The 144,179-nt window shown below is 37.0% G+C and overlaps 1 protein-coding gene and 1 pseudogene across 2 annotated transcripts; one reads left to right on the plus strand and one right to left on the minus strand.

The window, feature by feature from the left end:
* Window positions 1-30,184: 30,184 nt before the first annotated feature.
* TES (testin LIM domain protein) lies at window positions 30,185-73,682 on the minus strand. Its single transcript, XM_081147567.1, has 7 exons — window positions 73,478-73,682; window positions 51,485-51,570; window positions 39,839-40,091; window positions 38,668-39,003; window positions 37,494-37,709; window positions 36,942-37,100; window positions 30,185-30,969 (listed from the first exon to the last, which is right to left on the minus strand). Exons 1-7 carry the CDS (start codon window positions 73,502-73,504, stop codon window positions 30,781-30,783), a joined length of 1,266 nt encoding a protein of 421 aa, XP_081003693.1. The 5' UTR covers window positions 73,505-73,682; the 3' UTR covers window positions 30,185-30,780.
* Window positions 73,683-82,431: 8,749 nt separating this feature from the next.
* LOC308561721 (ubiquitin-conjugating enzyme E2 N pseudogene) lies at window positions 82,432-82,848 on the plus strand (annotated as a pseudogene). The gene has a single exon. The product of its transcript is annotated as a ubiquitin-conjugating enzyme E2 N pseudogene (transcript).
* The last annotated feature ends 61,331 nt before the right edge of the window (window positions 82,849-144,179 follow it).

A 144,179-nucleotide genomic window follows, 5' to 3' on the forward strand; every position in this document is an offset into this window, starting at 1 on the left:
ACTGGCCAATCAGAGTGTGCAATGTTAGGAATTTGACAATGAGACACACCTGTGTTAGGTTAACAGTGAAGCGCTCACAGGAAGGTCATAGAAAGTCCGAGCTGGAAACGAAGCCACAGTGAAAGCGCATATGAAAAAAGCACATATGAAACCTAAAATAGTGAGGGAAACTAGAGAGTCATGATGAAGGCTATGATGAAGAATTTTCAGACTAGAGGGGCTTTCACATGAAATGTAATAAAATAAGAAGACTTTTGAGAAAGGATTCTATGGTTTCAATTGCCAGATTTTTCTTGACCTTCACAGATCATTTGTTCCTTTTGTAATTGAAGTACTTTGGGATAAAATAAAATTTAAGCCATGGCAATTTAAGTATAGGTTTCTATTTATATTTTTGAACACTAAAATGAATACATATTTCATAGAATTGACTTGTAGCATTTCCCCAATGTATATGAAATCTGATGCTAGAAATATTTAAAATTACTCCAGCTGGCTCTATTTATTTACTAACATGTAAACGGCTTAAGTTGCTCAGTTCTCTCTAAGCCTCCATTTTCTCATCTGAAGAATAGGGATAAAAATATTATCTGTATAATAAGATTTTTGTGAGGATTAAATTGAATAACATATAAATGAGATAATATATATAAGGGGGTTATCAGTGTCTGGTTCTTGGTTAATGACCACTAGAAATACTGGTCATTATTTGGTAGTGGCATGATCAACAATGGTATTATCAACATCATTTTTATAATCAAGTCTACTTCCACTACTATTTCTTCATATCTTTCCTGTGTCCTGACATACCCTGTCCAGAGCCACCTACAGCTGATGATGGACTCCTGTGTCAGCTCTCTCCCACAGTGTCCATACTCTAATATTACCTTTGTTTATTATTTCACCTTCCCTTATCCCTCTACCCATCAACTCTACTCTCCATCCACAATACATTGTTTGAGAGCTCAGAGTCTTGGATGGGAACAATCTAATTCAAGTAATTCACATTAAAGCTAGAATATCGAAACTATTCAGGAGGATTGGGCTCTTAAAAATAATACTTGTCTTCTGCCCTGGCCATTGTGGCTCAGTTGGCTGGAACATTGTCCCCTACACCAAAAAGGTAGTAGATTCGATTCCTGGTCAGGGTGCATGTGGGAGGCAGTGGATTGATATTTCTCCCTCACATCCATGTTTCTCTCTCTAATCAATTAAAAAATAAAAATAAAATAATACTTATCTTTTGTTATAAAATATCCATAGATGATCATATTAAGAAACAAAATTTTCAACTTTATTTTTTCAAAATTTTAAGAGATACAGAAGTTAGAATTTATTGGTTCCTTTTTGTCACTCATTAAAGTAACCTGAGACTTAAAAAATTAATAATACTTGTTAAATAAACCTTAAACTGGAAAAACTTCAGAGAGTACAAAGAAAGAATGAACTGTTTCAGAAAGATTTTAAAGAAACAGGTGAAGATCAGAAAAGACTGAATCTAAACTGTTTTAAAAATGAGTTGCAATACATGTAAAGGCCCATTTTATAGTAATGTATTTGTAACATTTATAAGCAATGAAATGAAAATTGGATAGTTTCTGAGATCTGCTATTTCAGTTCTAAAACTTACAAAATAAAGGACTCCCTTATATTTTCATCCAAGCCTTTCAAAATTCCCAGATAGGTGGAGAGGAGGTATTATGATAGAGTGGAAGAGATGAAGTATGCAGCCCCACTTGGCTCAAAATCAAATTCTGATTCTGACACTTATTTGCAACATGTCCTTAGGTACTTAAAGTCTCTTACCCTCAGTTCCTTACATTTACAGTAATGACAATGATTTTTATTCAATGTGGTATTTTTATTAATATTTGTATATTATTATTACTCTAAAGACAAATACCACAGCAGTTAATTGCCATAATTCTAGTAGTCAATTATTATAATATCGAAAGTACACATATTGAGTAACTAGAAGTTATGTGGGTTAATTTTTCAGAATCTCTGTGAGTAATTCAGATATGGTGTGATTACATTCTACATTTTGAAATTCCAAGATGCTTGGTGAAATTAGTGTCAAGTATAGTACTGGAAGTATAGCTTATACTTAATAAGTGCTTTATGACTTATGGATGTTGATCTGATAACTTCATTTTCCAGTAGCATTTATAATGTGGTACCTTCATTAATGGTAAGGAGATTTTAATGTAACATTTTCAGTAGCAATAAAAGAGAATCATTTTTTAAAAATCCTCACCCAAGGATATACTTATTGATTTTAGAGAGAGGAGAAGGGAGAGAGTGAAAGAGAGAATCACTGATGTGATGGAGAACATGGATTAGTTGCCTTCTGTATGTGCCCTGAACAATGAGGGAACCCACATTCTAGGTATGTGCCCTGAGAATCAAACCCCCAACCTCTTAGGTGTACTGCAATACACTCCAGCCAGCTGAGCCACACCAGCCAAGGCTAAAAGAGAATAAATATTTTAGTACTGATCCATATTCTATTTAGTTTTACTTTCTGGCTCTGTGGGTTGTAAAAACCCAAACTGCCAAGTTGTATAGGGAAGGATTTTCATATTTTTATTATAATCTTTTAAACAATTAATACATAAGAGTATTCTCATTGTAAAGTTTAAACAGTTGAGAAGTATATCTTCAGTTTCCCATAAGCACCTCCTCCCCAGTTCCATTTGCCTTCTCAAAGTATATTATTAATATTTGTGGTATATCTTTCCAAAGCCTTTTCTAGGCATTTATGTACATTTTTACAAATGAGATCAAACTTTATATATTATTTTGTAACTTCATTAAAAAATTTAGTCTCTTATGAATCTCACATGTCAGTACATATATTTTACTTATAATTATTTCATAGTATTTCATAATTTAGTTAACCCTCAATTGATTAGCATGGGGATAATTGCCTATTCTTGTTTTAAAGCAATGTTCCATGAAAGATTCTGTTCATGATTTGTTTGCTTTTGTAACTTGCTCTGACATTTATTCAATTTTTATGTACCAGAAGTCAAAACAGGGAAGTGGACCCAAATCTTTTAAAATTATTTGAGCAATTTTATTGGGATATAATTGATATACAAAGAACTGCATATATTTAATGAGTTTGACCATATGCATACTATCAGTATCATTGACCTATGATACTACCATCACAATCAAGGTAACAGACTTATACAACACCCCCTCAGAGTTTCCTTGTTTCTTTTTTTGTGGGGGAAGGGTGGTTGTAAAAATGTTTAACATAAGCTCTACCCTCTTAACAAGTTTGAAGCTCACAATAGTATATTTTTTGATGCTCACGTACAAACGTTTTTCGAGGATAGAATTTATAGGTGGAACTGCTGGCCCAAAGGGTATGAATATTTTAAATTTGCATAAATCTTGCCAACTTGAGAGTGCCATTTTTTGTACCCACACTTCTGGTTTTCTAGTAAATTTGAAATGTTGTCTGATGCACCCCCAAAATCTTTAAATGCCTTGCTGATGACATACCTACTATAATGTGGGCTTAGCCAAGTTCCAAGATGTTGCAAGGGCTCTGGGGAGGGCATCTAGAATCATTACACTGAACAAGTCTGCCATTTCCATCTTTTTTTGTGTACACAGATGGACTCATAAGACCTGGCAAAAATCAGATGTGCTGCTTCCATTGCTAAACATAAAGAATTTCATACTGTTTCTTCTATTCTTCTTAGAACTTGCCATGGGTTTCAAATATTAGGAAAATACTTTCTCTTTTCTGACGGATACTTCTTGGGGAAAAATTCTTTACCTTATATTTTTGCTATAGATATGAATAATACAGATGTACAGGAAAACTTGCCTCCTTTAAACAAAGAATGTAAATTTACTTTAAACACCATGGAACATTTATTAAAATGCTACAATTATTGTTAAGGCAACAGAGAAAATTTTATTTTATTTATTTATTTATTTATTTATTTATTTATTTATTTATTTATTTATTTATTTTAAACATATCTTTATTGATTTCAGAGAGAGGAAAGGAGAGAGAGAGAGAGATAGAAACATCAATGATGAGAGAGTCATTGATCGAGCCCACAACCCGGGCATATGCCCTGACCGGGAATCGAACTCCAATCGCCTGGATCCCAGGTCGACGCTCAACCGCTGAGCCATACCCTGCTGGGCAACAGAGAAAATTTTAAAAATCCAAAAGGCAGAAATTACTCAGTCTACATCCTAGTCTCTGAAAGCTAAAAGCTAAAGGTGAAAAAAAAAAAGCAGGGGATGTTATTTTTATTGACATGTTTATTGAAGTTAAAGATAATAAACCTTTATATGTTATATTACACAGCCTTGAAATACATTTTTTAATTTGTTAAAAGTAGAAAAAAGTTCTAAAGAAAAATTCAGGCAGACTTTTACACAAATGTCCTTGGTAGATTAAGACAGTTAAAGTTAATGAGTATAACTGTTCTTGAATAACTTGGACTTATTAGAGCAACTTTATTCTTTTTCCATTGTGCCTTAAGCTCAAGCTCAATTAAGTTTCTCCCCATTGTTGAATGGAATCTGAGGTGGGTCACTCAGCCACAAGGATATTCACAATTCAATAATTAAAATGCCCAGTTTAATACAGTAATCAGAGTTCTAAATTTCATTTAAGATGATGCTTTCTCCCTTTTCTCAGACATGGAGCAATTAACCCCACACAGCCTCTCTCTGTCAGAGTCTCTTTGCATCTCCAGGCAGCTCTCTTGGGTAAGGGTCCTTTTAAAACTACCGAAATATGCTCCCTCCCGGGGAAATACTTGACTCTTGTCAGGCATCCTTGCCGTACAACCTTGGAAAGTATAGCATGTGATTTCCTGTTACTGAAAAAAAAGAAACAATTGTAATACTCTCAGCAATAAAATGAATTTAAAATAAAATAATTAATTTAATTAATTTTTTTAAAAAGAAACAATTTCAGCCATTAGAAATCTCCAAGGAAGCCTCAGACACCATTTCCTCCAAAGGATATACTAACTAATATCTCAAGATGATTCTCTCATAGCTCTTCTCACCTGAATGAGATGATAGTGAATTCCTTCCTCACAGGTGGAGAAAGGGATAGGGGATTGTGAGGACATACAATGATCTAACAACTTCTCTAGCTTCTTTATCCATCAAGGTTGTGGTTATTTGGCTTGAGATAAGAGGATACAAATGAATCTTCTCTTTAAACTCTTCTTTCTTTAGTCACTGAAAGTATGAGATCACCAGGGAACCATCCATCTTTTGTGGGGCTGAAGCTGATATAATTTTGTGGGGGTGTTAACAAAAACAATATAAAAGAATAAATGCAAAATTAGGAATGACCGTGAATATTTACTAAGAAGATGAAAAGAAATCAGAACTAATTTTAAAAGTTTAAAAGCCTACGAGTACCTTAAACCTCACAAAAATAACATTTTAAAAAATTAATTGCCTGACACACCTCTAAAATACTTTTTTTCCTATGATTTTTAGTTGCATATTCTTTGATATCTTCTTCATATGCCAATGGTTTAGAAATGCCATTTTCAATAGATATATTAAGAAGATATTTCAAATATTGCACTTGCATAGTTAATTAAAATTTGTTTTTTACTATTAGTTTAAAAGCTTCTTCTACCTTTATACCTCTTTCTTGTATCTGCCATGTAAATTTTTGAATCGCTTGTAAAATTTGGGAAAACCATTAGAAAGTTTCTTTTAAATATGAGCTACAAGATTTCAGGGTGCTCCCAATTTTCTGGTGCAACAATTAAATATCCTTCTCATGGACATTATTCATTGTCTGGTGAGGAGCCTGTGCAAGTAATTTGCCATTATCCGAAGTGAACTGCTAATACTGGAAAAACTGGTTATATGATGTTTTGGCATGTATCACCTAGGACAGCAGTTTTCAACCTTTTTCATTTTATGGCACACATAAACTAATTACTAAAATTCTTAGGCACACCAAGAAATGTATTTTTGGCCTGTCTGATTTTGATTCATTCACACTGACGGCTGTTGTTGTATTGGCTGTTGTCATTTTTTTATTTGACAATCTAAGGGAAAAGAGGTCAGTGCTCTTGACTAAATAGTCAGGTATTGCATGTTTTAAAGTTTCTGTGGCATACTGGTTGAAAATTGCTGATCTAGGTCATCCAGTCTTTTGAGTTGGGATGTGAGTACTCTCAGCACCTAATCTATTGTTCTTAACCTTTAGGACTTCAGTTGAAATAGAGACTTTAATTGGTATTACATAACAATATGTGGAATCTGTATGAGATTTTGTTAGTTTAAAAAATTAAATCAAACTATACCCCATAGATAGAAAATAAATATCTCACCTTTCAAGCCATTCCACTTGCAAAACATTGTTGTAAGTGTCAGTCTTTGACAAGATGGTAAACCTAGAAATTCATTATATAGGGATATTAGAAAAGGTCAACTGTTTTAGTGGAGTTTGAAGAAAGTAGCAAAAGATACCAGAAAACAATTTTTTAAATCATATAACTGTATAATGATTCTTTTGTTTGTACTAACCTTTCTAGTTATATTTTGATGTGAATGATAAATGATGATTTCCTTAAGTTTACTTCTACCCTGTTCTCAGTTTCTGTTACATAACAGACTATTAGATGATAGTAAGTCTAATAGCTCATCTCACAAAAATCTGCTCATTTTACAGAAAAAAAAGGAAAAGAATTAGACATAAAAAGTAACTTGCACTGGGTGCAAACTGGAGTCCAGGATTCTGATCTCCAAGTCTATTCAGCTTACCCCACCACATGCCATGCCAACCACTGGCATTTTGTTTGCACACAACCAGGTCTTCCATTTGCCCCTAGTACTCAAGGTTTTGGTTTTGTTTTTCTTCTTAAATTGGTTTCTTCATCTGTTGATTTCTTAGATCTAGAGTCCTAAATCCTACCCATTGAGGACCAACTACAATGAATAAAATTATGGCCATGAACTGATTGGCCAAACCTACTCTACCTGAGGTCCCAAGATGAATTGCTTTTGGGTTTCAGTCCTACTATTTCCCAGAAAGATCAAAATCACCTCAGCTAATGCAAAGCAGGGAATGATTGGTTTTTCTGGGCGTGTTTCTGTATGCACAGCTTGTTCTTTTCTATGACCTCTTCATGAGTTTCTGGAATGTGAAAATTTCTTTCTTCTGAAGAAACCATTGGCCTAAGTACTTCTATTAAAAAAAAATTGTTACAAGGGGCACTGTTGTAACAAGCAATATAAAATCTTGAACTGTTTTCTAGTTATCTTTCTGCCTTTTCTTTATCCATGTACCTGAAGAGAGCGATGCAGTTTTGTAAGTCAGCTAAATAAGTTGAATAAATTAACAAATAAGTATACTGAATAATAGGCATTAAGCCCCAAACCCAATGTTTCCATAATGGACTCCTTTCTGTCACATGACTTTCTTCAAAAATATTCTTTTTCTCCTAACCACTTGTGCTTTCAAATTTCTAACACTCTTGCCTTTTCTTAAACCCAGGTCACTCCTTTTCCTTTCTCCCTTTCCTTCTTCCATCTCCCCACTGCGAGATTTTTTGTTTAACAATTCAAATTAAGTGCAATTTTAATCATTGAATCATACTGATATTGGATTGTTAGCAGTTAACAATCCATAAGTAAGTAATATTTAGATCTAAATTTTCTTTGACTTTTAGCTCAAATTTCTTCATGGTGGTATAAGACTTTTCTGTGATATTAGCAATGAATTAGGAAAGGAATGAGTGTGTGCGAGAGAGAGAGACACACAGAGACAGAAAGACACCTAGACAGAGAAATTTCAGGTAAATGTTATTTATATTATTTAGCAACATTAAAAAGAAGAACCTAAAAACAAAACCAAGGGACATTAGCAAGATCAAAGCTAATATTTAAGTGGAGTTAGAAGAAAGTAGCAAAAGATACTGTAAAATTTTTTTCAAATTAGAAAATTATATAACAATGATTCTTTCATTTGTACTAACCTTTCTGCTTTGATTTTGATGTGAATGAAGTGATGATTTCCTTAAGTTTACTCCCACACTGTTCTCAGTTGCTGTTATATAAAATCTTGTTTTCCAACATGTGTTAGGAAGAGAGGTAGAAGAGTCAGTCAACCTGGCCTCAAAGTGACATGTGCCATTCTCACTTCTAATCCATCAATTGTAACCGGTTATGTGACCCCACCCTAACTTAAAGGGAGGCTGGGGGATAAGGGAGCATCAAAACCCTCAGCTGAAAATGCATAGGTCTTAGAGTCAAGAAAATAAGCACTCCATTCTAAATCAAATTCAACAGAGAAGACAGAACTTTCCGTTTTTTTTATCAAAAGGCATGCTCTGCTTCCCCTTATTCCCAATCACATTTACAGTAATGCTATAACACCTAACATTTAAGTGAACACTTTTTGCCTAAGAGCAAGGGACATTAGCAAGATCAAAGCTGTGTAATACTTAAGTGGTTTATTGTTTTCATTTTGCTTGAGAGCATTGATATGTTAATCCATTCCAAAAAATAATGTTTCTAACAAAATTAGAAGGAAGCATCAGAAAGAAAAGTAGGAGAAGCATTTATTTTATAATTTATTCTGCTTTGGGCCGTATATGAATACCCACAACCAACATCATACTTAATGGGCAAAACCTAAAAGTGCTTTCATTAAGATCAGGAACAAGACAGAGATGTCTGCTTTCACCAGTCTTATTCAACATACTACTAGAAGTCCTAGCCACAGCAATCAGGCAGGAAGAAGAAAGAAAAGTCATACAAATTGCAAAAGAAGTAGAACTGTCATTATTTGCAGATTGCATGATACTGTATATAGATAACCCTAAAGATTCTACCAACAAACTACTAGAACTAATAAATAAAGTCAGTAAAGTAGCAGGATACAAAATAAATAGTCATAAATTGGTTGCAATTTGTATAATAATGAACTATTAAAAAAGCAAACTAAGAAAACAATTCTATTTATAATTGCATTAAAAAATACTTAGGAATAAATTTTACCAAGAAGGTAAAAGACCTGTACTCAGAAAACTACAAGACATTAAAGAAACTGAAGAAGATATTAATAGGTGGTAGCATATACCATGCTCATGGAAAGGAATAATTAACATCATTAAAATATTCATACTATCCCAACCAATCTATAGACTTAATGCATTTCCTATCAAAATGCCAATGGCATATTTCACAGAACTAGAACAAATAATCCTAAAATTTGTATGGCAACACAAATGACCCCAAATAGCAACAGAAATCTTGAAAAAGTAGAACACAGTGAGAGGTATTATACTACCTGATATAAAAAAAAGTACCACACCAGAGAAGATCTAAGATGGAGGCAGATTAGCTGGAAGCTACACTGACACTCTCGCAGGACCAAACTGGGATTACAACTAAAATATAGAAAAAACACCCTGAATAATCAACTGCAAATGAAGACAAGCTGGAGAGAACCCTCATAACCAAGGATGAAAAGTGGAGACCACATAGAGACTGGTAGGAAGTATGGAGGCGTGAGGAGGCTGGATGGGCTCCCATAGGAAGCAGCTGAAGGTCTGGAGAAATATCTCAGCTGTTGAGGGTTCCCATTGAGAACTCTGGGGTCTAAACCCCAGCCCAGAGCACCAGAACTGAGAAAGGTGCCCACATAATATCTGGTTTGAAAAGCAGCAGGGTTTCTGTCTGCCAGGGAAAGAGGGCTGAACATGCAGGCACCCTCTTAAATGGTCAACGCACAAAGTTTTGTGTGCAGCCACTCACTTTGGGCTCTGGCAGAGGGAAGGCAGAGTGGACTAGAGCAATCTGAGGAGAATCCAGGTAGCCTGGCTTGGGGAAGAGATCTCAGTAGGCACTCATCTGGACCTTGGTGCTGAGTTATTCCCCCATACCACAGAGGACATCTTAGATAGGCATTTACCATCTAAGAAGCTTTTGCCTGGGAGGGAAGCAATTGCCCCATCCTTCTGGAAAACCTTTGGCCCCACACTGTGGAGTTTCTACACCTGAGGCTCCTTAAGAGACTGATAATAATCAGTCACCCCACTCTGTGGAGTTTCTACAGCCTGAGGCTCATCAGGAGACTGAATAACAGCCCTTGGGTGCTTTGAGTCTCTGCCTGCTTTGCTTCTGGACCCAGGGCTTAGAAAAGCAGACGTTGGTGGACATCTTGATCCTGTCCTCTGCTGGGTCTGGGTGTCCCCAAGACCCAGCAGAGGAAACCAGAAGCTGTGGAATTGAAAAACTTCAAACAATGTACTCAAAGTCAGTCACAAAAAGCATCTTACACTGGCCTGTACCAGAGACCATTCAAAAGACTACGAGTCCTAGCAGATCTACCTAATACATAGAAACAAATCCAAATGGGAAGCCAAAATGAAGAGACAAAAAAAAAAGAAGAAGCCTCAAATGAAAGAAGAAAACAATTCTCCAGAACAAGAGCTAAATGAAATGGACATAAACAATCTATCAGATATATAGAGTTCAGAATACTGATTGTAAGGATGCTCAACTGCATGAAAAAATATATGGAAACTATGGAGGAAATTAAGAATGACATAGTAGAAATTAAAAAAAAAAAAAAAAATGGAAGGAATGAAGAGCAGACTAAGGGAAGCTGAGGATCAGATCAGCAAATTAGAAGACAGAGTAGAAAAAAAAAATCAGAAAACCAAAAAGAAAAAACAATTGAAAAACAGGAGGACATTTTAAGGGAGCTGTGAGACAATATGAAATGTACCAATATTAGAATCATAGGAGTGCCAGAAGAGGTGAAAGTAAGCAAGGGTTAGAGAACCTATTTGAAGAAATAATGGCAGAAAACTTCCCTAACCTGGTGAAGGAAAAAGGCACACAAGTTCAGGAGGCACAGAGAGTCCCAAGCAAGAACCCAAAGAGGCCCATGCCCAGACACATAATTAAAATGCCAAGACTCCAAGACAAAGAAAGAATCTTAAAGGCAGCAAGAGAAAAGCAACTTATTAACTACAAAGGAGCTTCCATAAAGCTGTCAGCTGATTTCTCATCAGAAACTCTACAAGCCAGAAGGGAAGTATTCAAGGTAATGCAAAACAAGGATCTGAAACCAAGTCTACTCTATCCAGCAAGGCTACCATTCAAAATAGATGGGGAAATATAGTACTTTCCAGACAAGAAAAGGCTAAAGGAATTTATCACCACCAAATCAGCATTGCAAGAAATGTTAAAGGGACTGCTATAATAAGAAATTGAAATAGAAAGAATGAGAAACATAGGCATAAAGAAATAAAATGGCAATAGATAAGTGTCTATCAATAATAGACTTAAATATAAATGTATTAAATGTCCCAATCAAAAGACATAGTGTAGCTGAATGGATAAGAAAATAAGGCCCAAATATATCCTGTCTACAAGAGACCCGTCTCAGAACAAAAGACTCACACAGGCTGGAAAGAAACAACAAAACTTCTGGAGGACATTAAAGGAGAGATCGACAGGAATACAGTCATAGTAGGGGACTTTGACACTCCACTGACTATACTGGATAGATCTTCCAGGCAAGAAATCAACAATGAAACAGTGACTCTAAATTACACACTAGATCAGATGGATTTAATTGACATTTACAGAACATTTCACTCCAAAGATGCACAATAGACATTCTCCTCAAGTGCATATGGGAAATTCTCAAAGACAGACCACAAGTTAGGATACAAAACAAGTCTCTATAAGTTCAAGAAGATTGAAATCATATCAAGCATTTTCTTGGACATTTACACAATGGAATACTATGCAGCTGCAAAAAAGAAGTATCCCTTACCCTTTGACAGCATGGTGGGACCTGGAGAGTATTATGCTAAGTGAAATAAGCCAGGCAGAGAAAGACAAGTGTCATATGATCTTACTCATATGTGGAATCTAATGAACAAAATAAACTGATGAACAAAATATATCTAGAGGCATAGAAGCATGGGACAGACTGATGAATCTCAAAGGGAAGGCAGGGGTGGGTATGTGGGAGGGGAGAAATTAGCTTAAGAATTTATAACATATATGCATAACCCATGGACACAGACAATTGTGGGGTGAAGTGCTGGGGGGAGGGGTACATGGTGGAGGGGATCAATGGGGACAAAAGGGGACATTTGTAATACATTCAACAATAAAGATAAATTTAAAAAAATACTGCAAGGTTATAGTAATCAGAACAGCATGATACTCGCATATAAACAGACACACAGATCAATGAAACACAATAGAGAACTCACACCTATATGATCAATTAATCTATGACAGAGGAAACAAGGATATACAATGGTGTAAAGACAGTCTATTCAATAAATGGTGTTAGAAAATTGGACAGATACATGCAAAAAAATAAAACTAGGCCACCTTTTTATACCACAACCAAGAATAAACTCAAAATAGATTAAAGGCCTAAATGTAAGACCTAAAACCATAAAACTCCCAGAAGAAAGGATAGGCAATAAAATCTCCACATTTCTCATAGCAATATTTTTTTCTGATATATCTCCTAGGGCAAGGGAAACAAAATAATAAATAAACAAATGGGATTACATCAAACTAAAAAGGTTTTGCACAGCAAGGGAAACCATCAATAAAATGAAAAAACAATCTATTGAATGGAAGAAGATATTCAGCAATGATACAACCTATAAGGGGTTAATATCCAAAATTTATAAAAACTCACACAACTCAACACTGGAAAACAAAAACAAAAACAAATTAAAAGGTGGTGAACACACAATACAGTGTACAGACAATGAATTATAGAATTGTGCACTTGAAACCTATTTAATTTTATTAACAAATGTCACCTCAACAAATTCAATAAATATAAAAAACCAAAACTAGGCAGAAGACCTGAATAGACAAGTCTCTAAAAAAGAAATACATATGGCCGGTAGACATATTAAAGTTGCTCAGCATCACTAATCAGATAAATGCAAATCAAAACCACAATGAGATAGTATGGCACATCTGTCAGAATGGCTATCATCAATAAATTAACACCAAAAAAATATTGGTGAAGATGTGGGGAAAAGGAAACCTTCGTGCAGTGTTAGTGGGAATGCAGATTGGTGCAACCACTATGGAAAACAGTGTGGAGTTTCCTTAAAAAATTAAAAATGAAATTGCCATATGACCCAGCAATTCCACTTATTGGAATTTATCTGAAAAAAAACAAAACACTAATTTTAAAAACTATATACACCCCATGGTTATTGCAGTATTATTTATAATAGCTAAGATATGGAAGCAACCCAAATTCCCATCAATAGACGAGTATATAAGGAAGATGTGGTACATATATAAAATAGAATATTACTCGACCTTTAAAAAGTATAAAATCTTGCCCTTGCTGGTGTGGCTCCATTGGTTAAAGCACCATCATATATACTGAAAGGTCTTGGGTTAAATTCCTGGTCAGGGCACATACCTAAGTTGCAGTTTCGATCCCAGGTCAGGGTGCCTAAGGGAGGCAACTAATTGATGTTTCTCTCTCTCTCCCTTCCTCTCTCTCTAAAATCAATTTTTAAAAAGATATTTTCCCAAGATGGCCTATGGGTACAGTTTACTGAAGAAATTTACAAAGAAAATACCAAAATAGACTGCTTGATAATTTGAAACTAGTGAGTGGTTAGCTTTTGGAGCTGTTGAACTGTGCTCATGGGCTTATAGATATCACATTTCTTGGGACAGAGGGGTAAAGAGGAAAGGTGGATTCCCTTCTTCTAGGCCAGGACCTAGTAATGTTAAACAAACACAGGCAGAGCATGAGCAGGCCACAGTCACTTCTAGAAGCTTCCTAGAGTGGTGATAGAAGTGACAGTGGTCACCGCAGCAGCACAGAGGGCATTTGTTTCTGGAATTGCCAGCTTATGAACAGGGATGGTGGAGTCCTCTGGTCCCAGGAGATACTGACTAAATTATAGTTGAGAAGAGGACTCACCTTTTGGATAAAAGTAAGCACACTCGCAGCTTCTTGATAATACTAAGGATGGGCCCCCAGAAGAAGCTGAACCCTCTATTCATCTAGGCAAGTAAGATTTGTTTTATTTTGGCTAACTGATATGGCACCAAAATTCTAAATACTGTCATCATTCCATTTTGTAGATAGGAAAACAGTGCGCAAAGAGATTCAACACCTTGTCCAAGTTCAGGTAACAAGAGGAAGTCAGAATCACACCCAGGCAGCCTGACTAGACACTCATTAATACTCAATCCAATAAAGAGAGTGGCAGGAAGTGGCTATTATTCAAATAATTGCTTCAAGAAATGGAAAGAAATTGTGCAGGAGGTATTTACATGTTAGTGTGAGTTTGTGTCACAGCATGATGATAGGGTATCGCTTGCATTTTACAACAAGCAAGCGTCATGCAAGAATATCTTGCAACTGCCTTGTGTACACAAGATTGAGATAACATTTATTTCAGCAAAATATTTTGAGACTGTTCATTTTTAAACTCTGAGGTTTGGAAAACCTGACATTTTCTTAGCCTAGCATTAGTCTTCTCCATTTTCTAATGAAATTAGGATTTTAGATTAAAGAGAAGTATTTATTAAAGCAAATGTTGTTTTCACCGTAATGTTGTTTAATTTAAACAAACTGGTGATCCAGTTGCCCCTGGAACAAACTCTGTAGGTCATGAAGTTTAGGAAGGTTAAAACATATAATGGCTGGTATTCTTGAGGAATCTTAAAATCTCAACTAATTTGCTAAAGTGGCTCACAAAACTCAGGAAAACAGTTTCTTTACTAGTGTACCAGTTTATTATAAAAGGATATAACTCAAGAACACCCAGGTGAGAGATGCCTAGGGCAAGGTATGGAGGAAGAGTGAGGTACTCCCATGCTTTCTCTAAGCACGCCACTTTTCCAACACCTCCACATGTTCTCCAGTCCTTAAACTCCCTCCAACCCTGTCCTTTTGGGGTTTTATTGAGGCTTCATTACTCAGGCATAATTGGTTGGCCACTGATCTCCTTCCCCAGAGAGCAGGGAATGGTGCTGAAAGTTCCAACCCTCTAATCACATGGTTTGTTCCTCTGGCAAACTCAGGTGTGGTTGAAAGGGCCTTGTTCTAAATAACTAAAGACTTCTTTATCTCTCCCATCACTTAGGAAATTCCAGGGTTTTAGAAGCTCTGTGCCACAAACATTCACTATAGTGTGTCACTTACAATCCTGTTAATGACCCAGTTCAAATGTTGCCTTCCTCCTTAAAGTCTGCTCTGTATTCCTTATCTCTACTCCTTTCCTGCATCCTTCTGTTGAAGGCTTAACACAGCGTATGATAATTGCTGTTTGCATGTCTGCCTCTCTCCCCACATGGTGAGGTTCTTGAGGCCCTGGGCTCCTTGTATAGCTCATAAACATCACAGTTTGGGTAAACTCTAAGTGACTGACTGTTGAATAAGTGAATGAATACAGGCTTGATATTTTCTATACGCGGATGAGACTATTATCTGGTCTGACATCAGCTGCATCTAGTGACTATATCAGATTATAGATACTGAAGGGAATTTTGTATCAAGCCAAAGTGGTATGCATTCAAATAGATTATTGATTTTTAATTTCCCTTTTCTCACATCACTGATCTATACTTGGAAATATATTTTACAGTGTATACAAGATAACTTGACTTGCTCCTTTGACCACTCATCAAAATTAGCAAGTGTCTTAATTTGTTTTGCCAGAATCAGATAAGTGCTTATTACTGATAAGAAAACATATTTTCTTCAACTTATTGTACACAAATGAAGAAACATCATAGGAAACAGTATTTTCACATCTGTTCTTTTTTTTTTTAAATCATCACTGAGGATATGTTTTTTATTGATTTTTAGAGAGAGAGGAAGGGGGAGAGAGAAAAACATCCCTGTGATAGGTGCATCAGTTGGTTGCCTCCCATGTGCACCTTGATGGGGAACAGAACACACAGCCTAGGTATGTGTCCTGACCAGAATCAAATCTGCCACCTTTTAGTGCACAGAACAATGCTCTAACCAACTGAGCCACCCAGCCAGGGCTGTTCTAACTTTTATAAACACACCTATCTTGCTATATTCTTTAACCTTCTTCTTGCTATTAAGGATGTGATCCAGCAGATTTTACATTTGTTCAACAGAATTTATAAAAAGCCTTTGTCTATGGCAACTGTGTATTTTCAACCATACATATTGACTTCAGCTCACCAAAGAAGGGATTACTTTTATTACCCAAACGGGAAAGCTGGGTCATCTAAAAGGGTCATGAAACAGACTCTTTCCCAATCAGAGACCTAGAAGCCTGAACATGTGCAACTTAGTTCCTGTCCCTTTGGAGACAATCCTGTGGGAGTGATTGCACTCCAGTTTCTTGAGAATGTGCATGAAGTCAGATGTTGAACTAAACTCTAGATTTCTGTCTTCTATTTCAAATACATTCCATATAGATTATGGCACAAGTGTGGGTTATACCACTCAGCCTCCCTACGCACTATGATTCATAAGTAAACCCCTTTCATTGGCTGCCAACAAATCGAGAGCTTGGGATAGCAGGGTTTGAGAGCATGTATTCAGAGTGGGCTTGGGCTGCGCTGGAACATGGCATGCATTCCAGGTTGACAAAAGTGTACAGTTTACAACTGCAAGGCAAGGTGGAGCTGTTGATGCTGAAAAAGAATCAAAGAGGCTGTAAATACTTAGTAAATGAGGCCAAAAAGTAAATAATGTCATGATTTTCTCTGTTTCTGTTTCTCTGTCTTTCTCTCTCTTTTCTTTAAAGTGTTTTCAAAGCTGAGACATTAATTGTAAATTTTCCAGTGTCTCTTATTCTTTATGTAACAGGCAAGCCTCAGTGTTATACTTAGCTATTTTTGTAGCTACACACTGATCTATCCCTAAAATCTCTAAACTTGTAATGCTGAAGAATGTGCTAGTTTGAGTCAGCATTACCATACAAGGCAGCTATGAAATCTTCATGTTAGCTTTTTATTACCCTTTTCAAGTTTCTCAAGCATTGCCAAACATCTTGAACTTTGTGGAATGATTATAAAAGTTATAAACATAAACCTCTGATTCCACTTTGAAACCTGTTAAAGAATGCCAAAAATATATTAGCAATGCCCATTTCAAATCAAAGACCTGGAATACAATTTTTACTTTGACCCTAGAAAACATTTGTTGGTATCATTGGGCAATTGATAAATGGGCATTGCAACAGCTTTGCTGGTTTTCAAGATTATACAGCCCAGAAACAGTGCTTGGGCTGCAAAGCTGGCCTCTGTGTCTGGGTTGTTTATAAATGCCTCAGATATTTAGAAAGCTGCCCCTTTAAAACCTCCAAAACATTTGTTAGAAACACTTCATAATGTAAGTATGTTTCCTTTGGCACCTAAGCAGGGCAGTGCTTATTTTCAGCAAAATATGAGAGATTTGGTTGAGCAACAGAAAAGGTTTTGTCTTTAGCAGGCCAATATGGGGCTGCTGCTGGTTGCATGGCCCAGACTCAATGTGTTAACTCCTTTAACAAGGAAAGACCTTTCTTTAAAGGATGAGCTAATGCTGTTGGAAGATACACAGGTGCATGAAGAATCTCTGTGGAAGACCAAATAAGCAAAAGAAAACAATTTTTATGTAGTCTTGACATAATTTATATGAAAGGGAAAAGACATATACACAGTATAACAATACACTGAAATAAATAAGAATTCAGAATTCGGGCTGGATTACCAGAGTTCAAATTCCAATTCTTATGCTTCCTCACTTAGTGGCTTTGGTCAAATTACATAATCCCACTATCCTCAGTTCCCTTATCTATAAAATGATATAATAAAAGTACTTACCTCCAGTATTGTTGTGAGGATTGAGTGTATATGTATAAAGCATTTAGAATACTGACCAGCTCAGCTCTTCAAAAGAATGTTAAGGCAATTTTAAAAAGGAGAGAATGACTAAGAATGAACTTTGTTTCAAAAAAAGTTTCAGCCAAAATTTTCTCTCACTTGATAATGCTTGCTTTAACACAAAAAAAGGTCATTCTGAAGCTATTAACTCTTCCTTTTGTAAAATCCATATTGCGTATTCAGATAAATGCTCTGACTATCCTCCAAAGACGTTTTGGCTGAAGATAAGTAATGAAAATTCCCATGTTCATTTTATAAGTAAAAAAGCAAGAATTATTTTCAGCCTTTGACAGGAATATTGAACCCTCCTGCTGGGATGCACCCTTGTCACAGGAGCCTTGCCTGCCTGCTTGCTCTATCTTACGCTGCCATAGGAGTGGGCAGAGAGGAATCCTTAATAAATATTCCATGGTGATGATGATTTCACAATAGTGCCTTACAGTTACTTCGTAGATTTTGCAAAACTCTACAGGGTATTTCCTGATATTGGAAAATACTGGGTGCAGTGCTATTTGGTGGACAATCAATTCAGAATGAAAGTACTATATTTCACTGTGATCCTATGTTGTCTTTCAGCTTCTCTCTTCCTTACTTCTCCAGCCCCATTTCAAGCCCATTAGCATAACTTCATTTGGAACAGGGGAAAGAAAATGTGTGTGGATAAAAATAATCTACTACAAGCCTTTGTCAAGCAGGGTTGCCAAAACTCTCACGTGCTCCCTTGCTATTTACTCTTACATACACTTAAGTACTTTGAAAGTATGATCCCTATTATATAAATTACAACTCAAAGGAAGTAATTCATTTTTAAATTTCCAAAAAGAATTCAAGAAATAGGGTAAATCACTGGTTAGGAATAGTATCACAAGCCATTCATTATTTTTTGGTAAATTATATGTATTGACAAACTTCTGGACTAATCTCGAGATTTTATTTCTTCCACTTGGTTTACCACAAAAGATTTCTAGTTTAAATACCTTTCTCCTTTACGAGATATGAGGTTGTGAACTTCTTGAGGGCAAGGGCTATAATGTATACTGTTTTATATCCACAGTACTTAGGAGCTTGTGGGTGATGGATAAATCCTCCCTCAATTTTCCTTCTATTTCATAGAATTTGGAGAATAAATATGGCCCTGTATTTTAAGTTCTTTCCCCTTGAATATTTAGCAGCACTAAAGGTGTTTCTCACCTTGGTAAATGGAGTGCTGAGGATTCCATTTGTCCAGTAAAACCATTCAAAAACTGAAGACTCCCCATGGGAATACAAGCATCCCAGATCATGGAATGCAGTGTTGAAAATAGTGCTCACCAGGTTTTCTGAGTCTAGGTTATTATAAATGTTCCTGATGCTTATAAACTCTACAGAATAACAGTAGCATGCAGAGTGAATACACGTTTTGCAGGAACTCTCCTACATGCAGTGAATAATTCTGTTCAATAGGTATTGCAGATACCATGTCTGCATAGCAAATTACCCCAAATTTTGTGACATTAAAGCAACCATTCATGTGAGTTTATAGAATCTATGTTTCAGGAATTTGGACAGAACACAGTGGATTCAACTTGTCTCTGCTGATGTCAGGGCCTTCAACTGGAAGATGCAAGGCTGAGGAATGGAATCATTTGAAGCATTATTTACTCACCTTTCTGGAAGTTGATGCTGGTATTGGGCTTGGAACCTCAGTTCTTCTTCATGTGGACCTCTCCTCATGAACCCTCCAAGTGAGATACTTTGGGCTTCCTCACAGTGTGATAACTGGGTACCATCTCTTGAGATGGAGAGCCTTAGAGGACATACCACTTGTTATGAAGTAGGCTAGGAAGGCATGCATGCCACATTCTGTTCATCCAGGTAGTCACAAGGTCCCTCTCAAGTTCAAGGGGAGGGAAGATAGACCCCAGATAGTGAGTGATGAGGTTTTGGAAAAGCATGTGGGACCAGAAATATTATTATGGCTATTTTGAAAATGCAATTTACCACATAGGAATTGATATTCTCATTTATAAATGAGAAATTAAGACAGAAGTTTAGTGGTTGTTCAGAACTTTCAATGTCTACTGTAGAAGTACTAAAACTGCTAGTAAACTTTTTATTTCTTCAGAAAAATGAAAATATATGGAAATAGTCTTAATTTTACCTGGAGAAAAATAGAGTAATATGAAAATCATTTCAAAACTATCATTGGCAGATAGTCACATTTCATAAGAAGAATAGGACCCTTTTTTGTAAGTTAATATAGGAAACTAACATAACTTTCATCCACTGACTTCTTCATCTACATCTCCAACCAGAGGGTTTTGTTTTGTTTTGTTTTTTAAGTTCATATTTCAAGTTCCAAACTGTAACCTTCCACCTGCCTCAAGCTTAACATATTCCAAAGCAAACTCATTGTTTCTTCTCAACCTAGCTCCTCCATAAGTGAATTTCCTGTGCTAAGCATTAAGCACTCTATTGGTTTCCAAGGAAATAAACATGAATAAAATTGCATTCCTTTACTCAAATAGGGCAATGATGTAAGTAAACTAATAATATAAGTCAAGACCTTTTTGAGCACAGGGGATGGGTCACAAACTTGGTGGGGCTCAATAGTGTCATGGATCCGCTTCTTTGAGGTAGTTACCTTTGCAAAGTCATGCAGGTATGAAAGAAGCTACTAACTTCAAGAAACTGCAAGCATTTGGGTGTGGCTAGATAACAATGTGCAAGTATGGAGGGTTGGGAAAGAGGCTGAGTCATTATTGGATTTTTAGAAAAATAGAGAATGGATCAGAACAATGTTCCTCAAAGTGTGGACCCAGACATCAGCATCAGCATTACCTGGGGACCTGTTAGGAAAGTAAATAATGAGGCCCTATCCAAGACCTACTAAATCATAAGCTCTGAGGAGTGGGGTCTAGCAGTGCATATTTAACAAATCCTCCAAGTGATTTTTTTGCAGACTAAAGTTTGAGAACCACTGAGTTAGAATGAGGGTGAGAGGATAAGATTATAGACAGGAAGTCCTGATAGGAACTTAAATATCCCTGGTGAGAAACAATAAGGTTGTCAACTAAAGTGTTGGTTATGGTATTGGAGAGTCAGGCAGGAACAGATTCAAATAAGTGCTTCAGATACCCAGATAAGTCAGCATGGTAGTGGCATCAAGGAATAGTTAAAGGTTTTTAGGGGCAGTGGGGGGCGGGGAGGGGAGAGAGGTATAACAATAATTACCTGTGATTTGAAAATGGATCAGATAAGAATGAGATGGTGGGAAGAGCAAGCCAATCAAACTCCAGAACCAGTCACCCCAAGGACTTCCTCATGTCTCTTGCATTGACTCTATATCATCCCTGGCTATGTAAGTGTCACCCTGCCCAAGAAAGATGTCCCCAAATGATGCCCATTTCATCTTACAAGCCAAAAGAAACCCAAGCTTCAGAACTAAACAGTTGCCTGGCAATCCCATATCTTCCAGCTAAAGACTAAACTCTAAATAATTATACACCATAGTGGTCTCAATCATTTGCCAATTCAACAGCCATTTCCCTTCTTCTTAGGTCAGAAAGTTATTTTTCTGAGTATCCATGCGCCCAGCCCTGAGAGCATGAGTTATGATTGGATAAATCAACCATAACTACTATTTTCCTTTTCCTCTGAGCATGTGACCTAGTTCTAGTCTTTGAAATGGGATACTAGAAAAGTCTGTTAGGGGCTCCTGAGGAAGACTTTTCTCCTTGTTAAGAGAGTAAAATACCCTTTTCCCTCTCTCTGCTTTATACTTTGGGTGCTGTTATGTGAGGGAGTGGTGCTTGAATAAAAGGACAAACCTGAGAATGGAAGGCACCAAACACATGATGGCATAGCAGAGAGGTTAAAAGAAAACTTCTTCTAAGCCAAATTTATGCTAGCCTGTGTCTTCTCTTTAAGGCACACTTAGCTGTGTTTTTACTTACTTATAGCCAAAAGCATTCCTAACTGATTACTCATCCTTCTCTAGCAAACTATCAGGACTAACCTTGGTATGCCTCTCACCTTTATTTAAGCTAGGCATCTATATTTTTTGGCCTCATTTATAAACCTGATATCCATTCTGCTTTGTAAATCCCCCAATCTAGCCCCATCCCTTTTTACACTCCCTAACTTTACCTCTGTGCCCTCTGAAGTCCACCTTCTGTGAACTGCAAACTCGCTTGTACTCTCAACCTCTTCATCTCCTTGCTCCAGCTGATGCTCAGTTATCCCATAAGGTCTCTGTTTCTTCTGTAGTACTTCAAGTAGAGACCAGTTGTTTTTCCTCCAATATGGTTATTTCCCAGTGCTTGTGGGGTAGGTGTCCTACTCATTCCCCATTGCTATTCCCACTAATTCCTTGTTGCTCCCTAACAATCTAAGCTCTTTGAAATTTAGTACATGGACTCAGATTTTACCACTCATTTCTACCCTTAGTTGACAGCTATCAAATTCCAGGACTCCCCATGTTTTTGATAACTTTAGCCTCTAAATCACTCTTCTTTCTACAATTTTCCCTGTTGTTATTCTTGGTGATTTCAACATATTCATAAATATCCATCCTCACGCTTGGGCCTGCTATTTTCCAGATTCCTCAAATCTAGCAATCTTGTTTTCTATCCTACTCAGCTATAACTCTGAGGAGAGGGAGAATCAGTGGGACCTAGCCAGGTCTCTAGACTCCTAAACACAGCCCTCCTTTTTTAAACTATACCAAAATGCCTTCACAATCAGTATTTCTGGTGATATCAACTCAAATGTCTCTGCATTTGATAATAGCTGACTCTAGTGAAGATAACTAGGTATAAGGGTTTTGTGAGTGTGTGTGTGTGTGTGTGTGTGTGTTATTGTCTAAAGGTCAAGATATCCTGGGGAAAATTATCATTGAATAAAAATCAGTAGCAGCCTTCATAAATGTGAGCATGAAATGCTTTTCAAAACATATAGATTAATGATATCTTGTTTTGAGTCTTTCAAAAAACATTATCATACTAAATAGAAGCTACAATGGCATGCTGTTTCCCATGAACAGAAAAAATAATTATCTAAAGCTGTTTAAGCACCTGGTAAATATATGAAAATATGTGTTTATCGTATATCCAAAATGCACCAATGTACCCCAACACAATGATTCCTTTTCATATATGTGAATATTCAGTATAATCATCAAAGTTGTCATTGAATACTTAATCAGGAGAGGTCAGAGAGGGGGCAAAGAGAATCTAGTAATAATTTATGGTAAAGTGCTCTTTAATGGAGACATTACTGGAGTCATTAGTTTTCTGAGGAAGTAAGTGAACACCTAGAAGACAAGTTCAGATATGCCAGGGCATCTTGAGACAAAGGCTTAAGACTGTCTTGGGTGGTGGTGTCTACTTGGTAACCATGGTGAAGTTGGGTAAGCTTAATCACTGCATGCTGGAAATGCCTTAAGAATGAGTCAATAATAAATCTTTTGCCTATGGTAAAGTTGGGCTGAAATACTTCAAAATCAGATTTGGAAATCTATGGTTGAAGACTTCAGAGTCATAGGAGTTTCATCTAACATTTACTAAAGAAAAAACAAGCCTTAGCTCCTCATTTCCAAAAAATAAAAATAAAAAGGATACCATAGAACAAATATGAAGGCCAGTGAGTCTCTTGAGCAACTGGTATTTCTTAATGGGATTAAATAACCCCAATCCACTGATTTCTCAAAACTATAACTGTAATCTAAGGGTTATAAGCAAAATTCTTCTGCTGAGAGATGAATAGGATATGTGTACATTCTGCGAATGAGTTCATGATCAATCATTCTAATATGGTCTTTTCCAATAAGATAGTAAATGTATTACCTCAATACACTTCAGCAACTGATGATGTGTCAAAAAATTTTTTTAACTTCCTGGGTCTAAGGAAAGAAATATCTCTCCTCTTTTTTCTCATGTAACCAACCCCTCTGTTCTCAAGCACCCACTGCTGATTTAGGGGATAAGAGAACCAGGATTCATCATTATACTTTCTCCAATATCCAAGATGGTGGCTTCTGCAGAAGAGAAAAGCACATCTCTTTTCTTACTCTCTATGGTTCCTTTATCATGGTTCATATTCTGGTATTCTCTCCCTTCCAATCTAGTCCCTTTCGAAGTGAGGGTCTCTATACTGCTAACTGCACAAATATAGTTGTTAAATGCCTGCTATATATTGAGTGCAAAAATGATAAGTTATATCTCTGAAAAATAGAACTAAATGGGATTTGGATGATAGAGACTTTCATTTATTGACCAATAGGAAATAAGTAGAACAATAGGTTATTCTTCACTATCTTTCTTTGAAAAAAATGCCTGAATCTAGATAAAAACTTTTATTACATCCCTATCTTTTCCTCACTGCAAGAGAAGGATTTCACTAATCTATTAATCATCTCATTCTCTTGTCTAGTGTTCACAGGACAATGTATTTGAAAGAATTTTTTACGTGATTAACAATTTAAAATGGCAGAAATCTTTGAAAACTTTCATATAGTTCATTCTCTTATAAGGCCAAACTAAACAAAAATCAGGATAAAGATTCAAACCTAGTGGTTCTGTATCTCTCAGGCAAAGTAGTTTATTGTTCTAGGAAATTTCTAATATACATGCAATTAGCATCTTTGGTAGTGAATTATGGCTTTGGTCAAATTTCTTGGCCCTTTACATTCCCCAACCAGTCTGATTCTGCCTCAGACCCAGAAGAGTGGAGGCTAGGCAGGCAGACATATGAAGAGTGGCCATGCTAGTATATAGGGGAATTGTTTCAATTTATTCCCATTTAGCCATGTCTTTGGGGGCGGGGCGTGAATTTAAGCACAATCAAACAAACAGAAACTGAAAAAGAAATCAAAATTGAATTATTCTGGGTATTTGTCAGAGGAAGTTGCTACTCCCATTATGACAGAAAACACTGAGGGGGGAAAAAATCTCATGATTTGCTAATATGAAGAAGAATGAATCTACTACTATTCCACATTTGCTTCCTTTTCACAATAGGTTGCCATGAAAAAAATTCTTAGAAAATCAAAAAGAGTTGCAATTTGAATATGAGTAATCCTTGTTAGAGTTTCAACAGAAGATAGTTTTCCCAACCTTCACCTCAAGAGAAGATATTTTCCCTTTTTTCTAAAAGAAATCTCCCACATGACTTGAAAACTAACAACTTAAATGCTTTGATTTACTTTAAAGTTTCATAAAACTTATCCATTTATTACAATGAAAAGATTAGTTTCTGTTCTGTCTTGTCAGAAGCAGCCTTTGTTTGGGTAATTTTTAATCATTGGAGACAGCGCCCCCTGCTGTAACAAATGCTTAATTGCAGAAGGATATTTTTGTTCTCCAATAAAGGATATGAGAAGGAGCAAAGATGGCTTCACTCTGATAAGAGGCTGAGTGCCCTTGCTCCCAGCCACTGACCAGATTTATAGCTAAAATACTGAGCAGTCAGCTTGAAAAAACAAAAGTATAACTGATTGGACATATTTTGTGTAAGAAGGGCTGAAGAAACAATGTAGAGACTGGTCAGAGAGGGGGAGTTGTGAAAAGCGGGGAGCTCCCCCTGGAGCCGGTGCTCGGCTGAGAGACCAGAGAGACAGTGGCTACAAAGCTCCGTCCCCTTGGGAATGTGAACTGACATCCAAACCCAGGGACCTCAAACTCTGAGTGGTAAAGATGTAAAGGAGAGCCCTTGCAGCACCAGGCAGAGGGATCCAGGGGAACAGTCTGCCTGGGAGGCGGGGTCCATACCTTCCCAATGAAAGAATGCACCTAATGTCTGCAGCCCTGGCAAGAGAGATTCACCCCTAGCTCTGACTGCTTGAAAGGCTGTGCCTGGTGTGTGGCTCCAGAATAGAAAGGGGCCTAGGATGCTGACCTAAAAGGACCCTCTTCTTTCCCTGAAGGCACGGAACAGAGCCACAGAAAGCAACTAAACTGTGTGGCATGGGGAAGGGGAAGAGGGCCCTCCTGCCACCAGAGAGAGACTGGAGCTGCTTGCAGAGCATTTTTGACCTGCACTGAAGAGAGCTGGGACCTTGAGGGAAGCGGGGAATCTTGGCCCCAGCTTTACTGAAATCAGCAGTGTGAGAGACTTGCCTGGGGCTGACTTTGACAGGTTTTCTGCTTGTTTTATTATGTTTTGAATTTTTGGATGCCTGGATGGCACCCCACACCACCCGCTGGGAAGGCTTATATTGGGGAGACAGACTAGCAAAAGCTGGGCTTTGTGTCTGCATTCTGGAGAGGCTGACTTGAGCACACTGAATTCAGAAAGCCAGTACTGGGAAAGGAGGGGTGGAGTACATCTACCTCTCCTGCAGGCTAGGAGCACCTCCCCCAACAGGAAAGGGGCTGGATCAGCTCTCTGAAGCCTCAGATACCTCTACAAGTTCAAAAAGAGTAAAATCATATCAAGCATCTTCTCAGAACACAATGGCATAAAACTAGATATTAACCACAATAAAAACTCAAAAACATTCAAACACATGGGGACTAAATAGTGTGTTATTAAACAATGAGTGGGTTACCAATAAAATCAAAACTTCCTGGAAACAAATGAAAATGAACACACAACAACCAAAAATCTATGGGACACAGCAAAAGCAGTCCTGAGAAGGAATTTCATAGCATTACAGGCCTACCTCAAGAAACAAGAAAAAACTCTCATAAACCATCTAACACTACAACTAAAAGAATTAGAAAAAGAACAACAAGAACAGCACAGAGTAAGTAGAAGAAAGGAACTAATAAATATCAGAGAGGAAATAAATGACATGATGACTAAAAAAACAATACAAAAGGTCAATAAATCCAAGAGCTGATTCTTTGAAAAGATAAACAAGCTTGATGAACCATTAGCCAGACTCATCAAGAAACAAAAAGAGAGGATCCAAATAAATAAAATCAGAAACAAACGCCAATGAAGTAACAACTGACAACAGAAATACAAGGGATTGTAAGGAAGTATTACAAACAATTATAATCAACAAATTGGACAACCTGGATTAAATGGGAAAATTCCTAGAAAAGTACAATCTTCCAAAGCTGAGTGAGGAAGAATCAGGGCAACTGAATGGGCCAATAACAGCTGATGAAGTTGAAGCAGTAATATAAAAACTCCCAGCAAACAAAAGCCCCAGTTCACAGGGCTTCACAGGGAAGTTTTACCAAATATTCAAAGAACTAACACCTATCCTCCTCAAACTATTCCAAAAAATACAAGAGGAAGGAACACTTCCAAGCTGTTTTTGCAAGGCCAGCATTATCCTACTCCCAAAACCAGATAAAGACACAACAAATAAAAAGAATTGCAGGCCAATATCCCTAATGAACATAGATGCTAAAATCCTCAAGAAAATATTAGCAAATTGGATCTAGCAATATATTAAAAGATCATACAACATGATTAAGTGGGACTCATTCCAGGGATGCAAGGCTGGTACAATATTCACAAATCAATACATGTGATACATCACATAAACAAATCAAAAGACAAAAATCACATGATCATATCAATAGATGCAGAAAAAGCATTCAACAAAATCCAGCACCCATTTTTGAAAAAAACTCTCAGCAATGTGGGAATATAGGAATCATGCCTCAACATAATAAATGCCGTATATGACAAATCTACAGCCAACATACCCAGTTGGCCAAAATTAAAAGCATTCCCCCTACTAACAGGAACAAGACAGGGATGTCCACTTTCACCACTCTTATTCAACATAGTACTAGAAGTCTTAGCCACAGCAATCAGACAACATGTAGAAAAAAATAAAAGGTATCCAAGTTGGAAAGAAGGAAGTAAAAGTCATTATTTGCAGATGACATGATATTGTACATAGAAAACCCTAAGGATGCCACCAAAAAACTACTAGATTTAATAAATGAATTTGGCAATGTAGCAGGATACATAATAAATACCCAGAAATAAATGGCATTTTGATATACTAATAATAACCTTTCAGAAAGAGAAACTAAAAAAAAAAAATTTTTAAAAAATCCAATTTACCATTGCAACAAAAAAATTAAGATACTTAGAAATAAAGTTAGCCAAGGAGGAAAAAGACCTATATTCAGAAAACTACAGGATGTTAAAAAAGTGACAGGAGAAGACATAAACTAGTGGAAGAATATATGTGTTCATGGATTGATAGAATTAACATCATTAAAATGGCCATACTACCCAAAGCAATCTAGAGATTCAATGCAATCCCTATTAAAATACTAACGGCATATTTCACAGATCCAGAACAGATACTCCAAAAATTCATATAGAACCAAAAAAGACCCTGCTGCAGCAATCTTAAGAAAGAAGAAGAAAGTTGAAGGGATCACAATACAGGATATAAAGTTATACTACAAAGCCACTGTAATCAAAACAGCCTGGTACTGACAAAGGAATGGGCATATAGATCAATGAAACAGAACAGAGTACCCAGAAATCAACTCAAGCCATTATGCTCAATTAATATTTGACAATGGAGGCAAAGCATACAATGGAGTAATGACAGTCTCTTCAATAAATGGTGTTGTGAAAATTGGACAAGTACGTGCAAAAAAATGAAATTAGACCACCAACTTACACCATACACAAGAATAAACTCAAAATGGATAAAAGACTTAAATGTAAGTTGTGAAACCATAAAAATCCTAGAAGAAAATGTAGGCAGCAAAATATCAGACATCTTATGTAGCAGAACTTTCACAGATACATTGCCTAGGGCGAGAGAAACAAAGGAAAAAATAAACAATGGGAATATATCAAACTAAAAAGCTGCTGCACAGCCTAAGAAACCAGCAGCAAATTGAAAAGGGAACCCCATACAACGGGGTTTACCGATGATACATATGATAAGGGGTTAATTTCCAAAATATATAAAGTACTCATACAACTGTACAAATGGAAGACCAACAACCCAATTAAAAACTGGGCAGGGGACCTGAATAGACACGTCTCTAAAAAGGACATACGAATGGCCAAGAGACATAAGAAAAAAATGCTCAATGTCACTAATCATCAGAGATGCAAATTAGAACGACAATGAGGTACCTCCTCACACCTGCCCAAATGGCTACCATCAGTAAATCAACAAATAAGTGCTGTCAAGGATGTGCAGAAAAGGGAACCCTGGTACACTGCTGGTGGGAATGCAGACTGGTACAACCACTATGGAAAACAGTGTGGAGTTTCCTCAAAAAATTAAAACTGGAACTGCCATGTGACCCAGTGATCCCACTTCTAGGAATATATCCTAAGAAGCCTAAAACTCCAATCAGAAAGAATATATGCACCCCTACGGTCATAGCAGCATTATTTACAATATCTAAAGTCTGGAAATAGCCCAAGTGCCCATCAGTAGATGAGTGGGCAGTGGTACATTTACACAATGGAATACTATGTGACTGTAAAAAAAGCAAACAAAAAGAAGGATCTATTACCATTTGAGACAGCATGGAGGGACCTGGAGAGTATTATGCTAAGCAAAATAAGCCAGTCAGAGAAAGAGAAGTATCACATGATCTCACTTATATGTGAAATCTAATAAAATAAACTGATGAACAAAACGGATCCAGAGACACTGAAGCATGCAAGACTGATGTATTTCAGAGGGAGCAGGAGGGAGAAGGTTGGGAAGAGATTAACCAAAGAACTTCTATATATATATGCATAGCCCATGGACAGTCAGGGGAAGGCCTGGGTTGGGAGTGGGACTGGGGTGGAGGGGGTCAATAGGGGAAAAAAAGGGGATATCTGTAATATTTTCAAAAACAAAGATAAAAAAAGGATATGAAAAATAAAGGTACAATTATTAAAGTGAAAGAAATTTTATTTTGAATAATATACATATCATTAATTTTATTAAATTTTCATAATGCATAGTGTATGTAAGTATACAAGGAAAAATAAACATTAGGAATACCTAAGGAAGGAAGCATATGGGTCAAGAAGACATTCGATATCCCCATGAACAAGCTTAGAAGCATCACAGGACAGCATCCATTAGAAAAGAATAAAAACCATACAAAAATATATCCAAATCATGGCAGGCAAGTGCAATCAGTAAAAATTATAGTTTCTCAGATACAAAAAGTATACATATTCTTTGGATTGAAAACATAATATAAATGAGTGGCATGGATTTTAAATCCAAGCCAAAAAGCATCTAAAGTAAAAGTGTGGATGCCACATGTGACAATAAAATATTCAAGGCCACATATGGAGGTCACCAGCTTAAAAAGAGAATACTGAGAGGTAGGGAAATTTTTTTTTTTTAAAGTGAAATGCAATGAAGCCACCTCTACCTAAATTAGGAAATAGTGAAAGCATCAGCATTAAAGTGATAACAGCTCTCCATACTATGTTGCATTTCTATTTAGTCTGTCAAAAGAATTCACTGTGCATTGCTAGAAAGTTCAGTGAATATAATGAGGTAATAAATGCAGAGCTTTGGCATTAGGGTAAGTTTAATTTCTTTTTCAGTTTATACTAAAGGAAAACAAGAATATAGAACTAGAAATGCTCATGTCTCCATTCAGCACACTAACTTTTAAGTGTTTCAGATATACTATTTGGCACAAGGGGGATAGAGATATAAAGATTAATTAAACCCAAGCTTCCAACTCAAAGATTTTACATCTGGAAAGCTAAAGAAAAATAACATTCTTTTCCATTTTAAAATCAAAAGCTCAAAGCAAGTTTTAAATGTTGAGATGATAAAAATGGTGAGGGAAAAACAGCAAAGAAAGATACTTAACATCTTCTGGTTTCCTTTATAGTTTCTTTTTTTCCATTTATTTTTCCAAATTGCATTTTACAGTAGAAATGCAGACCACTTTGGATAGCTATGGCTCAATACTGCTTGGTGCTCTCCTCTTAATACATCATCTTCTTACATTCCACTGAACAGAAAACCATTCCTTCTACTGGCATGAACTTCTGCCCAATGAGACACTTGCTGCAGCAGGAGCACAGAAAGCACTCTGTGGAGGCATGCCAGCTGAAGTTGTTATAGGTCACCCGCTGCACTTCGGGATCAATGGCATTGTGGCATCCTTGACATACCTGTTAAGTTAATGATACAAATAAGAAGAGAATGAGATTGACCTTTCAAGCAATTTTTTTAGTCAACAACTGTTAATGGGGTCTATATGCTGAGTACTGTGAGAAATAACAGGTAAAGGCCAAATAGGTGATTTGATGCTTCTAAAATATCCCTATTGTTTTATACAAGGCAGAAAGTTTTTTGTTTTTTGTTTTTTTGTTTTTTTAAATATATCTTTATTGATTTCAGAGAGAGGAAAGGAGAGGGAGAGAGAGATGGAAACATCAATGATGAGAGAGTCATTGATCGAGCCCGCAACCCGGGCATGTGCCCTGACCAGGAATCGAACCCTGATCACCTGGATCCTAGGTCGATGCTCAACTGCTGAGCCACGCCCAGCCAGGCGAGTTTTTTTTTTTTTTAATTTATCTTTATTGTTGAAAGTATTACAGTTGTCCCCCTTTTTCCCTCATTGATACCCTCCACCCCGCTTGATAGGGAGTTCCAAAGCAGTGCATGTGGTTCCAGCATATTCTATTAGACTGCACATTAGTAATTACAAAAAAGTTGATGATTTTTCCTACAACACCAAACTCTAGGGAGGATGTGGAGCAATAGAAACTCTGTCGATTGCTGGTGGAAGTGCAAAATAAGACTGTTTGGCAAAATAAGACTGTTGTTACAAAATTAAAAATACTTTTATCACACAATCCAATAATCATGTTCTTTGGTATTTACCCAAAGAAGTTGATAACTTATGTCCACTCAAAATCCAGCACCTGGATGTTGCCTTATTCATAATTGCCAAAACTTAGAAGCAATCAAGATTTCCTTCATTAGGTGAATGGATAAAAAAATGGTGGTATATCCAGACAATAAAATATTATTCAGTGCTAGAAAGAAATGAGCTACCAAGGCATAAAAAGACATGGAGGAAATTTAAATGCAAATTACTAAGTGAAAGAAGCCCATATGAAAAGGCTACATACTGTATGATTCCAACTATGATATTCTAGCAAAGGCAAAACTACGGATACAATAAAAAGATCAGTGGTTGACAGGGGTGGGGTATGTGTTGGGGAGGTGGGAGAGATAAAGAGATAAATAGGAAGAGCACAGAAGACTTCTACGGCAGTGAAAATACTCTATATGACAGCATAATGATGTGTGTATGTGTATATACATATTACATATATTTATGTATAAATAATTTGTCCATTCTATACATTGTCCAAACCCAAAGGATATACACCAAGAATGAACCCTAAGGTAAACTATGGGCTTTGGGTGATTATGATGTGTCAATATAGACTCATCCTTGGTAAAAAATGTACTATTCTGGTGAGAGGAGAGGGGGAGAGAGAGAGATAGAAACATCAATGTTGAGAGAGAGTCATTGATCGGATGCCTCCTGCACACCCCTGACTGCAGATCAAACACACAACCTGGACATGTGCCCTGACTTCCCAGGAATTGAACCGTGACCTCCTGGATCCTAGGTTGATGCTCAACTGCTGAGCCACGCCCACCAGGCCTGGTGAGAGATATTGATAATGGGCAAGGCTATACATATGTGAGGATAATGGGAATATGGGAAATCTCTTATCTTCCTTTCAATTTTATTGTAAACCTAAAACTGCTCCAAAAAGACTTTTCCTCACTCACTTAAGCTTTGGAGTGGTAATTTTATCTGTCTTACCTATGACACAAGATTATTAACACCACTAATTTCTAGACAGTAGTAAATGAAAATCATGTTCAAAGTAATTAAGGACTTAAATAATAATACTGACAGTGGTTCAGAATAATTAGTTTGCACTAAAAATATAACATAGTTAATTGGCTTCTATTCTGTCATAAATCATAATTTGTGTATAATCTAATATTGTAGAATGTTAATACTTAAATCCCCTATACCATTCAGTGTATATGTTATATACAAATATACATATATATATGACATCCACACATCTACACCCATAAACAAAAATAACATAAGAATAATATTCTTCTTTAGCTGAATATGTATATAAGGAAAATATATGAGTAACCTTCTTTATACCAGGAAGCAAATGCACAGTTGAGACCTCCAAAACACTAGTTAATTCATATGCCTTGTTTATACATGTTCTGAATGAGTGTGGCTATATAAAGTTTTTGCTTTAAATATTTTATAATAAGTGACAAAGCCAACATGATTGTCCAGTATTACACAAAAGTACTAACTTCAGCACTCTTGGTCTCTTAACGTGATTATCAGAAATTACTGAGAGATGAGGGGTGAGTGGATTGAGGAGGGTTATTCAGCCTGAGCCTCCTTGCTTGAAAAGACCTCAAAATGTGGCTGCTCCTTACTGGGCAAACTGGTTTAGGTCATGAAGTGAGATCTTGTTAGAAATACCCATTTCAGGCCTGTAATATACTTTCCATATTCTTTAGAGGTCCATGACTTTTAATTACAGAGATCGTAGCTGCTTAAATCACACATTATTTCTACCCAAGTCTTCCCTTAGAAGGGGGAGGATCTCTTTGCATAATCAATAGATAATTCCTGAATGTAACAAAAATGAGTGCTTTAATTACAAATATGTTCGTATTTTATAGGTGCACCATGCAAGCAATTGCTTTTTTATATATTCATTTTTATAGCTTTATAATTCATTTAGAATGTTCCTTTGTAGTTTTCTATATTTTATATTAATTTTTCAATATTTTTAAACTTGTTTATGTAAAATAGAAGCACTTCACACTCAATTTTTTATTCTGTTGCTTTTAGACCATGAACTACCTTCTTTATCTCAGCCTGTAATATCTGTGGATCTTTTATAATCTTTTAAAACACATACTTTAATCTGTAATTTATAAGAGATAATTACTGTTCAACTATACATAAAATGAAAGAAATTACTTAGGTTAAAACATAACTAATGAATGCAATAAACTTAGGGTTTATGGTTTCATAAAATTTAGTTTTATTAATAATTTGATTGCTATTCATCCCAAGGTCTGACACATAATCCTAGGTAAAACGTACTGATCCCTAATTCTTCATAAACCTGGAAGCAGCCCAGCCCTCACTGAGGGTTTGGGGACTCCAGAACCCTGCAGGGAGATAATGTGCTTCCTGTGTTCTTAAACCTCAAATATTTCAGAGCTCTTACTTCCGTCAAGCCCTCCTAGTTCCTGTCTTATTTGTGTACACAATGTGAAATAGCTAATGACACTTGTAATAAGTGCTCTGGCAGCAGGGCCCTGTGAAATCTTGTAGGTGTGAATTCTGGGGATGGCCATTTGATACTGGAATTTCAGAGACCATGCAGAGATAAACTCAGCACATTTCCCATTATCTTCCTTCTAGGTTAGGTTTTTTCCCTCAGAAATGCCCTGTTTTGAGCTGAGTTCTTGTCTTCAGGTTAAACATAATTTGTATCTCTCTCCTTTTTATAAAAAAATTAAAAGATCTAAGTAGGTCAATCCCCTAAACTAGATAACCTTCTTCAAGATTTTACATCATTTAGCATGTTGCATGCTTTCTTTGCCACCAGCTGGAATTTGTTTAGGGGATGATATGTTCATTTTGATATTAGGGAAAGGACAATATGTATATCTTACGGAAAAGTAAACCTTTAAAAGAAATCATACCATATTATAAAATGAAATAATTTAGAGATCATCTCTTTAAAAAATCATATTGGTGATTATAATCCTTCCCATTGAATTGATACAATGTAATGGAGAGACACTGTAACAGTTAAATATAAAGCAGCTTCATCTATTTAAAGATTTATTCAAGAAGTATTTATTGAGTATCTACTGTGTTCTAGTGTTGGAAATAGAAAACAAAGCAGACAAAAACCCCTGCCCTCATGGAGTTTGTATTCTAGTCCTTGAGACCAAAGTCACACACCCTGCAATAAAATACACATTAAGATATCCCTCTTCTGTAGAGAAATTGTTGCAACAATATTCAGAGAAGCATTTTTTTGGCTAAATTATGTATTAGGCCTCATGGTGATTCAGCATCTTTTCCCTAGATATAAGGAGGGTCCATGTTGACCTCAAAACAAATGATAAATCTCAGAGCACAAGCTACTCACTCAAATGTTTCCTAGGTACAGACATTGAGGATATAGAAATAAAAAGGCAAGCTCTATCTTCCAGCTGCTTACAGTCTAGTGGAGGAGAGAAGTGAGTGATATTAACAATTACATGTGGGCAAGCACACATACAGGAACCCTTGGGAACAGAGAGGCATCCAGCCTAGTCAGAGAGAAAGGGATGGAACTTGGAGTAATGAATCAGGAAAAGTGTTCTGAAAAATGTTAAGCCTAAACTGATTCTGGAGGTAAGTGTCAGCATAGTCAGGTAAAACAGGAATAGGAGGGTATATCAGACAAAGGAATAAGTATGAGCAGAAGACAAAGAACAGTATATAAAAAATACAGGTAACTTGTGGAAATATATGATTTGGGCTGGATAACTAGTAGAAGCAGCTAGATAGGCAAGGAGAGACTGGTGCATCTATTAAGCAAATGCTTAAGGAACAGATTTGCATTTTGAAAGACTACCTTCCATCATTATGGAAGGTGGCTTTGAATAAGATCAAGAGTGAACATGGGGAAACCAAATTTGAGGCCACTGCAATAATCCAAATAACAAAAAATAAAGGTCTGAAGTAGAGTAGCTGTAAACGTGAGGATCTGAGATATACTGATGAGGCAGAGTTGATAGAAATAACTAATTATATCTGGGGACAATGGGCAAGGACTGAAAATTGGCATTGACATCAAACTTGTTACATATTTTCATAGTATCATACTCCTAGAACTATATAAATATGTCATTTTATTTCTTAGCCAGGAGTTTCTTCTATTTGATAGCTCAGGAGGATCTTTAGTACATATTTTTCTGCATAGAAAGTAAATGTCTATTCTTATAATATCCCCTGGCTTATAAGATTTACCACATGTGGTCAACCTTTTAAATTTACTAAATTATCTAAATTATCTCTTAGTCATCATGCAATAGCAGCTCTGTGTAAGTAGGGTATATCCAAGGAAAAAAATATACTCTCACATTAAATATTTGAGTGTTTGGTCTGTGCAAATAAATAATTTAGATTTATTTAGTCCAATCCGATGGTAAATAGTAAATCATTTAGATTTACCAAATCCAAACAAAAATTGCAGGTCAAATTTTGTTATATTAAATCAATTCCATGAGCATGTAAAAAAATAGGTACTGTACAGCCTCCAAGCAGAAAAAACAAGCCCTAGTGGATGGTCTAGTAACATAAATAGAAATCATAAACACTAAAAAAGAGCTAAAGAATATGAACGGCCCCTAAACATCTTAATTTAAATGGAATCTGATCTGTATGATCAGAATCAATTAATCTCATTCTCATTAAGAAACTTGTTTTAAAATGGGGATTTGATTATCAAGTAGCATTTATTTATTTATTTTTTAAATTTTTCTTTATTGTTGAAAATATTACAGATGTCCCCTTTTTTCCTCATTAACCCCTTCCACCCTGTACCCACTCCCCACCCCCGGCCTTCACCACACTGTTGTCTGTGTCCATGGGTTATGCATATATGCATATAAATTCTTTGGTTAATCTCTCCCCACCCTCCCACCCCCACCTTCCCTCTGAGATTCGTCAGTCTGTTCCATGCTTCTATGTCACTGAATCTATTTTGTTCATCAGCTTATTATGTTCTTTAGATTCCACATATAAGTGAGATTATATTTGTCTCGAGTAGCATTTATAATCCACAGTTTAAACTACATAGGTAGAAGTCTTGAGGTGGCCCACAGCCAACCCATGCATTGCTTTGAATTATCTGGATTTTAACACCTTATAGTAGGAATTAAATTTCCTATTTTAAAGTAGTACTTTCTATTTCTCAATTCTAAGAGGCTTAAATAAAGGCATAAAGTCAAGTGATAAAGCAGGTTGAAGCAACTGTATCCCTAGAATGTGTCTTACCACAGCATGGTTCTTCACATAGCAAGGCTTGCACACGGGCTTGTCATTGACCATCACATATATTTCCCCAGCTAGGATGTTGTCACAGTCAAAGCAGCAGAAGTGTTTCAGATGCCAATTTTGGTTTTCTGCCTGGGTATACTCATTGCTAAATATCAACTGGGAAGAGTATAAAAATAAGATGAATCATGTAGTTTTGCTACAAATAACAAAGCTAGGCTCTTTAGACAATAAGGGATTTAGATCCATAAGTGTATCAACCTACTTTCTTGTCTAAAAATAACCGAAAGCTTGATTTTAGGTTATTGTTTACTTTAGTCCAAATCAATTTTTTATGTTTCTGGACAATCTTTTCTTAGTCAACACAATTAACACAGCACGCAGAATGACTAAAACTAAGTTTTTTTCATCCAACTTCTTTGGATGTAAATAAAGCAACTGATGCTTGGCTAATTTATGTTGCCTTCTCACTAAGGGTAGCCTAAGGATGGTAAGGAGACCATATGGGGGTACAAAAATGAGCCTGCATGCAGGTGGCCTTAGAGAACATACCTCATCACAGCCAGCACATCGAGGTTTCTCACTGTCGCAATAATGTCTCCCACAGTATAGCTTCCCATTCTTCCAGAAATAAATCATGTCAACCAGGAGTTCATGGCAGGTACTGCAGACAAAACAAGCTGGGTGCCACAGTTTATCGTAGCCAGCCCTTTCAGCATAGATGGCTGGGTCACCTTCCTTCATACTCAGTTTGCAGCAGTAGCAGGACTGAAAGGGAATCCATCCAAAAAAATCTGATCATCATAAGACTGGCATTTCTCATCATCAGCTTTAGTAAAAATTCAGAAAAACAACTTTCAAGAGAAATAATTTCTACTGAAGTTGTAATTTGTCCATGTAGACAATAAGGTGAAACAGAATCCTTGGCTTTCTCCAGGCTGTTCAAACCTAATTATTGCACCCTGTGTGTAACAGAGTATTGTGTCCTGAATTAAAGTCACTTATGGAAAGAGGCTAATAGTAATTTTCACCTAAATTTTACTTTATTTTATTTTTCCATCACCATTTATCCCCTCTACTTCCCCTTCCACCTCCATTCTGCCCCTCCCCCCCCACCAGGGGGATGTTGGGGGGGTGGAGGGAATGAGCAAAAAAGAAAATTTCACCTAAATTTAGAGTAATCATTTTACTTTAAAGTAATTACTTTATTAGTACTTTCTAAAAAGAATTTTTTCTGCAAGACTAAGCCTTATTGGCTGATGTGCTAATAGAATCTATGAGAAATATATTACATTAAGTTTACTTCTCATTTTTTTTATCTGTGTCATAATTTTCTTCAAGTCATAACTTCAAGTCATAAAAAAGACTTCAATGTCCCTCTTTAAGAGAGATTTTAAAAAGTATGATTGAACATATATCTGCATAAAATTAAGTTTGAATTTTAAGTGTGATGTCACAAGCAAAACTGAATTAAGCTAATCATATATTATTCTTATTTATGGGAAGAGATAAACAATTAACACCAAAATTATGTTTAGAAACAGATTCTAGATTGGTTTGCTGTATTCCAGCATGGCACCAATGCGAGCTACTGTGTTTACCTAAAACTCACAATTATCCCTGGCAACAAGTAGTTAGAAAACTTGGCCTTAGGTTTCAAACATGACGATTCTCTAAAATCAGCATATACACACCAAATGGCCAATGGCATGACCACTCTACTCACATACTGCGTTCTTTTGTGCTCAGGCGATTTATCCTCCATGGTCCCCACCACTGCCATGGTGCTTCTGCCTCCGCCAGGGATGTACATTCTGTTGGAGTCTTGAGCGTCCATCTCACGGGGAAGTTTGACATCTCCTACTCCCAGAGCCTCACTCTTGTATTTCTTCACAAACTGCTCCATCTCCTTCACCTCTTTGGGAGACAACTCATGGCACTTTGAAGGGTCCTGGTCATGTGCAGGAAGCTGCTTTGCCAGCTGCTTCTTCCGGTACTGCGCCCCCTCTGAACCTGCCACTGGCTGCTTTTCCTTGGGCAGCATCTGCATGTACTGCCTGGCCTGAACCACAAGGAGACCAGTATTAACTGGGAGATGCCTTGGCCATTAGGCAGGCAATATTATTTTACTTAATGCAGACGTTGGTTTTATCTATTACCAACAAATTATCTTCATCACATATATTGAAATACTAACATACTCAAAAATGGTACACCAAATAGATTTAGTTCAATAAAAATAAACACATTTTTCTCCAAAAAAATTAAAGAATTTTCAGTTTATAAAAAGATTTGGGTTACTAATGTTTACTTATGCTAAATATACAAATGTACAATTATAAGAGAACACAAATTTTTAGGCAGCATGTTTAGAATGGCCTATGGATCAGCTGCATTTTCATTATAAAAAATATCATCATAAGATTCACTCTAATTATTTAATTAACATTCTTAAAAGACTTCCACATGCTCATCTAGTTATAACAGGAGCATCACACAAAATACATTTTTTTTTGCCTTACATAGTAAAGTATAGTATTGAACATGTTTGGAGTTCTAAATAATGACAGAAATTTTATTCTTTAGATATTATTTACCATTTTAACAGAAATTCTCAAGAGTAAGCTAGAAGAGTCACTAGATTTGTACAAAACATGTTTTTCACCTAATTGTTAAGAATTTCAGACCATTCCCTCAAAGAGATTAACATATTTGATAGAAAAATTCTATAAGGCATCTAATCTTACTTTCTAAAGACTGTAATAAGAGTTGAAAATCAAAGTAATGGGACCCCAGAAAAATAATTCCTAAAGCTGATTAGGTCACTAAAGGAACTGCCCTGAATCAGTAGTTCAGGAACTTTAATAAAGAGAATTCCCCTCCCACTTAGTATTTACCAATGCCTGATTCTGAACAGGAGGAGCCCATTCATAGGTAACCGTATTGATGCAGACATTCTTCTTGGCAGCAACTGGATTGGTCAATATCATAACATTGCGTTTATACATGGGAATTCCATCTGATTTTAGCTTTGCAATCAGGGTGGTATACTTGGTGTCTTCAAAAAGTTTCCCCACTTTTCGATCCTCTTCATTGCTCAACAGGACATCATGTTCTTCTTCACCACACTTGCAGTTACGGCATATTTTTCTATAATTTTGGAGAAAAGTAGTCAATGATTAATTACACATAATCAATAATAGTTTTTTGCATACATTTATAATTCATAAAATACTCTTACACATATTCCATTTAATAGTATTCAAAGGAAAATCTTTTTTGTTGGGGGAATACTAAGTAACTATCCATAAATTTAAGTAAGGAAACATAAAAGTGTACCTTCACTTTAAAAGACTTTAAAAAAGTTAGGTTTCAATTTAAAAATTACATGCTCAAGGGGCCATTCTGAGAATAACACCATCTGGTATTTTTTGTTCTCATCAATCAATCAATCAATCAATCAATCAATCCAGCAGGAAGCTATCAAAGCAAAAGGGCCCTTCCTTCCTTCCTTCCTTCCTTCCTTCCTTCCTTCCTTCCTTCCTCCTCCCTCCCTCCCTCCCTCCTTCCCTCCTTCCTTCCCTTTCCTTCCTTCCCTTTCCTTCCTTCCTTCCTTCCTTCCCTTTCCTTCCTTCCTTCCTTCCTTCCTTCCTTCCTTCCTTCCTTCCTTCCTTCCTTCCTTCCTTCCTTCCTTCCTTCCTTCCTTCCTTCCTTCCTTCCTTCCTTCCTTCCTTCCTTCCTTCCTTCCTTCCTTCCTTCCTTCCTTCCTTCCTTCCTTCCTTCTTCTCTTTCTTTCTTTCTTTCTTTCTTTCTTTCTTTCTTTCTTTCTTTCTTTCTTTCTTTCTTTCTTTCTTTCTTTCTTTCTTTTTGTATAATTACATTTCATAACCATTACTCAAGTTTTTCTTTAAAGTGAGAGATAGGGAGATTGATGTAACTTTTTTCATCAAGGACTATAATTCTAGATTTAGGTATATCTTTTTTGTCCCCTTTCCTCTCCTTTCAAATTTTCCATTTATTTCCTCCTTTTTCTGCCCCCTTCTTTTATTTCTTCAAACACTAAGTGATCACATACCATGTGCTCCATTATGTATAAAAAGAAATGAATGAAAGTTTCTGCTCTTCTTATAGTTAAGTATGCCGCCAGCTCCCCCAATCTGGTCTAGTACATAATCACTCATTCATTCACGCAACATACATGAGTGTCCATGTACTAGGCAATGTATGTGTCACTGGGACATAATGGTGACAAAAACAGGGCCAGCCTCTGACATTCTAGAACTTCCCACCTAATGGGGAGATAGACATAAACAAATACCCCCCCCCCGCCCCCCGCAATAATTGCAATTGTGATAGGAAAGAAAAGTATAGGACGCCTTGAGAGGGTTTTGACTTGGAAATGATGAGGAAAGACCTTAAGAACATTACTCAATAAAAAAGTGACAAGTTGAGATCTGAAGGATGTGGGAAATATAGTTGTGAATTGGGTATGTGTGTGTATATTTGGGAAGGGAGAAAAAGGAGAAAAATAGCCTCCAAACATTCTGGTAGAAAGAGTATTTGTGGTGGTCCTAAATTAGGAAGAGATTGTTCCTTTAGGTTCTATAATCAGAGAAGGCTGACAGTGAAGTAAGAAATGGGCAGTGACAAGAATGGGAGGCAGCCATGAGATTATGCAGGGACCTATAGGACACCTTAATGAATCTGGCCTTCATTATAAGAGCAGTCAGGAGGCATTATAGGCTTTTAGGTAATGAAGTTACATGATTAGATCTATCATTTTCAAAAATTGTAATGCCCACCCTACGGAGAGATGAGGGATACACATAATTGGAAGTAGGGAGAACAATTAACATGTCAATGGGGCATCATTTGCAGTCGCATGATTCAAAGTAACAGGGATTCTACTGCTACTTCACAAGTGTATTGAATTTATTGTGGCCCAGGTAAGATGTGTTATAGCTTAGACTAGAGTATTTTAGTGGAGATGTATATCAAAGAACAAATTTAAGATCTCCTTGAATGTAAAAATGACTAAACTTTGATGTTAATTTAGATATGCTGATGGTGAAGGAAGACCCAGTTTGTCAAAAAATGATGAGATCATAAAATGAATACAGGTTTCTGGAATGAGTATGTTGGTAGAACAAATGTAATTTATTAAGATAATAAATGCAAAAGAACAAATCTGAGGTATGGGGGGAAAGGTTGATGAAAGGACTCACAAAACTGAATTATTGTTAATTTTGAAATGTCTATGAGACTGGGTAAAGATCTCAAGTAGATTGTAGGATATATAGATCTAGTGTTAAAAATTGTAGCCTGGTAAAAAATATAAACTCAAGAGCCAGGAAATAATACATATGCATTATGAGTTGAACAGGTCACCTTTACTTCCAGGGGGAAGAGCGAGGAAAAAGGTGAGGACTCAGTAAGGAGTCTGGCAGAAGGGCAGAATCTGAAAATTGTGACAGAGGAAACTGGAAGTAGAGAGGCTATGGTGTTAAAAAAAACCAAAAATCCAAGGCAACAATAGCATATAAATCAGGGGGAATCTGAGAGTTTTAAGAAATATTCTAATATTCTCACATTGTCAGGAAAATATTAAAGAAATAAATTAACATTAGATGTTAAGTATGCATATTAAAAATATCTAGATAACTAAAGAGAGAAATATTGTTTATAGTTTCTAAACTAACAGAGAAAATGGAATGAATATATAAAATGCAATTAGTCAAACAGAAGGCAAATAAGAAAGAGAAAAAAGAAACAGGAGATTAGGACATGTAGAAAGCAATAATTAAGATCGTTGATATATAATCCAAATATGTCAATAGTCACAATAAATGGACTTGATTCTCCAGTTAAAAGCCAACGGCATTCACTGGATAATAGAACAAAATCCAACTATATGTTATTGTAAAAGACAGTTAAAATTTAAGGACACAGAAAGAATGAAAGTATAAAGATGCAAAAAAATAATACAGGCAAATACCAGCAAAAATTAAGTTAGATACCTATATTAATATCATATAAATTGACTTTAATGCTTTTTCATTTTTATTTTATTTACTTATTTTTAAATTTATTTTGTTGAGAGTATTACAGATGTCCCCCATTTCCCCCCTCTGTCCCCATCCACCTATCTCCCACACCACCCCACAGGCCTTCACCTGTCTATTGTCTGTGTCCATGGGCTATGCATATATGCATATAAGTTCTTTGGTTAATCTCTTCCTACCCTCCTTCCCACCTTCCCACTGAGATCTGTCAGTTCATTTCACGCTTCCATCTCTGTGGTCCTGTCTTGTTCGTCAATTTATTTTGTTCTTTATATTCCACATGTAAGTAAGATCATGTGATATTTGTCTTTTTCCAACTGGCTTATTTCGCTCAGCATGATATTCTCCAGGTCCATCTATGCTGTCTCAAAGGGTAAGAGATCCTTCATTTTTACAGCTGCATAGTGTTCTATTCTGTAAACTGCTGGTGGAATGCAGACTGGTGTAGCCACTATGGAAAACAGTATGAGGTTCTTCAAAAAATTAAAAAGGAAATGCCATTTGACCCAGTGATCCCACTTCTAGGAATATATCTTAAAAATCCTGAAACACCAATCAGAAAGAATATATATGTACCCCTATGTTCATAGCAGCACTAATTATAATAGCTAAGATCTGGAAACAGCCCAAGTGCCCATCAAGTAGATGAGTGTATGAAAAAGCTGTGGTGCATTTATACAATGCTTTTTCCTTTTTAATATTTTTTTAAAAAATAGATTTTTAGAGAGACAGGAAGGAAGAGAGAGACATTCATGTAAGAGCTAAGAGAGAAACACCGATTGCTTGCCTCCTGCATGCCCCTACAGCGGTGGAACTGGCAACCCAGGCACCTTCCCTGACTGGGAATCAAACTGGCAACCTTTCAGTGGATGGGACAACTCAGCCAACTGAGCCACACTGGCCAGGGCTAATTTTTCCTTTAATGAGTATTAATTCATTACATAGTGACAAAAGTTTAAAAACATCTCTATGGCCCGGCCGGGCGTGGCTCAGCAGTTGAGCATCGACCTAGGATCCAGGCCACCCCGGCGATTGGGGTTCGATTCCTGGTCAGGGCACATGCCCGGTTACGGGCTTGATCAATGACTCTCTTATCATTGATGTTTCTGTCTCTCTCTCTCTCTCTCTCCTTTCCTCTCTCTGAAATCAATAAAGATATATTTTTAAATAAATAAATAAATAAATAAATAAATAAATAAATAAATAAAAATAAAAACACCTCTATGATGTAACAGTTCTAAACTTAATATAGCCTAATAACCTAACTACAAAATATATAAGTGAAAATAACAGAACCATAAAAAAACAAATGGATAAACCCATCATTATAGGGAAACTAAAAAAATTAGAAATAAAGATTTGAATAAGACAATAAGCTTTATCTAAAAGAAGCATAAAAAATACCGTATCCAGTGACTAGAGAATACACATTCTTTATCTGGGAATTTGCAACACTGGGCAAAACTGAACACAACTATGCCATAGAGCAAGTCTCAAGAAATGCCCAAGGACTGATCATCAACCACAGTGTCTGAACAGAATGCAATTATCTTAAAAGTCAACAAAAAAGGCAACTAGAAATTTCTTATTAAAAAAATAACTAAAAAACTCAATGTTGAAACATCACAATAGAAATTAAAACAAAAATGTTTTCAGAGAAAAGAAAACAAAATTTACTTCTTCAAACTTGTAGAACACATATAAAGGGATGCTTAGGAGGAAATTTATAGCTTAAATGCTCAAATTAGAAGGAAAAAAAGATTTAATAAGCTAAGTGTTCAATTTAAGAATTTAGGAAAATGCAAAAAAAGCCTAAAACAGAAGGAAAGAAAACAAGGATAATAGCAGAAACTAATAAAGTAAATGTTTGCTTCTCATTAAATGCAAAAAAAGCATTCAATAAAATATTTCAACATCTTTTCTGATTACATTTTGTTTATTAATTTTAGATATAGTAGAGAACTTGAAATAATTTTAGAAAGGGTTTCTGGGTGGGAAAAACCTACACTCGGCATACATCACAGTTAGTACATTCATTTTAGGATCTGAAGCAAGAAAACAACTTTGCTATCACTACTTCATTCATATTGTCCTGTGGGTATTGAAGAAATCTAAGTTATAAGGTATCATCAGAAACTAAACTACTGTTATTCATAGATGCTATGAGTAATCATATAAAATGCAGTGTATTAGCATCAATAAGAATTTAATAAGTTTCCTGGATTTAATATAAATAATTGGATTTTTCTACATCAGAAAGTTAGAAGAAACAAACAAAAACTCTTAATCTCTTCACCAAATAACAAATTATTACATAATTACAGATTTTTATGTTCTGAGATTTCTTGAGGTAAGGTCTACAAACTGAAGATATTAGATCTTACTGTACAGTTCTAGAAAGTGAGAGACTGAAACAGAGAAAGACAGAGAAAGAGATGCAGAAATATAAAGGGTAGGGAGGCAAACTACTTTCCTTGAACGCATACTAGTCAGAAATGTTTATTTGGCAAGAATTTGCTGAAGAGTTTGTATATTCTGATTAAAGACTTTTATATCTGGTTATCTCATACTCCCATCTAGTGGAAAGGAGCATACTATTCTATTACAGGATGTTGTCTTGTTCTTTGGTTAACAAAAACAATATAATTAACCATAAAACTATCACACTGCCTTTGGATCAAGTTTAAAATCATACCTTCCTGAGGGGAAAGAGGTGGGGTGGGAAATTAGTTCTTAATATAAATAAAGAGGTCCTAATCAGCAAAGTGATTGACTAAAGAAGTAATAATGTTACAAGGATATGTGATGAATACTGGGCTTCTAGAGCTGTATAACATGTATACCACAAAATAAGGAGAGTTTGATTTTTGAAATTACAAGATAAATAGTAAACAAGTAAGTAAAATAAAGCCTGTTGATTTCTAAAGCATGAACTATAACAAACTGTAGCATGGTTAAATAAATTATATTTAAGACTATTTCATATATACTATGAAAGAGTTATATATAAAAAGGCCTATTAACCAATGACATAAGAGCCACCTGTATACTTTTTCTTATTATTTGTCCTGGCTATTATTGGAAGAGTCATATTCTGATAAATCTGTTTTCCTAAGCAAGTAAAATTCAGGTTAAAACACTACACCAATAGCAGCAGTGATGAGGAAAAAGAAGTAGCTTAAAAAGTTATAATGTGCTCAATTATCAGTTTTCTGAGTAGGGAAAAACCTATGATTGATTAATTACAGTTTTTAAAGTCACAGATATATGATAAGGCTCATCTGCATCCTCACTCGGACAGATGACCTACAGTAACAGAGCACTTGGCAGGAATGTGACTCAAGAAAGGTGGAATACTTCTTTCAGCTGAAGTTGTGATCACTGAAGCAGTTGGAATGACTACATACCTTCCAAATCCCTTATACTGAAACTTCATGTATACAATAAAAGGTACAGCTACAAACCACTATGCAAGAAAGAAACCTATAAAATGTGGGCCAGGGGCTAAGAGCTATCCATTGTGGAAATCTGTGGTATTTACTACTAATCTAGTTTTAAAGATTGTTTTAAATCCTTTACAACAGTGTTTTATATTTGAATCTTCCATATTTAAATTGGAAAATTTTACTTTTAGAAATGTTTTTTAAGAACTTTTAAAGTCATCTGGAAGATATTTGAAAAATTCTCCATAGGATATTAATAAAAGTTATGTGGGGGGGAAAAGAAGGCGGATTCAGAATTTAGTTTACATCAGCCTTTTTTATGACTTTAAAAGATGCAAAGGAAGACTGGTAGACTGGGAAGCTCTAAGGTGTTGGAGGAGGAGGATTATTTGTGCTAAAAAGCTCATCATACAAAAAAGTTTAGCACATTAAATGCATACACATACAAAGATGAACATGCATGACAAATCAAAACTTTATACTCACAATTTTACAACTTTAGAGTTATTGCATTAAATCCAAGACAGTACCAAAATTTACCAAAAGCACTGCCTCAAAAAACCCCACACATATATTTACAGTTTCAAGCTGAAGTCAGTCAAACTATCCCTCAGCCTCCCCAAAAAGAAGTGTTTTTTTGTATCCCTATTTGTAAAAATTATTTTTGCAAGGCAAGTAGTAGCAACTGGAGTGCTCTAACATGCTGCTGGTACTCATAGTGATTTAAGGGCATGGTCAAGGCACTGCTACAAACCATAAGGGTTGAAAGCTACCCTTTTACAACAGAGATACACATATATGGAGTTAAGTGTGGGCCTCTGTTATAGAATTCAACATAGGTATAAATCCATTTATGGTGGGGAATTTTTAGTTTCAGCCAGCTCTACATCAATCAGAAATTGTCTGAACAGATGTATGCTATATTCAAAAAATACTTTTCTCATAAAAATGCAACAGTTTTATTGGAAGGATTTATCAGAGATAGAAGAGAACAATTCTATTATGTATATGATAAATGATCTATGGTTCCAATGATATTACTATGCTTTCAATATAAAATAATTGACTATAAACTTCTTAAAATCTTGGGTTTATGACTTACATTGCATAAATATTTGTTATCTCTAAATATTACTTGAAAGTGTGCCCAGAAGGTAGTACTTTTTATTCAGTAAGTGTCAGGCATCCTTACTCTTTAATTCTCCTCTAGTCTTGTAATCATTGGTGTACTGAAGAACATTAAAGAAGGGGGAAGCTCACAGTTAAAGGACTCCACTGTCCACAAAGATGTGTATATCATAAAAGTGCCATACTTTTGAGAAGAGAGCCTGGTGCAATCTGACATTCACTGGTCATTAGTGTGTAAGCCTGGGCTCTAGTTTCTGGTCTGCATGTAGAAAAGTGGTGGTGATAAGGTTTTGGCAAGCTTTGGATAAAAACTCCAGCTCTGCCATTTTTAAACCATTTCGTTGGTAGGTTATTTGACTTTCTTAAGTCTTTCATTTCTCATATATAAGATGGGAAAACTACCACTTATTTCAAGTGGTAGTACATAAAATGTACTAACCAGGTACATAAAATCCTGTGGTAAGAAGAATTTTAAGATGAACCCTATCACCTTTACTCCCTGGTGTTACTTTCATAATTATGTTACTTTACATGGCAAAAAGGACATTATCTAGGTTTGCCTAATCTAATCACATGAGCCCTTAAAAAGCAATGAGTTTTCTCTGGCTGAGAAGAGAAGAGGAAGGCAGAGAGATGTGAGGTGCAGAAAGGATTCTAAGCACTGTTGTTAGCTTTGAAGACGGAGGTGGCTCTGTGCAAAGGAATGTGAATGGCTTCTAAAAGCTGAGAGCAGCAGGATACCCAAGTGATGAATAGTCAGGTCTGAGTATTGATTTCCTGGCTTCCTACAAGTGTACAAAGTTCTAAGGGGAAAAATGATCCCTTACTTTGGGGGGAGGGGGGTTAAAACAGGGAAAAAGTGTGCTATGGATTAAAGTGTGATCCCTACCAAAAAATCTTATGTTGAAGCCCTAACTCTAAATGCGAGGGAAGTAATTCAAGTTATATGAGGTCATAAGGGTGGGGTCTTAATCTAATAGGACTGGTGGCCTTATAAGAAGAGGAAGAGAGAGTGAGATGTCTCTCTTCCCATGTGCATACCCTGAGGAAAGGCCATTTGAGGACACGGCCGTCTGCAAACCAAGGAGAGGTTCCTCACCAAACCCAACTATGCTGGCATCCTGATCTTAGACTACTAGCCTCCAGAATTGTAAGAAAATAAATTACTGCTATTTAAGCCAGACAGTCTATTGTACTTTGTTATAGAAGACTAAGCAGACTAATACTGGGGGCAAGGAGGACTTCTCAGAGGTAGTGCTTGAGTTGAAGTGTGAAGAATAGGAAGGGCTTTTTGCTTCCTGGTGGTGAGATGTATGGTCTTTCCAGGCAAAGGAAACATGCAACAAGGCACAGAAATTTCAGATAGCAGCATCCATCCAAGCTGTTGGAGCACAAGGTGCTTGGAAGGGAAGTGGGAGAGGAGGCTGGAAAAGCAAGCTGAGGCCAGATGTTGAGGTTTAACATCAAAGGCCAAAGACTTTGCCTAAAGGATCAAGTTCAGTGGGATAGCACCAAAGGTTCTTAAGCTACTGGGAAGTATAAAATAGTATCCACTTTAAAAAACCATTCTTGTGGCTGTGTGGAAGGAGAGACTAGTGTAAAGTGGAGAATAATTTAGCTCTGACTTTCACATTGTGCCTCATGAAGCCCCATGGGTCCTAGAAGTCAAGGGTCACCATAAAAATGGAGAAGGAGGCTAAGTGGGTAGGGTCCTGGGAAACCATGTCCACTTTAATCACAGCAGTTCTGTGGCCCTAGACTAGACCTGGAATCTTTGTTACACTCAGGACAACCAGCTTATAATATTTTACTTCAAAGACTACTGAAAAATGGCTGATCTGGAGGTCAAAGGCACTACCCTCAAAGCCTTCCAGTTGTGGAGGAAAAGTCAGGGAATTATCAATAATACTCAGAAAAATGTGTCTGAACTCCTGCCAGGAAGAAGACAGAATTAGTACCATGTGGATGGGCCCAAGCTAGATTGGAGGTCATGCCAAAGCCCTCGTCTTTCATGGCTCTTAACAGCCTCAGACTACACCTAGACAAGTAAATGATTATGCGTGAAAAAAAAAATTTGTCTGACATATTTTTAATCTCAAAATATCAGATTATCGTGGCCTGCAACAGAAAAATAATATAAACAAAAATTACTATAAACTAACCTTCTGGTTTAGAGAAAAGATGGATGTTATCACTTAGAAATGAGCTTTAAAAACCTACCTGAGGTTTTTGCATATCTGTATGTACATTTTTTAAATAAAAAATACATAGTCCATTATTTATCCTAGTCTTTTAATATGAAAAATATAAAGGAACCATATGAAGGCACTGAAGTTTATTTCCTATTGATTGTAAAAATACATACTATAAAAAAACTTCTACTTCAGCAACAGTTTGAAAGAATTTGTATTTTATTAAATACCATCAAATTTATAACTTTCAAAAGAAGTTTTAAAAATACTTAGATATTTCAAAAACATCTAAATCTTCAAACGCAACACTTTTTTTCTTAAACACTTCAATGTATTAGATGTAAATGTTCATGAAAGTACCAGTGAATAAAGTATTACTCATGCTATGATGCAAATATTAACAACAACAAAAAAATAAAAATATCAGTTTTTGGCAACTGTATAGCAGAGCTAAAGAGTATTTTAAGATTGCAAAGTAAGAACTATGCCCAGCAGAGGGCAGTGCAGTTCTCCACAAAGGCCCTATGAGCACAACAGAGAATGGTGCACATATGAGGAGCTGAAATATTTTAATCTATTAAAACTATTTTGTTTTAGTTTTTCTTTAGTTTTTCTAAAACATGTCAGACATATTGCCTAACTGTTACCCCTGAAAAGGTAGCACAAGGATGGGATATTAAGTCTTGTAGTAACTGAAAAACTCTTTGGAAAGTGTTAGCACCCTACAAATAAAGAACTGTATCATCATTTCTGGGAGGGCTGAGGTTTCTATTGCCTTCACTATTTAAAACAATTGCTTTTGTTTCCTACAACATAAAAGCTAGCTTTTTTCTCTTTTAATTTTATTTTAGAGAGGGAGGGGGAGGGGAGAGGGGAGAGGGGAGAGGGGAGAGGGGAGAGGGGAGAGGGGAGAGGGGAGAGGGGAGAGGGGAGAGGGGAGAGGGGAGAGGGGAGAGGGAGAGAAACATTGATGTGATAGAGATACATTGATTGGTTGCCTCCTGCACACACCAGGGATTGAGCCTGCAACAGAAGTATGTGCCCTTGGCCAGAATGGAACCCAGGACTCTCCAGTCTATGGGCTGATGCTCTAACCACTGAGAAAACTGGCTAGGGCCAAAATTCACATTTTTGACCTACTAATATTTGTCCTCCATATATAGGCACTTGATTCAAATCAAGACACTGGCAATGAGTTATCATTCTGTTATTCTTATAAATTCAAGTGCTTCAAAGTTTTTCAGCAGTAAATTTATAGCTGAAAATTTTGAAGAGACTCAGATTCAAGTTTCCTGACAATCTGGACCGGAATGCTCAATTCATCATTCATATTTATTGTTTATTGCAAATATACAGACAAAGATGTGCAAAGTTACCAATAACTATAAAAAGACTAATAATTAAATTAATAAACAGTCCTGAGAGATTACCACAAACTTGTCATTTAGAAAAGAGACATACTCAGCATTCTAGACTCATAAGAAGTTTGAAGGACAAACAACTCAAACAATTCTAAATATAGTTATTATGGCCCAATTAGCTCAAACTTAATGACAGGAAGACAGACTAGCTTTATTTTTTATTTATTTCTTACAAAAGAGTAACAGATCTGCAACTTAGCAACCAGGCTAGAAAACTTGTAAGAGAGTTCCACTGTTTGAAGAAGCATTGCCAAAGAGTAGAAATTCCTAATGTGGTTGTAGTTTTCAAAATATTACCTCCAGAAGTGCAGTTCAAATCCTTCACATTTTTCTTTGCATTTTAAACAGGGGGCTCCAAATCCTTGCTCATGACCTAAGCCCATCTGTTAAAAAGAAAACAATGTAGATTTATTATTACATCTTTAAAAAAATCTAAAATGTTCAATAAATTGAACTTTTAATTCCACTTACCATTCCTGTTTATAAAACTTCCAAACAAATCTTTTATGAGTGTTACATTGTTTAGTCAATGATGACACTCAGGTATGTATACAGTAACTCCAAATACATACATAACATATTTTGTATTCTTATTGCTTTTTTCATGAAAAGCATCAGAATAAAACTATATAGAAGACTACAAATATTACAATTTGCAAAAAGCCATGAATTGATATCTTTGGCCACTATCATGTCCTATATACAATAGGTAAAGGAAGCTTAGAAAGTAAGCCTGGCTCCAAATGACATATTATGTGTGAAAGATTTTAGACAGTACAATACAAATATTATTTTATATTATGATAAATATAACAACAGCAACAACAAAAGTATATTGAATGCCAAGGAACTGAGATAAGCACTTATCTCACAACCTCATAAAGTGCTTATAAAGTAGACGACATTATTCTCCATTTCAGAGATCACAGCTGAAATTCAGAGAAGTTATGGAACTTCCTTAAGATCAAAGTGTAAAGAAGTCTAGGTCTGTCTAATTCTGAGGCATGTGCTTTTATGCCAGGGTAGGAGTGGAGAAATTACTATTGCCCTTTTATAGCAAAACAATGTTTTCTTTACCATATTAAATAAATATTCTAAGAACTTGCTGATACATGACCTGAATGGGGGAGCAGGACATGAGGGAAGGAAACAAGAAGGAAATGTAAGCTCTTTTATCCAACTATTGATATTATAGTAAAAAAAATCAACCGGCTTTGCATCAGTACACTGGTAAAAAAAGTAGCTTATTTTGTGTTTTAAATATCACATCAGTGACTACTGAAAAATTCATTATCTGGTTCCTAGAGTAATACTTCAAGACAGACAAGTAACAGATTTTTTCAATGGCACCTTTTTGTAACGTTACCAAGTTTTGTTTGCCACTAAGCATTCAAAACCACATTATACCTTGTTCCTTGAAAGATCAGCCTGGCCACACTCTTAAGTTTAATAATTAAATTAATAAACAGGAAGCCCTCTTTTTTTTTTTTTAAATAAAGAAAACACTTCCTTTTTTTCTGAAGAAAATCACCACATCCTCTTACTAAGGAAATATTCAAAACCAACTGGTCTACTCAGCCGCTTAGGAGAACCCATGCTATTTTAAGTCAGACTATCTCAAGCATGCTTTCTAATAGTGAAAAAAATCTACCCAACATTAACTAAATTTCATCACCTTTGCCATGTCTACATTACCAATTTTCAAAAGAATAATTCTCCAAATTGTATATTTAACTTTAACACTAGAATATGCTTTTTTTTTTCTTTTGAGGAATCAAATAGTTTCACAGTTTGCAGTATAGAAATAAAAAGTGGGCTAAGTAAAAGCCAGAGAGAGATGGCTATTCAAGTTTTCTGGCCTTTTGTAAGGCACATAATTAAATAGTTTTCTCCATTACAATACCCATAGTAAAATGAACAGCTAATCTAAAGAGATATATTTTTCAAGCCCTTTCTAGTTTTCCATTAAGGAGAGTCAACAATCCTGAATTTACCTGGTGTATGGAATTGCTTCGTACTGTGTTCCATACATCTCCTGCTAAACTCTGATCCCAAATGAAAATTAAGATTATATTATTAAAGCTTAACCACATAATTCAGCTTAGATCAACTACTTTTAAACTCTCTTATATGTAATTCACAGTAAGAATATATTTTATCTCATGACACAGAACATACACACACACATACAAACTATGTGTGTAAAGTATGTGTAAGTCCTAAAACAAAGATTTACTGGCTTAGATAATAACTGAGACTAAGTGTGCTTCTGCCTCTAAGGTAAAGGGAAGCTTGAACAAATTCTTGCCTGCTTTTAAATCTTAATCTCCTGATCTGAGCAATATTGGGCTTAACAAAACAAAACAAACATACTGAAAAAATACCATCATGTTTTTTATTTCTGAATGAAACTTGGAAGCTCAGCTAATATCACTAGAACCTCAAATAGTCAGCATTTTACACTAAGTATCTCACTGTTGATTTACAAAGTCAGCCTTGGAATTCAATAAGTTGTTTCTTTCCTACCTGCTTTTTATCTTCTTAAAATAGTTATCAAATTATTTATTAGAATTATTAAAACTGGTAGTATTCCATGAACATCTGCTCTTTTAAAGTGTCCCACATATTTTTAGTGCTGGACAGGCCTAGCTAGGCACTGCCCTGGTTTAAGAGATTAGGAAGCCAAAATCTAAAGGTGACCTGTTCCTGGTCACACAGTCAGGCAACAGCAAATTAACCTAAAACTCGATGTCTGACTCATGCTCTCCTGAGCTGCAGGGGAAGACCTCTATAGAGTGTCCAATGGGAGCCCCCTTCAGTCTTCCAAAGGGATTCCCTGGCTTCTGTTTCAAGGCAAAGGACTACAAGCCTCCAAAGCCTCCTGCAACACCTCTAAATGCAGAAGACTTTCAAAGAGCTTTATAAAGGGAAAATTTGAATCTGTCAGGAGGTTGGGAAAGGTCTTTTAAACAAGTGATGCTTGAATTGTGATTTTTTAAAAAAGATGGGCAACATCTAAGTCAGCAAAGAGGAGGCAGAGGGGACACCATATGGGAAGGCCTGTGGCAGAAGAAGGCATGGCAGAAGCCGCAGACATCTTAGAACACTTGAAAGGTGACAGGGCTAGCCTTGTAGTACACAGAGTGGGTTTTCCCTTCCCTTTCTTTCCCTTTTCCCAAGGAAAAAATAAATCTTCTCAAATATTTGGCACCATGTCTTGGGCCACCAGGTTTAACAGTGGAAAAGATATTCCCATAGACAGGATGAGACTGGTAAGGAGGAAGTGTTAGAAAAAAGACAGGCAATGGGGTTGAGTGTGGGAAGACAAGAGCCCCTCTCATCTCTGCTACTAAAACCTCAGATGAGGGATCCTAGGGAAACTAGGAGACCTGACTGAGAAAAGCAGTAATTTGAGAAAACGGCTCTACAACCTGCCCTGGAAAGCTCAGAAATCATTGCTCCAGTGTTCTTCCAACCCCCGCTGGCTTGCCTGGAAGGCCAAATTAATCTCCATATAGGCTCCTTTCTAGCTCAGTTGTGACCACCTAAAAAAAGTATTACCTCCCTATATTTCATCTTCTTCAAATGCTCGAACATAAGGAGTGAGGGAACTCTTAAAGTATCCCAGAGAGAGAACAAATAAATGAAAGAGAGTGGAATGAGGTCATGGCAATATGATATGCTCTCTCCTGAGATAACCCAACGGAAACAGTTCTAATTAAAAATAAACACCCAAACAAAAAAGACACCTAGTTTTCAAAACCACTGTAAGCAGCTAAAGCAACTAGAGTGCACTTCAGACTGGCAATTAACTTATTTTCCTTTGGGAGTTTCATTTTGAGAAATTATCTTATAAGTATAAAAATATACTTAAACCCAACTGACACTCAACACTGAGGATCTCTAACCGAGGCCACATCGCTGGGTGGGAATTTCTTCCTTATACTGACCCTCTGTGTCACCTGTAAGCATAAAAAACCACAATGCCACTCAACAGCAAAGATATGTGGTTCACCAGCAAGTGCTTTCTCTGTTTAGGAGATTGCGTGTTCTAGACTAAATTATAATCTAGAGTGCATTGTGTTCTCTAATCCTGTTAAATCCAATTTATATGATAAAAATGCACCAGAGAATACATCTCTACTAGTGTGGGGCAAATTTCTTCTGCTTCTGTTCCCACCTCAATTTTAGTGTCTAGGCACCTGCTATTCTCCCCTTCACAAGTCAAACATGTATCAGATAAAAGAAACATACTAATTCTACTTTATAATAAAATGTGTTTCAGAGTCAGAGCTGCCCCAAGCATAGTTTCTCAAGGCTGATTCCTATATCTTTTGGGGCAGAGGTTCACAGGAACTGGGATTCCCTAACTCTTCCTAGTCTCAGTTCAAGATCTGAAACCTCATCTGCCCCAAGAGCTCAGCTAATTTCTCTCCCTCCTTCATGTTGTGTTCAGTATTCCCTCAAGTCCAAGACCCAGAATTCTTCTCACTATATCTCCTCCCTTCTCTTTACCTTCAACATAAACCATACCCTCTGGTCAGGGTCCCTCTCCTTTCCAGGTCCCTCTCTTGAACAGTCAAGAGCCATGACTGTTCCTCTTGGACATCTAGGTCATGTAGGTTAATTTCTGCCCAGGTGTCTGGGCTCAAGAATTCTTGGTGAGGGGTAAGAACAGGAAAGGTATGTGTGAGGGGATGGTGGAGAGGAAGGGGAGCCCAGAAAGCTCCTCAGCTAAGGCACCCTGACTGTAATCAAGAATTATATGGCAATATGTCAATTATGTCTCAATTTTTAAAATTACATGGTTATAGATACTAGAGGACTAAAAAAAAAAAAACAGAAAACTATAGAAATGTAGAAGGATCACTGGAGGAGAGTCAGAAAAACTGGGATCTGGTCACAAGGTGTCACTGCCAAGTTCAGTGATTTTAGAAGTCTTCCCCCCACCCCCCCACCCCGGGCGTCATCTAGATCAGGGGTGGGGAATGTCCTGCCCTTGGACCATATATAGCCCTCAAAATCATTTCGTCTGGCCCTGCCAAGGCAACAGCAGGAGGAACTTGAAAGTCAATAAATTCAATTAAAAGCTTGACCAAATATAGCAGGCTAATTTTTAAGTTGATAATTTTGTATGGCCCTCAAACGATGTCATAAATATCCAAATGGCCCTTGGAAGAAAAAAGGTTCCCCACCCCTGATCTAGATAATGATGAATCAAGTAGATGAACTTGAAGACGCCTCTTAATTCTATAATTATGACTGCAAATTATGTTTTAAATTAACTTCACCTAAGTTATTCAACATGGTCATCTGTTCAATGTTTTAAACACTAAATAGAAAATAATTATTCGAGAAAGTGAATATGTTATTGGCTTTTATAAGTCAAAATCGTCTGGACTTAGTTTGGAAGAAGAGTTCATAACGTACACATAGGGAACAAAAAATTTAAGTTCTAAAGAATAAGACTCAGTTCTGTTGCATGTAATTATTTAAACAACAAATATGCTATGATATTCCCTGCAGAATCAACATTTGGTGCCTAAAAGCATGTTTTTCATAAACACGCAAGTCCCAAAGCTGTCTACTTCATTTAACTTTAGTAACACGTTTGGGACAGCATCAATAAAAGGACATAAAAGATTAAGATTTCTTCTTCAGTATCCAAGAAAACAAGTCTTTTAGATTGATTATATTTGAAAAAACTATAGTCAGGCTTTGGGAATACCTATCAAGTTCATTTGAAAAAATAAAAATGACCGTAATATTTATTCTGAAACACAAGTCATAGAAAAATAAGTTTTTAAATATCCTTATCTATAGGCTCCAGATATCTAACTTCTATCCCCATGATCTGTGCCTCCAAACACACCCTTATCCCTTGCTTATTTTGAATAAGAAATGGGAATGGAATTAATTTCTTCATATTCATAATTTCAGGCAGCCAGATAGGTTGGCAACATTTCAGGTGACCCTTCTGACCCAGAAAGGGTATTGCATATCAGATACTTTAAATAAAAAGAAAAAAGATGGGTAGGGAACATATGGTATTTCAAACAGTGTCTAGATCTGGAAGATATTATGCAGTATTCAGGGAGAGATCATCTGATCATGCTGTTCTCATAACCAAATTTTCTTCTGGAGCAAGGAATCATGTCACTACTAAACAACCTAGCATTACTAGGGCTTCTTTAATAATCTTGGAATGAAGCTGACCAAAGTATATGAAATATACATATACAGGCCCCCCCTCTCTGTATGTGTATACATGTAAATGTCTATCTACCTATCACATGTGTATATATACACACACATAAATGTATATACACACATATATTCATATTATTATTCTCTTAAAGAGCATTTTAGATCTTGTTCACAGAAACGACTATTCAGGACTATGAAACTGTTACACCCAAGTTATGCGAGACTAATTCACACAGAGACCAAATCGTTTATTTAGAGTTTTTTATTATTATTAGCCAGCAGCTGCGAATGGGCTCTTGCCCTAAACAAACTCGCAGCCCCAAACAGTTTTTGCAGGGAGAATATAAAGGCAGAAAAAACAACCTACCTACATTCTATTTGGTTAAGGGAGAGCAGTTTGGTCAAGGGGATGCAGGTGGTGGAACTAGTGAAGCAGTATACAGAAGCTAAAATAAGGGTTAATCAACTTTCTACAGTTATCTATCCTCTGGAATTTTGTGGGCTGCAATTCTTTACACAGCACCAGGAAAGGAGAAGAGGTCATTGCTTCTACATAATAAATTATGTTGCTCTTGTTTATCTTAAAGTAGCTGTTGTAAGGGTAGAAATGGGGTGCTGTACTTCAGAACTACATTTCTAAATAAATAATTCCTCTCAGCACATGAGTCTCTTAGAAACCTAGTGGAATCTGTGAAATCCCATCCCATGAATCAATTTATTTTGATTAATCTCTGATTCAAGATTTCAAACTGTTTTAGATTTTTAGTTCATTGCCTGTTTTCCAATCTCTACTGAGATTTATAGTGCCAAAAAAGGAGAGATTACATAGAAAACCAGACTTAAATATAATTTGCCAACTCTCTTAGGTGAGAATAAAAACTATTGTGATTGAGCTCCTATTAATCATTCCTAATAAAACTGCTATATCTTTTTCTTTGCTTATAAGAACAAAATTCTCCATCTCTCCCTTACTCAAGTCTGAAATACATGAGAGAAAGAACAAGTCTGGGGCTGGGAGGCCTCTTTATCCTTGTGTAGCCATGATTATATTCCCATGTTGCTGATCTTTTCTCTAAAATTGACAAATTTGTTTCATCTCCACTCCACTGTTCATGTTCAAACTTCTGTGATATCAACCTGAGACTACTCTCTCCTAACTGACTGCTCCTGTTGTATGAAGTTGTATTGTTGCTCCCAAAATATTTTAATAAAACCTAAAGATGATCATAACAGTACCACTGTTAGATATTTTAATAAGTTCAGTGAGATTCACATCTTAGGATGGCAGTAAAGGGCCTTTTTAACCTGGCACCACCCTCACTCCTACCAAACCCCTCCACACTCACCTCTCCTCCAGCTGTGCTCTGGCTTCTAGAGGATCTGGATCTCATTCCCCTGTCCTCCATCAGGCAAAATCCTACTCTCCATAAAGCCAATTATAAGTCAGTTATTCTGTGATACCTTTATTTTCTGATATGTTGTTCTGAATTCTTATTTGGTCTTGATACAAACTCTATTATTTAATTATTTTTTATTATGACTGTTTACACATTGGTTTATACTATTAGACTGTTTCTTGTTCCTATTTGAATTCCTGATGCCTAAATTTTATTACTTGTTTTAATTACAAATGATTTTTAACATAGCACAACTTTACCCCAAGGAATTCCCCTCTCCACTCTCCCACTGTCCACATACACAAAAAGGCTCTGGCAGGGGTGGTGATGATAATAACAGCAGCAGCAAATATTTATTTTTCTTTTTTTGAGTTGAGGTATAATTGACATAAAAGATTAGTTTAAGATATAGAACATAATGATTTGTTATTTATGTACATTGAAAAATAACCACAACAATAAGTCAAGTTAACATATGTCGCCTTAAATAGATACAAAATAATTTTCTTGTGATGAGAACTTTTAAGATCTACTCTCTTAAACAACTTTCAAATATGCAAAATAGTATTATTTATTTAGCGCTTATATTACCAGGCATGATTCTAAGTTTTTTACATGGATCATCAAATTTTACCCTCATAACTGTCCTATTGATAGTGGGGAAAGGCACATAGTAAGAATAGAGCCACAGATGTTTAATAATCATTCACCTTATTAACTATAGATAAGAAGTTTTCTTACAGACCCTGGGAAACTGGAGGATGAAATGAGGCTGTAAAAAGATAAGATGCCTCAGTGGGTCCATTACTCAGAAAAGAAATACATTTTGAGAACAGACCAAGGACAGGATATGCTTTGATGTGGTTGCTGTGCCCTGACCCTGACCACCGCAGGGAGTGTGCCTCAGGAACGCTGACCATTCTTTGGTCCCACAGTCTGAGTTGTTTGTAACATCATAGATTAGCCACCTGGTTATAGGACTTTGAGCTCCTGAAGGCCGGACTGCAGACCCTCCCCTCCCGTTTCTCTGTTACTCTTGTAGCTCTCGGCTGTATGTAGTTAATCTTCTCCCTCACTGATATATAATCAGCCAACTGGCGAGGGGCGTCAGAGCAGAATTTCCAGGGTGACTGCTCTCCCATTTTGCGGCAATAATAGAATAAACGCTCGTATATGATTCAACTCTGTCTCTGCTTAATTTGGCACAAGTAGTGACAGGTGGCCTTGGACCCCTGGTTTCACTATGACAGTCTGAGTACTATTAATTATTATCTGCATTTTCTTCCAGATGAAGAAATTACAGCAGAACCTTTTTAGCTTGCCGCAGGTGATTACACTGCAAATGCCTATTCTTAACCACTAGTGCCTAAACACCAGTCATGAACATGAAAAGACCCTGGGTTAAGATAAATATTTAGTAAATCAGTTCTTTTAAAAATAGAAAGAAATAGAATTTTAACGTAAGACCAAAAGATTACAGCTCATAAATAATCAACTAAGGGCCTTCAGTTGTCAATACCACTTATCTAGAAGCAAATGGGTACAAAACTCTCACTGCAGATTCTAGGATTCATTTCCACAGTCTTCCAGCTTTTCAGTGTATAAAGTACAAAGCCAGGGCCCTATATGAATCTATATAATCAAATTCACTGCAAGCCAAATAGGCTAATACCTTTTTGTTCACACACTATTAAACAATCATAGACTATTCTGTTATGAAAAAAAATAAAACAGTGATCTTTCAGCCTAAATAGTTTACAATAAATTCTGTTCTGGAGATATTGGGTCAGTCTTTCTGCCCACCAATCTGCCCCTGCATTTAAGGCAGTATAGTGATACAGGAACCATCACAAAGGCAATTTGTCTATCCTTCAGTCTGAGGTATAATCAGGTTGCAGCAGATTACCTAAGACATCTATATAACCTCAAAAAATATGGTAACATATTTGACAAAGATCAGAAATAGATCCTGGTGTGTTTTTTATAGGAAACAATAATTAATTTTAGTTTGGTGGGATGCCTTGAAATACTTCTGAATGTACTTTTTCTTAGTGAGTACTGCTGGTTGTGATGGTACAAGTGATAGTAAAAATACCTCGACCACCATTTGTTAAGATCTTACTACCTGCCAGGCACAGTACATACATCATCTTATTTCTCAAAACAACCTATGGCTAGGGTGAGGAACGTCCGGCCCATGGGCTGTACAGCCTGCAAAATCCTTTGGTCTGTCCCTGCCAAGGCAAATGAAGGCGGGACTCGAAAAATCTAGTTTTTTTCATAGCTCATTTTTAAGTTGATAATTTTGTATGGCCTGTGAATGGTGTGATAAATATCCAAAAGGCCCTTTGCAGAAAAAAGGTTCCCCACCCCTGACCTATGGGAAAGTGTTATCATCCCTATTCACAAAAAAGGAAACTGAGGCTTAGAGAGATTAAGTAATTTGTGCAAAATTGCCCAACTAGCAAGTGAGTGTTGAGATTTGAATCTCAGGATTTCTAACTCCAAATCCTGAGCTCTTAACTACAAAGTTACAAAGTTTTTTTTATCCAAAATAAGATTTTGAAAATAAATAATAACTTAAATGAGTAATATTCCTCATCTGTAACTTCTCTAGAACAATAGGTTTTGATCTGAATGACTGTCTATTTGTACCTAGCTAGGCAGGAGCTCCTCTTTCCTAGAAAAATCTGAGACTGATTTTAAGGAACTGGAATGTCTGCACACCAGCTGTACTAACAAAGAAGGCCCTGAGGTGATTAATTCACACACATGCATGCACACGCACACACACACAAAGGCCTTCAAAAGAATGGGAAGTGGTGAGGAGTGAGGAAAATCTTGGGTCCTGATGCAAAATAAGTCTCTTCCAATGTTATAGCAAGAGAAAAAAATGATTTAAAAGAAACAACCAAGTATAAATGAATAAATTAAATCTCAGAGTTGAAAAATCTTTATTCAAAATGTATAGACTTATCATTAGTATTAAAATAATTTGCTATATTATATAGATGATTCTGTACATTATTATTGTAGTGGCCAGGGATAATACAATGAGGCAAAAATGGAAATATTCTTTTCACTTTTTTTAAATCACTAAATTTCTAGATTTACAATGTAAAACCTCTGTATTAGTTACAAATTATCCCAAAACTTGGTGGCTGAAAATAACAAACATTTATCATCTCACAGTTTCTGTGGGTCAGGCAGTTGGGAGTGGCTTAACTAGGTGGGCTGGCACAGGGTCACTTGCAAGGCTGCAATAAGGGGTCAGCTAGGGCTGTAATCATCGTAAGGCTCAACTGCCAGGGAGACCCACTTTTAAGTTCTCTCACGCTGGAGTCTCATAATGCAGCTGGTTTCCTCAGGGCAAGTGATCTCAGGGAGTGAGATCACCTAAGAGGGAAACTGAAGTCTTTAATGTCAGGAGTGACATACCATCACTCCTGTCATGTTATACTCTTTGGTAGCAATTGCCCAGGTCCAGCCAGTACTCAAGGGCAGGGAGATACACAGGGTATGAATTCTAGAAGGTGGGAATCAGTGGGGCCATCTTAGAGGCTGCCTACCGTAACTTCTTTTCTGTATGACTTTAAATCCAAAGACTAATCAATTTGTGATGACACAGACTTATTACAAAGGGAATACAAGTGGATGATTTTCTACCACCTTTGCCATTATTTTTCCATTTCAAATATTTAAATATTTCTTCATCCAAATGGGCATAGTAAAATAGAACTTTGCTCCTTTTTATAAATATTCTTATTCCTTCAATTTGTTAGATATTCAATCAGGACCAGGGAACAGTGTTCCAGAAGACAGGACAGAATATGATTTTTAGTCTCTAAGCCTTATGCTCTATCCATCTCAACATATATATACACTTGTGTGTACATTTATATACAAACATACTTGTACTATAGAACTGAGTCACAAACCAGAGTACAAAATATTAGGTTCAACTAGCAAAAAATTTCCAGAAGTATATTTAAGAGAAAAAAAATCACCATTTTCAGAATATGCCCTAGTCCTCCTTAACGAACACAGGATAAAGGTATCATAAGGAAGGATTTATATAAACTTTATGCTATTACATAAATTTAGCTGGTGATGGAATTAAGTAAAATAAAACAAATATAGCACTACTTTGTGATATCACGATGACAATTACTTGATTCAAATTAGATAGTATTATAGTCAGTGGTTTGTAACTACTTTTCCACTACTGCTTACTTATTCAAAATCTAATGTATCCTTACAGTATTGATACAGGCAAAATAGTTTAGATTTTTTTAAAGATCTGCACTTTGGGTAAGCAAATGATAAACAGAAATATATTCTCTCTGTTCAGTTTATGCTGGTTCCTTATAAACATGTTCCAAACTGACTTCTATTGTTAGGGACAGAGATGTTGATCATGCTCTGTTGACTGTGATTGTCAGCTATAGTTAAAAGAAATATTAATCATGTTCAGTTAACTGTGATTGTTCTGTTCTAATTAGAAAAAGCACTTTCTAACCTGGCTGGGAGTTGTATGCCCCAGGACATGGGAATTACCCTTGGAATAGATCTACTCTCCTTTTCTGAGAACTGCCTGTCATCAAGGAAAGATTAACACCTTGTTCCTGAAGCACTGGAATCCTGGAGGCACCCACCCTTTGCAATCCCCAGCCCGCACTGCTTGTAATCTGGTCCTGGAGGCACCCACCCTAGAGGCCCTGAGGCGCCTGCCCTTTGCGACCCCCAGCCCTCCTTGCCTACTTCCCCAAACCTATAATTCCTACTTTCCCATGTAATCTTTGTCCTTCTACCCAATATCAGCAGCTGGCTTATGCAGGGGCAGCAGAGCAGATTTTCATGGATGACCATTACTGTTCTCTTAGATTGCCAGCAATATTGGAATAAACGCTTATATATAATTCAACCCTGTCTCTGCTTAATTGGCTCAAGTGGTGACAGGCAGCAAGGACCCACTGGTTTTCACTACCCAATTATTTTTATACTACTGCAAAGGAAGTTGCCTGAAATGTTGAACAGACTACCCTTCCTGTGGACTCTACTCAAAAAAGGCCTCCTCCTGAATCTGTGACTTTGAGAAAGACAGTGCAGGCTATGAAAAAAAAAAAAAAAAACACGTCAGAATTAACAGGCTATGACTGCTGCTGAAATTGCTTCTTAATTAGGACTGGATACGATCTGACTCCAAAGAAGGACTCTGTAATGGCACATGCTTTCATACACAAGCCTTCAATTATTAGCTATAAAAGGGATTTTAAAAACCTGATACCAAAAGGCATCTGTAGGAATCCTTTAAAAGAATTTAAATCATGAAAAACAATCCTAATTTGGTCTTGTGTCACTACCTCTAACTGGCTCTAAAGAGAAAATCTCATAGCTGAATATTAAGAGGCCTGTATTAAGATTCTGTGTATCCCAAAACTTGAATATTGCCATCATTTTTGCCAGACCTAAGGGCTGTAGTGTTATTTCTTTAGGAGTAACCTGTTGTAACAGATGGGTGAGGGCAAAGGGAGCATGACTGTACAATTATTTGACTTATTGCACTAATTCCCTATCAAATCAGAGCACATGCCAGAAAAGAACACAGTACAGTATACCCTCGATTTTGTGGACCTCAGATTAAATGGACAAAACTTCTGGTCCATATGTCATATGTGAAAATTAATGTTAATTTTAAAATGCTTTTAACCCAAGATTTGCTTATAATGAGATTAACTGGTCATTTTTTTTTGTTATTAATTCACTGTTATCTTTAACAAATTTTAGCAAATAGGCCACATGTTGGAAAAAATACTGTAGTAATTTGCTGACATAAATGTTACATATCTACAACTATAGTCTATGTACTTAAATCCAAGAGTCACCGCTTGTAAACAATGCTCCACAAATGATTAGCACGTGATCATACCGCATCACATGCAGTAATTGGTTCTGTTGTCTCGTGTCGTGACTTTCTGCAGAAATGCATGTGCATTTTTTCCCTCGAGTGACTGGTGAATGCGCACATTTACTAGACCTATTCAGTATAAATTTAAAGTTACAGTAATACATATAGAAAACTTTTCTGTGAAATTAAACTTTTCACACATGCTTAATTACACAAACATGTCTACATAAGACAGGTAAGCTAATTTGTTAACTTTTTAACATACGCATTTATAAACACCTACTTTACTATATAATGGACTTTCAGCTTTAATGGACACCCTCTCGCCCATATCAGTCCTTTATATCGAGGTTTTACTGTAGAGGTGTGTTCTTCACAGAGCAGAGAATGAAGGGAAAGGCTTGGGGCACTGGTTGAGAGATCCGTTCAAGGAGGCTACCCAGGGGGTATAGGAGGGTCCCAGAGACTTAGAGAGTAAAGCTCAGTGAAGAGAAGGCAGAGAAAACAAGGATCAGGGGAGGGGGGCATGACAAAAGAAAATCTCATTTTCCACTTTTGCCCAGGATTGGCAGCCAGGAGCATTTACAACAAAAACAAAATCGTATAGCACAAATAGGGTTCTTGAGTAAATGGAGACTAGGAAGGAAGAGATGCAACTCTCCTGCCTAGCCTTTTCACACTATCCCTTACTCTGCAAAAAATGAATTGTTTACATGTTGTGGTGTGTAAACATAAGAACCTTAACTAATTTTTGACCAATCTTTTGATTTTTCTATTAGAGAAGTGGTTTGATTTCACATGCTTATGTTCTACATTTAGATGATAGCCCAAAGACTTTCCAGTATAAAAGGTACATAAGACATAATTTTAGATTTGTCTAATGATTTAGGGGAAATAGACAAGTTTCAAAACATGCCTATACCACTTTTTACAATTAGGATCAAATTTCAGTTGTATATTAATTTAATTTTCATTTATCATGATGGAAAAACAAGCAAATCAAAATTAGTTTTGACTAGGTTAGAAAGAGGGGGCATTCTCAAATGACCAATGATATCAAGGAAACTACAGTGCCCATTCTTTCATATGTACAGAGGGCTATGAGAGTAATGCAGAGTGGGAAAATCCTTTCCATAGCTCACTGTGGGAGGCTAAGAAGACTTGCACCCTAGTAGTAGTAGAGGGGGTGTAAGTTATGATCTGTTGCCTTAAAAAAAAAAAAAAAAAAAAAAATCACCCTTAAACATAGCGGCTTGTTACAACTGTTTATTCTGACTATGTAGTTTCTGACCATGATATTCCACTCATGCTTCTGGGTTCAGATGGACTCACTGCATCTGTAGTCGCCTTGGGACAGCTAGTCTAGAGGAGCCTCAGCTGAGATGTTTCCTCTGTTCCATGTGGTCTGTCATTCCCCAGCAGGCTGGGTTAGGCTACTTCACATAGTAGCAGCACGGTTCCAAGAAAGTAGTTAGAAGCAAAAAGGTCCCCTGAGGTCCAAACCTGGAGTACACATAACATTACTTCCATCACAGTCTATTGACAGCCCAGATTTAAAGGGTTGGAAAATAGACTTCATTTCTGAAAGGGAAGTGCTGTAAAAAATTGTGGCCATTTTTGCAATTTACCACAAAAACTTTGAGGAAGATTCTGTTCAGGAAAACATACCTGTTCCCTATACTAGACCAGAATACCTGGTAATATTAAATCAAATGCCCCCTCTCTAGAGAACCTAATTAATATAGTTTTGGTATGTACTCAAATAAGTACAGAAAATGATTACTTATAAATGTTTACTTTTATCATAAAATATTGAAATAAAAAAACTTGCAAATTATAAAAAGGAAAAAAATTAAATCCAATAATTTAATATATCCAACGTTAAGATAATATATCCAACTAAAGTTTAAATGATCATTTCTTTGTGCCCAACAAAGCACCAAGTATCAATAGTTTCCAGAAAACATTGTCATAAAATGCTTGATAATATATTCAGATGTCTATTAAATAGTTTGAAGACCTATGAAGGATTTTCCTCCCTCTACATTGGATTTCTTGATAATGATCTATGTGCAGAAACTATTCTTCGTGCTTTAAAACATTCATCTCCATTATCCTTATACCCCTGGTAAGATAGATAGCTGTAACCCATTTTCAAATAAGGATCCTGCGGTTTAGAGTGTTTAAGTAACTTTGCCAAATTCACACTACTAGTAAGTGCCAGGTCTAAGGAGTGAACCCAGGATTCTAAAGCTGATAATCAACCTTGATGCAATGCCCTCTAGTGTCCAAAGAAGGTTAATGGCAACTTACACAAAAGGGCACACATACAACATGAATAAAGTATAAAGAAAATATTAAAAAAAACAACCACCAGCAGGTGGTAATTTTATTGGGACAGAAACCACTTCCTCCAATATAATTCCTTTAAACAAATAAAGATGTTAAAATGTACTTATGTTATTTCTCATTTTATATTAAGATAATTCATTCACCATATATTTAGTGAGAAAGGCAGGAATATAAGAAGACTTATAGGCTAGGTGGCATGATGGAAGGAGCATGGATTCTCAAGACTATGGTTCAAGATCATAGTTAGGTTCTGCCAGTTTCAGATTAACCTATCTAAGCCTCAATTTCTTTATCCTTAAAATGAGGCTAAAGTCTACTTCATAAGATTGCTTTGAACAGCAAAAATAACTGCAAGTATAAATAGTACATGAATCCATTTCTCAATAAGCTTGCAATCTAGATAAAAAGAAAAATATAACCTAGAGCAGCGATTTTCAACCAGCAATTCCAGGCAGTGTATGGAAATTACTGGAGTTCTGTTTCCCCCTGGTATGGTTCTCTTTCTCTCTGGTATGGTTTTAAAAGAAAAAAAGTGATTCTCATGGGAGAGTAACACAGAAATGAAAGAGGAAAACAGTTGTCTGTGGGCCATGATTTACCATTCACCCCAAAATGAGACTGTTTCTGCTTTTCAAAGGCCACTGTATTTTGCCAAGTAGACATAGGCTCTGCTTACACAAAGTCAATTATAATGAAGAGACTGAGACATAAGGAAGAGATCTAGATGCATAATTCATAAGACAGTGCAAAGATGTAAAAGTCAAATTCTATTCTAAAATATTATTAAAACAAAAACTCTGTATAACCAAACTAGCTCCCACATCCTAGCAACAGCTCACTTATTTCAACCAAAACAAAACACAGTAAAATCTAATTATAAAAAAACCCTTGTCTTTGTGATGATAATTAATCCAAATTGAGCAAATGATGTGGAAACCAAGGATCCTATAAGTTGATCATCCACCTAGGTTGTTGTGGAATACAGACAACCCTCTTTAATTCTGCTTATACAAAATGTTAATGGAGAAAAGAAATAACAGATGAGACAAGAAGATGGCAGGTAAGTAAAAGTGGTACCCTCCCACAACCACATCAAAATTACAACTAAAATACAGAAAACCATCATTCAGAACCTCCTGAAATCTAGCTGCACAGAAGTCCTACAATGAGGGAACTGAAGAAGCATCGAGACCAGTAGGAGGGGTAGAGACAGGGGGCGGATCAGGGCTGAATCACAGAGACATGGCCAGAGTCCCACACCCGGTGCTACAGTTTAAAACTGGGAGGGATATCTCAGCAGTAGAGGTTTCCCAGAGGAGTGAAGGGTAGCAAGCCCACAACAGGCCCACCAACCCAGCTTCCAGTGCCGAGAGAAGTCCTCACCGCTTTGTGCTGTAAAAACCAGTGGAGACTGTGGCTGAGGGACTACGAGGCTGCAGGAGTCCCAGGCAGCTCCTCTTAAAGGGCCAACACATGGACTTACTCAGATAAACTCCCTATGAGCTCCAGCGCTGGGCAGAAGCTTGAAAGGAACCAGGGACATTCACGGAGGAACTAACTTGCCTGGAATCAGAGCTGAAGGGGCAACTTTCTCCTAGACAGAAGAGTTGGCAGAGGCCATTGCTCCTTTGATGAGCCCTCCCCCAACAGAGCTGGCAGGCAGGCGCCATATTTGAATATCCAGCACCTAACTCACACCTTTCCCCCACCCTGGTGATTCCTGAAGACCTTGCCCCTCCCTACTTGCAGGCTCATCCAAGCCATTTCCGGTGGCTTTTCTATGCAAGTGGCCTCTCTAGCCTCATGCTTAGGACTTCCCTAAAATCTCTCAAACAAGCAGCAGCATGTCCCATAGATCTTAATAAGGGGCCCCAGGCCTGGCACTACCAAAAGCCTGCAATTGGTTCACAGCTTGGCCTCTCCTAGTCACCTCCAAGTAGCAGCCAACTACGGTTTGCTGTGTAGCTCATGCTAGGTGGCCCTGGGCAAGGCACTGGCAGAGGCTGACTTTGCACCTCCCAGGAGGCCCCAGAGACAGTGCACCTGGTAGTCAGACTCAACCACGCTGGATTACAACCCTACCACATCCACAAGTGACACACTCAAGGGGCGCACTTGGTGAACACCAAAGCTCCACTGAAATAAATCCTGCTCCATAGGGGTGTCTCCAGCTCAGCAACTCTTTGGCTGTAGTTGCAGCTGGTCCTCACAGCCAATTGGCATGGGGGAAAATTCTTCCCAGTGATGCCAACAGCAACCAAGGCTCAACTGCAACAGGACAGTGCACACCGTCCACACAGGGGAGCATCTAGAAGGCCCAGCTCGGGTGACTGGGGAGGCTGAGCCACTGGACCTTACAGGACACCTACTACACAAAGTCACTCCACTAATTCCAAGATATATAGCAGCTCTATCTGATACATAGAAACAAACACCTGGAAGCAGCCAAAATGTGGAGGCAAAGAAATATGTCACAAAACAAAGAACAGAAGAAATCTCCAGAAAAAGAACTAAATGAAATGGAGTCAAGCAAGCTACTAGATACAGAGTTCAAAATAAAGGTTATAAGGATGCTCAAGGGTATTAATAAGACTATTAAGGAAACTAGTGAGATCATCAATGACATAATAAAGGACCAGTCAGAAAGGAAGGAAACACTAACTGAGAGGAATAATTTACAGGGAATCAACAGTAGAGTAGAGGATTCTGAGAATCAAATCAGCAATTTGGAATATGAGGAAGCAAAAAATACCCAACCAGAAGAGCAAAAAGAAAAAAAATCCAGAAATATGAAGATAGTGTAAGGAGTCTCTGGGACAATTTCAAGTAGCCCAACATTCGTATTATGGGGATACCAGAAGGAGAAGAAAGAGAGCAAGAAATTGAAAATCTACTTGAAAAAATGACAGAAAACTTCCTCTACCTGGTGAAAGAAATAGACTTACAAGTCCAGGAAGCACAGAGAGTCCCAAACAAGAGGAACCTAAAGAGGTCCACACCAAGACACATCACAATTAAAATGCAAAAGGTTAAAGACAAAGAGAGAATCTTAAAAGCAGCAAGAGAAAAGCAGTTAGTTACCTACAAGGGAGCACCCATAGGACTGTCAGCTGATTTCTCAAAAGGCACTTTGCAGGCCAGAAGGGAGTGGCAAGAAATATTCAAAGTAATGAAAAGCAAGAAACTATTACCAAGATTACTCTACCCGGCAAAACTATCATTTAGAACTGCAGGTCAGATAAAGAGCTTCATAGATAAGAAAAAGCTAAAGGAGTTCATCACCACCAAACCAGTATTACATGAAATGCTGAAGGATCTTCTTTAAGAAGAAGCTAATGAACAAAAAGATCTGACAAACTAAATAGACTCATAACATTGAAGCATGCAAGAGACGGTCATATCTCAGAGGGAAGAGGGAAGGGGGTGGAGGGTGGGAAGAGATTAATCAAAGAACTTATATGCAGATATGCACAACCCATGGACACAGACAATTATGGGGTGAAGGCGTGGGGAGGGGTGGGAGCAAGGTGGAGAGGGTCAATGGGGGGAAAAAAAAAGGGATACCTATAATACTTTCAACAATAAAGATAAACTAAAAATAAAAAAATAATAACAATAAAAGAAAAAAGAAATAATATCTTTCATCTGCCTGGGGAAAATTCCTTATGAAATCAACAGTATAAGGGTTTTAGAAGGAAAAATGCCACATATCTTAAAACAGAAGTCAAATTTAGTTTTATTTAAGTAGTTGCTTGTGTCTTTGCTCCAGCTTCTGACCTGGTTTTTTAAAAGCTGCATTCAAACTATTATTGCTCTTGTACACTCAAATCAAAAAGAAGCAGACCTGAACACTATCTAGGTACCAAAATAGGGTGAGAAGGCTTTGCCAGTAGATCAGATAATCTTGTAATGATTCCTTCTTCTGGTGTGTTAGAAGACAATTTCTAAAGGGAATGAAAGGGGCTTTTGTTTGCTTGTTTTTAGATTATGGCGAAGACTATAACATGTATTCCTGGGATCCTGACTCTCTGGACTGGAAAACTTTGTGGAATTCATAGAACATCAATTATTTCAAGGGTCCTACAAAGCCACAGAGAAGGCATGGTTAGCAGTCAAACTGGAAATCTTTGGGGTATCTTAGCAGTTTCCAATTGACTGGTTGAGGACAAGGTAGTGAAACAGGGATTTGTTATTTTCATGGGATTATCTGTAAAAGTTTTAAATTTATGATATCCTTTTTCTTGGAGGAGGAAAGGAGGAAAATTAGAGAGAAGGATAATATTCTTGGCTGAAAAGATAACCTTTTAAAGTAAAGAAGAGATGAAGGAGAATAATTACACCATATATCAAGGGTACTATTTATCATAATCCACATTTTAAAACTAAGGAAATTGTTTATAAATAATGTCTGCATTTTCCCTTGCAAGCACAAAGTTAATTTTTAACTTTGGACTTTCTCCCTCAGAATTACTTCTTCTTTGTCTCAAATACTTTTTTCTTTTTTTAGATTAATATTATTGGGGTGACACTGGTTTCAGTGTACAATTCTATAATACATCATCTGTATATGCACTGTGTGCCCACCACCCAAAGTCAAATCTTCCATTACCATATTCAAATACTTTCAAAATCACTTTTAGATGTTAACTTTTTTTTTAAGTAGACTTAATTTTTCAGAGTAGTGTTAGATTCATAGCAAAACTGAGCAGAAAGCACAAAGTTCCCATATATCCGTACCATACACAGCTTTCCCCAGTATCAATACCCCACACGAAAATGGTATATTTGGTACAACTGATGAATCTACATTGACACATCATTATCCCCCAAAGTCCATAGTTTTTATTAGGGTTCATTCTTGGTGTTATTTATTCTATGCATTTTGACAAATATATAATGACATGTATCCATCATTATAGTATCATACAAAATAATTTCACTGACCTAATAAAAATTCTCTGCTTCACCTATTCATCCCTCCCTCTCGCCCCCCTCACCAAAGAATGTTGATGTTTAAAAGCAGTTTTTGAATCAATATTTATAAGCATGGAAGACCCCCCAAATTTTAGACAACTACTAAATTAAGTAACTATTACCCATTTAAAAAAGTGTTCATCAACAGAAGGCTAACTAAGCAGCAACCAAAATGCTTGCTTAGTGGCAAGCAAGATGAACAAAAAAATATTAGTCTCAATAAAAGAATTAAGAAACCAAGTGGGAAAAGACTAGGATGCAATCATGCTACTCCTAAAATTTACATTATCTTTTCCTGTCCTTAGATTCCCTTTGAATGCTGGTTCCGATAAAGGATGAACTGTTTTCTCACTGCAAGTTTTTGTTTTTTCAACAGCTTCCTAACCTAATATTTGGATTTTCATGCATTTTCAAAAATCCAAATTTGGGCATGAACAGAATTAATGCTCAAGTCAGAAATTTTGTCTTTAAAAGATAAAATAACAGCAATACTGGCAAGCATAGTGAGCAAGAGAAGAAAATTAGATTCTATTCTCTTTCTGCAAAACTTCCTTCTCTGTTTGATAAGGGGCAGCTAGCTTAAATTTACCGCAAAGTAAACACGAGCAGTTACTTAGAAACAGACCTTACACACAGAACATTACACGGGGATGTGACATCAGTGGAATGTGACATCAGCATTCCTTTTGAGTCACAGTCTGGTCCCCACCCCTTTCTCCAGAGGCTCACGTAAAGAGGGAGCAGCTCAGGAAGTGTCTTGGGTCGCGTCGCCCAGGGCAGTCAGGCGGGAAAAGTCACCGGGCGCTAAAAGCACTGGAGACAGTCGCCACTTGGGGTTAGCTGCCAAAGAGGAAGAACGTTTTCTTTTGAGAGATAACTTCCTAAGAGGGTGGCAGTGCTTTGGCAATAAAGAAATGTATGAGAGAAAAAAAACCCATCACTTTTCACTTAATCATCAGCCCCGGGTGCGAATGAAGGGCATTAAACCAGCACTCACTCAGGCGACCCCAGGGCAGCCAGGCTGGGAGAGGCGGAGGCCTGAGCTGTCAGCCACACCAGCACCCTAAGCCACGAGTCTTAGTCTTAATAGTGTTGCACTTACGCAGACCGAAGAATTGGCGTCACAGTCTCGCCCGAACTGTTCCTAACCTCATCCATTTATTTTTGGGAGGCGAGGCGCAGCTGAAACATCTTGAGGGAAGTTTCAAATACTTCCAACCGTCGGACGTAGTTAGACCAGAGACAGGCCCCGCGCCGGCCCATTCTCGCGTGCCCGACTCCGTCGGTCCCGGGTTTCAGGAGTTAACCGGGACGTCGGGTATCCCGTCTACCCCCAGGGGCGGGCACCTGTGCCCGGGGCACCGGTCGGGGAGCTGGCTAGAGCCAGGAAGCCCTTGAGCCCCACCTACCGCCGACAGCCAGGTGAAGCGGCCGCAGCCCGCCGCCGCCTACCTTTTTGACTTTGGCTTCCAGATCCATGTTTGTGTACCAGAGACGTCCCTTCTCCAGTCCAGGTTCTCACGCACAGGTTCTCCAGTCCTCCGGCTACGCCGCGGGCACTGGGGGTGAGAGGTGGGAGGTGATCTGCAGGGACGTGGGCGCCGGTGCAGCAGCCACTCGCCCGGCACCGTCAAACTTCCGCCGCCCAGTCAGCTGCAGCCATCCTGAGGCGGGGACCTGGAACAAAGAGTCCCGGGCAGCCAATGGTAGCAGGGCAGCGCAGGGCAGCCGCCAATCACCGAGCGCCGCAGGCACCTTCAGGGCCAGAGTGCGCCGCCGTCAAGGTGAGGGGCGGGACTGCGTACGTGGCGGGGCCCCAGGAGCGGGGTCGCCCGGCGGGTACCGGGTCTCTGCGGGAGCGATGGTCTGCGCACGCACTCGTAAAGCCTGCCCCCGGCTGAAGAGAAGGAAGAGCCCTTTCCGTTCCGGTAGCTTGTACTTGTGTTGGCCTTCGACCTGTATCCTGAGGAGTACTTATCCCACTGCTAGCTTCCTCGTTTATTTTCAGGGCTAGGAGAAAGAAAAGGTACTGCGGAGATTGTTAGGGATCCCTTTGATGGGCATTGCACTCTAATTTCATTATTGAATTGTGAAGATAGCCTTTTCGCAAATGCTTTTCTCCAGTCCCCAGCACTGAAAAGGAACCTATTACAGAATTGTACACCTGAAACCTATATAATTTTATTAACCAATGGCACCCCAATAAATTCAATAAGTAAGTAAACATAAGGACTTTGGATTTGATTCTAGGTTGGAGTGAGAGAGACTTAGGGTTCTAAGTGGGAACCCTGGGAGCATGGTTTAAAAAAAAAAGGAACATCATCTCATAGTCTTAACATCAATGAAGATTGTTATGTGTTTTCTGAGCATTCCATTGTTCCAAAGTGGGGTGGTGTGAATCACTTCACAGACAGGCTGCATCTTTCCTTTGGAAGTGGAGGCTTGTGCTTTGTCCCTGCTAGGGTAAGTGGTGTGAGGCTGCTCCTGGGTCTCATGCTTTGATGAAGCAGTTTCATAGGTTGGCAAGCAGTGCTGGGGCACCAACACAGGATCCATTTCATGGCCTCATTCAGGAACAATTGAAATAAATACCATCAGATTGGTGGATCTGGAAGGGATCCTAGAGATTGAGTCTGGCTTTCTCTTTTTACAGGAAACTGAGGATACCGGAGATGCAGAGATCTTGCCCAATTTCTGAGTCTCTTGGGGCAGAGTTAGTGGTTATAAGTCTTAAAGCAAAGTATCCAGGATGTTTGGGAATGTAATCACACCACTTTTACTAAGTAAAAGAGGAAAGTCCAGGTGTTTCTTATTTTTCAGTTTGATGTTATGACAAAAAAAAAACAAAAAAACGTAATGGGTCGACAGCAGGTTATTTCCTAATCTGGAACCTACTTTTAAAATGAAAAAGTCGTGCCCAGCCAGGTGGTTCAGTTGGTTGAGCACCAAAAAGGTTGTGGGTTCTATCCCCTGTCAGGGAACATACAAGAGGCAACAGATGCTTCTCTCTCTTTCTCCTTTCCTCTCTCTCTAAAATCAATGAAAATGTCCTCAGATGAAAATAAAAATAAATAAAGTAATTAATTAAATTAAATAAAAAAGTCCCAAATAAAGTAAATGTTCGCATCCAGATGTCTTTCCCCTTTGCCTCTGGAAAACTGAAAACATTCAAAATTTATTTTAGTCAACACTTTCAACCCTTTGCTTACTTACCTATTTGTTAACATTATTCAACAGAACATTGATTTATAATGTGCATGTTTTCCTCATCCTATTAATAAACTAAAAGTGCAATGATCAAAATGGATAATCACTCAGTTGAAGTAAAACTTTCCCATTCCAATTTACCAAACCATCCTAAAACTTTGGTCCTCTAAAATATTTACCTAGTGTAAGATCCAATGACATGAGGTTTATGACAAGGCAATTCAGTCTCTTTCGGGGAGATTAACAGATGGAAAATGTCCAGTAAAGCTGTTTAAACAAGGCATCAAACAAATGTAACTAAATAATTTTTTTTTAATCCTTACCCGAGGATATTTTTTCCATTGCTTTTTCAAAGAGAGTGGAAGGGGGAGAGAGAGAAGCACTGATATGAGAGAGACATATTGATTGGTTGCCTCCAGCATGCAGCCAGGATCAAGCCTATGACAGTATGTGCCGTTGGCTGGAATGGAACTCAGGACCCTTCAGTCCGTGGGCCAACACTTTAACCACTGATCCACGCCAGCTAGAGCATAACATAAATTTTTGGTTTAGTTGGGATTTCAGAGATGACGCTGAGAAATTTTTAACCATTAAAAGTTTATTTTGACCATTAAATTCTCCCCTTTCTCTCCTCCCTGCCCACTCTACAGCATCACTTTGTATGTGTATCACTGGCAAGGATGGAAGTTTATATTCAGTGATTTCTATCTGGACTCATTATTGTACCAATTATATAGAAAATAAAATTGAGGTGGATAAGTGCTAAGTTAGGAGGCTAGGACTATAAGTGCCTATTCAGCTACTAAAGTGTTAAGCTAGCTATAAATTAGTTAGAATCGGCACTACTTTGGTGACTAGATATGTTGATGACAGAGGAATGAATAGATGGCACACATGTTTCTGGCTAGATCACCTATGTAGAAGGTTCAGGAAAAGAGAAAATATAGGATAAGGGGCAGGATTTTGTTTAGTTTTGCTTTCTTTGGGGGATGGTGGAGATAAAAAGTACAGTTTTAAATATACGGGGTTTTAGGTTGGGATACTGAAGTGAAGTATCTAATATAAGTCTTATTGATAAGACCTGGACTGGAATTGTGATTTAGGAGTCAACATCCCACATAGTTAAATAATTGAAAATCATGGGTGGAATAAGATTAGCATGGGAGACTGCAAAATAACAGAATATCAGTGACTACAACTGAGCAAAACTGAGCAAGAGAAGCACAGAAAAGAGATGAGGCTAGTCAGAGGGTAAGAAAAAAAATACTGGAGTGGAGTCCCGATGACCAAGACAGGAAATTCAAGAAGCAGTTTGTCAACAATGTCATATTGTAGAGAAAGATCAAATGCCCATTGGATTTAACACAAAGGAAATCATTGGTAAATTTGGGAAATCTTAGCTATATCCCACCTGAAATAGGATAATGGCCAAAATAAGGGAGTAGCAATGGGTATGGAAAGTTAGGAGGAGTAACCAGTGATATTAAAGAGATAGAAAATATTGGAATTGATTGATTGATTTTGAAGGGAGAGAAGATAAGAAGTCTAAAATAACTTTCAGGCATCTCTTCTGGGTGCCTGATAGGGTGGATGTACCTCACTCCTTAAGGTAAGAAACAGAAAAGAAGAAAGATTAAGAATGATTAATGGGTTTAGTGTTGTATATGTTGATTTTGTAAGAACAAGTGGATCTGAGCCTGGTAGTCAGAAGAAAGATCTGGGCTAGAGATGCAGATGATTGATTACAAATACACAGGCACATACATATACACAAATACATATGTGCATATAAACACAGACGCAGTAAACATACTAAAAGCACTGGGAAAAGGAAACACCAATGGGAAAGTTTTCTACACTAGGTGAAGTAAATTTGCAAGATAAAAATGACTACACCTGTCTCAATTATTAATGTGGTCCCAGGAGTCCTCTTTAAAGATGTTAATCATTTATTAATACCTACCTGTTTGTGGCACTCCTATGGTACTAATATAGCTATTATTGTTCATTAGCAACTTGTATAGGATTACACATTGTTCTATAAGGATACACCAATATATCTCAGAGCAAACTATAATCTTTAAAATATTTTTTAATGGACCAAACATTAGGGATTGGCTAAGTAAATAATGCATATGATAGATTTATGATAGGTTCTGAACAATAATACTTGAAAATGTTTGTAATAGTAAACAATTTTAATGTTATGGGAAGAAAATAAAATATAGAATGTACACACATAATGCTCACCATTGCAAAATACTATGCACAGAAAAAGAACATGAGAAAAATAGGCTAGCATGGCGGCAGACTCAGTGGAAGCTACACTGACACTCTCGCAGGACCAAACTGGAATTACAACTAAAATACAGGAAAACCATCCTGACTAATCAACTACAACCAACTAAGCTGGAAAGCACCCTCATAACCAAGGAGGAAAACTGGAGATGGTATAGAGAACTGGTAGGAAGTGCAAAGGCGCAAGAGGGCTGGCTGGGCTCCCAAAGGCAACAGCTGAAGGACCAGAGGGATATCTCAGCCATGAGGGTTCCCACTGAGGACTCTGGGGTGTAATCCCCAGGCTGGGCTTCCCAGCCAAGAGCACCAGAACTGAGAAAGCTGCCCACATAACATCTGGCTGTGAAAAGCAGCCTGGTTTCTATCTTTGAGGGAGAGGTGGCTGGAAATGCTGGCACCCTATTAAAGAGACAATGCGCAAAGTTTCATGTGCAGCCACTCACCTTAGGCTCCAACAGAGGGAGGGGAGAGTGAACTGGAGCTGTTTGAGGAGAACCTAGGGTAGTGGGCTCTGGAGATTGAGATCAGAGGTCACCCATCTGGATTCCAGTGCTGAGCCATTCTCCCATACTGCATAGGCAGACATTTACCTTCCAAGCAGCTGTTGCCTGAGGGGGAAGCATTTGCCCCACCCTGCTAGAAAATCACTCACCCTACCCAGAGTAGTTTCTACAGCCTGAGGCTCATTAAGAGAATCAGATTATTCAGCCTGCTTGCAGAGCAATACCTTAGAGTGCTTTGAGTCTTTGCCTGGTCGGCTTCTGGACCCAGGTCTTGGAAAAGCAGACTTTGATGTGCACCTTGGTGCTATCCAACTGCACCCAGATCCAGCAGAGACCTCAAGCAGAGGGTGGTTGATAGTTCCAAACAGGGCATTCATGGCCAGTCACAAACTGTATATGACAATGACCTCCACCAGAGACCCTCTAAAAAGACTGAGAGTCCTAGCAGATCTACCTAATACATAGAAATAAATCCAAATAGGCAGCCACAATGGGGAGACCAAAAAACAAGCCCCATATGGAAGACCGAGAGAAGTCTTCAGAGAAAGAGTTAAGTGAAATGGAAATAAGCAATCTCTCAGATATAGAGTTTAGAATACTGATTGTAAGGATGCTCAACAGCATGAAACAATATATGGGAACTATGAAAAATGACCAGTCAGAAGTGAAGAATGACATAGCAGAAATAAAGAATACATTGGAAGGAATAAACAGCAGATTAGAGGAAGCTGAGGATCGGATCAGTGAATTAGAAGATAGAGTAGAAAAAAATCACTCAATCAGAGACCCAAAAACAAAAAAACAATTAAAAAACAGGACATTCAAAGGGAGCCGTGGGACAGCATGAAATGTAACGATATTCGTATTATAGGAGTGCCAGAGGAGGTCGAAAGTAAGCAGGGGTTAGAGAACCTGTTTGAAGAAATAATGGCAGAAAACTTCCCTCACCTGGTCAAGGAAAAAGTCACACAAGTTCAGGAGGCACAGAGAGTCTCAAGCAAGAAGAATCCAAAGAGGCCTACACCCAGACACATCATAATTAAAATGCCAAGACTCCAAGACAAAGAGAAAATATTAAAGGCAGCTAGAGAAAAGCAGTCTGTTACCTACAAAGGAGCTCCCATAAAGATGTCAGCTGACTTCTCAACAGAAACTCTACAGGCCAAAAGGGAATGGCATGAAGTATTCAAGGTAATGGAAAACAAGGATCTGAAACCAAGAATACTCTATCCAGCAAGGCTAAAGGAGTTTACCACCCCAAACCAGCATTGTAGGAAATGTTAGAGAAACTGCTGTAATTAGAAGTAGAAACAGAGAAAGAGAAACATAGGCATAAAGGATTAAAATGGCAATAGTATAAGTATCTATCATTAATAACCTTAAATATAAATGGATTAAAAGCTCCAATAAAAAGAAGTAGGGTGCCTGAATGGATAAGAAAACATGATCCAAATATATGCTGTCTACAAGAGACCCACCTCAGAACAAAAGACACAGGATGAGAGTGAAGGGATGGAAAAAAAAATTTTTATGCAAATGAAAAAAAAAAAAAAAAGCTGGGATAGCAATACTCATATTGGACAAAATAGACTTCAAATTGAAGACCATAACAAGAGACAAGAAAGGTCACTACATAATACTAAAGGGATCGATCCAACAAAAGAATGTAATCCTGATAAACATATATGCATGCAATACAGAAGCACCGAAATTTATAAAAAACCTTCTAGAGGAATTTAAGAGAGAAATCAACAGCAAGATATTCATACTAGGGGACTTTTAACACCCCACTGATTTCATTGAATAGGTCTTCCAGACAAAAAATCAGCAAGGAAACAGTGAACCTAAATGTCACACTAAATCAGAAGGATTTAATTGACATTTACAGAACATTCCACCCCAAGACTGCAGAATATACATTCTTCTCAAGAGCACATCAGTAGATGAGTGGATAAAAAAGCTGTGGTACATTTGCACCATGGCATACTGAGGCAGGAACCGCCACCATTTTAGGAAGATTCCCCATTTCAGGTATCAGATTACCCGCCTGAATGTATATGTAACCTTATCTAACCTCTGGAACCCCGCCCACTATTTTCATGCCACAAGCAGGCCCGACCTCTGACCCTATAAAGCTGACCCAAGCCCTTTGTTCGGGGCCCAGAATTTGGAGACTGCCTCCTCTGGGACCGCATCCGTTAATAAAGGTCTCCTTTCTCCTCCTCCGGTGTACGGCCTGAGTCTTTTCCGCTACAATACTATGCAGCTGTAAAAAATAAGGATCTTTTATCCTTTGGGATAGCATGGAGGGAACTGGAGAGTATTACGCTTAACGAAATAATCCAGTCAGAGAAAGACAAATACCACATGATCTCACTCATATGTGGAATATAATAAACAAAATAAACTGATGAAAAAAATAGATCCAGAGGCATAGAAGCATGGAAGAGACTGAGGGATCTCAGAGGGAAGGTGGGGGGGGAGTGGGGGGGTAGAGATTAATCAAAAACTTGTATGTCTATAAGCATAACCCATGGACACAGACATTGTTATGGGGGAGGCTTGGGAGTGGGGTGGATGGAGGGTGGAGGGGATCAATGGGGGGGAAAAAGGGACATCTATAATATTTTCAACAATAAAGGTAAATTAAAAAGAAAATACACTAAAATGTCAGCAGTGGTTTGCCTTTGATTGGTGAATCCATAAAAATTCTTTCCTTTCTTTAAAAACATGTGCTATGATGAGCATGACATATTTCTTAATGGAAAAAAAACATTTAAAAATATATTATTCAAAGCATTTTAGGAAGATGGGGTAATGACAGCAAGACATGTATAAACAATAATTTGGGGGAAGGAAGGAAAGCAGTGGGGCAGTGTCTGATGGGCAGGAGAACTCAAGATGTTCTCCAGTTATTCATTTTAAAACACTGCAGTCCTGCCCTGGCTGGATAGCTCAATTGGTTAGAGCATCATCCTGATATCCCAAGGTTGTGAGTTTAACCTGTAGTCTGGGCAAATATAAGAAGCAACCAATGAATGCATGGATGGATGGAACAATGAATCAGTGTTTCTCTCTCTCTCTCTCTCTCTCTCTCTCTCTCTCTCTTCCTTCCTCTCTCTCTCAAATCAATAAAAGAGTAAATAAGTAAAATAAAACACTGCAGGCCAATCTTCTGAAAGAAACTGAAACAGTAGTTAAAATTGAAGAGGCTAAAGCAATCTCATCATTGTAATATCTCAAAACTGATGCTCCTGGACTCCCTTCTAGGAGAGGGTCCCACAATAAGAAAGTGTGTGGAGGGAAATAAAAAGTTGAGTAGGATGGGGCAGAAAAGGGGATGGAAAGTAAAAGGGTAGAAGAACATTCTCTAATATGGTAGCCAGTCATCACATGTGGTTATTTAAATGTTAATTAATTAAATAAATAATATTAATTAAAATTTAAAATTTAGCTTCTCAGTCACAGTAACCATATTTCAAGTGCTTAACAGCCAGAGAGGGGAAGAGAGTCAGGAAATCCCCAAATACACTATATTTTTTAACACTTCATAAAAACAAGGGAAGATGGAACTCTCTGAATTTGGACATGATTTTCTGAACCCTGCATCATTGTAAAAGTTCAGGAAATTAATATCACATAAAAATGGGCAACAGTAAATTATCAAGGTAAAATTCAATACAAAATTATCATAAGAAAAAAGAGAAAATAGAGCAGAATAACTCTGTTACAAATACTGAAAGAACATCAGAAAGATGTGCCCACAAAACAGAACAAAACTATAAACTATTATTTTAAAACATGCTAAAAGACATTAAAAAGTTAATACATGTCAGGAAAGAACCATACAAAACAGAAATAAAAACTCAGAAGTGAGGTGATAGACCCCAGGAACGAATTAGAAAAGAAGAAAACAGTATCACATAAATAGAGGCTAAACTAAAAGGGGTACAAAGGTAAAAATCAATAATCCTTAAGAACAATGTAAGGTAAAAAGGAAGAAAAAAAATTTTTTTAATCCTCACCCAAGGATATTTTTTCCATTTCTTTTCAGAGAGAGTGGAAGGGAAAGAGAAAGGAGAGAGAGGGGGCAGGGATGGGGGGAAAGAGAAACATCGATGTGAGAGAGACACAATTGGTTTCCTCCCACTCGAGCCCTGACCTGGGCTGGAGATGAGCCTGCAACCAAGGTACATGCCCTTAGCTGGCATCAAATCCAGGACCCTCCAGTCTGTGGGCTAACACTCTAACCTCTGAGCAAAAATGGCTAGGGCAGAAAATTTTTCTATAAAATCAAAAAGAAATGAAGAAAGAAGTATAAAGTATTATAGACAAAGAAACTAACATTGAAAATAGCGTAAGATTTATGCATGAGGCTAGCAGAGTCAGAGACTAGACCAGAGGCTGTACTTGGGATCTGACAAGATGGCCAGTCTGCCCAGCAGAATTATCAAGGAAACCCAGCGTTTGCTGGCAGAACTTATTCCCAGCATTAAAGTACAACCAGAGGAGAGCAATGCCTGTTATTTTCATGTGGTCATTGCTGGCCCCCAGGATTCCCCTTTTGAGGGAGGGACTTTTAAACTTGAACTATTCCTTCAAAAAAAAAAATACCTGATGGCAGCACCTAAAGTACATTTCATGACCAAAATTTATTATCTTAATGTAGACAAGTTGGGAAGAATATGTTCAGATATTCTGAAAGATAAGTGGTCCCCAGCACTGCAGATTTGGACAGTTCTGCTCTTGATCCACGCTGTGCTAAGTGTTCCCAATCCAGGCAATCAATTAGCAAATGATGTAGCAGAGCAGTAGAAGACCAACAAAGCCCAAGCCATAAAAACAAGTAGACATGGACTAGGCTATACGCCATGAATAATATTTAAATTGATATGATCATCAAGTATGCATCACTTCTCTTCTGCTGAGACTTCTTTCTTTGTTGTTTGCTCTTAATGAACACAGTTTTAGAAGCATTACAGGAATAAAGGGCCACACATCTCCAGTCCTTTGGTGATTAAATGCATGTTAGCAAATCTATGTCTTGTCCTGATTCACTGTTATAAAGCATGAGCAGAGGCTAGAAATATCATCGGGATTGTTGTGAAATGTTTAAAAGCAATTGGCCCTCTCTACTTTTATTCATTTCCCCCCATCATGGTTTAAATATAAAGCACTGTGAATGAAGATAGTTGTCAGAGTTAGCTGCAGGGCTGTGGGTGCTTTTCTTTATTTTATTATTTTTTGGGGGGAGAAGGTAGTTTTATTTTAACTTTATTGGCTCATTTCCCTCTTTTTATGATGATACAATTGCATTGGATAAAAGTAGCTAACCGGTCCTTTAGAATATGCTCTCTAGCCAAGTCTAACTTTATGTAGATGCTGTAGATGGACAAGCTTGATTGAACCAAAATGGGAACATTAAACAAACATCACAGCCCTTACTAATAGCATTGTGACTTTACTGTCAAATGTAAAATCCTCCCTTCAAGAAAAAGCTTGTAGCCATTTTGTATAGCTTGTCTGAAAACTTCTATAAACCTTATGTTTTAGTAAAATATTTTTTGTTATTTTAAAAAAAGAAAAAGAAAATACGATAAAAAGAGCAAACATATGAGTCCCCAAAGACAAAAAACAATCCAAAGGTACAAATAAATACTAAAAACTATGATTCAAGAAAACTTTCTTGAATTAAAAGTAAATTATATGAAACTACATATTGAAAGGACACACTGTATACCTGAGAATATTGACTCAAAATAACCAACACAGGACATATTCTAGTAAAATTACTGGACTTTGAAAAAAATCCTTTGTGTATCCCTCCAACTTCAGGGAGGGATATGACTTGAAAGGGGAAGAAATATACATTATCATCAGACTTTTTCTACAGTAATCGTTTAGATCAGAATAAAGAAAAGTAACATATTAAAGATATTCAAGAAAGCTAATGTGAGCCAAGGATTTTGTATGAAGTGACTTTCAAAAATAAAGGGCACAGGCAAAGTTTTATCAAGGTAGGACTCAGGAAATACAGTTCTCATATGCCCTTCCTGTGGACTCTTCTTCACATGTGTGTGTCTGAATTTTTCTTTCCTTTCACTCATGAAGACACCACTCATTGGGTTTAGAGACCACCCATAATCCAATATGACTTCATCTTAACTGGTTATATCTGCAAAATCCCTATTTCCAAATAAGGTCATATTCTGAGGTTTTAGTAAATATGAATTTGGGAGGAACACTAGTCAACCCACTACAGTGGAGGAACAAAAGCAACATAACACAATAAAACTCCTACTTTGAAAGACAGAACAGTCAGTGCCCATTGTTCCGCAGCAAACACTAGTTCCTTCATCTTCCATTTTAGATGCACTGGATTGTTCCTTTTGAGAGGCTCTTCCTTATTCATTGTCCCTGAGGTGAATGCCAAAAAAGGCATTGTTTGAGATTTTTCTTCTGGAGAGTTGTGCTATCATAAAAGCACCTTTTGAAGGACTGGAATATTTGAGATAACATAAGGAAATGAACTGTAGGCCACTTGTTAGGTTTGAGACTTAAGGTGACCATACGCTTGTCATTTTTTTCAGGGAAACTTTAAATCAGTATTTCTCAACCACAGTATCAATGACATATTGAGCCAGATAATTCGTTTTAGGGGCTGTTCTGCATATTGTAGGATGTTCAACAGCATTCCTAGTCTTGACTTGCTAAATGCCAGTAGCACCCTGTCCCAGTTGTGACAACCAAGAGTATCTGCAGTTTGTCTTCCATAGAGCAAAATTGTCCCCAGTTGAGAACCTTTACTTTAAGTGATTCCAGAAATCCATTATTTATTGTTGTGTAACAAACCACCTCAAAACTTAGTGACTTTAAACAACAATAAAAAAACCATTTACTCACAAATCTGCAGTTTGAGCACGAAAGGCAAATATCCTTTGTCCCTGCTGCATACAACGTGAGTTGAGATGGCTGAACTGGAATAATGCAAGATGGCTTCACATGACAGTCATGTTGGTGCTGACTGCTGGATGGGACCTCAATGACGTTTGCAGGTGGGAGGCCTCAGTTGCTCTCTAGCATGGCCTCTCTGAGCTGCTTGGGCTTCTTTACAGCATACTGACTGGGATGCAAAAGCAAGTGTTCTGAGACAGTGATCATTAAAATGCATAGCATAATGCTCTATTGTTTTAGATAATCACAAGGATCTGCTCAAGTTTCAGGGGAGAAGACAGACCCCATCTTGAGGAGAGGAGTGTTAAAAATCAGAATTTAAGAAGAGTAGGTATATAGGATGGGAGACATTGTTGCAATCTTCTTTAGAAAATATGATATTCTACTATATGCACTATTGTACCAAAATTTTACATCCCTTCTACATGTCAAATATAATTATTTCACCTTATAAGATCTTTAAGCCTCCTCAGTTCACAGTCTAGTATCTGTCATCTAAATCAAGTCCAGGTGTGGATAATGCTGCTTAGGTGTAGTTAATTGATTACAGCTCTTTGAGTTGAAAAATTCTGAGATAAAGAAACATACTACCTGTCCCTCACACACACTTGACATATAGTGGGAGAGTCCTAGAATATCTGCTATAGACAATCCCTCTTGAAAATAGGTAAAACAGGAAGCATGTAACAGTCACTGCTTTGTAGCAATTCTGAAACCCATCTAGGAACATTTCACTTTCTTGATTAGTACTCATTTAAACTCCTTGAACATTGTTCATGAATCTTGGCTCCACTCTCTGAGATCTTGGTTTTGCTTTCTGAGGCATTCTTCCTTTTCCATCAAAAGTACTCCAGATGTTTGTGTCTGAGTCATTTTCTCAGCCTGCATCTTCCATGCAAAAGTTGGTAGTCCAATGGCCTCTTTCCATTTTGTACTGACTCTATACTTTTCAGTTCAAGCTGATATAATTATTTAAAAAGTTTTGTGTGTTTCTCATGTACCAATGTATAACCCACTCTATTTGGCCAAAGCCATACCCACAAAACTCTTTGATATTATTTTTTCTCTACCTTGTGCTCCCAGTATGAGATGTCTATGAGATAGCACATTTAGTATTCTTTAGTATTTTTAGAAACTCTCTTAAATGCAGACTTACTCCTAAGATCCTTAAGGAGCTGTCTGAAAGGTTATGTAAGAGTCACTATGTTAGGTATTTCTAAAGTCTTAACAAAGGCTCTTACGTACCATTCTGGATTTTATCTTTACCTAAAAATCATTTCTTATTTTTTAAAAAAATATATAGTTTATTGATTTCAGAGAGGAAGGGAGAGGGAGAGAGAGATAGTAACATCAATGATGAAAGTCATTGAACAGCTGCATCCTGCATGCCCTCTACTGGGGATGGAGCCCACAACCCAGGCATGTGCCCTGACTGGGAATCGAACCTCAGTCTCCTGTATCATAGGTTGATGCTCAACCTCTGAGCCTGCTGGCCAGACTAATTTCTTAATTTTTTTTAAAAAAAGTGCCATGTGGAAATGCTGGGTACAAGAAACAGCTTTACTTTGAACCCACAAAGTACAAATCCATTTTTATTTAACAATGCATTCTTTAGTTCACCTCTCCTCTTACATTTTATCATAAATCATAAATTCAAATATTAAAAAGGTGGCATTTTTACTATTCTGCATCCATTAAATTCTAGGTATTTTCTATTTTCTACATTACTGCAAACAATAGTCTTGGCAAACTTTCTGCCACTAAACAATTGCTTTCTTTCCTTCAGCTTCTAGTAACATTTCCCTACTTGTCTTTAAGCCTTCACTGACAGTCTCCACTTAGCACTTTAGCTTCATCTGTCTCCTAGAAGCCCTTTAGACTTTCAGATAGTATCCTCAAGACCCTTCTAATTTCTTCTCACTTTTTCCCAAAGCTAGTGCCATATGTTTTAGATTTGGGGGGGCAGCACTCTACTTTGAGAATCCAAAAGCTGGTGTAGTATTTATTGTTTTGTAACAAAGCACTCCAAAGTTATTTGCCTAAAACAGCCATTTTAGTAGGCTTAGAAATTGTGTAGGCCAGGAATTTAGACAGAAAATAGTGGGAAAGTCTTGTTTCATGATGTCTGGGGAGCTCTCTGGAAGTCTTGGAGGCCAGGGATGACAGTGGGAGCCAAAATCATATGGAGGTGTTTTCACATGCCTGTTTAATGCTGGCTGTTGACTAGGACTATCAGCAAGAATATCTATATATGATCTCTCCATGTGTTCTTTTTTGTGTGTGTGGCTTTTCTCCTTTATTCTGTTAATCTGGTAAATTACATTAATTGATCTTTCAATTTTGAAGCAACCCTGTATTCCCAAGGTAAATCCCACTTGATAATAAAATATTATCTTTTACATATATTGCTAAATTCAAATTGCTAATATTTTATTGAGTATTTTTGTATTCATACTCATGAGGAATAATGATGTGTAAATTTCCTTTGTTGTAATGTCTTTGTCAGGTGTTTATATAAGAGTTATGATTGTCTCATGATGAGTGTTCAGAAGTGTTCTCTCTCCCTCTATTTTTTGAAAGAATTTGTGTAAGATTATTCTTATTTCTTCCTTAAATATTTGATAAATTTTAACAGGTAAACCACCTGGGCCTGGTATTTTCCATTTGGGAAGGTTTTTGATTCTGGATTCAATTTCTTTAATAGAGTTAGAGTATTCAGATATTCTATTTATTTATGTTTTTATTTATTTATTTTCCTCTCCCTATCCACTCCTCCCTCCTCACCTTCCCTCTGAGATCCTTCAGTCTATTCCATGCTTCTGTGTCTCTAGGTCAATTTTGTTCATCAGTTTATTTTGTTTATTATATTCTACATATAAGTGAGATCATGTGGTATTTGTCTTTCACTTAGCATAATACTTTCTAGTTCCCTTCGTTCTGTGCCAAAGAATAAAAGATTCTTTTTTATAGCTCCATAGTATTCCATGGTGTAAATGTGTCAGTTTTTTTATCCACTCATCTACTGATGGGCACTTGAGCTGTTTCCAGATCTTACCTATTGTAAATTGCGCTACTATGAACATAGGAGTGCATAACTTCTTTGTGATTGGTGTTTTGGGTTCCTTAGGATATATTCCTAGCAGTGGGATCACTGGGTCAAATGGCATGTCAATTTTTAATCTTTTGAGGAAACTCCATACTGCTTTCCATAGTGGCTGCACCAGTCTGCATTCCCACCAGCAGTGTACTAGGGTGCCCTTTTGTCCACACCCTCGCCGGCACTTGTAGTTTGTTGATTTGTTGATGGTAGCCATTCTGACAGGTGTGAAGTGATACCTCATTGTGGTTTTAATTTGCCTCTCTCTAATGATTAGTGATATGGGGAATTTTTTCATATTTCTCTTAGCCATTCGTATGTCTTCTCATTATGGTCTTCATTTTGAAGTCTATTTTGTCTGATAGGAGTATTGCTACCTCAGCTTTTTTTTCATTTCCATGGAAAATTTTTTTCCATCCCTTCACTCTCACCCTGTGTGAGTCTTTTGTTCTGAGGTGGGTCTCTTGTAGACAGCATATGTTTGGGTCATGTTTTCTTATCCATTCAGCCACCCTACTTCTTTTTATTGGGGCATTTAATCCATTTACATTTAAGGTTATTACTGATACTACTGCCATTTTAATCCTTTATGCCTATGTTTCTCTTTCTCTGTTTCTACTTCTAATTACAGCAGTTTCTTCCTACAATGCTGGTTTGGGGTGATAAACTCCTTTAGCCTTGCTGGATAGAGTATTCTTGGTTTCAGATCCTTGTTTTCCATTACCTTGAATACTTCATGCCATTCCCTTTTGGCCTGTAGAGTTTCTGTTGAGAAGTCAGCTGACATCTTTATGGGAGCTCCTTTGTAGGTAACAGATTGCTTTTCTCTAGCTGCCTTTAATATTCTCTCTTTGTCTTGGAGTCTTGGCATTTTAATTATGATGTGTCTGGGTGTAGGCCTCTTTGGATTCTTCTTGCTTGAGACTCTCTGTGCCTCCTGAACTTGTGTGACTTTTTCCTTGACTAGGTGAAGGAAGTTTTCTGCCATTATTTCTTCAAACAGGTTCTCTAACCCCTGCTTACTTTCAACCTCCTCTAGCATGCCTGTAATACAAATATTGTTACGTTTCATGCTGTCCCACAGCTCCATTAAACTATCCTCCTATTTTTTTATTGTTTTTGGGTCTCTGGTTGAGTGTTTTTTTCTACCCTGTCTTCTAATTCACTGATCTGATTCTCAGCTTCCTCTAATCTGCTGTTTATTCCTTCCAATGTATTCTTTATTTCTGCTTTGTCATTCTTCATTTCTGACTGGTCATTTTTCATAGTTTCCATATATTGTTTCATGCTATTGAGCATCCTTACATCAGTATGCTGAACTCTATATCTGAGAGATTGCTTCTCTCCATTTCATTTAGCTCTTTTTCTGGAGACTTCTCTTGTTCTTTCATTTAGGTCTTGTTTTTTGGTCTCCACATTTTGGCTACTTTTTTGGGGTTTGTTTTTAAGTGTTAGGTAGATCTGATAGGACTCTCAGTCTTTTTGGAGGATCTCTGGTAGAGGCCAATGTCAGACGCTGTTTGTGACTGGCCCTGAGTACCCTGTTTGGCGCTATCAACAAACCCTAGGCTTGAGGTCTCCACTGCTGGGGCTGGGTGCATTTGCACAGGACCAAGTTGCACACCAAAGTCTGCTTTTCTAAGGCCTGGGTCTCAAAGCAGATCAGGCAAAGACTCAAAGCACTCTGAAGTTGGCCTCTGCCTGCAGGCTGAATAATCTGATTCTCTTAATGAGCCTCAGGCTCTAGAAGCTCCAAAGGGTTGGGTGGCTGGTTGTTATCAGTCTCTTAACAAGCCTCAGGCTATAGAAACTCCTCTGGGCAGTGCAAGAGGCTTTTGAGCAGGGTGGGGCAATTGCTTCCTCCCTCAGGTAAAAGCCCCAAATTGGCAACCCTAGAATGATGTCCTCCACAGTCTGGGGGAATAAATCTGTACAGGAATCTAGATGGGCATCCACTGATCTCACTCTCCAGAGCCCACCATTCCAGACTCTCCCTATATAGCTCTAGTCTACTCCACTCCCCCTCCACCAGAGCCCAAGGTGAGTGGCTGCACAAGAAACATTGTGTGTTAGTTCTGTAAGAGGGTTCCTGCAAATCCAGCTGCCTCTCCCTGGCAGACAGAAACCCAGCTGCTTTTTACAGCCAGATGTTATGTGGGCACCTTTCTCAGTTCTGGTGCTCTTGTCTGGGAAGCCTGATGTTTAGGCCCCCGAGTCCTCAGTGGGAACCCCTCATGGCTGAGATATCCCTCCAGACATTCAGCTGCTGCCTATGGGAGCCCAGCCAGCCCTCCCGTCCTCCGCACTTCCTACCAGTCTCTGTGCAGTCTCCAGTTTTCCTCCTTGGTTATGAGGGTGCTCTCCAGCTAGTCTTCAGTTGTTTTTCAGGATGGTTTTTCTATGTTTATTTGTAAATCCAGATTGGTCCTGGTAGAATGTCAGTGTAGCTTCCACTCAGTCCGTCGCCATCTCCATGTGTCCTTTCTGCATGTGTTAGTTTGAACTTATTCACAGCAAAGTAGCTGGATTCCAAGAATGAATACCTTAGAGAACGGGGTGGAAGAGTACGGCATCTTTCTGAACTAACCTTCTGTGCAATAGATAGTTAACTCAGCAGACTTGGGTTGTTCAAACCCTGCATATTCTAAATAAAGAGTGGCTCTGACTGGACCCTAGGAGTTAATGTCTAAACCCTTGGAATATTCTGCCTCATAAGAATGTCATTGTATACCTGGAGACTTAGAGTACAACAACAATGTGACCTGTGGTAAGGGCCTTGGGCAATAGTGTATCAGTTCAATCTCTTAAGGAACTATAGGCAGAGTAATGAAGGTCAGACAAACATGCACTCAATACTTATGAGAATGACTGCCAATAATAACACTAGACAACAATGCTCAGATGAGCTTCCCTGGTTGACAATACTTCATGAGTTTTATCACACATCATTACTTAGAGAATTCAGTGCTGTTCTTAAACTCCACTGAGAGAAGACAACTGGAAACCCATGCCTGATCTCTAGAAGATTCTGCCTGTATTCCTTTTTCCTTTGCTGATTTTAATTATTATAATTATTTAATTTATTTTTTCACTTTAATAAACCATAAGTATAAAAGCTTGAACTATTAAAACTGAGTATGGCCTTGGAGACCCAAGACATAGGAAAGGCTTGTTTCTTTTCCATGTGTCTGGAACTTTAACAGGAAGACTTGAAACATGGTTGGGGGATAGAATTACCTGAAGGTGCTTTCAAGTGTCTCACTGATGATGACTGTTGACTAGTACTATCAGCAAGAATATCGACAATAAATGGCCTCTGTATGTGTTCTTTCTGCATGGGCTAATTTCACACTTGGTAGCTGGGTTCCAAGAACAAATATCCCATGAGAGCAAGGTGGAAGTGCATGGCATATTTCTAAACTAGCCTCATCAGCCTCATGCCATCACTTTCACTAAATTCTGTTGGTCAAGGCAGTCACAGAGGTCCACTCAGGATCAAAGAGACATAGATATTATGCAAAAGGAAGAATGCCAATATCACATAGTAAGAATGTGGTATGGGAGGTATTTTTGTGGCCATCTTTGGAAAATACAATGTGCCATAGTTGTCAAGCAAAATCTTTGTATCTTTAGCCTATAGCCATAGACTTTATCTATTAGCAAAAATTTGGGGTCTCTGTCTATCCTTTCTACCCTCAATTTAACTGCCTGCCCTAGGCCACTGTTTCAGAACAGCCAGAGATAAAGGAAGACTTGAAACATGGTTGGGGGATATAATTACCTGAAGCAGCTTAACTTTGCTGCTGGGTTGATACTAGGTTGCTGTATTTTATTTATTTTATTTTATTTTATTATTTTATTTTATTTTATTATTTTATTTATTTATTTTTAATATATCTTTATTGATTTCAGAGAGAGGAAAGGAGAGGGGGAGAGAGAGAGACAGAAACATCAATGATGAGAGAGTCATTGATCGAGCCTGCAACCCAGGCATGTGCCCTGACCGGGAATTGAACTCCGATCGCCTGGATCCTAGGTCGATGCTCAACTGCTGAGCCACGCCCGGCCGGGCTAGGTTGCTGCATTTTAAAATGAGGGTTTGGAGAGGGAGTCAGGCAGGGAGTACACAGGAGATAATTTTGTGAATCATGGGAGATTAAACCATCCCCAATTCTCTGACTCCTAAATGCATCACTTCAAGCCAACACACTATATTTGGTATAGGACAAAGTGTTCAGTCTTTGTTAATTCAGCAGGACACATGATTTTTTTACCTTCTGCTACTTTGGATTTCTGATGACAGGTGAAATAGGCTCTTTTGACAAAACTATTGATTGATCCCAGTGGTCAGTTTCTTTTTTCTGATGAGCCAGCTTGGATCCTTGCTGGTCTCTGTCTTATACTTATTGAAGACTGCAAGGCATCACCAGTATGGCTTGTATCCTAACAGAAAAGTGAAAAGAGATTTAACCAAATCTCTTAATATTGTTTACAAAGCATTGTATTCTACCGTTGTCTTCGTCCCCCAATGGAATCATATCTTTTCTTTGCAGTACTCCACTTTTCTTAATGTCTTGACATTATCTAATTTCACATGACAAAAACATACTTCGAACTTGTTTAAACCAATTGAGATGTATTGGCTTTATTAGACTTCTCTCTCCCTCCTTCCCTCACTCCCTCTCTCCCACTCCCCTTCTCCCTTCCTTACAGAATTTCAGATTCATTCTCTCAGACCAGCTTCTCCATGTCTTGGGGGACATAGCTATAGATACTTCCAGGTCACATCTTCCATAACGAAACAAAAGATAGCTCTTTACAAGTTCAAGTTTGAAAAATCCTGGGAATGATCTCTTTTCTCGTTAAAATTAGGGGTCACAAGGTATTATTATCCACTTATGTCCCTTATAATCTTAAGGCAAATACTGGCACAAAATACTAAAATTTCTACTCTAGGAACAAAACTTTAAAAAATTATTTTGATTGAGAAAAGTCTACACTATTGCACTAATAGTAAGATTTATTTTTAACCTAAACCCAGAGCAGTGATGAATACATTTTGAATTGTTGGATAAATTTAGAAATGATGTAAAAAGCAGATAGAAAGTATATCATCAGCTTCTTCCACAAGTCAATGTTAAATATTAACACTGATGTTAAATACTTGCTCACTAATTCCCTAGACAAACAGGGAAAATGTGATATAAAAGAACTATAAAAATAAAAGTATGAGACATTATAGCATTAGAGTTTATTGAGGTACCTGGTGCAGAATCTCTGTGTATCTGGAATGGAGAATTTTACATCATTTTGAAAATAAATATTTCCTTGTGGGGAGTAATTAATGGTATTTATGGTATTGTTGTCTATGTCAACAGGCTCCCTGGGTAGAATAATACCTTTTAGCAATAAGCACTAAGGGCATTTTTAGTTTTACTCAGTAATAAAAACAGATGTGTAGACATTCTGTGAATAAGAAACCACTGAGCACTGCCATAGACTGAATATTTGTGCCCACCCCAATTCCTATGTTGAAACCTAATCCCCACAATGATGTTATTAGGGGCTGGAGCCTTTGGGAAGTGATTAGGTCATGACCGCAGTGCCTTCAAGAACAGGTTTAATGCACTTATTAAAGAGATCTCAGAGACCTCCTGTGCTCCTTTTACTGTTTGGGGCCACAGCAAGAAGACTGCTGACTATGAAGCAGAAGCAGGCTCTCACCAGACAACTAATCTGCCAGTGCCTTATTCTTAAACTTCCCAGTCTTGAGAACTGTCAGAAATAAATGTTTGTTGTTTAAGTCACCCAGTCTGTGGTATTTTTATTATAGCAGTTAAACAGTCTAAGACAAATACCATGCAAAACCTAAACAAACATAATTGTCTTACATTGTATTAGTCATTGTAGCAAGTTATTTTCCAAAGAATGTAATTATGACTTTTCTGGTAGGTAACCAGTATAGTATTTTAGTGCAGAAAAAGAGATATTGGCTTGTATGTGAAATACAGTGCTAAGTGCGGTTCTACAAGGCTCAAAGCTCACAGACATTTTAATTCCGCATTAATTATAACACAACATTTTGACTTAATAGTATTAAGCATTACTTAATAGTAAAATCATAATTTTACTTTATAGTAAAAGATTTCTCTAGCTAACATATTGTCATTTAATTTTTATTTTATTAAAAAATTTACACAAGATCTCATTTTTAAACTGCTTTTCTTTAGGCATACCATTTCCTAAGACCTCAATATCTTATGGCTAATGGAAATGTGCACTTTTAGGACTGCCTCTTAACTGTAATATAAATATGAGTTTCTGGTAATCTTCAGTGTGAATAAAAGCTACTAATTTATTTTTCATAAGTTGACTCAGTCCTAAAAAGGGATTGCACCAGCCTATTTGCGACTATTTTGTGTACAGCTGCTGTAATAACTGGATAAGGAAGAACATCAGTTATAGTTCTGAAAGAGATATAGATTTTGTTCATTTAAAACTCAAGCTGTTAAGCCCTGGATAAAACCCTAGCCTGGAATGCATTCTGAAAGGCTAACATCATAAGAGGATGTAGTAACAACTTTAGGCACATATTAGTTAAACAAATAGATTAGTCAAAAATAACAATGTGAAAGATAGGCCAAATAAGGCCAAGTTACTCTTTTGGAATGTATGAAGAGTAAATTGTGCAATAAAATTCTCATCATATTTCATCTGCTTTTGCTAGATCACAGAAGCTATATGAGTATTCATATGCAAATGAGAACTTCCAAGAGTATCAAAGAGGAATGAATTAATTGACTTGTATGCTTCTTGTTAAGATTTCATGTCTCCATAACCTTAAAAAATAGACATACTTACTTAAAATGTGTGTAGTTAATTTTATCTTGTTGTTTTTGCTTTTGGTAAGTTAATAGGAAATAAACTATTTCATGTTACATTTCACTGCCTACAGCAGTTTACATTGTGCTAATTACATTCAATTTAATTGAAATCAGTTCTATTTATTTTGTACTGAGAGCTCATTCCTCTCCTAGTCAATATGGTATATAGCCCAAAGATGTAAGATTATCTTCTTTCTCTCAAGTTCTAGCATGAAAGAATGAGTAAATAGAAAATAGTTAAATAGCAACTCATTTGTTCAATTAATGCAAGTTTTAAGTGATAGGACTACAGACTTTAAAAATAAAATATGTATAAACATGTTTACAACAGCTCTGTTCATAATTACAAAACACTGGAAATAACCAAAATGCTCATTATCACTGGAGAAGTTATATAAGTTGTTTATAGTCACACAATGGAATTTAACACTTAAAATGAATGAATTATAGCTATATGCACCAATAAGGATGAATCTTCTACATAATGTTGTATTGGAGCAATGAGGTAGCTCCACTTAGAAAAACATAGTTGGATCAAGTCCTTATACTGTACACTGACAAAAACCCAAAGATTTAAATAAAATCATTTTAGTACTGAAAGAAAACATAAGAGAATTTCTTTATGAAATTGGATTAGGAAGCACATTCTAACTTTGATTAAAAATTCAGAGCTATTTTAAAACTCACAAATTAATTACATTAAAAAACTCTTCTCTGTAGCAAAACTGTCATGAAAAATCAGAAGACAAATGACGAATCAGAGAAAAATTTTTACTTATGTAATTCTAAGAATTAATATCTAGGAATCATTTTTTTAAAAGTATCAATAATCTAAAAGAAAAATGTGCAAAGAAAATGAAAAGGTAGTTCACAGAAAAACAAATGACCATAAGCATAAAAAAAACTTACACATAAAAACAACTGCAAATTAAACTACAATGAGATTTTTTTTTTACCTATTAGATTATTAAGATCTAAGTTTAATGAAGCAGAGGGGATATAGGCATTCATATATCATTGGTATGAGTATAGAATGTACATCCATTATGAAATGCAATTTGGCAATGCATATCAAAATTACAAATGTATTTCCCTTTTGACCAGGAGGCCCACTCACAGGAATTTATCCTGCTGAAATGCATGCACACATAAAAAATGACATATGTTATTTTCTGCAGCATTGTATTAGGAAATGATTAGGGAATATCCAAGTGTGCATTAAAAACCATAGTAGATGCACTTCATAGAATGTTATGCAAATATAAAGAATGAGAAAGTGCTCTGTATACAGACATGGAAAGATCTATATGTGATAAATTAAGTACTTTTTAATTTAAAAGGGGGGAAGTAAGAATACAGGTATGTTTACTTATATTGGAAAGATTCAAAAGAAATTAATGAGTGATTACCTATGGCAAGTAGGTAGAGGGGGACATAGGGTGGCTGCAATAAGGAAGGAAGGAAGGCTTTTCAGTATATTGTATTATAGTGTTTTGATTTTTAAACCATGTATATAATACCTATTCAAATTAACTAACAGGACAAGAAGGAAAAACAAAGTACAGAAGCATACAGTATGATTGCTTTTATGTGAGGTTGGAAAAAAGCAAATTATAACAGTTTATTATTTCAGAATATATACATGGATGACAAATACTGTGAAAAAAACAGGAAATGATGAACACAGAATGCAGAAAAAGTAGTTACTAGGTATTGGAAGAGGGGCATGGAGGTATACAGCAAGGATAATACAATTTTGAAGAAAGGAAGGAAGGAAGAAAAAAGAAAATATAGAAAAGAAGAAAGAAATTGATGAGGGCTAAAGGGATTTAGTAAGGCCTCTTAGGACGAGGGGTACTTAAACTGGTTCTTGAAGGGAGTAATCTCAGTAAATGTAGTTAAAGTTTGTCTATTATTTTATAGTTTACAAAATGTGGCATATACATGATGTTATATTGAGTCTGGATGGGCAACGATAGATGATACTGGATATTCAAAATGAGGAAAATAGCACAGCCAAGGCATAGAGGGTGTGAAGGCACATCCTGTATTATGAGGCCTTGGGGATCAACCCAGCTGGGCAGTTGAATTGGGGAGTAATGAATAATAGACCAATAGATTCATAGGCTTGATTATAATGGGGTTGGGAATTTATCCGGGAAGCCATTAAATGCATATTTGTTTGTTTACAGACAAAGACAAGTCCAAGAAATATTTGAGAATCGAACGCAGCAGCATATCTTAGTTCCTGCTTAACATTGGCTCTAACCTTGAGGCTCATCACTAGCAATCATAGGATTGACACTGCCCAATCCAGCTGCCCAGGTAGATCTCTTGATTATTTAGGATGTATTGTTTAACTTCTACACATTTGGGAATTTCCAAAACTTCCTTCTGTTGTTATTTTCTAATTTTATTCCATTGAAGTTGGAGAACACACTATATGACTTTCAATTTAATGGCACATTTTATGACTTAACATATGATCTTCCCTGGAGAAGGTTCCATGTACACTTGACAAAAATATATATTCTAATGTTAGGGGAGTGTTCTATAGATGTTCTCTGTCAGTTACAATGTTTATAATGTCAATCAGCTTTCTACTTCCTTGTTGATCTACATGTTATATATATTATTTAAATTTGGGTATTGAAATGTCTAACAATTATTGTTGAATTGTCTACTCCTCCCTTCAATTCTGTCATTTTTTGCTTTCTAAATTTTGGAGCTTGGTTTTTAGATACACATATTGTAATTGTTTTACCTTCTTAAAAAATTGCTCCTTTTATCATGATAAAAGTTCCTTTTTTGTCTCTATTAATAATTTTTATCTTAAAGTCCATTTGCCTGATACTAGAATAGCCACTCCAGCTTTCTTTAGGTTTTTGTTGACACTTGTCTTCTGAGATAAAGTAGCGGGTGAGAAGGAAAAGGAAACTAATGTTTATAAAGCTTCTAAAATTTTCTAATATGAGAAATTTCCTATTAGCAACATTTTTTAACTAAGGATGATAATGCTTTCCAGGAATGACTATTTTCTGGCTTACCTCCATGTTGCTGTTATATAATAAAGTGCTAAGTTTTTCTTTTTGATTTATTACTTTGTTTATTTTTGACAGTATTACAGATGTCCCCCATTTTCCCCTCATTTGCCCAACTACACCCAGCTCCCGCCACACTCCAGGCCTTCACCCCACTATTGTCTGTATCCAAAGGCTATGCATATATGTATACATAGTCTGTGGTTAATCTCTTCCTGTCTGCCTCACCTACCTCCCCTCTAACATCTGTCAATCTGTCCCATGCATCCATGCCTCTGAACCTATTTTGTTGGTCAGTTTATTTTGTTTATTAGATTCCATATATAAGTGAGACCATGTGATATTTGCTTTCTCTCACTGGCTTATTTTGCTTAGCATAATAATCTCCAGGTCCATCCATGCTGTTGCAAAGGGTAAGAGATCCTTTTTGTTTGTTTGTTTTTACAGCCACATAGTATTCCATTGTGTAAATGTACCACTGCTTTTTTATCCATTCATCTACTGATAGGAACTTGGGTTATTTCCAGTTTTTAGCTATTGTAAATAATGCTGCTATGAACATAGGGGTGCATATATTCTTTCTGATTGCTGTTCCAGGATTCTTAGGATATAGTTCCAGAAGTGGGAATGCTGGGTCTAACAGCAGTTTCATTTTTAATTTTTTGAGGAAATGCCACACTATTTGCCACAGTGGATGCACCAGTATGAATTTCCACCAGCGGTGTACTAGGGTTACTCTTTCTCCACATCCACACCAGCACTTGTTATTTGTTGATTTATTGTTGGTAGCCATTCTGGCAGGTGTGAGGTGATACTTTTTTGTCATTTTAATTTACATCTCTATGATGATTAGTGATTTTGAGCAAGTTTTCATATGTCTCTTGGCCATCTTTATGTCTACTTTGGAGAAGTGTCTATTCAGGTCCTTTACCCATTTTTTAATTGGATTGTTTGTCATCCTGGTGTTGAGTTATATGAGTTGTTTATATATTTTGGAAATTAACACCTTATCTTATGTATCATTGGCGAATATGTTCTCCCATACAGTGCGCTCCCTTTTCTTTTTGTTGATTTTTTTACATACTGTGCAGAAGCTTTTTAGTTTGATGTAGTACCATTTGTTTTATTTTTTCCTTTGTTTCACTTGTCTAAGAGATGTGTCAGTGAAAAATTGCTACATGAGCTGAGATTTTACTACTTATGTTTTCTTCTAAGATTTTTATAGTTTGCAACTTATATTTAAGTCTTTTATTCATTTAGAGTTTATTCTTGTGTATGGTATATGTTGGTGGTCTAGTTTCATTTTTTTGCATGTACCTGTACAATTTTCCCAACACCGTTTATTGAAGAGACTGTCTTTACTCCATTGTATGCTCTTGCTTCCTTTGTCAAATGTTAATTGACCATAATGGTGTAGGTAGATTTCTGGGATTTCTGTTCTGTTCCATTGATGTATATGCCTGTTCTTGTGCTAGGGCCAGGCTGTTTTGATTATAATGGCTTTGTAGTATAGTTTGATATCCAGTATTGTGATACCTCCAACTTTCTTCTTCTTTCTCTAGATTACTGAGTCTATTCGAGATCATTTTTGGTTCCATAAAATTTTTTGGAATATTTGTTCTAGATCTGTGAAATATGCATTGGTATTTTAATAGGCATTGTGTTGAATCTATAGATTGCTTTGTGTAATATGGACATTTTACTGATGTTAATTCTTCCAATCCATGAACACATTATATGCTGCCACTTGTTTGTATCTTCCTCTATTTCTTTTTATTGTCCTATAGTTTTCTGAGTGCAGTCTTTTACCTCTTTGGTTAACTTTATTCCTGGGCATCTTATTTTTTTGTTGCAATGGTAAATGGGATTGTTATTTAGTTACTCTTTCTGAGCGTTCATTGTTGATGTATGAAAATGACATCAATTTCTGGATGTTAATTTTTATCCTGCTACTTTGCCTTACTCATTTATTAAATCTAGTAGATTTTTGGTGGAGCCTTTAAGATTTTTTATGTACGATATCATATCATTTGCGAATAATGACACTTTTACCTACTCCTTTCCAATTTGGATGCCTTTTTTTCTTTGTGTCTGATCGTTGTGGCTAGGCCTTCCAGTACTATATTGAATAAGAGCGGTGAAAGCAGATATCTCTGTTTTGTTCCTGATCTTAGGGTAAGGCTTTTAGTTTTTGCCCATTGAGTTTCATGTTGGCTGTAGGTTTTTCATATATGGGCCTTATTATGTTGAAGTCTGATCCCTCTATTCTCACTTTGCTGAGTTTTTATCAAATGGATGCTGGGTTTTGTCTAATACTTTTTCTGTGTCTATTGCTATGATCATGTTTTTTTTATTCTTCATTTTGTTTAGGTGATGTATCACATTTATTGATTTGCAAATATTATACCAGACTTGCATCCCTGAATAAATCTCACTTGGTTGTGGTGTATGATCTTTTTAATATATTGTTGGATCCAAATTGCTAATATTTTGTTGAGGATTTTAGCATCTGTGTTCATCAGGGATATTGGCCTGTAATTCTCTTTCTGTGTAGTGTCTTTATCTGGTTTTGGAATTAGGATGATGCTGGTCTCATAAAAAGAGCTTGGAAGTCTATCATCCCTTTTGAATTTTTTGGAATATTTTGAGGAGTGGAGGAGCCGGCTGGCAGTGTCGAACGGTCCTGAGAGTAGGGGTGAGGATGGAGAAAAGACAGACACAAAAAAGATGGGATCGGGAGGACTGCAGCTCGTGATGGCTGCAGCCCCGAGTTTATTTTCCAAGCTCAATTTATACCCGCACTGTTGTTTTTGCTGAATAGCACCCTGCCCCACATTCCTTCCCCTTGCCTGATACAAAGTAGTTCTCTCCAGGCTGCACAAACACACCTTCAGCGTAAACATCCTGCCTCCTGCATGAGCTCAGACCTTGGTAACTATCTTTGTCTCCGCTTCTGATGGGAAGTTGTTTGGAAGGATTGAGTCCTTGGCTTGTATGTAGCTTGACTGTCCCTTAACCCTTCAGGCCAGGGCCAACTTCCTAATAAGCCTTTCTAGAATTTAAGGCTGTAAACTAAATTAGTATCGCCTTGGTGCCTCAAGGTCTGGGTCAGGGAGCAGGGGAGCACTTCTGCAGCTCCTCTGTGCCTGGGGCCACAGCAGCTCACCCACATCTCCCAGGGAGCAGGGGAGCACATCTGCAGCTCACCCAGGCAGCTCCTCCGTGCCTGGGGCCACAGTGGCTCCCCACAAAGGAGGATAAATGTTCATTCTTCTTTGAATGTTTGGTAAAATTTGCCTGTGAAGCCATCCTGGCCAGGACTTTTGTTTGCTGGGAGTTTTTTGATTACAGCATCAATTTCATTAGTTGTTGTCAGCCTAATCAGGTTTTCTTATATTTCCTGATTCAGTTTTGGAAGATTGTATGTTTCTAGGAATTTGTTCATTTTGCCCAAGTTTGTCCACTTTGTTGGCATATAGTTGCTCATAGTATTTTCTCACAACCTTTGCATTTCTGTGATCTCAGTTGTTACTTTGACTTTTTCATTTCTGATTTTATTTGGGTCCTCTCTCTTTATTTCCAGATGAGTCTGGCTAAAGGTTCATAATCTTGTTTATCTTTTCAAAGAATCAGCTCTTGGTTTCATTGATTTCTTGTATTGTTATTTTAGTCTCCATGTCATTTATTTCTGCTCTGATCTTTTTTATTTCCTTCCTTTTACTTACTCTGGGCTTTTCTTATTCTCTTTCTAGTTCTTTTAATTGTAGGGTTCGATTGTTTATTTGAGATTTTTCTTGTTTCTTGAGAAACCTGTAATGCTATTAACTTCCCTCTCAGGACTGCTTTTGCTGTGTCCCATAGATTTTTGTTTGTTGTGCGTTCATTTACATTTGTTTCAAGGAAGTTTTTAATTTCTTCCTTGATCTCATTGGTAATCCTTCCATTGTTTAATAACATGCTATTTAGCCTCCATGTGTTTGAATGTTTTTGGGTATTTTATTGTAGTTGATTTCTAGTTTCAGGCCATTGTGATCCAAGAAGATGCTTGAAATGATTTCTGTTTTCTTAAACTTGTTAAGACATTTTGTGTCCTAACATGTGGTCTATCTTTGAGAATGTTCCATGTGCACTTGAATAGAATGTATATTCTGCTGCCTTGGAAAAAAATGTTCTGTAAATGTTAGTTAAATCCATCTGATCTAGTGTGTCATTTAAGGTTGCCGTTTCCTTGTTGATTTTTTGTCTGGAAGATCTATTCCATGATGTCAGTGGGGTGTTAATGTCCCCGACTGTGAGTGTACTGCTGTTGATCTCTCCCTTAAAGTACTCCAAGAGTTTTTAAATTTTATTTATGTGCCCCTATATTGGGCACATATATGTTTACCAGGGTTGCATCCTTTTGTTAAAATGATTCTGTTAGTATTAACCATTAGGCTACCCTATGTCCTTGATTGGAGCTTTTAATCCATTTACATTTAAGGTTATTTGAGACAGGCACTTATTGATGTCCACTTTTATTGTTTATGCTTATGTTCCCTTCTCTATTTTATTATTTTATATTTTATTTTTTTATTCTTTCAATCACCGTATATCCCCTCTGTGCACTCTTCCACTTCCACCCACCCTTGCAATCACCATACTGTTGTTCATATCCATGAGTTCTCTCTCTTTTTTTTCTTTTTTGGTCAATCCCTCTACCCTCCTGCCCTTACCATGCTATCTGTCTGCTCTCTATCTATGAATCTATCTCTGTTTTGCTTGACATCGCTGTGACACATGATCTCTATGCTTCACTGTGTACCCACCACCCAAAATCCAGTCATCATCTGTCACTATATATTTGGCCCCCTTTACCCTCAATCACCATCCACATCCTTCCCTCTAGTAACCACCATAGTGTTATCTACCTGTGTCTCTGAGTTTCAGTTTTATATCCCACATATGAGTGAAATCATATGGTTCTTAGCTTTTTGTGACTTACTTATTTTATGTAGTATAATAGTCTCAAGGACTGCCCATGTTGTTGCAAATGGCAATATTTCATCCTTGAAATCTATTCTGTCAGATATAAGTATGGCTGCACCTACTTTTCTGTGAGTTTTATTTGCTAGGAGAATCATTTTCCACCCTTTCATGTTGAATCTACTTCTGTCTCTGCAGCTTAGACATGTCTCCTAAAGGCATCATATGATTGGGTTTTGATTTTTTATCAAATGTGCTACTCTGTGTCTCTTCTTTGGTGAATTCAGTCCATTTACATTTAGGGTAATAGTTGATGTCTGATGATTTCCTATAGCCATTTTATCTTTTCTTTTCTGGTACCTCTGTGACTTCATTGGTTCTTTTTTTAAAAAAATTCTTTATTGTTGAAAGTATTAGAGATGTCCCCCTTTTTTCCCCCATTGACGCCCTCCTCTCTCCCACCCCCTCCCATCTTTCAACCCTTTATTGTCTGTGTCCATGGGTTTTGCATATATGCATATAAGTTATTTGATTAATCTCTCCCCCCACCCCCTGCTCTGTGAAATACGTCAGTCTGTTGCATGCTTCAATGTCTCTGGCTCAGTTTTGTTTATCAGTTTATTTTATTCGTTAGCTTCTTCTTAAAGAAGACTCTTCAGCATTTCATGTAATACTGGTTTGGTGGTGATGAAGTCCTTTAGCTTTTTCTTATCTGTGAAGCTTTTTATCCTACCTTCAACTCTAAATGATACTTTTGCTGGGTAGAGTAATCTTGCTTGTAGGTCCTTGCTTTTCATCCTTTGAATATTTCTAGCCACTCCCTTCTGGCCTGCATAGTTTCTTTTGAGAAATCAGCTGACAGTCATATGGGTGCTCCCTTATATGTAACTAACTGTATTTTTCTTGCTGCTTTTTAAGATTCTTTATCTTTAACATTTGGCATTTTAATTGTGATGTGTCTTGGGGTGGGCCTTTTTGTGTTTGGGACTCTGTGCTTCCTGGACTTGCAAGTCTATTTCTTTCACCAAGTAGGGGAAATTTTCTGTCATTATTTTTTCAGATAGGTTTTCAATTTCTTTCTCCCTCTCGTCTCCTTCTGGCATCCCCATTATTCCAATGTTGGTACACTTGAAGTTGTCCCAGAGGCTCCTTAGGCGATCTTCATATTTTTGGATTCTGTTTTCTTTTTGCCCTTCTGGTTGGGTGTTTTTTGCTTCCTCATATTCCAAATCACTGATTTAATTCTCGGTACCCTCTACTCTACTGCTAACTCCCTATAAATTATTCTGTATTTCATTTAGTGTATTCTTCATTTCTGACCGCTGTTTTTTTTTATGTTGTTGTTCTCACTAATTTCCTTGAAACTCTTATTAAGTTTCACAACTTCTGATTATAAAAACCAGTGGGGATTGTGGCTGAATGACATGGAGGCTGCTAGCCACAAGCAGTTCATCTTAAAGGGCCAGCACATGGACTTACTGGGCCTCACTTCTGCACTCCAGTGCTGGGACTTCAGCTTTAAAGAAAGCTGGGACATTCAGGGAGGAACTAATTTGCCTGGAGTAAGAGTGAGGGCTGGAGTGGCAGCTTTCTCACAGACAGAAGTGCTGGTAGAGGACAGTGTCCCTTTGCCGAGCCCTCCCCCATGAAGCCAGCGGACAGGCAGCATATCTGAGTCTCCATCAACCTGACTCACACCTTATGACCTGCCCTGGTGATTCCCTGAGACCCCACCTCTCCCTAGTTGAAGGTTCACCCAAGCCATTTGCAGTAATTTTTCCACGCAACTGGCCTTTCTTGCCTCATGCTTAGGACTTTCCTGACATCTCTCAAACAAGCAGCAGCTGGCCTCAGTGTGCTCCATACCTCTCACTAAGTGGCCATAGGCCTGGCACTAATGGCACCCTGCCTTGGTTCATTGCTTGGCCTTTCCTGGACACCTCCAAGCCCAACACAAGTAATAGCTACCTACAGATTGTTGTGTAGCTCATGCTGGGTGGCCAGGGCACAGGCAGAGGCTGACTTTGCACCTCCTGGGAGACCCCAGAGACAGTGCACCCAGTGGTCAGTTTTAACTACACCTGATTACAATCTTACCATATCCACAAGTGACACTATCAGTGAGCACCAAAGCCCCACTGAAGCAAATCATATTCCATAGGGGTGTTTCCAGTACAGCAGCTCTCTAGCTGTAGTGCAGCTGGTCCTCACAGCTGATTGGCCTGGGGGTCATTTCCTCCCAGTGACACCAAGGGCAATCAAAGCTCAACTACAACAGGACAATGCACACAGCCCACACAGGGGAGCACCTAGAGTGCCCAGCTTAGGTGACTGAGGAGGCTGAGCCATTGCACCCTACAGGACACCTACTACACAAGGCCATTCTGCCAATTCCAGGAGATATAGCAGCTCTACTTAATATACAGAACCAAACACAGGGAAGCAGCCAAAATGTGGAGGCAAAGAATCATGTCACAAATGAAAGAACACAAGAAATCTCTAGAAAAAGACTAAATAAAATGGAAGCAAGCAAACTATTAGGCACAGAGTTCAAAACAATGGTTATAAGGATGCCCCATTGGTTCTTTTACTTTGTGTTTCTGTCTGTTGTTTTTGTTTGGTGATATTCCATATTTCTTTTCTCTCCTCTTTTTTTATGCTAAGTGTCTCAGGTTTTTTGTTTTTGTTTTTTTTTTTGTGTGTGTGTATGTGTGTGTAGTTACCATTAGATTTATGAAAAAGAAAGCTTTATATATACAGTAGTTTGTCTTATTTTTAGTGCACCTGGCCTCCACCCTCCTTTTCCAATTCAGACCTTTTATCTTCTCTTTTATGTCTTTGTTGTCACAAATTATCCCTGTTTATGCTGTAAGTTTGTTGGTGATCTTACTCATAAATTTGTGACCTTCTGTTCTTTGTGTCAGGAGAATAACCTCCTTGAGTATTACCTGCAAAGGAGGTCTGCTGGTGATAAATTCCCTCAGCTTCTGTATGTCTGGAGAAGTCTTTATTTCTCCTTCATATTTAAAGGATACCTTTTTTGGATATCATTCTTGGCTGGTAATTTCTCTCTTTCAATAGTTTGAATATTTGGTTCCATTCTCTTCTGGCTTGTAGAGTTTCTGCTGAGAAATCAGATGATAATGTAATGGGCTTTCCTTTATAAGTTACTTTCTCTTTTAATCCTGGCTTCTTTGAGAATCCTTTCTTTGTCATTAATTTTTGACAGTTTTTATAGAATATGCTTTGGGTAAGGCCTCTTTGGATTGAGGTAACTAGGTGTTCTGTTTGCTTCCTTGATTCAAGGACCTAGTTCTTCCCTAGGTAGAGAAGTTCTCATCAACTATTTGTTTGAATAGGCTCTCTGCTCCCTTTACCCTTTTTTCTACTGGTATGCATGCCTATTATTCTTATGTTATCCTTTCTGAAGAAGTCAGATAGTTCTTGTAGAGTTTTTTCATTTTTTATGCTCAAGTCTCTCTCTTCTTCTGTCTGCACCATTTCTAGATTTCTATTTTTTATATTACTAATTCTTTCCTTCATATGATTTTTCTCTATTTCCTGTGCTAACTAGTTCATTCTTCATCTCTTTTATTGAATTCTTCACCTTTAAGATTTGTTTATTTTTTTAAAGCTTTAATCTCTTTGATAAGTACTTGTTTTGCTTGTTGTTTTCTGAGCTCACAAAATTGCCTGTCTCTATTTTTTTGTATATTGTTGAGTATTTTCAGAACTGAAATCTTGAATTCTCTGTCATTTATGTCACATATTTCCATGTCTTTAAGTTGTTTTACTGGAAAATTTTCATTTTCTTTCTGAGCTGCCTGGTTACTTTGGCTATTCATAATATTTGATGGATTCCTTCTCCCTCTAAACATCAACGTGTGAATAGCACTTCTCTATCTGCTTATCAAGAAGAGATCTTTCTATTCTTTTCAAGTAGTTGGCACTGAATCACAAGGTGGATTTTTTTTTTTAAAGCTCTGTAAGGTCCCAGAACTGTCTCCTACAGCCTCTATGGACAGCATAGCCTTAATGTCTCAGGGTGGGGGTAGGCTGGGAGATCTCTCCTCCTTCTTTACTATTTTGTCCTCTCATAAATGGCAACCTTGGTCCTCCACCCAGGTTCCCCCTGTGTCTTAACCCCAGGACTAGTCCTAGAGTGTACATTTTGCTCAGGGAGTAATGTGATTTTGCAGTATTAGTTCTTGTGATTGCAGTTAATGTGCTCCATAACCTGACACCAAGGGCAAAGGGAGGCAATCTCTAGGCGATAAAGGAAAGGCAGGCAGGCATTGTGGCTTTGTCTCTCTGTATGAGCAACCCAACAACCGTTGCTGCTCTCCCATGCTGTGCTCCTTCCCAGGTCTTTCAGCTCAGCCCCAGCTAGTGCTGCTCACTCCTGCAGGAGTGTTCATCAAGTCTCTTTGTTTCTCCAGGCTGAGGGGATGTCAGTGACAACTGGATTTCTCTCCTCTCTGGGCTAAGCTCCACCATGAGCTTCCAGCTGCTGCGCTATGTCACTGGCTTATATCAGTCCCACTCCCTTTTTGCCTCCCTCCCTTGTTCCACTTGCCCACTTTTAGATGTTTCAATGCACAAGCCTCTCAGACATATTTGCGCATTGAGCAGGGAATATTTTGTTGCATTATGGCTATTCAAATTGTTGAGACTTTAAGGAAAAAAACCAAAGGGATATCTCAGGCTGCCACTACACTATCATTACTTACATTTAAGTCTTTAATGCATTTTGAGTTTATTTTTGTGTGTTGTATAAAAAGGTGGTCTAGTTTCATTTTTTTGCATGAATCTCCTGATTTTCCCAACACCATTTATTGAATAAACTGTCTTATCCAATTGTTTATTCTTGCCTCTGTCAAATATTAATTAACCATATCAATGTGGGTTTATCTCTGGGCTCTCTATTCTGTTTCATTGATCTGTATGTCTGTTTTTATGCCATTACCATGCTATTTTGATTACTATGGTCTTGTACTATAGTTTGAAATCATATAGTATGAGTCTTCCAATTTTGTTCTTCTTTCTCAAGATTTCTGTGGCTATTAGGGGTCTTTTGTGATTCCACATAAATTTTTTGAATATTTGTTCTAGTTCTGTGAAATACTCCATTGGCATCATGATTGGAACTGCATTGGCCCTATAGACTATTTTGGGTAGTATGAACATTTTAATGATATTAATCCTTCCTATCCATGAACATGGTATATGCTTCCACTTATTTGTATCTTCTTCAGTTTCTTTCTTTAGTGTCTTATAATTTTCTGAGTATAGAACTTTTACATCATTGGTTAAAATTATCCTTAGCTATTTTATTTTATTTTATTTTATTTTATTTTATTATTTTATTTTATATTTTATTTTTTTATGATGTAAATGGGATTGTGTTCTTAGTTTCCCTTTCTGATAATTCATTATTGGTGTAAAAAAATACAACTAATTTCTCGATATTTATTTTGTATCCTGTTACTGTACTGAGTTCATTTATCAGTTTTAGCATTTTTTGGGAGTGTGTGTATTCTTTAGGGTTCTCTATAGAGACTATTATGTCATCTGAAAATAATGTTTTACTTCTTCTTTTTCCTTTTATTTCTTCTTGTTGTCTGATTGCTGTGGAGAGAATTTCCTGTACTATGTTGAATAAGAGTGGTGAAAGCAGACATCCATGTTTTGTTCCTGATCTCAGCGGAAACAATTTTAGTATTTTGTCTTTTGAGTATGATGTTGGCTTTGGGTTTGTCATATATGGCCTTTATTAGGTTGAGGTATGATCCCTCTAGCCCTACTTTACTGATAGGTTTTATCATAAATCAGTGCTGGATTCTATCAAATATTATTTCTGTGCCTATTAATATAATCATATAATTTTTATCCTTCATTTTGTTTATGTGGTGTATCATGTTAATTGATTTGTGGATGTTGTACTAACCTTTCACCCCAGAAGTAAATCTCACTTAATCATGGTGTGTGATATTTTTAATGTATTGCTGGATCCAGTTTGCTAATATTTTTTTGATGATTTTATCACCTATGTTTATAAGGGATATTGGGCTATAATTTTCTTTTTTTATAGTGTTTTTTTAAAATTGATTTCAGAGAAAGAGAGGGAGAGGGAGAGAGATATAGAAACATCAATGATGGGAGTCATTGATCGGCTGCCTCCTGCATGCCCCCTACTGGGGATCGAGCCTGCATCCTGAGCATGTGCCAGAAGTTGAACCAAAATCACCTGAATCATAGGTCAGTGCTCAACCTCTGAGCCACGCCAGCTGAGCTCTTTATAGTGTCTTTATCTTGTTTTGGAATTAGGATAATGCTGGCCTCATAAAATGCACTTGGGAGTTTTGCCTCCTCTTGAATTTTTTGGAATAGTTTGAGAAAGATAGGTGTTAGTTCTTTGAATGTTTGGTAAAATTCACCTGTGAAACCACCCAGTCCAGGAATTTAGTTGGAATTTTTTAGATTACTGCTTCAATTTCATTAGTTGTAATAAGTCTATTCAGGTTTTCTGATTCTTTCTGACTCAGTTTTGGAGGATTGTATATTTTTAGAAATTTAGTCTTATAATTATAAATAAGGTAATCTGGACAAGTATATTTGGCATATACTTGTTCATAATATTTTGTTAGAATTTTTTGTATTTCTGTGGTATCAGTTGTTACTTCTTTTCTTTCTTTTCTTACTTTATTTATTTGGGTTATTTCTATTCTTTTTCTTGTTGAGTATGGTTAAAGGTTTGTCGATCTTGTTTATCTTTTCAAAGAACCAGCTCTTGGGTTCATTAATCTTTTGTATTGTTTTATTAGGCTCTGTATTATTTATTTCTGCTCTGATTTTTATTATTTCCTTACTCTACTCACTTTGTGCTTTGTTTGTTGTTCCTTTTCTAGTTACTTTAAGTGTAAGTTTAGATTGTTTATTTGAGATTTTTCTTGTTTCTTAAGTAGAAATGTAATGGTCTGAATTTCCATCTTAGGACTGCTCTCACTGTGTCACATAGATTTTGAGTTGTGTTCTCATTTTCACAAGGTATCTTTTGATTTCTTCCTTGATCTCATTTTTTACCCATGAATTGTTCCATAACATGTTGATTACCCTCCATGTCTTTGTGTGTCTTTCAGGGTTTTTTGTTCTTTTGTTTTTTGATTGATTTCTGATTTTATACCATTATGATCGCAGAAGTTGTTTGATATGATTTCAATCTTCTTAAATTTATTGAGACTTGTTTTATATCCTGATATGTGGTCTATCCAGGAAATGTTCCACTGACACTTAAAAAAAAGCATATTCTGTTGCTTTGGGGTGAAATACTCTGAAGATACCAATTAAATCCTTGTGATCTAGTGTGTCATTTATGACCACTGTTTTCTCATTGATTTTCAATCTGGGAATATATCCTTTGATATCAAAATCCTCTCCTATTACTGTATTTCTGTTTATGTCTTCCTTTATGTTCATCAAGATTTCCCTTACATATTTAGGTGCTCCTATGTTGGGTGCATAAATGTTTACAAGGGTTATATCCTCTTGCTGGCTTCATCCTTTTCTCATTATAAAGTGTCCTTTTTAGTCTCATATTATAGCCTTTGTTTTAAAGTCTATTTTGTCTGATATAGGTATTGCTACCCTAGTGTTTTTGGGTTTTTTTCATTTCTATTTGTGTGAAATATCTTTTTGTTTTCCTTTACTTTTAGTGTGTATCTCTCATTCTGAGGTGGTTCTCTTGTAGACAATATATATATATATATATATAGGCCCTGTTTACTAATCTATTTAGCTACCCTATGTCTTTTGATATGAGAATTTAATCCATTTACATTTAAACTGATTTTTGATAGGTATATATTTATTGTAATTATTCTTTATAACTATGTTCCTCTCTTCTTCTTTTATTCTTCTTCTCCTTCTTTTCTTTTTAAATGAGACCCCTTAACATTTCTTGTAATACTGATTTGGTGATAATGAACTGCTTTAGCTTTTCATTGTCTGAAAAGTGCTTTATTTCTCCTTCAATATTAAATGACAGCCTTGCTGGGTTAAGTAGTCTTGCTGGTAGGTTTTTGCTTTTTATTACATCGAACATTCATGCTAATCCCTTGTGGCCTGAAATGCTTCTGTTGAGAAATCACCTGGAAGTCTTATGGGAGCTCTCTTGTAGGTAATTTTTTTTTCTTGATTCTTTTAAGATTTTCTCTCTGTATTTAACCTTTGGTATTTTAATTATGTGTCTTGGTGTGGGCCTCTTTGGATTCATCTTGTTTGTGACTCTCTGTGCTTCTTGGACTTATGTGTCTTTTTTACTTCACCAGGTTAGGTAAATTTTTAGTCATTATTTATTTAAATAGGTTCTTGATCCCTTGCTCTCTCTATTCGCCTTCTGGTACCTTTATGATGTGGATGTTGTTACAGTTCATGTTGTCCTAAAGGTTTCTTAAACTATCCTAATTTTTAAAAATTATTTTATCTTTTTGCTGCTCTGATGGGTATTTTCTGCTATCTTGTCTTCCAAGTGCTGATTTCATCCTCTGCTTCATCCAACCTACTGTTTATTCTTTCTAGTGTATTCTTCATTTCAGATATTGTATTTTTCATTTCTGATGGTTCCTTTTTTTGGTTTCTGTGCCCTTTTTCATGCTGTTGCAGTTCTCACTAAGTTTCTTGGCATTTTTACTATGTTTTTTGAGCATCCTTATAAACATTTGAACTCTATATCTGGTAAATTGCTTGACTCCATGTCATTTAACATTTTTTTCTGGAGATTTCTCCTTTCATTTAGGGCATGTTTCTTTTTGTCCTTATTTTGGCTGCCTCTTTGTGTTTGTTGCTATGTATTAGGTAGATTTGCTATGTCACCCAATCTTGGTAGGGTTGCTTATGTGGTAGGTGTCCTATGGGACTCAGTGGTGCAGTCTCCTTGATCACCTGAGCTGGGTGCTCCAGGAATGTCCCTTGTGTGTGTGTAATGTGAATCCTTCTGTTGTAATAGAGTCTGGATTTCTATTGGCTCATTCATCTGTGGTATTGACCCTCAAGCTGGCTGACTGTGAAAATCTACCCCAACAACATTATACAAGCTGCTGTATAGGTGCTGACTACATGAAATAGAATTTGTCTCAGCAGAGTCTGGTACCTGTCAAGATCTCCCTTTGGATATGCTACTTGTGAATCTAATTTGTTTCTGCTGTGATGCTGTTTGAAGATGTCCACTGGGTGAAGATGTCCACTGGGTATGTCTGGTCTGGGGTCTCTTGGGAGAGACACTAGTGCATGTCAATGTCAGATGCTGTCTGTGACTAGCCTTGGGCAACCTGTTTGGAGCTACAAAGTGATCCAAAGTTTGTGGCTGCCTCTGCTTCACCTGGGTGTGCGTGGAAAGACCAAGTTGTGCACCAAGGTCAGCCTCCCCAGCACTGACCCCAGAGGCAGGTGATCAAAAAGCCTAAGAGTCCGGCTGGGCATGGCTCAGGGGGTGAGCATCAACCTAGGATCCAGGTGATCAAGGTTCGATTCCTGGTCAGGGCATGTGCCTGGGTTGCGGGCTCGATCCCCAGTCGGGGGCATGCAGGAGCCAGCTGATCAATGACTCTCTCATCATTGATGTATCTATCTCTCTCTCTCTCCCTCTCCCTTCCTCACTCTCTGAAATCAATAAAGATATATTTTTTTAAAAAACAAAAACAAAAACAAAAAAAGCCTAAGATACCATGAGAGCTACCTCTGCTTGCCTCCACCTGCTGGTTGCCTATTAGGCTTAGAAAGAACCTCTGGCAATAATGGAGCTGAATGAGGTAGGTTCTCAGTGAGTCGCCAGGTAGAGGCAAGTGGTGTTCACCAGATTGATACAGGTTCAAACTTGGTGTCAGTGCTCCATCTGAGGCTATTCAGAAAAAGTCCCATGGTATACCAAGTCTAGCTTCCCCATCCCTCCTGGTTGGGCAGAGTCTCAGGGAGTCTTCAAACTAAAGCCAGAAGAGTTTATCAGGCCCAAATAGACTAAGATATAACCATGTGAAGGGAAAGTTCTGCACCAGTTAGATGTGTGAGGGGAAAATGGCCCATCCATCATAGAACTACTCAATTAAGTCTTTTTCAGATTCTTTGGGGCATCCAAGCTCAGCAGGGTGGGGCTTCCAGGAGTCAGGACAGTGGGGCTTGTGGACATCCTATGAGGGAAAGGTGCCTGTCAGGTTTGGGGAAAGGTGGAGGTAGTGGTTCCCATCCTGGATCATCACAACTCAGTTTGTCTTGTATTCTTCCCAGACCTCTTCAGCAAGGTGGGGCCACTGGGAGCCAGGAGGTGGATCTAGCAGATGCCCCATGATGTGGAGGTAGGTGCCTATCAGGTTCACAGATAAGTGGGGTGAATGGCTTCCCACCCCAAAACCACACAACCCATTCATTGACATCTCCTGAATCTGCCCCAACCTCTATACATCAGCCCAGGCAGCTGACTCCTCAGAAGGGTGTGAACTCCAAGAGATAGGAAGACAAGGAGACCAGATGGTGGGGCTATTGCATCCCCCCAAGCTCATGCCTTAAGGAGGGGAATATTCCACCTAAAAAGATTGTGTTTGCTTTGTGGGAGAGGGACTCAGCATAGGGATCCCAGCGGCCACCCTTCAGCTCTCTCCCCAGAGCCACAAACCGCAGTCTCTCCTCACAGGACTCTAGTGCAGTCTGCCAAATGCAGGGTGAGTGGCTATAAAACAAGATTTTGTATTTTGGCCCTTTACAAGGACACATATGTCTCTAGCAGACTTCCACCTCTTCCTGGTGGACAGAACCCCTGCTGATTTTCACAAGCAGATGTTATATAGGCACCTCTTCCTGGTTCTGGGCTGGGGAACCCAGCTTGCAGTTGAGGCCCCATGCTCCTCAGGGGGAACCTTTGCAGCTGAGATATCCCCCTGGAATCTCGACCCCCACCTGTAGGAGTGGGGCCAGCCCTTTGTGTGTGTCTGCCTGTCTTACCAGTCTCAATGTAGCTTCTTCTGTAAATACTTGGTTATGAGACTTCTATTCAGCTAATCTTCAGTTGGTTATTCAGGTTGATTCTTCTATATTTTAGTTATAATTCCAGTTTGGTCCTGGGAGGAGGTGAATGTACCTTCCACCTACTCCATTGCCATCTTGGATCCTTAGTTGGACCCTTTTCTTCTACACCTCAGGATATTGATAAAGGCAGGAGCAAGATATATGTGCATCTTTTTCCCATACTAGAACTTTGGTAACAGATTTGGACCCTCTAGGACACCTGAAATTGGGAATGAAGAGATCGGATATCTTTGTTTTATTTAGAAAATTTTAGACAAGTAGAGTGATTTTGATGATGTATGCTATGAAGATTTTCAAGTTTGAATTTCTAGTCAAAATTTAACTTTGTAGAAAGAGGGAGATTTTTTTTCAGATAACAGGAGATTGTTGTAAGAGGTGATGAAGGTTGCAGTGTGACATATATATTTTTTAATATGTCTTTTATTGATTTCAGAGAGAGGAAGGGAGAGAGAGAGAGGGAGAAACATCAATGATGAGAGCGTCATCATTGATCGGCTGCCTTCTGAACGCCCCTGGCTGGCGATCAAGCCCATAACCTGGGCATATGCCCTGACCGGGAATCAAACTTCAGTCTCCTAGATCCAAGGTTGATGCTCAGCTGCTGAGCCATGTGAGGCATGACATTTTTGATGTTGCTAGTTTTTATTAATTCCATTTCAAGTTCTACACATTGAAGCCAAATTCATAAAAATAGAAAACACCTAGAACACTACTGGCACATATAATTGACACACATTCTTTGGATTAAATTGAAAAATAAAATAATTGTTTACTTTAAAAAAATTAAAAGATAATCCAATGCACTATGAATCTTTATATTTATGGAGCCTCTTTGTCTCAGAGGTAACAATTGAACATTTATATTTCTCTGTGTAGTATAATCTGTCAAACCAGGTAGGAATGCATTGGAGACAAGGCTTTGAAAATGTAATAGTATGGTAGAGTTTTGCTGCCACCTAATGGACAAATGAAATATTTTTATTATTTTGCAATAAACAATTTCCTTTTTCCCTCATCAAACATTTGTATAAAACTATAATAAATTATTTTAACAAATATACATGATTTGCAAATAATTTTTCATTTATATTAATTTTAATTTTACTGTTATTGGTATGTATGTTGTATGTATGTGGTAGAATGTGAAAATAAGTTTGATTAATTAGTTTTAATCTAAGCATCATTATTCATTTTTATAACTTTATTTAAGTTAAATTTACTAAAGGTTTAAGAATCTAATAAATGGATTATGAATACTGATCTATTTTGTTCAACAAGCTTTAGGAAGTTGGGATAAACCAATGAATGAAATGAAGGATAAGCCATAATACAAAAGGATGCTGGGAAATAAACAAAATTTTATACATATATATATATATGTATATATATATGAGAGAGAGAGGAGAAAGTGTTGCTTTCTGAGCTGAAAATATCCAGTTGCTTTTTTCTATTGATAATCTACTTTTACACTGTATTTATCTAAAATACAGAAAATACGGATTGATTTTTGCCTGTTTTTCTCACTGGTGAAAAAATGCTTGGTGCATTCTAAGTGTTATAAAACCACCACATTCAGTTTTCTAATAATATGTGACTTCTTTACTTTAGGAGGATGGCAATTTTAGAAAAGTGTTACCAGGTTGAAAGAACCAAGGTTCAAGGCTTAGTTAACTTAAAGTTTCTTTTGAATCCCACATGTTAAGGAACCTATGTTCTTAGGGCTTCCCAGGGATGAGACTTTATGGATGACCTTTGCCTGGCCAGTTGTCTCCCCCACGGCTCCACACAGTCACTTCCTGGACACTGTCCATTCAAACTTCCACTGTCTTCCCCTGGAAAAACTACCACTTCCCACAGAAAGGGCCATCACCTCTGTACCCACCTGAGTCTGATACTCTGGGCTTTGGTCTGATGAACATTGACGTTCATTACTGCCCAGTCTCCGGGTAGACAGGCTTCCATCTCATAAGGGAGACTGAATGCAGCTTCTTCAGTTAGTTTCCTTTGTAACCCGTTCATGGCAAGAGCAGTAAGTCTGCTGGTTTCTTTATTAGCTGACTTATCATCTAAAGTATCTTTCCCCAAAGTAAATGACTGGGCATGGTCATGGGAGGTTAAATTATCTGCTTTACTATTCAGATATATCAGAAAAAAAAGTAACCTTTATTTTAATGTCATCTTACTTACAAGCCCCCATTTTTACTACTGGGAGGTTTGGGGGATGGGTACAAATATCACTTAAGTAGCTCATGCTTTTTTGTTTTAAAGTGGTCTCTTTCAGTTAAATTCAGTGTCGTTTGTTAAACTCAGTCTTTCATATATTCTCTTCTACTTTCATTTACAAAACTCACATCAGGGCCAAGGAAGAGCATCTCCTTTACATTTTGTCTCTATGTGTGGCTCCTGAGTACCTTGTATTGGGTTCTTTGGATCTCAAATCCCACTCTGATAAGTTAAATCACATTAGTCTTTTGAAGATACATATCTATCTAAACTGGGGCCTTCACTGAGGACTCCACATCCACTACTGCCACTTCTAATATATCCTTAGGTACTATAAACTTGTGTTCTGTTATCTCAGCATTGACATGGTGTGAAAATTGCTGCTGGTGAATTTGGTTATCTCCCCTATTTGGCTAAGTCCTGTCTTGACTCCTTTTGACTATCTGTATCCCCTAAGATTCGGTTATGACTCCAATTCAATCCCTTATGTGGAAAGCTGATCTCAAAGTTCTCTGCTATAAGTTCATTTCCTACTCTTCTAGACCCCACATGTAAGCTCACTTCATCTACCTTCTACCTTACATAGGGACTTCTATATCACTTCTCTGTTACTCAGGAGGGGAGGGGGAGCTTCAGGAACACCCAGCCCCATGTATTTAGCCCTTTATCTTTGCTGCTCTGCTGTTCCACACAGCATGAACCTGAGCACCAGCTCAGTTGCTGTCAGATTCATTCTCAGCTTATTTGGATTTTATATTAGAATTTTTATAAATCACCAGGTTGAGGCCCTTTCCAGGTATCTGCAGCTTCCTTACCCTGAACTTGTCCTATCTGATTTTTAATCTTTATTCCCTGAACCTCCTATCCCACCTCTCTCCCCCAGCCTCAGCATTCTTTTTCCCAAACTTCCATTTGAAACCAATAGGCAAATAGGACCTTCAGGATATTATGTGATAACCTGAATCTTCTCTGATTATGCTTAATAGGGAATATTTATAGTGAGACCTCCAAGCTTGATATGCAAAGGCAGACTTTGGATTTTAGAACATTCTTTACTCTCTCAACAAAGCCTGACTTTCAAGAGTATTCTCGTGCTGTGAACTCAAATATTTAAACTTTGAGCTTCAAAGAGAAACAATGACCTTTTTGTAGTAGGCTCTTATAACTCTTTTTTTCCTAGGATGTGGAGCCTTAGTGGTGGAAGAAATGGCTTTTAAATGAATGAGAAAAATAAGATTATTACAAGGGAAAATACAATGTGAGATATTTTCAAAATTTTATTTATTTAGTTCTTAAAGCATGTAATAAACTGTGTTGAGAAAGGATTTGCTCCACATTAGCAAGGTTCTGGGATACCCTGGATATAATAGGTTCCTACTAATATGCTGAGGAGATAGGCAAAGCTGCAGAAGAAGATTTGTTTGCGGTGGTCATTACTGCTGTTACATGAGAAATGACAAAGTCTACACTGTATTGTTTTGCTTGTGAATTACATTCAGATAGAAAATGTGGATAGGGGATAGAGGAATATGGATGTACAGCTAATTCTTCTTGTTCCTGTTAAAGATCATAGAATAAATAAAAGTTTGAATTGGAATGTAAATAAAATTTAGTGACAATATAATAATGATATAATTTTTTATTTGCATAGTACTTGACAAAATATTTTTATTTTATTATGTCACATAGAAACTTCAGAACCTTTGAGTTAGGAGTTATAAGTCCTATTTCACAGATGAGAAACAGAATCCAGAGAGTATTAAGATACTTTCTCACATATGTAGATAATTCCAGCTAATGAATGGTGTTGATCCATACATAGTTGTTGGTGCTGTTTAAATTATACCATAATATCTGTGCTAATAAATAATTAGCTAATAATAATAGCTTTATCTCTTTTCTGCATGACAACCCTTCACATATTTGAAGGTCTTTATTATGTGTCTGCATCTTCTCTTGTTGTTGGATTTATCTTAGTGTGCTAGATCTTAATTTTGATAAAAAAGAAAGGAGGCAAAGGAAGCTGGCAGGGAGGAGATATCTAAAGTGATTGGGAGAGTCATCATCAAAGGAAGAACAGAACTGTGCAAAACCAGGAAGCGGAGTCCAACAGCCTCAGGTTGAAGGCATTTTAATGTCATTTAGAATTATTTCTCCTGATTTTCCCCTCCACTATACCAAGTCAAATAGAATCTTAGACTTGTAGATTTGGAAGTAACACTGCAACATCAAACTATTCATTACTGGAATTCCATAACACCAGTAGCATGACTATACATGTTTAACCACTAGGTTTTAGGGGAAAACAAAGCCCCTTATTTTTAGTGTTAACTGATTCTTGTGGAGTAAATACTCCCATGGTGGCCAGTTTCAAACAACCGAAATGATATTAGTGAAGAAGGAGTTTGGAAGAAATGATAATAATTATCTCTTGTGAGCTAGTATAAGCCAGCTTTCACAAACTACTGCAAGGTTGATTGCAACCCTAAAATGCTACCTAGTCTGAGCTTTGAACAGTCCTAGCATCCAACATTACCATTCTACTGTTTGATAGTCCTAATTATTATTAGTCTTTTCCTTAATGTGCTTCTAAAATTATTTTTGTTTCACTTTGACTCACTGGCCTTACTCTCCCTGTTTACTATCATCTTAAACCTTCCCTTCTTCAGTGTATGTATTCTTTGCTCAGTAAATCAACATATGTGATACTTTTCAAATGCAAAACTATTCTAATAACCCTACCTTGGCAATATTTTTCATTGTTAATGTTTCTTTTCAAATTTTATGTTTATAACGGACCACACAATGCACCTCAGTAGAACTCATCTCCCAGTAGAAGGCTTTTTTTAATTTTTTTATTGTTGAGAGTATTACAGATGTCCCTCATTTTCTCCCCTTACTCCCCTCCACCCATTTCCCACCACTCCCCAGACCCCCACCTGTCAATTATCTGTGTCCCTGGGCTGTTCATATATGCTTATAAGTTCTGGTTAATCTCTTCCTGCTTTCTCTCTGAGATTTGTTGGTCTGTTCCATGCTTCTATGTCTGTGGTCCTATCTTGCTCATCAATCTATTCTGTTCCTTAGATTCCATATCTAAGTGAGATCATGTGGTACTTGTCTTTCTCTGACTGGCTTATTTTACTTAGCATAATCTTCTCCAGGTCCATCCATGCTGTCCCAGAGAGTAAGAGACCTTCTTTTTTCCCTGTATAACTCTTTAGTTGGCTATTATATTTGCAATATAGACTGAATCTATGTTTATTTTTAGCAGTCACATGACTGCTTGGTTACTTTTGAGCTTGTGATTAACCACTGAAAATCCACCTTGGTCTTTTTCATGTTTTTTATGAAGATGGCTTTTTTTCTCTCATGTCTTCACTGTCTTAATCAATTAAACTATAGAATGTTAGCACTAAATGATTCATTTATAGATCATCTAGTCCAATGTCCTCATTTTAGAGATGAGGGAAATAGAGATCCCAGAGGTTAATTTATTTAAATATGATTACACAGCTTGTTGGTGACAGAGTCAGATCTAGACCCAGATCTATGGCTCCCTGTTCTGTACTTCTTTCCCTGTATTCTATTATTTTCTCTTACTCTTGAACACTGTGAGATAGGAAGAGCAAATTTTATTAACTCCATTTTACACATGGTGACAGTGTCAGGATACCAAATGATCTGTCTAAAGTTACATAGCAATAGTGACACTGATTTTGTGTACCTAAGTACAAGGCTGTCATACTCTGTTATGGCCCTTTACATTAGACTGTGAGATCATTTTAAATTTTTACTCTGTAATCTAGGCTTTATATCCTTCCTCCCATCTTCTGTCATTTATAAGTATAATAAGCATACGTTTGTGTCAGCAAGGATCACAGCAGGAAACAGAAGCCAACTCAGATGGTTCAAGAGACTTTAACAGAGGTATTATATTAGTTTTCCAGGGCTTCCATAACAAATTACTACAAACTCAGTGGCTTAAAGCAAAATAAATTAATTTCCCCACATTTAAGGAGGCCAGAAGTCTAAAATCAAGGTATAGGGAGAGTTGGTTCCTTCTAAAGTTTCTGAAGGAGAAACTGTCCATGTTTCTTTGCAGCTTCTAGTGTGTGACAGCAATCCTTGGCATTCATTGTCTTGTAAAGGCATCTTCACATAGCCTTCGTGTATCTTTTTGTCTTCTCTTACAAAGACATCTGCCATTGGATTTAAGGCTCACCCTAAATCCAGGATGATTTTTATATCAAAATCTTTGAATAATCACATCTGCAAAAATCTTATTTCTAAATAAGGTCACATTCTGATGCTCTGGGAGGACATGAATTGTTGGGCAATGCTATTTGACCTACTACAAGTACCATTTACAAAATTGTGGATAGAGTAAGGAAATAAGCAAGAGTGAGAATCCTTGCCAACTCTAGGCTGGAAGGGGCAAGGAGTAGAAATTGTGCCCTAGGATTCCAGTGAGCTGGAGTAGTGAAGGAGGGGCCTAGGCCCACAGCAGGAATTCTATCTGCAGAGAGATGTAGCCCCTGACAGGGCACTGGGATCAGAATAGGTAGAGCACAGTAAGGAAACACTTTCTCCTCTCAGTTTCCAATCCCCTTCAGATGATTCCCATTCACCAAATACAATCAGAAACCAAGAGTATTAATTTTTTATCACTGCTGTAAAAATGGCCACAAACTTGGTAGCTTAAAACAATTCAAATCTATTATCTTACATTTCTATAGATCAGAAGTCCTACAGAGGTTTCATTGGGTTAATTATATGCATTCATTTGTTTCTGGGAGTGATAATTTTGAATGAAACAGACAGTATTCATCTTTCTCAATCTTTCTCAGCCAAAAGGGTATCCTTTGAGGATATGGTCTGTAGATATTTATTTAAAATGTGTCTCTTCATTATTAGAAGAAATGGAGAGTTCAAGTATAGCTAAGTTTTACATGGTATATTCCATAATTCTTAGTTTTCTAACTCCTGAACCACGATAATTTTTAAAGTTACTATGTGGAAGAATAAACTTACTTCCCGCAACATTTTGTATAAATACAAAAGTATAAGTTATTAAGGGAAACAAGTGTGTGAATATTGAATCTTTATAATGAATGATAGCAAGGAAAGCCACTCACTCATTTTTAAATTTTTTCTGAATAAGTTAAAAGATGTCATAACAAAGGAGGCAAGAGTATCCAATAGAGTAAAGACAGTCTCTTCAATAAGTGGTGCTGGGAAAATTGGACAGATACATGCAAAAAAATGAAACTAGACCACCAACTTTCACCATACACAAAAATAAACTCAAAATGGATAAAAGACTTAAATGTAAGTCATGAACCCATAAAAATCCTGGAAGAAAACATAGGCAGTAAAATTTCAGACATCCCACATAGTGAAATTTTCACTGATACATCTCCTAGGGCAAGAGTAACAAAAGAAAAAATAAACACATGGGACTACATCAAACTAAAAAGCTTCTGCACAGCAAAAGAAAACAACCTCAAAATACAAAGGAACCCCACGGTCTGGGAAAACATTTTTGCCAAGGATGTATCTGATAAGGGGCTAATTTCCAAGTGTACAAAGAACTCATACTACTCATCAAGAGGAAGACAAACAACCCAATTAAGAAATGGGCAAAGGACTTGAATAGACACTTCTCCAAAGAGGACATAACAGATGGCCAAGAGACACATGAGAAAATGCTCAACATCGGTAATCATCAGAGAGATACAAATTAAAACCACAATGAGGTGTCACTTCACACCTGTAAGAATGGCTGCCATCAACAAATCAACAAATGACATGTGCTGGCGAGGGTGTGGAGAAAGGGGAACCCTAGTAGACTGCTGGGGGGAATGCAGACTGGTGCAGCCACTATGGAAAACAGTATGGAGATTCCTCAAAAAATTAGAAATGGAGCTGCCTTTTGACCCAGTGATTCCACTCCTAGGAATGTATCAGAAGAATCCTGAAACATTCATCAGAAAGAATATATGTACCCTGATGTTCATAGCAGCCCAGTTTACAATAGCTAAGATCTGGAAACAGCTCAAGTGCCCTTCAGTAGATGAGTGGATATAAAAGCTGTGGGACATTTACACCATGGAATACTATGCAGCTATAAAGAAAAAGGATCTTGTACCCTTTGGGACAGTATGGATGGACCTGGAGAAAATTATGCTAAGTGAAATAAGCCAGGCAGAGAAAGACAAACATCACATGATCTCACTTATACGTGGAATCTAAAGAACTTAATAAACTGATGAACAGAATAGATTCAATGATATGGAAGCATAGATGAGACTGATGAATGTCAGACGGATGGAGGAGGGTGGGTGGGTGGAGGGGGAGAGAGTAACCACAGAATTTATATGCATATATGCACAACCCAAGGACACAGACAATGGTGGGGAGAGGGACTGGGGAGGGGGATGGGACAGGGTGGAACAGGTCATTGGGGAGAAAAAGGGACATCTATAATATTTTAAACAAAAATAAAATTTAAAAATTAAAAAAAAAAAGATGTCATAAAACTATATATATATTTTTTCATCTATAAATGAGTTTGGGTAGTAACCCCATAAATCTCTTCCTCTCAAGTCTCATATGTGTAACATTTGTTAAGTTCCCTGTGGCAGAGTTTCCTAGATGTCACCGAGATCCATTCTCCTCTTCTTTATTAAAAGAAATCCTGAGTTTCAGCAGGGTATATGGCTGTGGGTTGGCATTGTTTTCCAGTTTTCCTCATAGACTTAGTTCTGACCAAAAGGATGGGAGAGAAAGTGATGTGTGCCACTAGAAGATGATGAAACTAGTTCAAGCACATTGGCCCAGAGATTGAAGTCCCCTGTTCAGAGTGGCAGATTACTCACACTGGTACTGACATCTCTTACCTCTGTAAAATTATATAAGCACAAATAAACTACCTTGTTTAAGCCACTGTATTTTAGATCTCTATTGTTGAAGCTTAGCCTATGCCCTGCTAACTCAACCCATTAGAGGAACACAGCACTAACTAGAAAAAAAGTAGGCAGTTTCTGGATAATCGTTGTTGTGGGATCTTTATCACTCTGAGTGCACACCCCTGACAGCTGGTGGTGTCAGTCAGAAATATCAGAGATCTTTTAAAATTCCAGAGACTTTTATTGAGCATTGGTTTATGGGGCTTAGCTGGTGCTAACATTAATAGTCTCAGAAATTCTCAGAAGTTATTGGAGCAACTGCTGCCTCCTGGTTGCCTTGAATTCAAGACGTAGACTCACAGCAGCCTTAGCCTTTCTTCTCTAGTGCTGAACTTTGCCCTGTGGCTTCTTTGCCCTGGACTACCCAGATTATGCCTCTTTTCCTTCTTCCTCTTTACATGGGGCATAACCCACAACCAACTTAAACTGACTTTGTAATTGTCCATTGGAACCAGTTGGGACTGTGGTTTCCTATCTGGTTTCTCTTGCATTAAACACGGCTATATTCTAAGGGGGTCACTTTTGACTGGCTCACATTTAATTGAAATTTAGAGAAATGCCTTCTGTAGATTGGTTGAGATTTGCAAGCCCAGACACTGGTAACAATCCTGCTAGTCATATGTAACAAAGGGAAATTTTCTTGCAACAATAGGAACCAGTATAATGCAAAACTGTCATAGTAATCTCATGATGTCTTAAGTTTGTCTTCTTCCCTGTTAGTTATGTTTTATGAAGGACTGGTTGATTTGGGGACTTATCTTAGACTTCTAGGCTGATGTTCCTGTGTACTTCATATGCCTACATTGCTTCTTGAATGAACAAGGAAAACAGAAATAGCCTCGTAGATGCAGAGGACAAACTAATGGTTGCCAGAGGGGAGAGGGGTTGATGGGGCTGAAAAAGGTGAAAGGATCAAAAAGTACAAATTGGTAGTTACAAAATTGTCACAGGGATATAAAGGATAGCATAGGGAATATAGTCAATAATATTGTAGTAACTATGCATGGTGACAGGTGGGTACTTGAATCGTTGGAAGGATCACTTTGTGAATTATATAATTGTCTAACTACTATGCTCTATACCTGAAACTAATATAAAATAATATTGAACATCAACTGTAATTGAAAAATTAAAAAAAAATTAAATTGATCAAATATTGAAAAAAAAGTGCAATAACGCAAAGAGCAAAGGCTCTCTTCAATTCACAGAATATTAATGAGGATTTCTAAAATACTATAAAATAGAATTTATATTGTTATCATATGATATTAGTTTTATATTTTTATAGCTATATGCTATCATAAAAGAAAGGAGAAACAATACTGTTAATTATTCTCTACTTTCAGCAAGGAGAGCATAGAACTTCATAAAATATTTTTAGAGCTCAGAACTTACTTTTTTTTTCTTTTGAGTATCATTAAAACTTTCTTTACCATACTTTTCACTTTTGGGGGAATTTGTGTCAGAGTTTTTTAAAAAAATAGAAAATAAATTGCTTAGAGAGAATAATTAGGATTCACATCCTAATTATTATATTATGTGAGGCCAACAAGAAGAAGGAATACATGCTTCAGAAGTTTTGCACAATTTTTCACACAACTAAATAATTTGACTTACTTAGATATTTTTTTCTTGTCCATAATGCTTATTTAAAGCTACTGAGTTTTAGCTGGTATTTCTTGTTAAAAGTGAGAAATAAAATAAAGACATAATCATTTAAATCATTTAAAAATACTCCATAGTCCATGAGATGGGCCAGGAATATCTTTTCATTGTGTTATATTGGAGAAGCTTAGGTGACAGATATAAGATAAAATTTTAGAAATATTTTTCTCTTGGTTTGCTTACTACCTTTACCCATTTATAGACTTTATAGAATTTTTTTTGTATTTACAGCCAAACTTTTGAAATTTGAATGGCACTGTTATGTCTTAGAATGTTATGAGACAAATGAGAAAAATGGTAATAAGTGTGAACTGCACTCATTATTAGAATGAGAAATATGAATGTGGAAAATGGAGGATTTTAATTGCATGTGGAAAAGCAAATGTTAATGGAATACTGAAATAATTTAAGAATCTGAATAATAAGGACTTTCTGAGATCTGCTATGGGTAGCCTAACACAGAGGCTGCTACTTCTAGAGGATATGCTTTAAAAATCTTTGGAAATAATTTCCAAAATGTGAGCTGTTGACTAAAATTCTCTCCAAATTGTCTTCTGGTGAGATTAGTATATTCTTCCCCAGATCAGAATAGAAACCACAAAGCTATTTTTCTAGTTAGAACAGTCTGCTCTTCTGAAAAATCCCCTTCCATTCAGCTTCCCTCAAGCAGCCAGAGGCTCTCTGTACTACAGTTCCCAAGCACACCTGACCAAAAGCCTCAGGTTATTAGATTTTGCAAAACCATATGAACTACTTGAAAATGCTGGCAAGACAGGAGCTATCATATTTCTCCAGAGGGGAAAATAAAATTAAATTTAGTTTCCCATTCACCAAATCTAGAATCAGTTATTTTGTGTTTTTTCTTTTTTTAAATAAAAAAATATTTGTTGATTTTAGAGAGAGAGGAAGGGAGAGAAAGAGAAACATCGATTTGTTGTTCCACTTATTTATGCACTCATTGGTTGATTCATGCATGTGTCCTGACCAGGTCTCAAACCCACATCCTTGGTGTATCAGGGTGATGCTCTAACCAACAGTTCTTTGGGTTATTCTTGGATACTAGGATTTGCACAGTTCAGATAAAACATTGTAGAGACATTTTTAGTCTGCAGTTGTCCATTTGAAGATACTGGCTCTCAGAGCCCCATTGTTTCAGGAACCTGTGGGAGGCCAGCCACCTCTTGTCCCATCAAACCTCAAGAATCCAGCTGCCAGGGATTAGGCAATTTGCTTCTTCATCAACCTTCAGAGGCTTTTCCTTTTCACAGAATCCAGTTTAATATCTTTTAAAATTTGAGGCTTTTGAAAACAAGAGTTTGGTTAATTCCCCAGTGCTTAAGGAAAGCTCAACCTTAGGTACTTCATTTGAATCATGAGGTATTATTTTCCTAATTTTATAAATGAGGAGATTGTGCCTGACAAAAGTTTCAAAAACTTGGGTATGTTTATATGAGTAGTAAACAGGGACCATAGAATTTGAAACTAGGACTGGATATGTGCCCGATGAAGAATGCCAAGTTGAATAATATACAGCCCTGTACTAAAGGAGACTGGTATTTAGTGGGAAGGAGGACAACAGAGATGCAAATGAGTTCTTTTCAGTGTAATAGCAGTTAAAGTATGTAATTATATTAGAATATAAGTGAGAAAACAGAAGAGGGAATGGACAGTTCAACATGGGGTGCTCAAATATGGCTTCTAAGAAGAAGCAATAGTTTTGAGAGTTGAAGAGCCAAACCTTCCAAAAGAGGGGGAAAATATTTTGAGCATTTTTGCATCTATCATCTCCTAATCACTCCCAGACCCACACTCACCATGTTACATTTTGTTTTCCTTCTAGTTCCTGACTTTCCCACCAAACACTGTCTGTCCATTCTCTACTAAATGCATTTTGTCACCACATAGTATTTGTAATTACTAATCCATTTCAGTTGTGGGATATGCTTTTCTTAATGTTTTATTTCATATGCACTGAATATAATACATATAGTATGAATACTGTTGAATAAAAATTCAATTTGTAATGTTATTTGTATGTGCTCATTTGTTCTGAACATCTAGAATCTATTTTACTGTTACAAGGGATATTTATGAGGGGGGAAAAACAGGAGAAAGTGGGAAAAGTGAGCCAAGGAATATGAGAGAATAAAGAGTAGAAAGGGGGAGGGTGAAGAAAGAGAGGAAAAGAGAGAAAAGGAAAAATAACTGCTTGTTAACAAATGTAAGCAGCACTATGCTAATTCTTCTATGTGCTTGCAAATTTCTTCATGTGAAAGGAAAGCATTCTGAGATAGGAAATTTTCGGGGATTTGATTAAAGGACACAATTTGCCCTGGCCGGGTGGCTCAGTTAAGTTGGAGCATCATCCCAAAAGTTTGCAGGTTCTATTTCTGGTAAGGGCACATACCTCAATTGTAGGTTGGATCCCTGGTTGGGGTGGGTATGGGAGGCAACTGATCTATGTTTCTCTCTCACATCAATGTTTTTCTCTTCCTCCCTCTCTCTCTCTTTCTCTCTCTAATCAATAAGTACATATCAGGTGAGGGTTTTTAAAAATAATCAAAGAAGGACACAATTTAAAAAATGATCATAAGAAAGTGTGGGAAAGATCATGAGAGACATGTTGGAGGCCTAACATATGAAATCAAAACCCCTGCTATGATTAGAAGTCCCAAAATTATTTTTAAGTGACCAATTTTAAAGATATTTCTAAATAAAGTTTAGTATTACACACAAAAGAGGGAATGAAAAGAGAGTGCCAGTAGGGCCAAATTAAGCTAAGTCTTCCATAAGGTCTAAAATTTGAAGCAGAAATACTTGATCATAGGATGTGAAAATGGCAAAATATGTAAATGAAATTTTAGTCCAAAATCTTCATTTTGGAGATGAGGAGATGAAGACCTAAATACCCTTCTTAAGTATAAAAAGGAGTCATTAAGAGACTTGCCCAGATTCCACATCTTGGGTTCTTTTCCTATTGAATTCTGGACTACTAACATTGATACGGAAGATGTTAGATTTGTGGGCTACACTCAGGAAACATAAAGTAAGCCCTTGAGAAATCAAGCAGACATTTTTGGGAATCACACTAGAGAGAGAGCTTCAAAATCATGTGACCCATTTCTATGTGGTCAAACTGTTTGAAAGATTCAAGGCTGAGCCCGGCCAGGCTTGGCTCAGCGGTTAAGCATCAACCTAGGATCCAGGCGATTGGGGTTTGATTCCCGGTCAGGGCACATGCCCAGGTTGTGGGCTCAATCAATGACTCTCCCATCATTGATGTTTCTATCTCTCTCTCTCCCTCTCCTTTCCTCTCTCTGAAATCAATAAAGATATATTTAAAAAAAAAAAAAAGATTCAAAGCTGAGGATAGTTATGGGGAAGCCTGCAAGAAATTAAATATTTCTCTGGTTTGTAATATCTCATTTTCATACCTTTTATTTATTTATTTTTTATTTTTATCCTTACCTGAGGATATTTTTTCCACTGCTTTTCAGAGAGAGAGTAGAGTGGAAGGGAGAGAGAGAGATAGAGAGAAACATCGATCTGAGAAAGACACAACGATTAGTTGCTTCCCACTTGAGCCCCAACCGGGCCAGGATGAAACCTGCATCTGAGGTACGTTCTCTTGACCAAAATTGAACCCAAGACCTTTCAGTCCCCAGGTCGATGCTCTAACCACTGAAAAAAACTGGCTAGAGCTCATTTTTGTATCTTTTAAGTGTCTTTTGCTAATTGTGAGTTGATTGTAATCTTTGAAGTAGGACTGATAAAATGTTTAAGTAATTTTTAAAATAATTTTTTTCTTAAAATGTATTTGAAACCCATGATATATTTTTATAGACAAATAATGAGTTTCAGAAATTATAGTGTCTAATATTAAAAATTGTTTATGCAAATATCCTTAATGGCTTGTCTTTGAATATGCTTTAAGAGAATTAATTCTTTCCCTCCTTCTTGCAGTTCTTGTTTACACAATGATATGGAGCCTTAGGAGGAGTGCTGCAGACATGTCCCACTCTGCTCCCAGCACAGGCTATAATTTTTTCAGGGAGTAACAAGAGCTATAGGGTTGGGACTAGGGCAAGGTGAGGGAGTCACTTGCCTCAGGTACAAAATTTAAGGGGACACCAAAAAACTCAGAAATTAACACAAATAATATTTTAATGTTTTTTAAAATCTTAAAATTTTAACATAGAAAAGCTGCATAATGAACCAAGTATTAAAGAATCAGTCAACACCATGGTGCCAGGCTATATCAGAGCCTCGGGCAAAAGGAAAAAATCAATAATACTGATCTAAGAGATAGAGTGAAACAGGGAATTTTATTTTACTGGCAAGCTAGATTTGAATTAGGCAACCACTTCTCAAGGAATGTCATAAAAAGGTAGAAAGATTGAAGCATTTACTCAATCAGTCAACCGAATCTTTTTGACATTTTAAGGCTCCTGATTAAATGTGTGGCCTGAGGGTGGCCAGGCAGGGAATGTGCTTGAAAGATGCTGGTAAAATAAAATGATGAGTTTTTATGAGCTGGATATTACTCTCTACAAATGTTTTAATGACACTGAGAAGATATTTCAGTTGGTAAAAAGCAAAATATCATTGAGTTTAATAGGGTCATAATGAAGAAGAAAACAAATCTTTAGTGAATTCTCTAAGAGCCCCTGGCAGGCCTGCTATAGGTCCAATGACACAGTGAGAAGAACAACATGGAAATATATCTATAAACTGTATAGTAAGGAATTGCCTTTTGAACAGTTCTTCTTTGGTATCTTAAATTATGCGATGTTTGACTATGTGGCTGTGGTTGTTTCCCTTTATCTGGCTAACTTCTTTTCATACACCAGTATTTAGTTCAAATATTAAGAAAACTGTCTCTGATTTTCCAGTATAGATCTCCCATTATGTATGTTTATTGGACCATGTATTGGCATTAATCAAAATGATAGGTGTATCAGTCAAGGAAACAACAATTATATATTTTAAGTAATTAGATCTTTCAAGGAGAGTAAATGTAATAGGCAGAATTAGTTACACAAATGGTCAAAAGGTTGATTCCATATCCTGATAATTTTTCTATCAAACTGAGACCTATTAAGATTGATATGGAAAATGTTAGATTTGTGAGCTACACTCAAGAAATGTAAAAGCAAGGTGAAAAGTGAGATAACCCAGTGAGACTCCATAGGGTGCCTTATGAAGAGGAAAATTTGGCATAGGCTAATATAGTTGGGGAAATCAGGGCCAATGATAGGACAGAAAGCAAAAACACCTCCACAAGACAAAGAGAGAGGAATAAATATTCAAGACATGAAGACCCATGACTTCTCTCCTCCTTCCATCTTCTAGTAACATATCAATGCTTTTTATTGGCAAAGCCAAACTGGAAGTCAGTTGGCAAAGGATTCCTGGAAATATAGTTTATAGGGGTTTCTGGCCCCCTGTGATATAGCACAGAATGTGGAAGAAAGGAATTGAGCTGAGGCAAATAATTAATGTTACTATACTAAATAATTATATATGAATTAAAGCTATTATCATAATAATGTCCATCTCCCTAGGATGTCTGTAATTTCCATAGGTCAGGAATGTATCTGCCTTATTAACTAATATATTGCCAGAACATTTCCCAGTGCCTGGCTCATAGAAACTTTTGAATGAATGAAAAAAATATGTGCACAAATTTCGTCATTCCCACTGTACTTCCAAAAGTCATACTCACCACCGAGAGTTAGCTATGTGCTCCTTACAGTGCCAGCGAACAGGAGCTTTGCTATATACCAAGAGATAAAGCCTCCACCTGAAAAAAGTGGAGAATAGAGATGAGAGAAAAGAAAGAAAGGAAGTGCATTAGTGACAGGATTTCAGAGCTTAGAAAATTTTCTTCTGCCTGAGTCTTAACTGCTTTCTCCATCTCACCCTCTTACCTCATAGGCCATTCTAGTACATGTATCAACTTGGGAAGATTTTTGTTGGCAGAGGGAAAACAGGCATTATATAAAGAATGGCCAGTGTAGCTCAAATACTCATAAACTAAAATTAAAGGCCAATCTTCCTAATATCTGTTGCAAGACAGTGTTCAGTTAACATTGTGTTCTTTACAATTATGTTAGGGCAGGATCACTCTGTATGGTTTCATCTAAACCTCTGGTTCACGGGATAGGCCAGACACTATATTTAAAAAATTGGGGACACTTTTCTGTCTCAGCTCTCCTTCTGTGACTCCAATAATATGCATATTAGTCCATTTAAACTTGTCTCACAGCTCACTTTTTCAGAGTTTTTATATGTTTAATTCTGAATAGTTTTTACTTTGAATAGTTATGGCTTTAAATTCCCTAATACATGTTGAATACGCTGTTAATTCTATCTAGTGGATTTTTTTCCCTCATTGTAAATTTTATTTTGTTTGCTAAAACAATAAAGTAACAGAGAGTTTGTCTGTTTGTTGATTATTTGCTCAATTATTGCTAATCACTACCAGTAAAGCAAATGATCAGAGAGGGGAATGTAGAATGTAAAACAATAACTACAACTGTGACATAAAAGAAATAACAAATAACCACATTATTACCATCGTTTCTTAATTTGCTCAAAGGATAAGGAATATTAGTGCTATTTGTCTAGCTTCTTAGTGTTTCCTATGGTTGCCAACTTTTTCAGTTCCCAGCTAGAATTTATATTATCGAGTGTCATTTTCATTTTACACATTGTATGTTACTTTTTTAGAATTTCATGTTTCTCCTTACTAGGCTTATGCTTTCCTCTACTTTCTTGAACATATGGACTATGATTATACTATAGCTGTTTTAATGTGCTTTTTACTATTGCTTTCATCTGTGTCATTTGTTGGCCAGTTTTTACTGAATGATTTTTCCCACATTATTTGTCATAGTTTTCTACTTCTTTGCATGCCTGATGATTTAGATGTGAGTATTGGCTCTTGTAGTAATTTTAGGAAACATTTTTGAGCTTTGCTCTGTGATGTAGCTAAATTGCTTGGAAATATTTTGACTATTTGACAACTAGCTTTAATCTTTACCAGGTGGAATCAGAGCAGTCTTTAGTCTAAGGCTAATTTGTTTCCATTAGTAAGGCATTATCCTTCTGAGTACTTTTTAAAAAAAATCTTTATTGTTCAAAGTATTACTATGTCCCTTTTCCCCCCCTCTTCGATTCCCTCTACCCTATACCCACCATTCCCACCCCCACCCCCCCAGGCCTACCACACTATTGTCTGTGAGCATGGATTATACATATATGCATATAAATTCCTTAGTTAATCTCTTGATGCATGTCCCGTGTATTACAATGTTTCTTGCCTCTCCTTCTTGGTAACATAAACCTTTTCCAACTCTGTGTGATCTCTAGAAATTGTTTCTCCTGCTCCTTTTCAGTAGTTCATTTCCCAGCTAAAAGGTAGTTTGCTTATACACATGCTTTGATCAGAACTCCTTTGAAGACTATAGGGGAACCCTCTTTAGATCTCAGGAGCAACCTCTCTTTGTAGTAGCAATGTCTGCCCTGCAAATTACAACTGGCTTGGGCTCCCAAATTCTCCTTTTTGTCTCCTCATTCAGAGAAAACTCTGGATTCTGTTTGGATTTCCACTCTGTGCTATGGTTTAGAAAGTCTCCCCAAGTAGTAAGCTGAAACAATCATAGACCTTTCATAGTTTATTTCCCTTCTCTCAGGGAACATTGCTGTGTGCTGCCTGTTGTTCAATGTCAGAAAATTATTGCTTCATATATTTTGTTTGACTTTTAGTTCTTTAAGGTATGAATGTAAATCTGGTCCTTGTTCTTCTATCTTGCCTGGCAATAAAAGTCATTGACTTTTTTTCTGAAATATAATACTCTTGCACACATTCTTCCTAAATGCCATTTTTTAAACTCAAAATTTAATCTAGGTGCACTTGGAGAAATCTGAGTATTACTCTGGACCATCATTTGAAAAGGCTTTAAGACACATTTTTGAGAAAATAATCATAAAGAGTTCTATACATAGAAATTATTCTACTGCCTATATTGGGAAAGATTAAAAATCTTCCAGAAATTTAATCAATTTTATAAGTTCTAGGTGCTTATTGAATTAGCATGGATGTCTCAGTGAACAAGAACTTAAAAACCCAGTGAAATAAAACAATTCAGATTTTTCTATTATCTTATGAACCATTTAAATCAGTCTACTTCATGTTATCTCATACCAGATATTCATTGATTCACTATTTCACCCATTAAAAATATATACCTTCCAATTACGGAAATTTATATAATCATATGAAGAGATAAGTGTATTTGTTCTGCTGAATGAAAGAAAATTCAATTATAGCAAGTTTTCTTTCTTAAAAAAAACACTATTAGGATTGGAGAAAAATTCAATTGGAGAGTAAAAATTTCAAAAGCTAATATTGAATTAATGTTCAGATTAATGTTAGAAAAAATCTATTTTGAATTTAACTAAGATTGATCAATTAATCTTTCAAAAGAAATTCAGACTTTATTAAACATTTATTCATTTTCAATATGCTAATGATAGAGTATATATAATGCTACATATAACTTCCTAAGAATCCACTACATTATTTTCAAAGAAGATCAATGAAAATACTATAGTCTGAATAAAATTATGTTTAAAATTTGTAATTATGTTTAAAACCTCAAATGTTGCCCAGCTGGCATGGCTCAGCAGTTAAGTGTCCACCTATGATCCAGGAGATTGTGGTTCAATTCCCTGTCAGGGCACATCCCAAGGTTGTGGGCTTGATCTCTAGTAGAAGGTGTGTGGGAGGCAGCTGATCAATGATGACTCTTTCATTATTGAAGCTTCTGTCTCTTTCTCCCTCCCCCTTCTTATCTCTGAAATCAATAAAAACATATTTAAAAAATAAAATAAATAACAAAACCTCAACTGTTCATTTTATATTATTAATTATACTCATTTAAAAGTGGTGGAGAGACATTAAAGATGGCAGGGGACTGAGTGGAAACTACACTGACATTCTCCCAGGACCAAACTAGAATTACAACTAAAATATATACAAACCATCCTGAATAATCAATTGCAACTGAAGATGAACTAGAGAGTACCCTCATAACCAAGGAGGAAAAGTGGAGAAAATATAGAGACTGGTAGGAAGTGTAGAGGTGTGAGAGGGCTGGCTGGGCTCCACAGGCAGCAGCTGAATGTCCAGAGGGATATTTCAACTGTGGAGCTGTTCCCACTGGGGACTCTGGGGCCTAAATTCCAGGCTGGGCTTCCCAGCCAAGAGCACCAGAACTGAGAAAGGTGCCCACATAACATCTGGCAGTGAAAAACAATCAGGTTTCTGTCTGCTGAGGGGAAATGTCTGGAAATGCATGCACCATCTGAAAGAGCCAAAACACAAAGTTTTGTGTGCAGCCATTCACCTTGGGTCCAACAGAGAGAGAACAGAGTGGACCACAGTGGTGTGAGGAGAATCTAGAGTTGTGGGCACTGGAGACAGAGCTCAGAGGGCACCCATTTGGATTCCTGTGCTGAGTCATTCCCCCATGCTGAAGAGGACATCTTTCACAGGCAGACATTTGCATTCCAAGCAGCTTTTGCCTGAGGGGAAAGCAATTGTCCCAACCCTGCTAGAAAACCTCATGCCCTACCCTGTGGAGTTTCTAAAACCTGATGCTCATTAAGAGAGTGGTAACAACCAGCCGTCCTACCCTGTGGAGTGTCTACAGCCTGAGGCTCATTAAGGGAATTAGATTAATCAGGCTGCAGGCAGAGGCAGACTTCAGAGTGCTTTGAGTCTTTGCCTGATCTGTTTCTGGACCTGAGCCTTGGAAAGCAGACTTTGGTGTGCATCTTGGTCCTGCCCAAATGCACCCAGCATGAACAGAGGGGACCTCAAGCCAGGGGATAGCTTCAAACAAGGTACTCAAGGCCAGTCACAAACAGTGTCTGACATTGGCTTGCACCAGTGACCATCAAAAAAGACTGAGAGTCCTAGTAGGCCTATCTAATACATAGAAACAAATGCAAATAGGCAGCCAAAATGGGGACATAAAAAATCAAGCCCCAAATGAAAGAACAAGAGAAGTCTCCATAAGAAAAGCTAAATGAAATGGAGATAAGCAACCTATCAGATAAAGAATTCAGAATACTGATTGTAAGGATGCCCAACAGCATGAAAAAATATACGGAAACTATGAAAAATGACCAGTCAGAAATGAAGAATACATTGGAAGGAATAAACAGCAGATTAGAGGAAGCTGAGGATCAGATCAGTGAACTAGAAGACAGGGTACAAAAAATCACTCAATCAGGATCCAAAAACAAAAAACAATTAAAAAATAGGAAAACAGCCTAAGGGAGCTGTGGGATAACATGAAATGTAACAATATTCACATCATAGGAGTATCAGAGGAGGTTGAAAGTAAGCAGGGGTTAGAGAACCTGTTTGAAGAAATAAAGGCTGAAAACTTCCCTAACTTGATTAAGGAAAAAGTCACACAAGTTCAGGAGGCACAGAGAGTCCAAAGCAAGAAGAATTGAAAAAGGCTCATACTCAGACACATCATAATTAAAATGCCAAAAATTCAAGACAAAAAGAATATTAAAGGCAGCAAGAGAAAAGTAATCTGTTACCTACAAAGGAGCTCACATAAGTCTGTCACCTGACTTCTCATCAGAAACTCTACAGGCCGGAAGGTAATGGCATAAAGTAGTCAAGGTAACGCAAAACAAGGATCTGAAACCAGTACTACTATATCTGGCAAGGCTATCATTCAAAATAGATGGTGAAATAAAGATCTTCCCAGACAAAAAAAAAAAGGCTAAAGGAGTTTATCACCACCAAACCAGCATTGCAGGAAATGTTAAAGGAACTGCTGTACTTAGATGTAGAAATAGAAGCATTGCAAGAAATATTGAAGGAACTGCTGTAATAATAAGAAATAGAGAGAGAAACAGGCATAAAGAATTAAAATGGCAATAAATAAGGGCCTATCAATAGTAACCTTAAGGACTTTAATGGAAAGATTAATAGCAATACAATCATTGTTGTGGGCTTTAATACCCCACTGATTTCACTGGATAGATCTTCCAGACAAAAAGTCAACACAGAACAGTGACTCTAAATGGCACACTAGATCAGATGGATTTCATTGGTATTTACAGAACATTTTACCCCAAAGCTGCAGAATATACATTCCTCTCAAGTGCACATGGGTCATGCTCAAAGATAGACCACATGTTAGGACTCGAAACAAGTTTCTACAAGTTCAAGAAAATTGAAATTATATCAAGCATCTCAGATCACAATGGCATGAAATTAGAAATCAGCTACAGTAAAAACACTAAAAAACATTCAAACACATGGAGGCTAAATAGCATGTTTTTAAACAATGAATGGGTTACCAAAGGGATCAAGAAAGAAATAAAAAACTTCCTGGAAACAAATGAAAATGAACACACAACAACCAAAACCTATGGGACACAGTGAAAGCAGTCCTAAGAGGGAAGTTCATAGCACTACAGGCCTACCTGAAAAAGCAAGAAAATTTTTTAGTAAACCATCTAACCCTACAACTTAAAGAATTAGAAAGCTCCCCTGTGAAGCCATCCTGACCAGGGCTTTTGTTTGCTGGGAGTTTTTTTTATTACTGCTTTGATTTCACCCATTGTTATTAGCCTATTCAGATTTTCTAATTCTTCTTGATTCAGTTTTACATGAGCTTATTCATATGTGGAATATAATAAACAAAATAGACTGAGGAACAAAATAGATCCAGAGACATAGAATCATGGAACACACTGATGAATCTCAGTTGGAAGGTGGGGGGTGGGGGTTAGTAGAGAGAGATTAACCAAAGAACTTATATGCATATGTGCATAATTCATGGACACAGACAATAGTGTGGTGAAGGCCTGGGGTGGGGGATGTGGGGTGGAAGGAATCAATGGGGAAAACAGGGGGGATATCTGTAATACTTTCAACAGTAAAGATAAACTTTTTAAAAAAGATATCAAAATTAGTATTTAGCAAACTAAGGTGTGAGTCATCACAAAGCCTATATCAAAGGGCTTTATTTTTATTTAAACAAATATAAATTGAGTTTGAGTTACACTCACATGCCTTCCAATCACCCTTCCTCTACCTCTGAGTGCTAATATAAAAACAGAAAAACTCTTTCTCATGTAGTTTTAAATATTAGTTTTACTTCTAGTTAACACAGTATTAAAATAGTATTCCCTTAACTCTACACTTTATAAGAAAGTAATATGACAACAGTACCAATGCAAACATATTCTCTAATCATGGAGATGCCAGGGCAGTGCTGTTGCTGTTGATTTCTTTAATATCCTTAACCATGTGAGATATTACGATGTGACTGTGATGGTTTAGTTGTTGAGCAGGATAGTGGGTTGTGGATATTTTTCTTTTAAGTACCTTGATTCACAGCTCTAGTGATTCCAAAATAAAATTCAAAGTCAAGGAGGCCTGGAATCATTACTTGTAGTCAACATTGTATTAGAGGCCCCCAAAAATATAATAGAATTTATTCCCTGACTTCTAATTTAAGAACAGATTTAATTTATTTTAGTATTAAAAAATTCATGCATATCACTGAAAATCTTAAAAATAGAGAGAAATTGAGAATGGCTAGTCATAGTTCCACTACCTGAAGAAAATGTGCTTTAACAGAAGTTAGGTCTTCTGATTAACATTAAGCAATTTTTAGTAAGAGAAAGCAGACTAATAGTAAAACTTTACAAGTAAAGTATAACCGAAAAGGAAATTTTAGGTAAAGTGTGAAAAATGTTTTGGTCTGTTGGAATGTATAATTAATTATTTGAATTTTAAAAGACAACAGAAACAAACTTCTAAATTTCAGAATTAATTTTTTTGGTGGGGAATAAAGATAAGGAGAAGAACGTTTTCTGGTTTGGTCAAATTTCTGTTTGGTTGCACATTAGTTGTTTTAAAGGAGGTTACAATATGGATACCCTATTACCAACAGGCAAGAAAAAATACAGGAGGAGGTAAAGGTGAATTGCTGAATGCAGTAGCATTTAATATCTCTTTTGAAGTTCTCTATTGTCTGACAGCTGAAAAGTTATCTGAATAATTGTTTTGTTTAATTGGATGTAGAAGGCTGTGGCTGGGAGAATGAGAGAAAAGAGTGAATTTTTCTGTTGAAATTTGGAGATATCAATAAATAAATCATCAAATATGAAAAGGTTCTGTTTATCACTGAAACTTGAGAAATAATGATGCTCAGACTTGTATACCAATCATACCCTCTCCTTAGTTATATCTTATTCTTACACAGTATTAAATTTAAACATTGATCATGGTCTGCTCGCTGTATCTGAGGGTTTTGCATCTGCAGATTCAATCAACTGTGAATCAAAAACATTTTAAAAGTCTTCCACAAAGTTGATTCCTAAACAACACAATATAACAACTATTTACATTGTATTAGGTATTTCAACTAATCTAGAGAAAATTTTCAAGTATATTAAAAGGTGTGCATAAGTTATAGGCAAATACTTTGCCATTTTATATAAGGAACTTGAGCATCTGTGAATTTTGGTATCTGGGGCAGTCCTGGAACGAATCCCTCCATGGATACTGAGGGACAACTCTATTTGTAATACAAAAACTTACACATTGTTGTTATTGATTTGTTTAGATGCTTGTTTTGATTTAATTGTTAACTACTTCTCCCTGTTCATCATTTATTTTTAGCCCCTCAAATCTTCTTTCTCAGATTTTTTTGTAATTCCTTTAGTGCTTGCATGTTGGTAGCAAACTCTTTCAATTTTTATTTGTCTGAAAAATGCCTTTATTTCATTCTTACTCTGAATAGATTTTTTATATGTTTTTATTGATTTCAGAGAGAGGAAAGGAGAGGGAGATAGAAACATCAATAATGAGAGAGAGTCATTGATTGATTGGCTGCCTCCTGCATGTTCCCCACCAGGGATGGAGCCTGAAACCCAGGCATGAACACCGACCAGGAACCAAACTGTAACCTCCTGGTTTACAGGTAGATGCTCAACCACTGAGCCACAATGGCAAGGTGCTCTGAATAGATTCTTGAAAGGCTTCTTTTTTGTTTTGCTTTCTCTTCTCTCCTCAAATATCCAATGCTCTTTCCTCTAGCTCTACTATCAGTTGATGATCTTGCTTTCTACTTAAGTGAAAAAAACTGAAGTCATTGCAAGAGAACATGCAGATTCCAAGCACCACCCTGCCTTCCTAGCATCATCTGCATTTATTACTTATTTTATTTATTTATTTATTTATTTATTTATTTATTTATTTATTTATTCTCTCTCAGGATCATTATATTTTATTTTATTTTATTTTTCATTAAATTTACTGAGATGACAGCTATTTTTTCTCAGTACTTTGAAGTTATTTTCTAATCTTTCAGCTTTCATTATTATTGTCATTGAGAAGTCAGCCACCAAATTGTTTCTTTTAATTTATCTGTCTTTTCCCTCTAGATGTTTTAAAAAACCTCTGTCTTTGATGTTCTGCAGTTTCATCATAATATATCTTGGTATGGATTTCTTTTCACTTATTCTAATTGGGATTTACTGATGTTCTTAAATTTGAGGCTCTGTGTCTCTCATCATATCAGGAAATATATCAACCATTATCATCTCAAATATTTATTCTACATATTTTCTCTCATATACTTCTGCAACTTAAGTTAGCAAACATATGTTAAAATATTTCTATTTTCTTGTGTCTTAACTTTCATGTTTTCTGCTTTTTTGGCTCTTCAGTGTTCCATTTTGAGTATTTTATTCATATTTATCTCAGAATTCACAAATTTCTCTTCACTTTTATCTAACCCATTGTTGAATCCAAACTGAGTCCTTAATTCTAGATATTACATTTCTTCATTTCTAAAAAAAATTATTTTGTCCTATTTCAATTTCTATAATCTCTTCATTTTTCATTGTACTTGACAATACTCTTTTATTTAAGTAGATCAGGTAAACTATTTTATAGGTTTCTTCTGATTATTAGAATACATCCATTTTGAGAATCCTATTCAACAATTACTTGATTTATTCCTTGACTCTTGTTAACACAAGAAGCATTCAAATGTGTGAAGATCTTGTGAGTTTATTTCAGCCGAACTATTGACAATTTCCAAGAAGCAAAATCTCAATGGATTGAAATACTGCTCTGGAGAATGGCAGGTTTGTACCCTGCTTTGTAGATGACAATCAAAGGAGAAGATGCAAGTGGGTTATGTGAAGTTCATTGGTGATAGATTAGGGCTGTGGGAGAAAGCAAAGTGGGGAAACCTCTGGGATTGGATAAAAAGTAAAATGATAGGCACATGCTCCTTTTAAATAGGTGGGTAAAGGACAGTTAACAGTCAACAGTTAACAAGATAACAATAACAATGAGAGAATTGTGGTCTTTGCCTTGGTGCATTGAGGGCCACGGAAAAAAAAGAAAATTACTTGATTTTGCAAAGACAAGTGTTAATCAGATATGTTATTTTAGATGCAAAAGACAACCAACAGGTTTAACAAAGAAAACTTTGTTAGGAAAAAATACTGCCTCAGGACATAGCTACCAACCATAAACTAATTATGTTTAAAAAATTTTAATTTTTCAAAACACAAGAAAAACTTCTACTAGACTCTCTAACCCTACAACTTAAAAACAAAGAAAGAGAACAACAAGAAAAGCCCAGAATAAGTAGAAGGAAGGAAATAATACAGATCAGAGCAGAAATAAGTGTCCTAGAGACTAAAAAAACAATACAAAAGACCAATGAAAACAAGAGCTGGTTCTTTGAAAAGATAAACAAGATTGATGAACCTTTAGCTGGACTCATTAAAAATCAAAGAGGGGACCCAAATAAACAAAATCAAAAATAAAGGAGGTGAAATAACAACTGACTCAACAGAAATACAAAGAACTGTAAGAAAATACTATGAACAGCTATACGCCACTAAGCTGGAAACTTGGATGAAATGGACAAATTCCTAGAAAAATACAACCTTCCAAAACTCAATCAGGAAGAGTCAGAAATAGTCCAATAACTGCTGATGAAGTTGAAGTAGTAATCTAAGGGCTCCCAGCACACAAAAGCCTTGGCCCAGATGGCTTCACAGGACAGTTTTACCAAACATTCAAAGAATTAACACCTACCCTCCTCAAACTATTTCAAAAAATCCAAGAGGAAGGAACACTTCCAAGCTCTTTTTATAAGGCCAGCATTAGCCTAATTCCAAAAACAGATAAAGACACTACAAAGAAAGAGAATTAAGGCCAATATCCCTGATGAACATGGATGCTAAAATGCTCAACAAAGTGGTAGCAAATTGGATCCAGCAATATATTAAAAAAATCATACACCATGACCAAGTGGGAGTATTCCAGGGATGCAAGGCTGGTACCATATTTACACATCAATAAACATGATATATCACATAAACAAAATGGACAAAAATCACATGATCATATCAATAGATGCAGAAAAAGCATTGGATAAAATCCAACACCCATTTTTGATAAAAACTCTCAGCAAAGTGGGAATAGAGGGATCATACCTCAACATAATAAAGGCCATATATGACAAACCTATAGCCAACATCATATTCAATGGGAAAAAACTAAAACCATTTCTCCTAAGAACAGGAACAAGACAGGGGTGTCTACTTTCACCATGCTTGTTAAACATAGAAGGAAACATAAAAGGAATCCAAATTGGAAAGGTGGAAACAAAACTCATTATTTGCTAATGAAATAATATTGTACGTAGAAAATCCTAAAGACTGCACCAAAAAACTACTAGACTTAATAAATGAATTCAGCAAGGTAGCAGGATACAAAATTAACACCCAGAAATTGATTGCATTTTATATGCCAATAATGTACTCTCAGAAAGAGAAACTAAAAATACAATCCCATTTACCATTGCAATAAATAAACTTAACCAAGAAGGTAAAAATCTTATACTCAGAAAACTATAGGATGTTGCAAAAAGAGATAGAGGAAGATATAAACAAGTGGAAGAATATACCGTGTTCATGGATTGGAAGAATTAACATCAGTAAAATGTCCATACTACCCAAAGCAATCTACAAATTCAACACAATCTCTATTAAAATACCAACAGCATATTTCACAGATCTAGAACAAACACATCAAAAATTTATATGGGACCAAAAAAGACCCTGAATAGCCACAGCAATCTTGAGAAAGATGAACAAAGTTGGAGGGATCACCATACCAGATATAAAATTCTATTACAAAGTCACTATAATCAAAACAGCCTGTTACTGGCACAACAACAGACATATAGATCAGTGGAACAGAACAGAGAACCAAGAATTTGATCCACACCATTATGGTAAATTAATATTTGACAAAGGAGGCAAAAGTATGCAATGGAGTAAAGGAAGTCTCTTCAATAAATGGTGTCGGGAAAATTGGACAGATACATGCCAAAAAATGAAACTAGACCACTAACACAATACACAAAAATAAACTCGAAATGGATAAAAGACTTAAATGTACAATGTGAAACCATAAAAATCCTAGAAGAAAATGTAGGAAGCAAAATCTCAATGATCTCCTGTACTATATGTTTGTGGATATATTCTCATAGGAAAAGAGAAACAAAGGAGAAAATAAACAAATGGGACTACATCACAATGAAAAGCTTCTGCACAGCAAAAAAAAATCACCAACAAAATGGAAAGAAAGCCCATTGTATGGAAGAACAGATTTGCCAACAACACATCTGATAAAGGGTTAATATCCAGATATATAAGGAACTCATACAACTTAACAAAAGGAAGACAAACAATCCAATTAAAAAATAGGCAAAGTACCTAAATAGATATTTCTCCAAAGAGGACATACAGATGGCCAAAAGACATATGAAAAAATGCTCAAGGTCACTAATCATCAGAGAGATGCAAATTAAAACCACAAGGAGGTATCACTTCACACCTGTCAGAATGGCTACCATCAACAAATCAATAAACTACAAGCGCTGGCGAGGGTGTGGAGAAAAGGGCACCCTAGTACACTGCTGGTGGGAATGCAGACTGTTGTAGGCACTATGGAAAGCAGTAAGCAGTTTCCTCCAAAAATAAGAAATTGAACTGTCATTTGACCCAGTGATCCCACTTCTAGGAATATATCCTAAGAAACCCAAAACACCAATCAGAAAGAACTTATGCACCCCTATGTTCATAGCAGCAAAATTTACAATAGCTAAGATCTGAAAACAGCCCAAGTGCCCATCAGTAGATGAGTGGATAAAAAAGTTGTGGCACATTTACACCGTGGAATACTATGCCGCTGTAAAAAAGAAAGATTTCTTACACTTTAGGTCAGCATGGATATCACTGGAGAGTATTATGCTATTCACAATAAGCCAGCCAGAGAAAAACAAGTGCCACATGATCTCACTTATATGTGGAATGTAGTAAACAAAATAAAATGATGAACAAAATAGATCCGGAGACATAAAAGCATAAAAGGGACTGAGGGATCTCAGAGGGAAGGTGGGGATGGGGAAGTGGGTGGGGAGAGATTATCAAAGAACTTATATGTTTTTAAACATAACCCATGGACACAGACATTGATATTGGGGTGGATGTGGGGTGGAGGGGATCAATGGAGGGGTAAAAAGAAGCAACCAATGAATGCATAGATAAGTGGGAAAACAAATCAAAGTATCTCTCTTTCTCTCTCTTTCTCCCTCCCTTCCCTTTCCTCTCTCTCTCTAAAATCAATCAATAAATAAAACTTTTAAAAAGATTTTAATGGTGAATGAGAGTTTCAAGGTAAAAGGGACTTGGTTGTTAAATGTGTTAGGAAGACACTGGAATCGATAAATATAATATGCTTCATGCTTTTGTGCATTGTGATGTTTTTGAAAGATCAAAAAATAAAATAAAATTATAAAATAAAATAAATAAAAAGTGTTAATTTCATACCACCCTTGGTGGTTATTTTAGGTCTCTGAGTTTTAAAGGCCACTTCACAGGCCTGCCCTGAGCTTTTCAGGTTTAGTATGTGGCCCCTTTTTGTCCACACTCCAACTTCTAGTTGATTCTTCAGTGTTTGGTGACTTTTCACTTTGGATCAGTCTTGAAATATTAACTGTGATACTTTTTTATGACATGTGTTAAAATGAGTTTGTCTCACATTTGTCAGAAAAAGGTGTTTACTACCAATCCTGGCTCATTTTAATCTACTTATCCAGATATGATTATATATTTTAGGCTATACAGACAT

The sequence above is a fragment of the Miniopterus schreibersii genome (assembly GCF_964146895.1).
Source record: "Miniopterus schreibersii genome assembly, chromosome: 9".
Taxonomy (NCBI): domain Eukaryota; kingdom Metazoa; phylum Chordata; class Mammalia; order Chiroptera; family Miniopteridae; genus Miniopterus; species Miniopterus schreibersii.

What these genes read in the sequence shown, in the direction of transcription:
- TES (XM_081147567.1), bottom strand. Translation starts at nt 73,504, where the DNA reads ATGGATCTGGAAGCCAAAGTCAAAAAG. An exon ending in TGGAAGCCAAAGTCAAAAAG is followed by an intron (nt 51,571 to 73,477) that starts GTAGGCGGCGGC and finishes TCTTTTTAACAG; the next exon opens with ATGGGCTTAGGTCATGAGCA. An exon ending in AGCACAAAAGAACGCAGTAT is followed by an intron (nt 37,710 to 38,667) that starts GTGAGTAGAGTG and finishes ATTCCCTTTCAG; the next exon opens with TCCTGCTACTGCTGCAAACT.